The 139,841-nt window shown below is 54.0% G+C and overlaps 4 protein-coding genes and 1 long non-coding RNA gene across 7 annotated transcripts in view; 1 reads left to right on the top strand and 4 right to left on the bottom strand.

Moving 5' to 3' along the window:
- The window catches only part of PWWP2B (PWWP domain containing 2B), a 14,253-nt gene extending 10,838 nt beyond the window's left edge, over positions 1-3,415 (bottom strand). Inside the window, exon 1 of the mRNA XM_079311990.1 lies at positions 3,171-3,415. Coding sequence (XP_079168116.1) covers positions 3,171-3,337 — 167 coding nt within the window. The 5' untranslated portion in view covers positions 3,338-3,415. The remainder of the gene's footprint in view (positions 1-3,170) is intronic.
- Positions 3,416-29,577: 26,162 nt separating this feature from the next.
- STK32C (serine/threonine kinase 32C) lies at positions 29,578-81,890 on the top strand. Its single transcript, XM_079311948.1, has 12 exons — positions 29,578-29,785; positions 60,648-60,703; positions 73,990-74,141; positions 75,487-75,660; positions 76,379-76,416; positions 77,055-77,144; positions 77,701-77,804; positions 77,892-78,008; positions 78,839-78,964; positions 79,076-79,207; positions 80,741-80,808; positions 81,639-81,890. The coding sequence occupies exons 1-12, from the start codon at positions 29,701-29,703 to the stop codon at positions 81,754-81,756; spliced, it is 1,260 nt and encodes a 419-aa protein (XP_079168074.1). The 5' UTR covers positions 29,578-29,700; the 3' UTR covers positions 81,757-81,890.
- A 7,952-nt stretch (positions 81,891-89,842) lies between these two features.
- DPYSL4 (dihydropyrimidinase like 4) lies at positions 89,843-104,503 on the bottom strand (the record flags this gene model as incomplete). Of its 2 annotated transcripts, none has more annotated exons than XM_079312702.1 (14): positions 89,843-89,960; positions 91,304-91,475; positions 92,731-92,910; positions 93,613-93,783; positions 95,184-95,325; positions 95,458-95,614; positions 96,516-96,636; positions 97,295-97,363; positions 98,636-98,716; positions 98,799-98,860; positions 100,701-100,865; positions 101,801-102,003; positions 102,237-102,325; positions 104,216-104,503. In XM_079312702.1, the coding sequence occupies 14 exons, from the start codon at positions 104,501-104,503 to the stop codon at positions 89,869-89,871; spliced, it is 1,992 nt and encodes a 663-aa protein (XP_079168828.1). In that variant the 3' UTR covers positions 89,843-89,868. The 2 variants fall into 2 exon arrangements, with proteins under 2 accessions (XP_079168828.1, XP_079168829.1); XM_079312703.1 differs by lacking the exon at positions 104,216-104,503 and adding an exon at positions 103,786-103,981.
- Positions 104,504-104,955: 452 nt separating this feature from the next.
- Positions 104,956-106,092, bottom strand: LOC306804841. The gene is made up of 2 exons (XR_013775014.1): positions 106,019-106,092; positions 104,956-105,615 (listed from the first exon to the last, which is right to left on the bottom strand). It is a non-coding gene; the product is annotated as an uncharacterized lncRNA (long non-coding RNA).
- A 7,034-nt stretch (positions 106,093-113,126) lies between these two features.
- On the bottom strand, positions 113,127-138,509 carry JAKMIP3 (Janus kinase and microtubule interacting protein 3). 2 transcript variants are annotated; one of them, XM_079311947.1, is made up of 22 exons: positions 138,335-138,509; positions 136,758-137,255; positions 134,310-134,525; positions 132,682-132,801; positions 131,895-132,041; positions 131,413-131,544; positions 130,916-130,951; positions 129,600-129,659; positions 128,560-128,688; positions 126,266-126,394; positions 123,364-123,447; positions 122,677-122,739; positions 122,444-122,542; positions 120,780-120,878; positions 120,647-120,700; positions 119,240-119,305; positions 118,127-118,195; positions 117,979-118,056; positions 116,389-116,592; positions 115,376-115,441; positions 114,645-114,717; positions 113,127-113,188 (listed from the first exon to the last, which is right to left on the bottom strand). In XM_079311947.1, the coding sequence occupies exons 1-21, from the start codon at positions 138,464-138,466 to the stop codon at positions 114,667-114,669; spliced, it is 2,532 nt and encodes an 843-aa protein (XP_079168073.1). In that variant the 5' UTR covers positions 138,467-138,509; the 3' UTR covers positions 113,127-113,188; positions 114,645-114,666. The 2 variants fall into 2 exon arrangements, 1 of the variants encoding a protein (XP_079168073.1); XR_013775013.1 differs by lacking the exons at positions 113,127-113,188; positions 114,645-114,717 and having other exon boundaries at positions 116,389-116,513; positions 120,641-120,700.
- Positions 138,510-139,841: the final 1,332 nt, after the last annotated feature.

The following is a 139,841-nucleotide window of genomic DNA, read 5'->3' as shown; positions in this document are numbered from 1 at the left end:
TGGCCCTGTTCAGGCCACTGATCCCCTAGAGCAGCATGGAGCTCCCACTGCAGGGTGCAGCACCAAAGGCTCACTCACAGCATGTCTGTGCCTGCAGCATTAACATCCTGCACAATGCAGCCCACTGGGCTGGACACGGCCTCTGTGCCACTGCCCTGTCCCTGGGCCAGGCCCCAGCTCAGCAGGCTGCTGGAAGGATGGGGACAAACTGGGACAGGACAAGGAGTGATGGCCTCCCACTGCCAGAGGCAGGGCTGGATGGGATTTGGGCAGGAATTGGTCCCTGGCAGGGTGGCACAGGGTGCCCAGAGCAGCTGTGGCTGCCCCTGGACCCCTGGCAGTGCCCAGGCCAGGCTGGACAGGGCTGGAGCACTGGGACAGTGGGAGGTGTCCCTGCCATGGCAGGGGTGGAAACAGGATGAGCTTTAAGGTCCCTTGCAATCCAAGCCATTGTGGGATTCTGTGATTAAAGCAGCAGGAAATACTGCTGATGGGATTTCACCCTGCCTGTAATCCCCCTTTCTGGGGCAGCTGCAGCCAGCTGGACTTGGCTGCCTCAATCCAGTCTCTGCTCAATACAGGAGATGCCACCTTCCTTTATTTATACCTCTGAATAACTAAACCCCAGCTTTTAAAGTAAGTTCCACTGCAGCAATACTACGAAATCTTGTTGCCATAAACACTGTAACTGCATTTAAATCTCTAGTTGAGCATGTACACTACAGAGCTCACTTTGAGCAGAGCCAATTTATTGGCAGCAAGGAAGTGCCAGTCACTGGGCAGGCCCTGGTGCTGCTGCATCATCCAGGCTGGGGCAGGAAGGGACATGTACAGGAGGGACATGAGCCCTTTTCTCTGCAAATCATTCCCCAGGGACTGGAAGGTCAGGCATGACTGTTCCCACCATCCCCCATTCCTAAAGGCCCAGGGGACACGCAGGGGACACGCAGGGGACACGCAGGGGACAGGCAGCCCTGCTGCCCACAGCTGAGCCCCTGCAAACCCAGCAGGCAGCTCGGGGTTCAAACCTGCACATGCCTTTGTGACAAAACACCAGAGGCACCCAGCAGGGACCTGGAGGGACAGGGGAGCAGAATTTCCTCCTGCTCAGCTCCCCACAGCACTCACTGCAGCTTAGAAGTGATCATGGCATTACAGAGTGACTGTGCTGGAAGGATCCTTGCAAATCATCCAGTTCCAATCTCCTGCCCTGGGCTGGGATGTCATTCCTCAGACAAGCTGCTCCAAGGCCTGTGCAAGCTGACCTTGCACAGTTTCAGGAATAGGGCAGCCACAATTAAAACAGATTCATGTACCGATGCTGAAATAACTTTAAACCACAAAAGCAAGCTGAAGAAGCACCAGACAGGCCCTCCTTCTCTTTTGGGGTAATCTCCTCTTTCTGTGCAGGTAAAACTACCTGCTCTGGTGGCTCCTGTCCCCTCTCAGTGCCCCCTGGGTGCCCCCTGCACAGGGGCGAGCTGGTGACACAGCTCCATCAGCCAGGAGGAGGAACAGCTCTGCCATGTATCCATTTCAGGCACTCCAAGTGGATAAATTCCTGCTGCCTTCGGGACACATCCTGACCTTCACCTTCCAGCCACTGCCAGGCTGACTGCTGTGTTCTGCTGTAGGATGAGCAAGATCTCTCTTCCCCTGCACAGCCCAGATGGGATGACTGCAGTGCCTCACACAGAGTGCCCTCCTGAGAGCCATGAGCAGAGGCTGTGGCTGTCACTGTGTGCTGCCCCCCACAGCCCCCTGCCCCACCATGGGCAGCACAGGGCAGGATGTGGCATCAGGGGATGGGCACAGAACCAGCACGGAGCCTGGGGACAGCCCCAGTGCTGGGGACAGCCACTGCCCTCCCACCCACACAGACCAGGGTCACCACCAGCCTGCAGAGCCTAGAGCCTGGCAAAAACACCCCTCTGCTTCTTGGGCCCACCAGGGGCAGAGGGAGGGAGAAAAAGAAGGGAGAAAGGTTAGGGAATTAAAAGAACAGGTAAAAGAAGTTTCACTGCAGAGGAAGTCTGTGAAATGTGAGACGGCAGAAAGAGCTGGTTAGGGGGCTGGAGGGACACCAGCTGCTGGGGCTGCAGCAGCCTCCAGGGTGGGTCTGTGGGCTCTGCGCAGCGTCAGGAGCCCCAGTGCTTTGGAAAATCTGGCTCCAGTTCTCTGGGACAGCAATGCCAAACTAAATAAAGGACAAACGTGAAGCTCAGCAGTCCTGCTCTGCACATCCTGCAGGATGGGTCAGAGAGGTGAGGCTGCTGTGCTGCCACCAGCACCGACCTGTCCCTGAGCCAGCACAGAGCAGCGAGCCTGGGCAGAGACACATCCCAGCCCTGCACAGAGCAGAGAGCCTGGGCAGAGACAGAGCCCAGCCCTGCACAGAGCAGAGAGCCTGGGCAGAGACAGAGCCCAGCCCTGCACAGAGCAGAGAGCCTGGGCAGAGACAGAGCCTGAGCCTGGGCAGAGACACGGCCCAGCCCTGCACAGAGCAGAGAGCCTGGGCAGAGACACGGCCTGAGCCTGGGCAGAGACACGGCCCAGCCCTGCACAGAGCAGAGAGCCTGGGCAGAGACAGAGCCTGAGCCTGGGCAGAGACACGGCCCAGCCCTGCACAGAGCAGAGAGCCTGGGCAGAGACAGAGCCTGAGCCTGGGCAGAGACACGGCCCAGCCCTGCACAGAGCAGAGAGCCTGGGCAGAGACAGAGCCTGAGCCTGGGCAGAGACACGGCCCAGCCCTGCACAGAGCAGAGAGCCTGGGCAGAGACACGGCCTGAGCCTGGGCAGAGACACGGCCCAGCCCTGCACAGAGCAGAGAGCCTGGGCAGAGACACGGCCTGAGCCTGGGCAGAGACACGGCCCAGCCCTGCACAGAGCAGAGAGCCTGGGCAGAGACAGAGCCCGAGCCTGGGCAGAGACACGGCCCGAGCCTGCTCACAGGGACTCGGCCCGGCCCCGCACGGCCCCAGCGCTGCCCGCTGTTCCCGCTGTTGCCGCAGCCGGCCGTGTGACACGAGGCGGCTCCCGCAGAGCCGCAGCCTGCCCGGGATGCGGAGCCGGGCCCGGGACCGGCCCCGCTCCGGCCCCGCCGCGTGTCCCTCGGTCAGCGAAGGGCGCGGGGCCCCGCCGGCCCGGCCCCGCTCCCACCCCGGCCGCACCTCTTGGAGCAGTCCAGCAGCACGCCGGTGAAGCGCCGCTCCCCGCAGCTCAGCGTCACCACCAGCGTGTCGTTCACCATCTGCTCCACCAGCACCGGCACCCACGCGCCCACCCGCGGCGGCGGCGCCTCGGCCGCGTCCCCCGGCCCGTCCCCGGCCTGGGCCATGCTGCCGGCGCTGCCCGCCGGCGGGGCCGCTGCGCCGGGCCGCGCTCTGACCTCACGGAGCGCCGCCGCCCTGACGTCACGGGCCCGCCCCGCCGCCGGGCGTGACGTCACAGCCCCGCCCCGCCGCCGGGCACGTGCGTGGACGGGGCGGGGCGGAACGGGGCGGGGCCGGCACCTTGCGCCACCTGGCGGCCGAACAGCGCTCCGGCACCGCGGGGCGGGGCGGGGCAGGGGCGGGGCGGGGGCGGGGCTGGGGCGGGGCCAGCGGCTCCAGCTGTTTCCTGCTGTTCCTGCTGTTTCCTGCTGTTCCAGCTGTTCCTGCTGTTCCAGCTGTTTCCTGCTGTTCCGGCTGTTTCCAGCTGTTCCTGCTGTTCCAGCTGTTCCTGCTGTTTCCAGCTGTTTCCTGCTGTTCCGGCTGTTTCCAGCTGTTTCCTGCTGTTCCAGCTGTTTCCTGCTGTTCCAGCTGTTCCTGCTGTTTCCTGCTGTTCCAGCTGTTCCTGCTGTTTCCAGCTGTTTCCTGCTGTTCCAGCTGTTCCTGCTGTTTCCCGCTGTTCCTGCTGTTTCCAGCTGTTTCCTGCTGTTCCTGCTGTTCCTGCTGTTCCAGCTGTTCCTGCTGTTTCCTGCTGTTCCAGCTGTTCCTGCTGTTTCCAGCTGTTTCCTGCTGTTCCGGCTGTTTCCAGCTGTTTCCTGCTGTTCCAGCTGTTCCTGCTGTTCTGGCTGTTCCAGCTATTCCTGCTGTTCCTGCTGTTCCAGCTGTTCCTGCTGTTCTGGCTGTTCCAGCTATTCCTGCTGTTCCTGCTGTTCCTGCTGTTTCCAGCTGTTTCCTGCTGTTCCTGCTGTTTCCAGCTGTTTCCTGCTGTTCCTGCTGTTTCCTGCTGTTCCTGCTGTTTCCAGCTGTTTCCAGCTGTTTCCTGCTGTTTCCTGCTGTTCCGGCTATTCCTGCTGTTTCCTGCTGTTCCTGCTGTTCCTGCTGTTTCCAGCTGTTTCCTGCTGTTCCTGCTGTTCCTGCTGTTTCCAGCTGTTCCCGCTGTTCCAGCTGCTCCAGGGCTCTGCCCCTCCATGGACACAGGTTCTTTCTCACCTGGGGCTGGAGCTTGCTGTGGGTTGTTGCTGCCATTGCTGCCTGGCCTGTCTCTGCCCCTGCTGTGCCAGCCCTGGGGATTGGTGTGGATTGATGGATCCCCCTCAGCCTTCCCTTCCCAGCCCCACACCTCTGCTCATCTCAGAGATCTCCATCCCAAAATGGGCTCAGGGGCCTCTGCTGGACCCTCTCCAGCAGCTCCTGGGCTTTCTGCTCCTCAGGAGCCCAGAGCTGGGCACGGCACTCTGGATGTGCCTCGCTGGGTTGAATAGAAGGGGCAGGGGGGCTCTCTGGCCTGCTGGCTATGCCCTTCCCCATGCAAATGCTGATCCAAATGCATCCCAATGCAAATATTTACAAATAACGTTTATTTTTACCAATGCTTTCTGGGAAGAGCTTGGTGGTTTCCCCAGTTGCTGACAGACTGACCCAATGGGATCAATACAGTCTCTGCTGGGACTGAAGCTGAATTCTCATGTGCTCAAAGGGCTGAGACCCAACTGTGTCAAGCAGAAACTTGCCAGAAAGGCTAATAAACGATTACTCCCATGAGCAGCTCTGTGCTTCCTTGTTTCTGTTAATCCAAACAGCAAAACAAAAAAAAAATATCTCAACTTAGTTGGTGTTTGGTGTCATTTTTATGGAACTCTGTTGGTGTTCCAACTGCCGTGTCAAGAGGGGTCCCAGAGCCAAAGCCCCCGGGCTGCCTTGGAAATCCAGAGTATTTCTGGATATGAGAGTAGGACACAGGCACAGAGGGAAGTTCAGATGTCCCCAAGGACAGAGAAACCAGAACTTATCTTGAGAAGGAAAAGGATATTTTGAAGCATCCTGCAAATGCTGGTGATGGTGTTCAGGAGGTTCAGCTGGTTCCCTGCAGCATTCCCTGTCATGAACTCCCTAAATCCAGTGACTCTGGCAGCACCTGGGGCAGCTGGGCCATGGAATATACAGAATAAATCATGCCCTGCCTCCACTATGGGCACAGGGAACCACACCTTACACACAGTCCCAGGAGGCACTTCCAGAGCAAATCAAACTGGGTTTGATGGGATGTCCCTTTTCATTTCCCCCCTCCTGCTTCCATCATTCCCATGTGCTGTTTGACATGCTGCTCTGCTTTATTTTCTCTGAGGCATCTAAGTGAATATGGTAAAATCAGTATTTCAGTTGCTTTGCTTGATACACTAATTTTGGGTGAAATCAGACCTGTATGGCCACAGCTGTGGGGTCTGCACCACCTCTCATTATGAGCTAGTTTAATGTTGTGTATTTTCCCTTAAAGCTGATGAAAATTGCATTGAAAGTGCATTTACAGGCACTGGGTCAGTAACCAGACCCTGAGATGATCAGCTGGGACACACCTGTACAGTCAGAGACAGCCCCAAATACGAATACACTGATTTTAGAAGTGCAGAATGGAGCAAAGCAGCGCATCTTGTCACCCAGCAGGACATCCCCAGCCCTCCCCAGGTCACAGCAGGGCAGGTGCCGTGTCCTGCCAGCCCCCGGGGCCCCTGCCAGATGTTGTGACCTCTGGCTGTGGCCCGGGAGGACAGCCAGCTATTCCTGGAGGCAGCAGAGCAGGCACAGCCCCACCTCCTCCCTCCTGACACTCTGCTGCTCTCTGCGCTCTGCTGCCCGCCCAGGCCCTCCCCTCTGCACTTTCCAAACTCAGCAACACACAAAAAATGGCCTTTGTTCTGCCCGGTTGGATGCCTTTAAATATTTTGTGAAGCAAATGATTTCCTAGACAAACCATCTCAGCCGTGCTTCAGGTTAATAAATGCCCAGGTTTTTCACCGAGAGAAATTCCCGTGGTGGGTTGGAATTGCCTAATGGGCAGTTCATTCCTGGCTGTGCCCACTCCCCTCTGAGCTGCCTGCAGGAGCTCTGCCGGGCCGGTTCCAGCTGCAGTGCCCGTGCTGCTGCACACCCAGAGCAGAGCAGGAGCAGACCATCCCCCGAGCTCTGCCCTGCACTGCCCCCGAGGGGGCGGGCACAGGGGGCTGACAGCCCCTGCTACAGCTGGGAGAGCCCAGGTGTGCGGGCACCACGGGCACGCACCTGTCCTGCTTTGGGCACTCACCTGTCCTGCTTTGGGCACGCACCTGTCCTGCTTTGGGCACGCACCTGTCCTGCCTCGGGCACTCACCTGTCCTGCTTTGGGCACTCACCTGTCCTGCTTTGGGCACGCACCTGTCCTGCCTAGAGCACGCACCTGTCCTGATTTGGGCACTCACCTGTCCTGCCTAGTGCACTCACCTGTCCTGCTTTGGGCACTCACCTGTCCTGCTTTGGGCACGCACCTGTCCTGCCTAGAGCACTCACCTGTCCTGCCTTGGGCACTCACCTGTCCTGCCTCGGGCACTCACCTGTCCTGCCTAGAGCACTCACCTGTCCCGCCTTGGGCACTCACCTGTCCTGCCTCGGGCACTCACCTGTCCCGCCTTGGGCACTCACCTGTCCTGCTTTGGGCACGCACCTGTCCTGCCTAGAGCACTCACCTGTCCTGCCTTGGGCACTCACCTGTCCTGCTTTGGGCACTCACCTGTCCTGCCTCGGGCACTCACCTGTCCCGCCTTGGGCACTCACCTGTCCTGCCTCGGGCACTCACCTGTCCTGCCTAGAGCACTCACCTGTCCTGCTTTGGGCGCTTACCTGTCCTGCCTCGGGCACTCACCTGTCCCGCCTTGGGATCTCACCTGTCCTGCGTAGAGCACTCACCTGTCCCGCCTTGGGATCTCACCTGTCCTGCCTAGAGCACTCACCTGTCCTGCTTTGGGCACTCACCTGTCCTGCCTTGGGCACTCACCTGTCCTGCCTAGAGCACTCACCTGTCCTGCCTTGGGCACTCACCTGTCCTGCCTCGGGCACTCACCTGTCCTGCCTAGAGCACTCACCTGTCCCGCCTTGGGCACTCACCTGTCCTGCCTCGGGCACTCACCTGTCCCGCCTTGGGCACTCACCTGTCCTGCCTCGGGCACTCACCTGTCCCGCCTTGGGATCTCACCTGTCCTGCCTAGAGCACTCACCTGTCCTGCCTAGAGCACTCACCTGTCCTGCCTTGGGCGCTCACAGCTGCTCAGAAGCACCATTCTAAACACAAGACAAGCCCATCCTTTTCTGAAATTTGTACTAAGTTGTACTAAGAGCAGCTGCCCTGGTTTTTCCCCTCATTCCAACAAGTATTTGAACCCTTTGGGGATAAAAAAGGAATATTCTCTGTCATGCCTGGGGAATATGAAAACTGCTTCGGACAAAGAAATGCACTTAGCATAAGAACAAAAATGAAGCACAAAGTAAAAGAATTTGTTGCAAAGTTCTCATTAATGTCATTGGCAGGCATTAAAGGACCCTAACCCAGGAGGGCAGGGAGCTGGGGTGCCTGGGCCAGCAGTGCCCCCAGTGCCCCCAGTGCTCCCAGTGCCCCCAGTGCTCCCAGTGCCCCCAGTGCCCCCAGAGCCCCCAGTGCCCCAGTGCCCCCAGTGCCCCCAGTGCCCCCAGTGCCCCCAGTGTCCCCAGAGCCCCCAGTGCCCCCAGTGCTCCCAGTGCCCCCAGTGCCCCCAGTGCCCCAGTGCCCCCAGTGCCCCCAGTGCCCCAAGAGCTCCCAGTGCCCCCAGTGCCTCCAGTGCCCCCAGTGCTCCCAGTGAGGGAGGCTGGCTGTGCTTCAAAGGAACGCCAGAGGACAGCATTGCCTTGTGCTGCTCCAGCAGCGTGCCGGGAGCTTTGGGATCACAGGAAAAGGTTCCTCCATCAGCCCAGCCCTGCTGGGAGCTTTGGGATCACAGGAAAAGGTTCCATCAGCCCAGCCCAGGCAAGGTGCTCACAGGAAGGAGTGACCCAATGGAACAGGATCAAGCAGCAGCACGACCATGCAGAGACAAAACTTTTCAAAGTGAAAGTACAGAACAGGATTCACAAGATGCAGAATTACAGGCATTGCTCAATCCCCCCAAATGTTAATGAATGCTGTGGGGGGAAAAAACCCCATTGCTACCATGGAAATTATTGACCAACAAAATAAACTTCAGAACATCTCCAGTGGGTTTATTCTCTCCTTCACACAACCTGTATTCCCTGTTTCAGAAAGGATTCAGCAGTACATTCTCTCCATTAGGGTTTGTGCTATATGCATGTTGAAAAATGTGACACATAAAGCATTTATTAAGTGCTCACTATGCCAATGTAAAGGAACATAACATCTTGTCTTGTGTTTATATACAGCAATTTATCATATTGCATATACTAGAAATGGAAAAAATTAGTTACCTGAAGGATTTTACAGTCCACCATTATTCAGCAACATAAAAATTCTGTTGGTTTGCAGTAGAAAGAAAATGGATATTCAGGGGCACAATTACCAAAATAGGAATACAAAAAATACCAATTGAGAAAATAAAAGACTGACAGTGCTTTGAACTCGGGACAAAAAATATTTTCAATAACAGAAAATAGGAAAGTTGGTCTGTGTTCTATACACTCATGTCAGAATGTCATTCATACATCAAATACAGATTTGATAGTGATGCACATTAAACTGTTTTTACATTTTTCAGTAGAAAAGTGGAGTTTTGCAGTACTTGCATGGTCCTTGCCACACACCACAGAGGCTTGGTCACCTGCACAGGGGAGCTCCTTGCTGCTCTTCCCTGTTCCAGTAAGATCCTGGGCTGCACCTACACACTTGTTAGCAAGAAATTCTTCTTTTACATGTTTTATTGTTTCCCCTTTCAGCTCCTAAGCACTTGGCCTGCCCCCTTCCTCAGGCCTGCACTGCAGCCCCTCTCTGGAGCTGACAGGCCACTCGAGGTCAGCTCCCAACAGGAGCATTTGTGTGATGGGAGGGAGATTGCTGCAGGGCTGTTACCTGGGCTTTCAGCAGAACACTGTGAGAGTAGGGTCAGTCAGAGCCCGTGGAAATGGGTTATTGGGCTATTTGCCTTTAATGCATATTTTATTCTCAAGGATTTTTCACAAAGCAGTCTGTGTTCTGGAAGAAATCAGGAAACTCTTGATGCACATGAGCACAGCAGTGGCTTCCTTCTGATGGATAATTAAAGGATCTCAGCATTAATGGGTTCACATAGTTAATGGATCTCATCATTTGGCAAACCCTTCACCTGGATTTTATCCATCCCACCATGGAGAAGCTAATCCAGTTTACAATCACTTTTGTTAAGTGCTCAGCATTTCTGACTCATGCCAAGAGTGAGAGCCCCTGTCCTCAACAGCCTGCAGAAGTTCTCAGGATGTGTCCAAGCCCTGCTGGGGGTCCCTGCTGGCCCTGGCCATGGACAGGAGCCCACACTGCTGCCTGAGCCTGTGCCCTGCCAGGGTCACCAACCCTGCAAAGCCCAGCACTGCCCCAGCAAGGCTGAAATGTGTCAAATCCATTAGAAACAGCAGGGAATTCTGAAACAGAGCAGAGCATGCCAGCAGAAAATCCCAGCTCTGTGCTGGGATCTCTCCTTTGAAGAAAAAATAGAGTGAAAGCCAAAAGTGACATAAAGAATGTGCATATAAGGACTGAGTTAGAGCCATATATAACCCCAACTTCTCTCACTGCATTCTCCTGCAGCATTTGTAGGCTGCCAGTGCTGGCTGGGGTATAAATAAATATTACATGAGCTGTGTATGACTGAGATGAAGACAGAGCTCTCCACATGATGAATAGGAGTTAAAAATATGTTCCATGTATCAGAGGAAGCCAAAAGGCAAAGCAAACAGCTACAATAATCATTAACATACTACGAGGGCCCAGATGCAACCTGAGTCAAAACAACAGAGATCTTCTAACATAACCAATTTAAATTTCAAGGCCAGATTCAATGGGGCTGGGAGCAGCCTGGGCTGCTGGAAGGTGTCCTTGCCCATGGCTTTAGGTCCCTTCCAACCCATCCCTCCTGTCATCATGTGATTCTAAATATGTGACATAATGCCATGTAATGATGACAACCAAGAAATGAAAACTTTTGCACAGCCTGCATTTCATCCCAGCTGGCATCTCAGGTTAAACAAACTTTGCATTATCTCAAATTACACCTTTGCAGGCACAGAACTGAACTCATTCACTGATCTTTCATATTTACCTGCTGCTGATTAATGTGAAGGTACATTTACACTGTGCTCCAAAGCCTGACATACTCACTGGGAACTGTGTAAGGGATTCTTGGGTTGTGTGTGGCTGTGCATTATTCCCTGCAGGCTGTGCATTATTCCCTGCAGGCTGTACATTATTCCCTGCACTCTGTATTTATCTGTGCATTATTCCTGCACTCTGTGTTTATCTGTGCATTATTCCCTGCAGGCTGTGCATTATTCCCTGCACTCTGTGTTTATCTGTGCATTATTCCCTGCACTCTGTGTGTGGCTGTGCATTATTCCCTGCAGGCTGTGCATTATTCCCTGCAGGTTGTACATTATTCCCTGCACTCTGTGTTTATCTGTGCATTATTCCCTGCAGGTTGTACATTATTCCCTGCACTCTGTATTTATCTGTGCATTATTCCCTGCACTCTGTGCATTATTCCCTGCACTCTGTATTTATCTGTGCATTATTCCCTGCACTCTGTGCATTATTCCTGCACTCTGTGTTTATCTGTGCATTATTCCCTGCAGGCTGTGCATTATTCCCTGCACTCTGTGTTTATCTGTGCATTATTTCCTGCACTCTGTGCATTATTCCCTGCACTCTGTGTTTATCTGTGCATTATTCCCTGCACTCTGTGCATTATTCCCTCCACTCTGTGTTTATCTGTGCATTATTCCCTGCACTCTGTGCATTATTCCCTGCACTCTGTATTTATCTGTGCATTATTCCCTGCACTCTGTGCATTATTCCTGCACTCTGTGTTTATCTGTGCATTATTCCCTGCAGGCTGTGCATTATTCCCTGCACTCTGTGTTTATCTGTGCATTATTCCCTGCACTCTGTGTGGGGCTGCTGCTCCCACCCAGCACACACAGATGGGCCACGTGGGAGGAGCAGAAACTCTCCTGTTACAGAAGGTTCCCAAACCTCATGTCCATGCCCACAGATTCTAAATATTAAGCCCATGGGAATATTTTTCTTTAGATACTTTGAGCTGCCACAGAACTAACTTACAGCACTGCCCTGGACCATCATTTATCATTGGTTTGTCATTCCAACCTATTTGAGTTAAACTGAACAGAACACAGCTCCAGGTCCTTGTGCAGACAAAAATCAGAAACAACACTTGATTTGCTGTTTTGAAGAACAGTAATCAAATCTTGAAAACTTTCAAGATTGTGTCTCACTGAAGGGGAGTAAAACCCAAAATCATGGCTAGAGTGATTCAGGTATGTTGGGAAATAGATCTCAGAAGTTTGGAGGTCTAGCTCTATCATTAATACTAGATCTAAAATCGTGCTAGTACTGGACTTCTAAAACCACAAAATGTCTTTAGAAGCACAAAAGTATGCTTTTGGAGGCCTATTTAATTCATCACTGGTCTTCTTCCTGGAAAACCCTGTAAAGGTTTCCAGGTGAGGGATTCACATTGATCCACACCAATTTACCCTGACTTACATTGATTGAACCTGATTTACACTGATTCACACTGATTTACACTGATTCACCCTGATTTACATTGATTTACCCTGATTCACCCTGATTTACATTGATCTACCCTGATCAATGATTTACAGTGATTTACCCTTACACTGATTCACACTGACTTACACTGATTTACATTCATTTACTCTGATTTACCCTGATTCACACTGATTCTCACTGATTTACTCTGATTTACATTGATTTACCCTGATTCACACTGATTTACCCTGATTCACACTGATTCTCACTGATTTACTCTGATTTACCCTGATTCACACTCATTCACTCTGATTTACTCTGATTTACATTGATTTACCCTGATTCACACTCATTCACTCTGATTTACACTGATTTACATTGATTTACATTGATTTATATTGACTTACACTGATTTACCCTGATTTACCCTGATTCACACTGATTTACCCTGATTTACCCTGATTCACACTGATTCACTCTGATTTACCCTGATTCACACTGATTCTCACTGATTTACTCTGATTTACTCTGATTTACATTGATTTACCCTGATTCACACTCATTCACTCTGATTTACCCTGATTCACACTCATTCACTCTGATTTACTCTGATTTACATTGATTTACCCTGATTCACACTCATTCACTCTGATTTACTCTGATTTACATTGATTTACCCTGATTCACACTCATTCACTCTGATTTACATTGATTTACCCTGATTCACACTCATTCACTCTGATTTAAACCAGCCAGGCCAGGAGGGCACACAGATGGTACCTTGGTCTGGAGCTCTGCTTGTGACCCTGATAATTTCTAATGTTAAGTCAGCAGTTTTTACACACTGTGCACGCTAAAATAAATGTTCACTAGCACAGAAAAAACAATCCAAACATTCAGCGTGGGGAAGGCAGGCAAAATGTGTCTCCTTAGAAAAATGCACTGCTTGCTGTCAGGTCATGCTAAAATGTGGCAAGATTTGAAGGTAAATAGTGCTAATTAAGCAACACCACTGCTTAATTAGAAAAAAACAAGGATTAAAAGCAAGGTCTTAAAACACAAGGACATTCTGGGAATGCATGTGGTTGCTTTAATGACACACACATGGAACTGAGATTTATTTAAAAAGAGTCATCTGTACATCAGCATTTTGACTTAGTTTCCAGTCTCACGGTGTTTTGAGCTGATACTTTTGTATTTTAATATTTCACCACATGGTTTAGCACTTCAAACACTTCAAGAAGCTAAACTTCAAGTAGCTTATTTATGCCCCCAGTTTACAGCATTTCCTTGAATGGTATCACATTTTAACACTGCTAATTCCACTCTGATACTAATGGTGCCCTCAGTAATTAGCCCTCATTACAGGAAAGCTTAAGTATGAGGAGAGGCATTCTGTGGGAATATGCCCAGTATTTCTATTATTAATGGCTTCTGGAATCCATCAGACCTTAAATAATGCATCTCTCTGCTGACAACTTCTTAATTCTACCTCCTAATGTAAATTTATAACTGCAATACTGGGGGGAAAAAAAGAGGAAGTGTGAGAACAGACAAACACAATTTGCTGTAAGAACAGGAGCTCAAACACCTCATGTAAACACAGACAACAGTCAGGCTTCTGCTGTGTGGATGAACAACACCGAGCAGCTTCTAAAAATTACTTGTGGGGTATTTACAGTGCACTAAATTGTTTTTTAAAGTAGGTCTGAGCATCAGTTGTGATGATTCTGAACAGAAATGTGATGATTATTTCCCTTGACACACGAGCACACGGAAGGCATTTCCTCCATATGGATCAGCCAGCAGTGCATTTCCATTTTCCCAGAGCCTTCTGCTAATTCACTGGCCTCTTTTGTTCCCTAATTCCCTAATTCCCTGTATCCCTGTAGGCTGTCAGCTCTGCACAGCCCCTCTCTGTCCTGGCCCAGGTGTGCCATGCAAACAGGATTTCCATCCAGCAGAGCAGCTGGAACCTCCCCTGCTGCTTCCCCAGGCACGTTCTGTGGGCTGAGTGCTCTGCCCCTGCACAAGCAGCCCCCTCGCCTCCCTCGGGGGGCTCACAGCTGGCACTGACCACTCTGAGGAGCAGTTCCTCCTCCCTACTCATCCCCTGGCTGCACAGCTGGGTGACACTCCTCTGGGGAGGACACGAGGACATTGTCCCTTGGCCACACTTCCCACTGAAGGCACCAAATACTCCCCCCAGAGCAGCTCTCCGTTCCCACAACGCCCCAAGGAAGGATTTTGGTCCTTTGTAGGAGCCCTCAAGTGAAATGCCAGGGCACAGGGCTCAGGCTGAAGGCTCTGTGCAGGGAAGGTGCCCGTGGGGCAGGTCAGGGAGCAAAGCCCAGCTCAGGCTCATGTGGGGCAGATCAGGAGCAAAGCCCAGCTCAGGTTCATGTGGGGCAGGTCAGGGAGCAAAGCCCAGCTCAGATTCATGTGGGACAGGTCAGGAGCAAAGCCCAGCCCAGGTTCATGTGGGGCAGGTCAGGAGCAAAGCCCAGCTCAGGTTCATGTGGGGCAGGTCAGGAGCAAAGCCCAGCTCAGGTTCATGTGGGGCAGGTCAGGGAGCAAAGCCCAGCCCAGGTTCATGTGGGGCAGGTCAGGGAGCAAAGCCCAGCTCAGGTTCATGTGGGGCAGGTCAGGGAGCAAAGCCCAGCTCAGGCTCATGTGGGGCAGGTCAGGACCAAAGCCCAGCCCAGGTTCATGTGGGGCAGGTCAGGGAGCAAAGCCCAGCCCAGGTTCATGTGGGGCAGGTCAGGAGCAAAGCCCAGCTCAGGTTCATGTGGGGCAGGTCAGAACCCAAGCCCAGCTCGTGGTCCAGCCCAGCTGCAGGGACCTCGAGGGTCCCAGTGCTGGGAGAGGGGTGGGTGCTCAGGGGCCAGAGCAGCTGAGCCAGAGCCAGGGCTGGGATTTGCTGGGATTTGCTGGGATTTGCTGGGATTGCTGGTTGTGATTCCAGTGATAATTCCCAGTATTACACAGGCAGACACTGTGTTCTACCTTAAATTACTCAGCTGGCCGAGTCTAGTGATGCTCAGCTAGCCCAGAACAGACTGTCATGCTTGTAGTGGCTGCCTGCATGCTTTGCTTCTTTTTCCTTTTTCTGGCCTTGTATTCTCCTGTTGCTTAATACCTTCACAAATTTTCATGTTTTTTTGTTTTTTAAATCTGGTTCTTACAATTTTTGACTGTTTCTCTACACAGATTGTTTGCCCTATTCAAGCTTAGTCAGACAGAATGAACTTTGTCAGCTAACCCAGTGCTACCACCCACTCATAAATGAATGGAATCTTCTGAGAAATAATTTTTATTCGTATGAAAGAAAATGAACTGAAGCTTTAAACTGAAGTTTTCAGGTTTTTTTTTTTTTCTTTCTAGTTCATGGTGACTTTCTGCTGTTGAAATCCTTGGGTCTCTATTTGCCTCTCAGCCCCAGCATCACCCAGGGCCATGCTTGCCCAAGGGAACCACGAGCAGCCACAGTCCCCTGAGCAGAGTATGAGCAGCCCAGGTGGAGGGAGGGTGGCAGGAGGGTGGCAGTCACCTGTCAGGTCCTTTCACTGCCTGCTGAGATGGAACACACTGCCAAAGATGCACAACCCATTTCAGAAATCTGCTTTCTGCTGATTATTTGTACACATTTATAAATTATGTTTCATGGCAGTAAAGCAAAAGAAGCAATTTTTCCTTTCTAAATGGATCTTGCAGAATTCAATAATACTTTCCATTATTTTTTGATTCAAAAAAGTGCAACAGCTGAAATCTGGTAAATCTTTAAGAAAATAAATGTACCAAGGCTCTAAGAGAAAGGTAATACCATATTTTGTCCTGACATTTATCTTGGATGTGCATATGGTTTATAAAGATGTATTTTGGAAGTGCAGCACCAACAGCCCCACAGACAATCTCTATCAGGGTATATTTTTCACATTGGAGTCACTGTAAATCTCCATTCCCAGCTTAACTGCACAGCCCAACCTGCCTCACCTTTGACAGGCTGGCTGCTTAAAATTCTGCCTGTGTCTGTCTGCCTCCCTCATTCCAGTATGAAATAATGTATTTGCCCTTTGTGAATGTTTCTCTAAAACCTCACTTGCAGAAATGACAAATACATTGCTCATGGCACAGCTCTTTGGTTCTAAATTACCAGTAATTAAAGCTGAAAGGAATGTTACAAAACAAATCTCGCAGTGTGATTAGCAGCTCCATTTGACAGCACTTCCCTGGAAATGTCAACTCCTGCAATATTGACAAGGTGCACTTGGAAAGGAAAAACAGAACCCAGCAGCAGAGAGCTGCAGGCCAGGAGCAGCAGAGGGAGGCCCTGGGGCTCTGGGAGGGTGAGGGGGTTTCCCCAAGCACTGACACGGGGACAACAGCTGGATCAGCCTGGGATAACAGCTGGATCCTCCTGGGATAACAGCTGGATCCTCCTGGGATAACAGCTGGATCAACCTGGGATAACAGCTGGATCAAACGGGGATAACAGCTGGATCCTCCTGGGATAACAGCTGGATCCTCTTGGGACAACAGCTGGATCAACCTGGGATAACAGCTGGATCAACCTGGGACAACAGCTGGATCCTCCTGGGATAACAGCTGGATCCACCTGGGATAACAGCTGGATCAACCTGGGATAACAGCTGGATCCTCCTGGGATAACAGCTGGATCAACCTGGAACAACAGCTGGATCCTCCTGGGATAACAGCCTGGTCTGGGCACTGCCAGGGATCCAGGGGCAGCCACAGCACATCTGGGAATTCCATCCCAGCCCTGCCCACCCTCACTGGGAATTATTCCTTCCTAATACCCAATTTTAACTCTCTCTTTCCGTTTGAAGCCATTCCCTCTTATCCTTTTCTGCAAAAAGTCCAGGAGTTCTGAGGAGAGGCCAGGAAACAGGGATTACCTGTGGCCAAGAAAAACCACAAAGGAAGAATTTACCTACAAAGTAAAAATCCAGCCCAGAAGTGCCAGATGTGTAATGATGGTACAGGGTAACTAACACAAGTGGATAAAATTGAAAATAGGTGTTCAGTGCACAGATTAAATAGGTGTAATTGCTGCTGGATTTGTGAATGCAGATTCCTGCAGAGCCCCAGCAGGGCCACAGCAGCAAACAGCCCGAGCCAGCCCATCCTCTGCCCTGCAGCACTCACTGGGACAGCAGTGCTGGGCCTTGGGCTTAGCAAACTGAGTCTGCTCCCCATCCAAATGTTTGCTAAGCAAGATACAATCACCAGAACACCTTTTCATAGTGCCATGAGTCACAAATTAGAAAATTACCTCAAATGATCATAAATTGCAAACGCAGAAATGGAAGAGTTGGTTATTAACAAGCAGAAATGGCTTTGGAAATGCACCTTGTAAAGGACTACTTGGGAGTACAATTAGATTTAAAATGGTTGATTACTAAGAATCTGAATCTATTTTTAAACAGAAATGATCAAAATGAGTCACAGATGACTTCACTACTGGAAAAATGCAATCTCTCTTGATCTTGCTGAAAGCACTGGGGTTTGAGCTGTGATGTGAACGCAGGGGGAGTGCCCAGAGCAGCAGCTGCACACCTGGGGGGCACAGTGGCACTGCACCTGTCAGCATCCCTTCCAAATTCACCTCAGCTCAAACCACAGTCCCTCCTGGGAAGCTTCACTCCAGACTTGCTCCCAACCCCTCACAGCCCTAAGGAGCTTCTGGCTAGAACAGCCACACAACTGCCCAGTGCCTGGGCTTCCCTGGAGGGCTGCAGAGCTGGGGGCTGTTCTGCCCCCTGCCAGGGTGGGATGGGCTCCTGTGCCCCCCTGGCAGGGTGGGATGGGCTCCTGTGCCCCTCTGCCAGGGTGGGATCAGCCCCTCTCCCCTTCTGGCAGGGTGGGATCAGCTCCTCTGCCCCCTGCCAGGGTAGGATGGGCTCCTGTGCCCCCCTGGCAGGGTGGGATCAGCTCCTGTGCCACTCTGCCCCTCTACCAGGGTGGGATCAGCCCCTCTCCCCTCTGGCAGGGTGGGATCAGCCCCTCTCCCCTCTGGCAGGGCTGTGCCAGCCCAGCTCGCTGCCTGCAGTGCCCCAGCCATCTGTCACTGCCCTGCTGCTGCCCAAAATGCTGCCAGGGCTCCTGCAGTGCCCCTGCCCTTTGCTGTGCTGGGCAGAGCCTGGGCCCTGCAGGAGCCCTGGCAGCCCCTCTAGAGCTGCCACCCCCAGGGCCAGCAGCAAGGGGGAAATGCACACATGGCAGGAAAGCCCTCAGCTCAAACAGCCTGGGAGCCCTGCAATGATCACAGGAGGGCAGGGAAGAAATGCAGAGCCAGGATCTGGCCAGAAAAGAGCCAAAAAAAGTCTTTGACACCTTCAAGCCAGAAGGGAGCACTCACCAAGCTCTGTGGGAGCTCGTTTGTAGGATTCCTTCCCAAAACCAGAAAGAGCAGCAACTGTAAAAGGGAAGTTCACTGAATTAAACAAGAATATTTGTCCTTATTTTGTATTGCCTTGTTTCCTTCATCAAGAAAAGGAGCAAGGAAAGGCACACAAGACAAATGCAGATTTCTCCATCACTAACATCAGTGCTGGAAAACAACACCCCAGAGCTTTCCAGCATGGCAATCTCGACTTTGCATTTATGCCCGTTCATTGCAAACTGCTCCAATATTTAGCATTTGATCTTTGCAAATCCTGCTTATCACTTCAAAGTCTGGTACTGACTTTATAAACACATCATTTGTTGTTGTTTACAGTTTTGCTGAGCTTTAGCTCTTTGGGCTGCTGAGTGCCTTCCTCCAGCTAAATCTGAGCTAAAGCTGCTCAGCCATTTTTGATAATAAGATTAGAAAGAAATATGCCCTGTTTTCATTTAATTTCATCAACTTCCTGTTTTGAAAAACTCTGGCGCTCCTGTTCTGGGAAGCAGCTTTGCACAGGGCACAAAAGACACGCATGGCACACAGGAGATAATGGTTTGTGATCTCTCTGAAAAGCTGCCAGCAGTCAGTCAGACCCTGAGCCTGAGGGAAATGCTCAGCTGGGCTGGAAGGTGCTCAGGGTGCGAGTGCTGGTGCCCAGGACTTCACCCAGCCCAGAGCAGGGACAATCCATCCTGCCTGGTCCTGGTCTCTGCTGCTCCCAGCACAGCCTTTGGGCAGCTCCTGTCTCCAGCAGCTCAGCCCCGTGCAGCTCGCAGACAAAGGGCTGCTCTGATTTCCCTGCACTGAAACTGTTTACTGTTCAAACTAACAAAACAAACGCTGAGGAAGCTCGCTGGCTTCAGTCATAATATTTCATTACCTCTAGGAAGGAGAAACAAACATTTTGGCAGCTGTTCAACACCACATTAACATTTGTGGCAATATTTTAAGACGTTTCAATTCAATCGGAGCCTGAAAGCACTGCGTGCATTCACATTTTGAAGTGGGGAATTCAATGGCTTTTAGGGCAGAAAAAGGAGGGAAGGGATACCCACAGAATTTCCAAACAGCTTAGAATACAGCCTGTGGCCCAACATGCAATAAGGACAAAAGGCAATTAAGGAATATTCAGGGGTGTTTCAGTGGGCACTGCCTGAAGCTGAGCTGCTGAAGTCAAAGTACAACACCTGAAGGGACTGAGAGCTGACATTAGATTTGAGACAAACATACAACTTAAAAACCACACAAAATACCTTCAGTCCTGTCCAGTTTAAAAATTGGACATAAGAGCTGCATTTCCAAACTTGATATTTTGCAGCTCCTTTTGGAGCCATAACCTTTGTTTGCTGCATTCCTCTAATCATGATGTTTAGACACATGAATCATGAACAAGAGATCTTAAAATACTTGTAAGCACCTTGTTCCAGTCAGGAGAGAGAATCATGGAAGGGTTTGGGTTGAAGGGACCCCAAATCCACCCCAGTGCCCCCCAGCATGGCAGGGACACCTCCCACTGTCCAGCCCTAGTGTCCATCCTGGCCTGGGCACTGCAGGGATCCAGGGGCAGCCACAGCAAATCTGGGAATTCCATCCCAGCCCTGCCCACCCTGCCAGCCAATAATGCCTATGAAGAATTTCCCCAGAGGCATCATCTTTTTTTTTTTTTTCCCTTTACTTTGGTTAATGCTTTAGCATCTGCTGACCAAGGGCTGCCTCCTTTCCTCCTCACCACTCTCACAGAAATGTTTATTTCAGTACCACTACTGCCAACAAGCTGCTCTGGGCTGCTCTTTTCTTTCCTTCCAGGAAAAAAAGAATTCCTTTGTTCCAGTTAATTACCACAATTATATTGTCCCCAATAGTGGGAGTTCTTGTCTTGCACTTCTGGAGTGAGAAGGAGCTGCCCAAGGACACCAACAGCCCTGGTCAGAGTCAGTTTTGGTGGCCATGGCAGGGTGAGAGCAGTGTCACCTCTCAGTGACACCATTTGGTGTCCCCTCCTCCTGGCACACTTGATAGGGACAGACAACCCATCCTCCCAGGGTGATGAACACCTGCCAGACAGGTACAGCAGCACACTGATGGTGACAGTGACAGAGCTGTCCCTCACTGCCAGACAGGTACAGCAGCACACTGATGGTGACAGGGGCAGGGCTGTCCCTCACTGTCCCCAGCACAGCAGCACATTGATGGTGACAGTGGCAGGGCTGTCCCTCAGTGCCACCCAGCACAGCAGCACATTGATGGTGACAGTGGCAGGGCTGTCCCTCACTGCCAGACAGGTACAGCAGCACATTGATGGTGACAGTGGCAGGGCTGTCCCTCACTGTCACCCAGGACAGCAGCACATTGATGGTGACAGTGGCAGAGCTGTCCCTCACTGTCCCCAGCACAGCAGCACATTGATGGTGACAGTGGTAGGGCTGTCCCTCAGTGTACAGCAGCACATTGATGGTGACAGTGGCAGGGCTGTCCCTCAGTGCCACCCAGCACAGCCAGGGTGTGACCCTGGGGCTGCATTTCCACCCCCCTACCACACACCAGAGCAGCCACCAAACGAGAATGGCACCACTCTCACATGGAAAAGCAGCAGCTCTGACATGTCTGGGGTTAAAAGGGTTTGGAGACATCAGGCTTACCCAGCATTGCCCTGCACCAGGGGAAACATCTCAGAGTCTGACAGTGAAATCACAGCCAGGCAGGGGCAGATAACCACAGTTGTCATTGGATTGCCTGCATGGCCAGGGGTCTTTGCTGTGCTACCCCCTGCACGGGGCAGTTCAATCCTTTCAGACTGCAGCATCAGCCAAGCAGATCTGGCAGCTTCCAGCACAAACTGCCAGGAATTGTTGATGGCACATGTTCTTCCAGATGCCAGCTCTGGGAGAGAAAAACACAAACGTTTTAATTAAACCCAGGAAGAGGGGCTGCATTCCTTGCTATGTCAGATGTCACAGGTGAACTAAGGGACCCTGTGTTTCTGTTTCTGAACACCTAAAGGGCACTAAGGAGTGCACAGCTACCTCAACTGCACATGGAAGGGATTTATCCAATGACTTTCTTCTAGAAAAAAAAAAAAAAAAATATCCAGGAATTAAATGCCATAGCTAAGAATCTGTAGGTTGCCCAAGAGGTTGTGGCTGCCCAAGGATGTATTTGTTTACCTGAAACAAAAAATATTGGAGGGTAATTTATTTAAGGTTGCATAAGAAAATACATTAGGATTGAAAGCAATGAGATCATTCCATTAATTAAAGCAGGAATTATTTCAGCAGCTTGATCTCAGCATCGTGTCTAAAATTTTATAGCACAAAAGTAACAGAGAAAAAAGCTCACTGACATTTCAGGGAGAGAAAGTGGATTGGGAAAGATCCATATTTTAGGTAAACCATCTTAAAGCAGGACTTTCAGTGCTCCTTTTTCAGATCTGGCTGTCCAGTCCAAGCTCCTCGCTGGAGCCTGAGTTCTCTGCAGCACCAGTAACACAGCACCATTCCTGCAACATGGCACTCAGAAAGTTGTATCTTAATGAGGCAGAAAGAAATAGCAGAGCAGAAGTCAATAAACACATCTCTCCATGGCTTCACTGGGCTGTCAGCAAACCAGAGTCACGAGCTCAGTCCCAAAGCTGCAGCCAGAAGGAAATGCCTGAATTCTCAGAATGCATCTTATTAAACTGCAGCAGCATATGTCCTTCATTTCTTAGTGAAACACTTGCTTAATCAAAATAAATGAATGACACAAGGAGAAAAGCAAACAAACACGGGAATGAAAAGAAAAACAACTTAAAGGAGGCAGAAGTCACCAAAAAATTAACAGGCTGAATTGCTCAAACAGTGCCAGAAATAAAATCACTCTTTCACACGATTAGGCAAGAGAAAGCAGCACAGCACAGAGAAAATTAATCAGGGTACACATTTGATACTGCAAAAGGCAAAACCAAAACAAGCAACTGCACAGCTGCATTTCCCCCAGCACGAGGGAGCAGCTGCTTGGCAGAGGCAGCAGCACCTGTGTCCCACTGGCCTTGGGCACCTGCCCGAGGGGATCCCTCCTGCCCTGGCTGCTCCCAGGTGCCAGCCTGCCCTGCCAGCCTGCTCTGCTGAGCCCTGCCTGCTCTGCTGTGCCTGCTGTGCCCTGCCTGCCCAGCCTGCCCTGCTGTGCCCTGCCAGCCTGCCCTGCTCTGCTGTGCCCTGCTGTGCCTGCTATGCCCTGCCTGCTGTGCCTGCTGTGCCTGCTGTGCCCTGCTGTGCCCTGCTGTGCCCTGCTGTGCCTGCTGTGCCCTGCTGTGCCTGCTGTGCCTGCTGTGCCCTGCTGTGCCTGCTGTGCCCTGCCTGCTGTGCCTGCTGTGCCCTGCTGTGCCCTGCTGTGCCCTGCCTGCTGTGCCCTGCTGTGCCCTGCTGTGCCTGCTGTGCCTGCTGTGCCCTGCTGTGCCTGCTGTGCCTGCTGTGCCCTGCCTGCCCTGCTGTGCCCTGCTGTGCCCTGCTGTGCCTGCTGTGCCCTGCCTGCCCTGCTGTGCCCTGCTGTGCCTGCTGTGCCTGCTGTGCCCTGCCTGCCCTGCTGTGCCTGCTGTGCCTGCTGTGCCTGCTGTGCCTGCTGTGCCCTGCTGTGCCCTGCTGTGCCCTGCCTGCTGTGCCCTGCTGTGCCCCTGCTGTGCCCTGCTGTGCCTGCTGTGCCAGCCTGCCCTGCTGTGCCTGCTGTGCCCTGCTGTGCCCTGCCTGCTGTGCCCTGCTGTGCCTGCTGTGCCCTGCCTGCTGTGCCCTGCTGTGCCCTGCTGTGCCCTGCCTGCTGTGCCCTGCTGTGCCCTGCTGTGCCTGCTGTGCCCTGCTGTGCCCTGCTGTGCCTGCTGTGCCTGCTGTGCCAGCCTGCCCTGCTGTGCCTGCTGTGCCCTGCTGTGCCCTGCCTGCTGTGCCCTGCTGTGCCTGCTGTGCCCTGCCTGCCCTGCCTGCTGTGCCTGCTGTGCCCTGCTGTGCCCTGCCTGCTGTGCCTGCTGTGCTCTGCTGTGCCTGCTGTGCCCTGCTGTGCCTGCTGTGCCCTGCTCTGCCTGCTCTGCCTGCTGTGCCTGCTGTGCCTGCTGTGCCCTGCTGTGCCTGCTGTGCCTGCTGTACCCTGCTGTGCCTGCTGTGCCCTGCTGTGCCTGCTGTGCCCTGCTGTGCCTGCTGTGCCTGCTGTGCCTGCTGTGCCCTGCTGTGCCTGCTGTGCTCTGCTGTGCCCTGCTGTGCTCTGCTGTGCCAGCCTGCCCTGCTGTGCCTGCTGTGCCCTGCTGTGCTCTGCTGTGCCAGCCTGCCCTGCTGTGCTCTGCTGTGCCTGCTGTGCCCTGCTGTGCCCTGGGGCAGCTCAGAGCCACGGGCTGCTCTACCACCCCAAACCCCCCCAGTGCCCCCCTGCCATGGTAGGGACACCTTCACTGTCCCAATGTCCAGCCTGGCCCTGGGCACTGCCAGGGATCCAGGGGCAGCCACAGCAAATCTGGGAATTCCATCCCAGCTCCCAGGGAACAATTTCTGCCCCAATCCCACCCAGACCCACCCACTGTCAGCTTAAAGCCTCTCCCTGTGTCCTGTCCCTCCATCCCTGTCCCCAGTCCCTCTCCAGCTCTCCTGGAGCCCCTTTAGACTCTGAGCTACCCCTGGATCCCTCTCCTGTCCATCCCCCAGCTCTCCCAGCCTGGCTCCAGCCCTGCAGCAGCTCTGGGTCCCTCAGCCCCAGGGCTGGGGCAGCTCTGCAGGTGAGGTCTCACCTGACACAGAGGGGCAGGATGCCCCATCCCTGCTGGGCCAGCCCAGCTCAGGGTGGAGCTCTGTGCTGCCAGGATCTGCCAGGACCTGCCAGGACCTGTGTCTGGGTCCTGTCCAGCACCTCGAGCTCTTGTCCTGGAGCAGGAGCAGGGATTTGGGCTTGGCCCTGCTGAGCTGCGTGAGGGGCACAGCTCTGCAGGGTGCCCGTGTCCCTCTGGGTGCCCAGAGTGCCACCCCACACCCAGCTCAGTGTCACTGTCACTCCCCTGTCCCTGTCCCCAAGGGTGCCCCACCTTCCCTCCAGTGGGACCCCACCCACCCATCACAGCCCTGCCTTCCAACACTTCTTGCTCCTCAGCTGTGGAGTGTTCAAGACTTTGAACAGCTGGCTCAGAGTCATTACTATTAGCATCTTTAAAAATAGAGCTGGCAGTATTTACAGAGACACTAATGATAGGAAAATATGTGAAATTTCCCTCTTATGTAATGTTTATTGAAAGAATTCTGTGTTCTCTTAGAGGGACTTTCAAAAATAAACATGGGCTTTTCTCTGTGGGCTTTCTTCTCGATGAAGAAGGCATGTGAATTTTGGGAACCACAGTAATATTCCTTTCATCATCTCAAACATGCTGCAATTACTGGCATTATGTTCTGGATAGGGCTTTTTAAGGAATTTAATATCATGGTGTCTTGCCCCCCTTGTTTCTATGCCCAAATTTGGAGTTTCTCACAATATTTGCCTCCCTTGCAGTTTTGTGATAATTGGTATTTTTGTTTAGAAACCGCTTCATCAGCTCCCTGAGACCAGATAACCATGAAGAACATGATGCTGCTCCAGGCACTTCTGTTTCTATTGGCACTGGTTTTCTCCAGGATAACTCCACTGGTGCCAGTGATATCCTGATTTACAGCAGTGAAAGAGCAAACTGGAATCTTCTGTCCACCAGAAACACGAGAGGATGGGAGCTGAACCAGCTCCCAGGAGGGCACAGCACAGTGAGGCAAACCCCAGGGTCTGGGCTGCTCAACTGAAGGGGAAATGAACAGAAGAAGGTGAAATATTCTCCTCAGTCTCCCTGGTGCTAATTTGGACACGATATCAAATCCTCAGCTGATGATGCTTGGGAATGGAAGGATCAGTCACTGCTCAAGGAAGACTCATTCACCTGCAGAACTGAGGCACTGGAGAAAAGTGGGATGAGATGACAGCTGAGACAAATGCTTAGATTAAAATAAAATTCCAGGAATTGATAAGGAATTTGTTTGGCTTTATGGTGCCTCCCAGTTGAAGGATTGCCCTGGAGTGTCAGTGGGTTTGGGGATGGCTCTGAGGGGCAGAGGGAGCTTGGCTGGGCACACACAGTCCTGGGAGGCTGGAGACGGTGTCAGTGCTGCAGTCAGGGGAAACTGGGGCAAAAGAGACAATTGCACCTGCTGGGAAAACCCAAACTGCCCCAGAGCCTGGTGCAGGCTGTGCCCTGGCCAGGCTCAGCCCTGCGGGGCAGCCCGGGCTCAGCAGGGCTGCAGGTGGGCCAGGGGACACACTCTGCTGGCCAGGGGACACACTCTGCTGGCCAGGGGACACCTCCAGTGGCCACTCTGCTGGCCAGGGGTCACACTCTGCTGGCCAGGGGACACCTTCAGTGGCCACTCTGCTGGCCAGGGGTCACACTGCTGGCCAGGGGACACCTTCAGTGGCCACTCTGCTGGCCAGGGGTCACACTGCTGGCCAGGGGACACACACCTTCAGTGGCCACTCTGCTGGCCAGGGGTCACACTCTGCTGGCCAGGGGACACACACCTTCAGTGGCCACTCTGCTGGCCAGGGGTCACACTCTGCTGGCCAGGGGACACCTTCAGTGGCCACTCTGCTGGCCAGGGGCCACACTCTGCCCATTGCCCAATGCACATTGCCCACTGCCCCCTGCCCATTGCCCAGTGCCCCCCCCACAATTTTGATTTCCCTACACTTTTCTCCTGCTTTCCCTGTGGTTTTCTCCTCCTCTCCCCACGTTTCTCTCCTGCTTTCCCAGGAGGAGCAGAACCTTCTCGCAGCCTCTGTGTCTCTGTGATCCAAGCAAACCATGCAACGTGCTGCATGCCAGGACAGACAGACACTCAGAGCATCCCCAGGACTTCCACTGGTAAAATGCCTCATTGTGCCTTCAGAACAGAGAAACCACAAAACAGGACTGGAAAACAAAGAGGAAAATCTGGAAAGAAGGAGCAATGGACTCGCAGTGCTTCCAAGGACAGCCTGTTCCCTGTGACCCCTTTGGCCACCCAAACTGCACATTTGCCCCTCAGAGGTGCAGTCAGAGCTACGGCCAAGGATGTTTGAGGAATAAATTACTGTGAAAGTCAGCTTTTATTTCAACTCCCTCATTTCAAACACAAAGTGGTTCTCTGTTTCCCTGGAGACAGGGATATGGAAGAAGGCAGAATTTTCTCTCCATTTCCCTTTCCTACCCTGGACCACTGTGGAGCAGGGTTTGGATTTTCCTTTTTCCCTGCTGCAGGACTGGCATTAATGATGACTGCAGCTGTCACTGGGGTGGGTGCCCTGTGCTGGGACTCTGACATGCAGCTGCTGCTGGGGGATCAACACCTTTCACTGCACATTCCTCACTGGGTTTAAAATTGGTGCCAGACACGAGTGCCCAATGAACAGAAAAGGAGCCACTTTCCAAGTTCTTGAAGTAGAAAATAAATACAATTAAAATGAATATAATTCTGCTACAATAATGGAGCACTAAAAAAGCCCACAAACAAACAAAAAAACAAACAAAAAATTTACAATACCTTTTATTTGTCTTCTATTCAACTCCTGTTTAGGAAGGTAAAAGCATTTACTACCTGCTCAATGAAGAACAGATTGGACAAACCCTGTGTTGCACTGTCTGTCTCTGCACAAGGAAAGGAATTAGGAGATGGGGTGGAATGAAAACCCTCTCTGGCATGAGGACAAAACCATCTTTATGTCCCAGTCCTTTTCCTATACTACATCTTGAAAATTTATTGGGAAAAGACTCTGACTCTGTGCTCTGGATTTCATTATCCAAATATTAATGGAGAATGAGAAAGAAATGACAACTGACTGAAGCTGTTTGATGGCATCTTTCATCCCTTTCCTACAGAATGTAAAGGCAGGACAAAGGAAGGAGGGAAGCTGATAGCACAAAGATTCACAGAGTATTTAAACACAAACCTATACCTAAACAAAGCTAAAATTACTGTCTCGTATAAAAGTGTTCTTTTCATTTGAGAGCAAATTCTTCCTGACTTTTCAAATAAACATCCTTTGAGAACTATTCTTTGCCTTTGGAAAACTGTTCTTGAATGACACCCTTCCATTGTAATCCTTTTACAACTTCAGGCTCTTTGAAATAATGAGTGCCTCCTCTCAGAGCTGTGTGAGGAGCACAGTGACTGACGGATCCATTGCACACCACGGGAGAGAGCACAGCCTCAATTTCGAGTGCAAACCTGGCCAACAGCCTCTCAGGAACCGTGCAGGTGCTGCTGCTGGCACAGCTGTGGTCTGCCGGCTCCAGGGCTGTCCCTGCCATGGCATTTCTGATGTGCTTCTGCTGAGTTGTTCCTGAGAGAGGTTTTCATCGGCCACAAGACATTCCAGTTCAGCAAGCCACGAACACCCAAGTCACGAGCCTGTTCCAGCTCAACATTCTCACGAGTTCAGCAAGGCCGTGTGCTGGTGCTGTGCCCAGACTGGGGCCACTGCTGGTACCAGTGTGGGCTGGGGATGAGCAGCCCCGGGAGAAGGAGCTGAGTGCTGGGGGTGAGAGCAGCCCCGGGAGAAGGAGCTGAGTGCTGGGGGATGAGCAGCCCCGGGAGAAGGAGCTGGGTGCTGGGGGATGAGCAGCCCCGAGAGGAGCTGGGTGCTGGGGGTGAGAGCAGCCCGGAGAAGGAGCTGAGTGCTGGGGGATGAGCAGCCCCGGGAGAAGGAGCTGGGTGCTGGGGGATGAGCAGCCCCGAGAGGAGCTGGGTGCTGGGGGTGAGAGCAGCCCGGAGAAGGAGCTGAGTGCTGGGGGATGAGCAGCCCCGGGAGAAGGAGCTGGGTGCTGGGTGAGAGCAGCCCCGGGAGAAGGAGCTGGGTGCTGGGTGAGAGCAGCCCCGAGAGGAGCTGGGTGCTGGGGGTGAGAGCTGGCCATGCCCAGGACCTGCCCTAATTCATCAGGGGACGGGGGATCCCGCCCCGCTCAGGTGAGACCCCACCTGCAGAGCTGCCCCAGCCCTGGGGCGCGGCACACCGGCCTGTCAGAGCAAACCCAGAGGAGGCTTGGGGATGGTTTGAGGGATGGGTTTTGAGCCTGTCCTATGAGGAAAGGCTGAGAGAGCTGGGATTGGCCCGCATGGAAACTAAAACCTTGTGGGACCTTATCGCGGCGCTCCGGAGGCTTGGAGGGGCCTGCAAGAGGGATGGAGAGGGATGTTTACAAGAGCCTGGAGTGACAGGACAAGGGGCAGCGGCTCTGGTGGCCTCGGACACGGGCAGTGAGCCCCAGGGAGCGAGGCGAGCTGAGCGGTGTGCCTGGCACGGGCACCGCCGGGAGCCGGGACAGGCTGCGGGCAGCGCAAACAGAGCTGCTGATGTCGGGTGTGTGCGGGCAGGGGGACAGCGCCGGGCCGGGGACGGGGCCAGGGGGATAGGGGGACAGGGGGATAGCGGGGACAACAGGGACAGGGGGATAGGAGGAGAGCGGGCAGGGGGACAGGGCGGGACAGGGGTGAGTGCGGGGCCGGCACCGCGCCCACGGCCCCGCCCGGAGCGCCGCCCTCGGCCCGGCCCCGGCCCCGCGCCCGGCGATGCGGGCGGAGCCGGGAGGTGAATCCCGGCCCTCCCGGGCCCGCCCCGGCTCCCGGCCCCGCTCCGCTCCACCCCACCGCCGCATCCCCCCGCCCGCATCCCACCGCCCGCATCCCACCGTCCGCATCCCACCGTCCGCATCCTCCGCCCCACCTCCGCTCCCCGGTCCCGCTCAGCTCACCCCGCCCGTATCCCCCGGGCCAGCCCCACCTCCCGGCCCCGCTCCGCTCCACCCCAGTGCCCGCATCCTCCGCCCCCGGCCCCGCTCCACCCCACTGCCCACATCCCACCGGCCCAACCCCTCCTCCCGATCCCGCTCCGCCCCGCTGCCCGCATCCCGCATCCCGGCCCCGCTCTCCCTCTGTGCCCGCGCTGTGCCCGCGGGCAGCGGGCGGAGGCGGCCGTTCGGTACCGGCGGGGCCGTTCGGTACCGGCTGTGCGGTACCGGCTGTGCTGTGCGGTACCGGCGGGGCGGTGCGGTACCGGCGGGGCGGTGCGGTACCGGCTGTGCTGTGCGGTACCGGCGGTGCTGTGCGGTACCGGCGGGGCGGTGCGGTACCGGCTGTGCTGTGCGGTACCGGCCGGGCGGTGCGGTACCGGCGGGGCGGTGCGGTACCGGCGGGGCGGTGCGGTACCGGCGCTGCCATGCGGGCGGGCGGGGCCGGGGCCGGGCCCGGTGCCGGGGCGCGGGGCGGCTGAGGGCGGCGGCGGGGCCGGGCAGAGGCCGCAGGGCATGCCAGCCGCCTGCCCCGATGTTTCACTGGAGCAAGTGGAAGAAGAGGATGGGAGCGAGCGCCTCCTCCTCCAAGAGACCCGTGTTCGACGAGCGGGAGGACGGTGAGTGCGCGCCGGGATGCTCCGGGGTGCGCGCCCTGCCCTGCCCGGGATGCCCTGCCCTGCCCAGCCCTGCCCGGGATGCCCTGCCCAGCCCGGGGTGTCCAGCTCGGGGCACTTTGCCCTGCCCTGCCCTGCCTTGCCCTGCCCTGCCTTGCCCTGCCCTGCCCAGCCCGGGGTGTCCAGCTCGGGGCACTTTGCCCTGCCCTGCCCTGCCCTGCCCAGCCCGGGGTGTCCAGCTTGGGGCACTCTGCCCTGTTCGGCATGCCCTGCCCTGCCCAGCCCGGGGTGTCCAGCTCGGGGCACTTTGCCCTGCCCTGCCCTGCCCTGCCCTGCCCTGCCCTGCCCAGCCCGGGGTGTCCAGCCCCGCAGTGCCTGTCCCCGGTGCCGAGCTGTCCCTGCCCGGCGCTGAGCTGTCCCCGCAGGACGCAGGGACTCTGACCCCGGCCAGCCCCGGTTGGGACAAGGCGGCCTGGGAAGGGGCGGCGAGGGGACATTCCAGCAGCAAAGTTTCGGTCTGTGCTCGGACAGCGCCGCTGGTACCCAGGAAGGGCCGAGTGCGCCCGAGCGCTGCTGGCCGTGCAGAACGCTGCTTTGGGGCTTTCCCCAAAATACTAGTTGGAGTTTGTTTTATTTATTTTTTTTTTTATTCAGAAGTACACAGTGAAATAACCAGCTCTGCATTAGGAATCTCGGGTGCAGGGTGAGATTTCCGAGGAGCGAAGGAAGGAAACTTTGCCTGCGGGTGGGGAAGAGTCGGGGGAGCCGCCGGGCACGGGCAGCCCCGAGCGCTGCTGTGCTGGCCCTGTGGCACCAGCCCAGCACACACACAGCAAATCCCAGCGTGAGGGGCTGGAATCGTGCGCTGGGCAAAGCTGGGGTCCGATGTGCCAGCTGGGGTCCGAGTGCAGCGTGTGCAGTCAGGGTCTGCTGCAGCTCCCCGGGGGAGGGGACCACCCTGGCTGTGCTGCTCTGGGGTTAAACCAGGCAAACTTTCCCTGGCACAAGAGCTGATTGATTTCTCCAACACGTTTTTATCAGCAATTCACGCTGAGCAAGCCGAGTGAAGGCACTTAAATCGGAGGCTTTGCTGCAATTTCGTTCTGAAAGCAAAATTTCCTTCTGAGAGGCTTTTAATTGTGCCCTGAGCCTGTGTGCAGCCAGGCAGGGCGAGTGATCTCTGCAGCTGAGTGGCTGCTGACCCCAGCCTGGGACCCCTCTGCAGCTACTCTCCAGCAGTGCTTTCACTGTGTCCCAGTTATTGGCACGCTGCTTCCTTGATATCTCCTGCTTTTCCATAATTCCTTGTTAGAGAGTGCTCAGAGCAATTACAGTGTTGTTCCAGTGAACTCATATTTACTGTCATGGCACGGTTGCTATGGTGATCTCTTCAGACATCCCAATAACTTCCTTAGATAAAGGAGCCAGTTGGTACTTGGGTTTGTGTGTGACATAATGTGGAAGAGTGACTAGTGACAACAATTTAATGAGAAATTGATTAAAAATAAAACGGGAAAAGACAGTTTGGTACGTGAAATTTTGCCTTGTGATGGGTGTCTGTGCAAGGATGAGGCTGATGCTGAAATCCAGCAGATAACCCCTGTTCATTTTGTCAGGGTGCATGTAAATAGAAGGGTGATGTTTATTGTAGTCAGTAGTAACACAGCTGTATTTTTCCCTCACATAAATCTGACTCCAAGTCATTGCAGACCTTACAGACTTCATCCCTGATTCCTGGGGACTGGTGTGGGGTCTCACTGAGCCCCTGGTTCCTGTCCCAGGGCTGTGGCTGAGCAGCACGTGGAGATGTCCTGGGGGTGGGCAGTGATTGTTTGCTCTCCCTTGGTGTCAGACTGGCTGCAGAGGGTTACCCAGTGCTCACCCCTCTGAAGAAATGCCTCAGCCTGCAGCTGCCCAGCCCCAGCTGCCCAGGACCTGCCCTGGTAGTGCAGGAGCTGGTGGTCACAGCCCTCCTCTGGCTGCTGCCCTTGCTGGTTGAGCTCTCTGGGTCTGTGACTCCAGAGCGTGTCCTAAGGGCCTCCTCTCAACCCTCCCCACTTTTCCAGCATTTCAGAATTGGAAATATCAAATAAATAAATGATAATAATAGTAGTAATAGTGATAGGCAAGCTGAGTGTGAAAGGACAGTGCCTGTGAGTTCGTGTGTGCTTCCAGGGAGCCCTGGTGTGGGGAGATGGGTTTGTCTGGAGCTGCTGCTGCAGCTGGTTCCAGTCCCACAGAAAACCTGGCAAGCTGCACATCCATCAGCTGGGAGGGAGCTCCAGCCTGTCCAGCTGGAGGTGCTGCCCAGAGATGCCTTTTAGAGTTTTGGTGAGGTGCATTGTACCCTGTGCATGAGCAGAGAAAGTTAATGCATGGAGGGGAAGGAGGAAAAAAAGTGAGAGGGAAAGTATAGGAAAAAGAAAACAGGGCAAAAGAGCAGAAGGGCTGCAGGGTGGGGCACTCAGAGTTGTGGGGGCTCAGGGAGCTGCCGTGGATTGTCCTGGGCTCTGCATTGCCACCAGGGGCTGTTTTCCACCAGGAAAAACACACCTTGTCTGCAGGGGCTTCTCAGGGTTTGCTATTTCCCCCTGCAAGGAGCTTTTAAAAACTCCTCACTCCAGGAGTGGATTTGCTCTCCACCCCCACGGGGGTGGTCACTGCCTGTCTGCTGGTGGGACACATCTCTGTGCAAGGCTCTGGGGTCCCACAGAATCGTTTGGGGTGGAAAAACCCTCCAAGATCATCGAGGTCACCCTGTGCTCCATCCCCACCCTGTCCAGAGCACCCTGTGCCACCTCCAGGAATTCCTGGGACACTCCAGGGATGGGGATCCAACCCTGCCTGGGCAGCCCCAACCCCTGAGCTCCCTTTCCATGGGGAAATGATTCCCAAAATCCACCCTGACCTGCCCTGCCCAGCCTGAGCTGTTCCCTCTGCTCCTGTCCCTGTTCCCAGATCCCAAATCCCCCCAGTGTCCCCTCCTGGCAGGGAGCTGGAGAGTGAGAGGAGGCACAGAAATCGTGAGGCTTGTTTGTCACTTGGGCAGGAACGATGCTGTCATTCTGGGAAACAGCCAAGCAAGTTTTATTGACATCTCTCTCCTTTTTTTTAATAGAATTTTTTAAATTTATTTTTTATCCCAAGTGAGGAAAAGCTGTCACTGTGGAGCCAATGGGAATGTTTCAAGGCAGATATCTGTCAGAGGCTTTGCAGAGTTGTTGGGTTTGGGCACTGGGGCTGAGCAGGAGGAAATCCAGGGCACACTTAGTGCCATTAGCACTGCCCACAGCTGTGGGACAGGAGAGAGGGGAAACCACAGCATGATTTATCCCTCTGTGCAATTATGGCTGAAGGGGAATTTCAAGAGTGCATTTTGGATGCGGTTTCTCCTGAATCAAAGTGGTTTTACTAAAAATCCTGTGTGTAAATACACACGAGAATCTGTGAAGCCATCTGCTGCCTTTTGCTGTGCTGAGCCCGACACGAGGGGAGTGGTCCAGGGGTCCTGGCCCTGTCCTGATGCTGAATTAGTGTTTCTGCTGATGCACAAGGTTTTGGTGGTGCAGCCCAGTGACTTCCATCACGGTTAGTATTTGGTCTCAGTCCCTTTTCCCCCATCCCTTGTGTGACTCTGCCAGAATGCAGCTGGTGTTTTGTGAGGGGGTCGGGTGCAGGTGCCTGTGTTTATCCTACTTGTATCAAAATCAAGTTTAAACAGGAGTTTCCAGCTCTACAGCTGTCCCAGTGAAGCAGCCTGGCTGTGAGAAAGGTGTGCTTGGGTTAGTCCAGGCCAGGTGAGTGTCTGTGGGTGTCTGTTCCCCGTGGGGAGCAAGCTCAGGTAACCCTGGGCAGAATTGTGTCCCTTTTATTGGGAATCTGTGCTCCAGTGCCCAGTAAGGCAGCTGTAAAATCCCAAATAGCACTCTTGTGATATCACATCAGATACAGATGTGTTCCCTGTCAGGCTGCAGGGGGGACTTTTCCCACAGCCTGACTGCCATGGCTGTGGGTTGGGAGCACAGATGCCTTCCCTGGTATTTAAACACAGGGGAGAAAAGCCTCTCTGTGCTATCAGTGGTAGCTAAGTAAGCAGGCAGGGGGAGGAGGGAGTGGAACTGCAGGAGGTGTCAGCAAAGCTGTGCTCAGCTTTGTCAGAGGGGCTTTGCTCCAGCTGCCCCAGCTCTGGGGGGCTCTGCCTGAGCTTTGCCCAGGGATCCACTCCCTGCAGGGGCTCTGCATCCCCAGCTCCCAGCACAGCCCCTGCCCCTCACCCCCACCAGGACACAGCCCTGGCTGGGAACCTTTGCAGAGTGTGGTGTGATGCTAAAATTCAGCACTCCAGGGGATGGAGGAGGGTGGTCCCAGTGCAGCACTGGGGTTCTGAGCTGGTGAGGGCTGTGCTGCCCCTCTGCCCCTGCCCTGCCCCTCTGCACCTGCCCTGTCCCCCTGCCCCTCTGCACCTGCCCTGTCCCTCTGTCCCTCTGCCCCCCTGCACCCTGCCCTGTCCCTCTGCCCCTCTGCCTTTCTGTCCCTCTGTCCCTCTGTCCCTCTGTCCCTCTGCCCCCCTGCACCCTGCTCTGTCCCTTCCCAGCAGTGCTGGCTCCAGTCTAAGAGAAGCCTCTCATTCTGCAGGGGCTCGTGTGTCTGTGGGAGATCTGAGCAGAGGAGATGGGGGTGAAATGAGTCCTCAGGGCAGTAACAAAACACAAACAAACACAACAGCAGCTTGAGGGACGTGTGACAGATAGGGGGGGACAAGGGCAATCAAGGAAAAGTCACTGCAAGTGACTTTCACCATTGAAGTGAAATATTAAATCAGATTAATACTTGGTGCATTCTGTGAGCCACAGTCCTCATGACTGACTTGGAATGGCTTCCTGTGATTTGGGGAGGACATGCAGGGGCACAGGGCTGGGGTGTGTCCCCTCCCTGGCTGTGTCCCCAGGGCTGGCACAGTGACCCAGGGCTGGCTGGGCTGGCACTGCTGTGCTGGGACCAGCACAAGGAGCTGGTGTCACCTGGACAGAGCTGAGCTGGCCATGCTGGGACCAGCACAAGGAGCTGGTGTCACCTGGACAGAGCTGAGCTGGCTGGGCTGGGACCAGCACAAGGAGCTGGAGCCCTGGACAGAGCTGAGCTGGCTGGGCTGGGACCAGCACAAGGAGCTGGAGCCCTGGACAGAGCTGAGCTGGCCATGCTGGGACCAGCACAAGGAGCTGGAGCCCTGGACAGAGCTGAGCTGGCTGTGCTGGGACCAGCACAAGGAGCTGGTGTCACCTGGACAGAGCTGAGCTGGCTGTGCTGGGACCAGCACAAGGAGCTGGTGTCACCTGGACTGAGCTGAGCTGGCCATGCTGGGACCAGCACAAGGAGCTGGTGTCACCTGGACAGAGCTGAGCTGGCCATGCTGGGACCAGCACAAGGAGCTGGAGCCCTGGACAGAGCTGAGCTGGCCATGCTGGGACCAGCACAAGGAGCTGGAGCCCTGGACAGAGCTGAGCTGGCTGTGCTGGGACCAGCACAAGGAGCTGGTGTCACCTGGACAGAGCTGAGCTGGCTGTGCTGCTCCTCCTGAGTGCTGCTGGAATATCAGCCAGCAGCACCTGACAGGGAAAACCTGCCCAGAAATGGAAAGTGCTGCTGTGTTTGCAGCCTGGTGCCCCCACCATGTCAAACTGGGGTGCTGAGGTGGGAAACAGCTGCTGGGGCTCTGGGGGTGCTGAGGCTGGAGCTGGTGTGTGCCCAGGGCTCTCCAGGGCTGGGAGAGCCTGTGTTTGCTGGGAAATATTCTTTATTTGCTGTGGGAATGCCCTGCCCAGCACAGCAGTGCTGAGCCCTGGTCAGGGCTTGGCTTCCCACGCTCTGTGGGCACCAGGGTGTGATGGATCACAGGCTGGCATTTTTGAGTGGGAACTGCAAAACTGTTGATCACAAAACAGAAATCAGCATTCCCTTTTTTTTAATTACACGAGAGGGTTTAAGAGGTGTGAGACAAACACAGGTCCTTTGAGGAACAACCTCCCTCACTCTGTTTGATATCACATATTCTATCAATGATTTTGTCTGCTGATCATCATTGCTTTTCCCAAATCAATCCAGGAGGGATCATGGTGGCACAAAAGGCCATCATACGAGTATTTCAGATATCCAGGGTGGGGGAAAAGCAAAGGAACAGGGAAACTTGGCAAAATGGGGAAGAAGCTGAGGTGGAGAATAAGGTGTTGGGGTGTTTGGGGTGCAGGAGCAGGGCCCTGGCAGCAGCAGGGTGAGCAGGGGCAGCAGGAGCACACGCTGCCCCTAAAAAGGGCTGTGCTCACTTCTGGTGCCTGCAGTGCCAGGGAGCCGGGCTGGGGCTGGCTCAGGGACCCCTCTGGGGTCTCTGTGAGGCTGGGCAGGTTTTGGGGTCAGGCTGGGGGATGTTTTGGGGTCAGGGTGGGCAGGTTTTGGGGTCAGGGTGGGCAGGTTTTGGGGTGAGGCTGGGCAGGTTTTGGGGTGAGGCTGGGCAGGTTTTGGGGTCAGGCTGTCCCCTGGGGCTGCTGTGCACACTCAGGGCAGTGTCCCTGCAGCAGGACTGGGCACAGCCTGTGGCACGGGTGGCACTGCCCGCTGGCACAGATGGACACACAGCTGCCTGCAGCACTGCCCTCTGTGCCTGCCTCCCACCCCAGGACAGCTGCAGGGAACAGAAAATGATCACAATGATCCCACCGTGTTTGCACTGCTGCAAAAGCTGCTTTGTGCTGCACACACAACAGGCCCAGGGCTCGCTCCCAGATAATTTGCACTCGAAAGGCTCAGTGCCTTTAGAGCATGGCAAGCACATGAATAATTCATGCAAACAGCCCCAGGATTGCACATTCCAGCCTGGTGCTAGATTGGCTCTGAGCTGTGAGCTGGGTGAGGGGCTATTCCAGCACAGAGGGGCCTGGCAGGGGCTGCAGCACAGGGGGAACATCCCCACTCCTGACAGAGCTGTGGGGGCTTGAGGGCTGGGAGCCTGTTCAGGTGGGCTGGGCAGTGCCCAGGGCTGGGCTGGGCTGGCCAGTGGCCCTGGCAGTGCCCAGGGCTTGGTGCTCAGTGCCTGCTGAGCCTGACCTGGCACCTGTGTGTCCTTCCACACCCTGTGTCCCCTGTGTCCCCTGTGTCCCCAGCAGCAAGGATTTGGCAGAGCTGCTGTGGGTTCTGTTGCTGTGAGCCCAGCACAGGGCTCTGAGCCCCAAGGTGCAGGCAGGAGCTGCTCAGGGAGCTGCTCAGGGAGCAGCTGCTGCAGTGGGAGGTGTGGGCAGGAATGGGGGGCTGGCGGTGGGCAGTGGCTTGGGGGTGCCCAGTGTGGGCAGTGCCCTGAGTCTGGGTCACTCAGGGGTGCCCAGTGTGGGCAGTGTCCTGAGTCTGGGTCACTCAGGGGTGCCCAGTGTGGGCAGTGCCCAGTGTGGACAGTGCCCTGAGTCTGGGTCACTCAGGGGTGCCCAGTGTGGGCAGTGCCCAGTGTGGACAGTGCCCTGAGTCTGGGTCACTCAGGGGTGCCCAGTGTGGGCAGTGCCCAGTGTGGGCAGTGCCCTGAGCCTGGGTCACTCAGGGTGCCCAGTGTGGGCAGTGCCCAGTGTGGACAGTGCCCTGAGCCTAGGTCACTCAGGGTGCCCAGTGTGGGCAGTGCCCAGTGTGGGCAGTGTCCTGAGTCTGGGTCACTCAGGGTGCCCAGTGTGGGCAGTGCCCAGTGTGGACAGTGCCCTGAGCCTAGGTCACTCAGGGTGCCCAGTGTGGGCAGTGCCCAGTGTGGGCAGTGCCCTGAGCCTGGGTCACTCAGGGGTGCCCAGTGTGGGCAGTGCCCCGAGCCTGGGTCACTCAGGGTGCCAGTGGTGGGCACAGGCAGCCCCGCAGCAGCTCTGGGGGCACTGGGGGCACAGGGGCTGAGCTCAGGGTGCTGTTGGTGGCACTGTGCTGTGCCTGCCTGGCCCTGCTCTCCATCAGCTGCTCAGCCCCAGAGCCACGGGCCGTGTGCTGCTGCTGCAGCTGAGCACCAGTGCCAGGCTGCCCTGGCAGTGCCCCCAGAGCAGGGCCAGCCCAGGGGCTCTGTGCCCACTCTGGGGCCGTGTGGGGCCAGGCCAGGGCAGGGCTGTGGCAGTGGCTGCTGCTCTGCTCCCCCGGGCTCCGTTCCACAGCAATGCCACAGCAGGAGCATCACAAGCAGGTGTCAAAACAAGCACAGCTGCAGCGAGGCAAACTTAGGGACTGATTAATGAACAGTTTCAGCCTGTTGTGTGTTTCTCTACATGGCTTTCTGATGTAAAGATCAATCTGTGAATTTATTAAAAAAATAGCAGGTTTCTTTTAACTAGAGCAAATTGCTTCTGTTTATCAAAAGGCTGAGTAACATCAACAAACAGTTCAGTCTCTGTTGCCCCTCAGCACTGCTTGGGAAATCATCTCAGTTGGTTCTTCTGGCTTTGGGTTGGGTTTTCCCTGCTCTTAGCTTGGCATCCCCAAAGCACCCCTGCCTCTCCTGCTGCTCTCTGTGCTCACTGGGGCTTTTCCCTTGAGCTTGCTGAGCTGCACGGGGGTTATTCCCTGGGGCTGCTCTGGGGGGTGCCCAGGGGGTGGTCCTGGTGCCCAGGGTCAGTGTTGGTGCCCAGGGGTCAGTGCTGGTGCCCAGGGGTCAGTGTTGGTGCCCAGGGGTCAGTGCTGGTGCCCAGGGGTCAGTGTTGGTGCCCAGGGTCAGTGCTGGTGCCCAGGGGTCAGTGCTGGTGCTGGGGGTACCCAGGGGTCAGTGCTGGTGCCCAGGGGTCAGTGTTGGTTCCCAGGGGTCAGTGTTGGTGCCCAGGGGTCAGTGCTGGTGCCCAGGGTCAGTGTTGGTCCCCAGGGGTCAGTGCTGATGCCCAGGGGTCAGTGTTGGTGCCCAGGGGTCAGTGTTGGTCCCCAGGGGTCAGTGTTGGTGCCCAGGGTCAGTGTTGGTGCTGGGGGTGCCCAAGGGTCAGTGTTGGTCCCCAGGGGTCAGTGTTGGTGCCCAGGGTCAGTGCTGGTGCTGGGGGTACCCAGGGGTCAGTGCTGGTGCCCAGGGGTCAGTGTTGGTCCCCAGGGGTCAGTGCTTATGCCCAGGGGTCAGTGTTGGTCCTCAGGGTCAGTGCTGGTGCTGAGGGTGCTCAGCTGGCACACCCCAGGACGTGCTGGGCAGCAGTGCCCCAGGTGCTGGGCAGGGTGAGCAGGGGGTCCCCAAGGGCCAGCTCTGCCCCTGCACCCACAGTGCCCAGCACAGCTGCAGGGAGGGCAGTGCTCTGCTCCAGGCTCCCCTCTCTGGGGCTGATCCTGTCAGGAGATGTGCTTCCCTTCCAGAGAGAGCTGCACACTGCTGTGCTCCAGAGAATTCCTTATCACAGATGTGGGATGTCTGCTTTCCCCAGAGAATCTGAGTGTGGTGAATAATTCTGTTTGACATCTGCTGTGAATTTGGGTTGCTCCCTTGCTGTGGGGTTGGGGTGAACCCTGAGTGGTCATGGGCACCTGTCCTGCAGGTGCAGCTGGCTCAGCCAGTCCTGCCACGCTCAGGTGCATCCCTGGGGTCTGACCATGGAGTGCATCTCTCCTGACACCTCCAAAAGAGAGAACAGGCTTGGTGATGGCTCCAGGAGCACCAAAGGGGGTCACTGCTCCTGCCTGGGGTCAAGCAAAATATCTTCAGGTATTCACCACTCCCTTGTGGTTAATTTTCCCTTCCCAGATTTACTGTCACTGCCAGCACGTGTCAGTGATGCCCTCTCATTCACTGTCTCGCTCCTCGTTTTTCCTTCTTGGCCAAAAAGAGCCTTTTCCATTGCCAGAACTGTGGGAATGCCTGCCCAGCTCAGTGTGTGGCAGGACCAGACCTGCATGTGGGGACAGAGATGGTCCCAGAGCCCCCAGAGCCCCTCTGTGCTGGGGCTGGGCTGTGCTCTGCCTCCTGGGGCAGGGGGCTCCCTCCTGAGCCCCTGTGCCCCCTCCCCAGCTGAGCCCCAGCCCTGGGCAGAGCAGGAGCAGCACATCCCTGCTCCCAGCCAGAGGTATTTTGGGAGCCTGTCTGCTGCTCACCAGCCTCTGGGACAAAGATAGGAGCGTGTGCCTGAAATAGCAGCCGGGAGCTGCACACCCCACCCGTGGCTGCTCCCGAGAGGGAAATCCAGAGTTTGTTTTCGGCTCGTCAGGGCTGTGTTGACAGGGCTGTCGTGGGGAAACTGGGAATGTCTGAATGAACTCCAAGTGCAGGGCACACACAGACAGTGCACCGTGCTCAGCGCCCAGTGTGGGCACAGGAAGGACTCCTGCCTTTTGGAACAGCAATCTCACACAACCACAGAACCCCTGAGGCTGGACAAGCCCTGCAGGATCACTGAGTCCACCCTGTACCCCATCCCCACCCTGTGCCCAGCCCAGAGCACCCAGTGCCACCTCCAGGAACTGCTGGGACGCGCCAGGGATGGGATCCAGCCCTCCCTGGGCAGCTCCAAGCCATGGGGGGGTTGTGATGGGGAGTGTGCATTCACCAGCGTGCACAAGTTAAAAACCACAGCCCCAGAGTGCCCACGTGTGAGCCAGGTAGCAGCTCCATTCCCCGGGGCTGTTTTTAAGCTCTCAGTGACGCCCCACTCGCTGTTTGCAGGTCCTTTGTGTCTCGGCAGGATGCAAATGCAGCAAAGTAGGGCTGTACCCAGCGCTTGGGTGCTGGCTCAGTGGAGCTGATGGCAGCGATGCCCTACATGCCTGAATCCCTTCTGCAGGTGCTTCCAGGGTCCATCAGGATGGGGGCACCTCTGAATTGCTGGGCTGGCTCTGAGCACACCGAGTTTGCTCCCAGCACAGCCCAGCAGTGATGCTCTTGCTCGGGCCATGTTGGCTTGTCCTTGTTCTGAGTGTCCCCTTGGGTCACAGAGTCCTCTCTGTGGCAGTGTCGAGGTGTCACAGGTGGTGAGGTGCAGGTGACCCCTGTGTGTGTGCAGGGACCCCCAGCTGCTGTGGGAGCTCTGGGCTCTGCTGTGCCCCCACGCTGGACCTGTGCTCCCCACATCTGGGGTGTCCTGGTGGCACCCCTGCAGCCTCAGGTGTGCTGGGACCTGAATGGGGGAGAGACAGGGGCAACAGCAAAGTGGTACCTGCTCCTTCTGTGGGGGAGCCTGGTTCTCTCTTGGAGCTTCTGATCCCTTAATGTTTGAAGCTTGTCCCTGTCTGCTGCTCCCTCTGGCACTGAGGCTCTCCCAGGGCAGTGCCTGGCTGCCCCTGCCCCTCACCCCTGTGTGTGCCCACCTGGCTGCCCCTCACCCCTCTGTGTGTGCCCACCTGGCTGCCCCTGCCCCTCACCCCTGTGTGTGCCCACCTGGCTGCCCCTCACCCCTCTGTGTGTGCCCACCTGGCTGCCCCTCACCCCTCTGTGTGTCCTGGGTGCTCAGAGCTGCCCTGGCCCAGTGTGACCTTGGGCTTGGTGCCACCCGAGCCAGCAGCCTGGCTGGGCTCCCCCAAATTAAAGCTGGGTGAGACCATTGAGAGCACTCTGCTGAGGCTGGGTGATGTTAATTACTGGTGGCTAATTGAAAAGCAGCTGAGAGGAGAGCTCTTAGAGGGACACTGGAGGGGGACAGGGTGTTTGCTGGGTTGGTGTCACTCCCATTTCTGTGGCACCCCTGCCGTGCCCAGGGCTGGGCCGTGCCATGGACTCGGGATGTGCCAGCCCTGGCCCCTGTCCCTGCTCAGCCACCCTGTCCCTGCTCAGCCACCCTGTCCCTGCATTTCTGCACTCCACTGCAGAGCTGTGCCAGCACAGGAGCACAGTGACCCTTGCTTGTTTGCTGTGGCAGTTCCAGCTGAGGTTAATTCATCCTCCAGGTGTAAACAAAGGTGTTCTCTGCCAGGACTGTGGGTTCTGAAGGGAGGCTGGCTCTGAGCTGGGGTCAGCTCCTGCTCCCTGTGAGTGGGAGGGAAGGGCAGAGGCTGAGCAGGGGCTGAGTGAGCAGGAAACAGAAATGTGAGAAAAGAGAGAAACCACCTCTGTGTCTTCAATGATCCTGAGGCAGCACCTTCAGGTATTGCAGCAGGAATACAATCTTTCAGTCTCTGAGTAAGTTCTCTGTTCAAAACAGTGGGGATCCTCAATTGCCACCACAAAAAGGGCCCCATTTTCCTCTCATCACTTATTGCCTTTGAAGAATCTCTTAGAGCCTGAGCCTATTGTGTGGTGTGAAAGCAGCTGCAGCATTGTCTGGCAATGGGAAATTGGCAATGACTTTGCATTTCATAATTAGTTAACAAGGAATCATTTACCATGTGCACGTCTCTCAAACCCCATTGAAATGTGCAGCACATGTTTGATGTCATTAATTAAAAATAGGAGCTTCAAACTCTCTCTGGCAGCAGCTCCTTCCTATTCCCCTCACTCCATGGGGCCATGGCAGGGACCAGGCTGGATAAAGGCAAGGTTTGAAATTCCTTCTGAAAAAAATGCTTTGGGGCTCCAGGGTTATTCAGGAGGACACTGCCTGTTTCAGATCCCTCCAGCCCTTTCCCTGAGCAGGGCTCTGTGAGCTCCCCCACCCCAGTGAAGGTCAGTCTCTCAATTACATCTCATCAGAAAACCTCTCAAAGAGGGAGAAATTATTTCTAGAGATCCTTGTCAAATTACAGAGAGCCTTTAATTAAATGAGTGTGCATTACTTAATGGCAATTCTGGAGAGAAAACCCTTACTTCTGAGAGTGGTGAAGCTCTGCTTTCCCAAGGAAAATTCACTTTTAAAAATAGTAAGATAAAGATGTCTTGTTCTGCTCCAGAAGGGAGGCCTGAAAGAAACGAATGTGCCTGCTGGGAGGGGTTTGATTGGGAAGGGAGGAGCCCTGGCACAGGTGTTTGTATTTCTGTGTGCTGTGGGGGCAGCCCTGCTGCAGTGCCAGCCCTGCCTGAGCTTTAGGGGTGCCAGCCCCCACTGCTCTGGGCTCACAGCTCTCCCCAGCCATCCAGAGCACCCCAGCAGTTTCCAGCAGCCCTGGGGCAGCTGTGCCACAGGGGTGTCACTGTGGGGGCTGCAGAGCCCTGCTGGGGGGGCTCTGGGGTCTGATCCCAGCTGGGGAGGCTCTGGGGGGGGCTCTGGGGGGGCTCTGGGGGGGCTCTGGGGTCTGATCCCAGCTGGGAGGGCTCTGGGGGGGGGGCTCTGGGGGGGCTCTGGGGAGGCTCTGGGGTCTGAGCCCTGCTGGGGGGGCTCTGGGGAGGCTCTGGGGGGGCTCTGGGGGGGCTCTGGGGTCTGATCCCAGCTGGGGGGGCTCTAGGGTCTGAGCCCTGCTGGGGAGGCTATGGGGGGGCTTTGGGGAGGCTCTGGGGTCGGATCCCAGCTGGGGGGGCTCCTGGGGGGGGCTCTGGGGTCTGATCCCAGCTGGGGGGGCTCTAGGGTCTGAGCCCTGCTGGGGAGGCTATGGGGGGGCTTTGGGGAGGCTCTGGGGTCTGATCCCAGCTGGGGGGGGCTCTGGGGGGGCTCTGGGGTCTGATCCCAGCTGGGGGGGCTCTGGGGGGGGCTCTGGGGTCTGATCCCAGCTGGGGGGACTCTGGGGAGGCTCTGGGGGGGCTCTGGAGAGGCTCTGGGGTCTGATCCCAGCTGGGGAGGCTCTGGGGGGGCTCTGTGGGGGCTCTGGGGTCTGATCCCTGCTGGGGGAGCTCTGGGGTCTGAGCCCTGCTGGGGGGGCTCTGGGGGGGCTCTGGGGTCTGAGCCCTGCTGGGGGGGCTCTGGGGGGGCTCTGGGGAGGCTCTGGGGAGGCTCTGGGGTCTGATCCCAGCTGGGGGGGGCTCTGGGGAGGCTCTGGGGTCTGAGCCCTGCTGGGGGGGCTCTGGGGGGGCTCTGGGGGGGGCTCTGGGGTCTGAGCCCTGCTGCCCCATGCCCATCCCAGCCCTGTCTCTCTCTCAGGGCTGCCTTTGGCACTGAGCAGGGGAACACGGCCTGGCCCTGCTGCTTCACAGCCAGGGGAGTGTTTTTGAGCTCTGCCTTACGTCTTTTGGGTATTTTTATCTCCTGCCTCAGCTGAGTCATCTCGTCCCCAGTTTGGATTGCTGCTCCCTGCACAGGACCCAAGCCCTGCTGGCACAGCCTGAGCTGGCCTGGCTCGTTGGGGCAGCCTGGATCCAACCCTGTGCCACTGGGTCAGCCTGTCAGGGATGCTGACACACTTTGTTTAGCATCCTTCTGGGCTTAATGAGCGTCCATAACACAGCAATTCATAATTTATCATAAATAAAGACAATGGATTAGGCTGCAGTTTAATTATTGCTTGTTTTTGTAGCTGTTGTGGGGTTTGTGTAGCAAAATACAGACAGGAGCAGCAGCCTTCCCTGAATTCCAGCCCTGCTTTGTGCAGGATTGGGGAATAGCTGCACCCTTCCAGTGGCACTGCTTGTGGGGTGACATGACAGGACTGAGCAGGATCCTTGTTGGGTTTTGAAACTCCAGTAATCATTATTCCAATGCACAGAGGATCAGGGGTTCACTGACTCATTTTTTGTGCTTGCATTGACTGGCAGCCTGTGACAGGAGCAGAGGGAACAGCTCAGGCTGGGCAGGCAGGTCAGGGTGGATTTTGGGAATAATTTCCCCATGGAAAGGGAGCTCAGGGGTTGGAGCTGCCCGGGCAGGGCTGGATCCCCATCCCTGGAGTGTCCCAGGAACTCCTGGAGCTGGCACTGGGTGCTCTGGACAGGGTGGGGATGGGACAGTCACAGGATGGGCTCCATGGGCTGGGGGGGCTTTCCCACCCCAGTGGCTCTGGGGTTCTGTGGTTTTCCTTCCACAGACACCTGAGTTCTGGGTATTGAATGAGCAAACCCCCTCCAAGTGGGACAATGGGCAGCTGCTCCTCGTTTAGCTCCAAATGGTGAATCCTGTGTTTGTGAGAGGGATCCAAATATGGCCCATCTGGTACAAGCTCCTCAGCTGTTCACTTCACAGAGAAGGGAACGTTTCCCTTCCCCCCATGATGCTCACATGAGGAGCTGAGTCCCTTAAAGCTGTTCAATGCTTTTCTGTGTGAGGGGTTGTGCACGTGAGAAATTCCCATAAATCCTGCACTTTGTGTCCCCAAAACAGCAGGGCTGTGCAGGTGTGTCTGGTTCTGGAGTGCAGCCCAGGCTGCCACAGGTGTGTGTGTGTGTGCTGTTGTGGCTCAGGTGAGCTCTGTCCCAGCTCCCATGGCTCAGGTGAGCTCTGTTCCACCTGTCCATGGCTCAGGTGAGCTGTGTCCCACCTGTCCATGGCTCAGGTGAGTTCTGTCCCACCTGTCCATGGCTCAGGTGAGCTCTGTCCCAGTTCCCATGGCTCAGGTGAGCTCTGTCCCACCTGCCCATGGCTCAGTGAGCTCTGTCCCAGCTCCCATGGCTCAGGTGAGCTCTGTCCCACCTGCCCATGGCTCAGGTGAGCTCTGTCCCACCTGCCCTGGTGGCAGCACTGCTTCCACGCCTCTTTCTGGAGGCCATGGGTACAGATGGATGGCACAAAGAGCTTTGGGAAGTGCAGGAGGAGTTTTTTTTCCAGAGATTTTAATTTTGCATTGAGCGTGAGGGGAGCGGAAGGAGTCAGACACCATCAGGAGAGGGCAGGGAACTGCCCAGAAATAATGTTCTGTCTGTGCCTCTGAAAGCTCTGAGAGCTGCTGATTGATTCCAGGGGAAGCAGCACCGGGGGCTGAAGTGAAGGGAAGTTCAGAAGATGAGGCAGGTCAGAGCTGATGGTTCCAAGGACTGGTGATCTGAGACCTGCTAAGAATAGAGCAGGGCAGAGACAGCAGTGCCAGGCAGGCTGAGGGAGGGAACGGCTGCGCTGCACAGCAGGGACAGGGACCGGGGCAAAGTGCGGGGAGCAGCTCTGCAGGGGCAGGACTGAGCCCGCGGCCGGGCTGTGCGACCCCTGACGGGGGCAGCAGCCCGGGGGCGGCTCTGAAACCAGCCTGGGGTGGCTCTGAAACCAGCCTGGGGCGGCTCTGATCCCACCCTGGGGCGGCTCTGATCCCAGCCTGGGGGCGGCTCTGATCCCACCCTGGGGGCGGCTCTGATCCCACCCTGGGGGCGGCTCTGATCCCAGCCTGGGGGTGGCTCTGTCCCCAGCCTGGGGTGGCTCTGATCCCACCCTGGGGTGGCTCTGAAACCAGCCTGGGGCGGCTCTGATCCCACCCTGGGGTGGCTCTGAAACCAGCCTGGGGTGGCTCTGAAACCAGCCCGGGGGCGGCTCTGATCCCAGCCCGGGGTGGCTCTGATCCCATCCTGGGGTGGCTCTGTCCCCATCCTGGGGTGGCTCTGTCCCCATCCTGGGGTGGCTCTGTCCCCAGCCCGGGGGTGGCTCTGTCCCTACCCTGGGGTGGCTCTGTCCCCAGCAGCTCAGAGTGCCAGGGCAGGGCACCTTTGGCTCCCTCTCCACCCAGGCAAGCCAAGTGTTTCACTTGGAGGGAGCAGTGCTGCAGGTGCTGGAGGTTTCCTGGTGCCAAGGGCAGCTCCATGAGCAGCTCCAGGGCAGCCACACCTGGGCTGTGGCACCTCAGGGCTCCTCATGGGGCACATCCCTGCTAGGCAAACAAAACCCTCTGCAGGTCTATCTGCAACTTAATGCTTTTCCATCAAATATTCATTTCTCCGTTTTGGAAACGGATTTTTGCTGAAAATTCTTTCTTAAGAATTCTTGATCGCCTCAATTAGGAAGAAGAACAATTCCAACAGGCTCAGAAATGCACTGGCACAAATGGGAATAAAAGCCTTTGGTTTCCTGTGCTGCCATTGCCATTTCCAGAACACACACACGCACACACATTAAATTTTGATTCACATCTCTGACATCCAGAAAATTGCTCCTTAACAAAAGGAACATTACAGGCATGCTGCAAAATACAGGCTTGGTCTGGCCACATTTTGGATAACTCTACCCTATTCTTTAGAAAATTGGTTTTATTGCTGATAATTGGGCTAAAAGGAAGACTATTTAATCCTGGCCAACCCAACTTTCTGGGACATTAAGTTCTAATAGGCAGATATAAACTGGTCTTAATAGATGAATCTGACATCATCTGGCTGCTTATTAACTATTAAACCTTGTTTCAGTAATTCTCTTGGCAGCTCTGTGTGTGTTGCCATAGTTTCTTTGTTAACAGAGCAAGACATTAATGCATTTGGAGTACTTATTGCCCAAAAGACATGAAAAAACACCTTATGTTTAAAGAGGCAAGCTGGCACCTGCTCTGTGTGGTGGCTCTGCAGCTGCTGGCACTTGGCATGTGCCTGTGCCCATGGAACAGCACCAGGAGTCCCTGGTGTCACCTGGGCTTTGTCACCGCTCAGAAATGCAGGGTGCAGTGCTGGGCCACCAGAGTGGAGACCCAGAGCTCTGAGCTGTGTCTGGGGACACCTGGGGACACCGGGGACACCTGGGGACACCTGGGACACAGGAGGGGCTCAGGTTCCTGGCTCAGGGGTCATTCCCCAGCTCTCCTGGGGGATGAGCTGTGTCCCCTCCTCCCCTGTCCCTGCTGGCAGTGCCCCCCTCGTGACTGCCACCCCCAGAGGGGACGTGGGCAGTGTCCCCTCCACGGCCACCCAGCCTGGAGCTCTTGGAGAACTCGCAATAACCATTTATACCATCATTTACAGCAATTGCTGTCCTCTCATCTGTGGGACAGATCAAACTGGAGGATAAATAGGCTGAAATCAACTCCTGTCCTTCAGCTGACAGTCATCAGCTTCAGCCTGAGCTTACCGAGGGAAAATCTGTGGGAGATCTGTGCAGTAGTGAAAGGCTTTTCTAAGTAATTACAGGCTTAAGGGGAGTTGTAGCACTGGATAGTGACAAGTGGTGTTTATTCCATATTTTGTTCAATATTGTAAATTACATATTTATTTAAAAAATAACAGGCATCAGCTGGACCAGCATGTCCTCCTGCAGCGGGGATGCAGCAGCAGCTGCCCCTGGACTCCCCAGCCCCGGCAGGGCAGGAGGCAGCAATGAGCAGGGCAGTTCTAAAGGGAAAACCAACGCCTGGGGCTGTGCACAGGCAGCCTGGGCTTGCCAGAGCCGCTGGGAGGGCTGGGGAGAGGCTCCTGTCGGGGATGGTTCAGTGCCAGCCCCGGGAGATGCTCCGGAGCAGTTCCCGCAGGGGGCTGAGCTGCTCCCAGAGCAGGGCTGCAGCTGGCGCTGCTGGATGGCTTCGGGTGTCTGGCGTGGAGGGACAGGCTCTGCTGGCAGGGCTGGGACACATCCCAGCACGGGGACACCTCTGGGACAGGGAGCCTGCTGCCCCTGCTGGGGACAGGGCTGTGACCCAGCTGTGCTGTCACTGCTGTCCCTGTGGGGATCCTGCTCCTGTGGGATCCTTGTGGGATACAGCTCTGTCCTGTGCCCTGTCCCTATGGGATCCTGTTTCTGTGGGGATCCTGTCCCTGTGGAGATCCTGTCCCTGTGGGGATCCTGTCCCTGTGGGATCCTGTCCCTGTGGGGATCCTGTCCCTGTGAGATCCTTGTGGAATACAGCTCTGTCCTATGCCCTGTCCCTGTGGGGATCCTGTTCCTGTGGGATCCTGTTCCTGTGGGATCCTGTCCCTATGGGGATCCTGTCCCTGTTGGGATCCTGTTCCTGTTGGGATCCTGTCCCTGTGGAGATCCTGTCCCTGTGGGGATCCTGTCCCTGTGGGATCCTTGTGGGATACAGCTCTGTCCTGTGCCCTGTCCCTATGGGATCCTGTCCCTGTGGGGATCCTGTTCCTGTGGGGATCCTGTCCCTGTGGGATCCTTGTGGGATACAGCTCTGTCCTGTGCCCTGTCCCTATGGGATCCTGTTCCTGTGGGATCCTGTCCCTGTTGGGATCCTGTCCCTGTGGGGATCCTGTTCCTGTTGGGATGGAAAACTGCCACAAAGAGGAGGGAAAAGTGAGAAAAAGAGGAATTTTTGGAAGTGCATAACTTTTTTCCCCTATGGTCCCCGTGGGTATCATCTGTGCTGGGGTGAGGCTGGGGTGGGAGCTGGTTTTCCAGCTGGGAGGGCCAGAGCAGGCTGTGCTCTCCCAGCTCACCCAGAGGGGTGGATCTGATCCCCATCCTCACCCTGAGCTCAGCACTGGGCCCCTCCTCTGGCAGCAAATGCACATATTCCCCATCCTCTGAAGATACGTTTATATCTACAATATAACAGCTTTTTGATATTTCTGGATACTAGTGGGCTAATTTAAGAAGCATTTAGTCTTTTTCTTTCTGTTTCTTGATCAAATGGAAGCAGATTTTCAACAATTTTTTTCCCTAGGAGGTAGAAAAGTAGTATTTGCCTTTAGGGAATAAAAAAGAGAACACTTTCTGTTCATTAAATCTAACTGGAAAGTGCTCAAGATGTCAAGTGTGGAAACAGAGGCTGAGAGAAGGGAAAGGTTTTGATTTCATTCAATTGATTCTGTGGTTTATCAGGAATTTGTTGAATTTGATATTTCTTGCTGCTGTTCACAGTGAGCTGCACAACAGAAGATATGACCCAGCTGAAAAAGCAGAGTATGAGGAGGTGGGGCAGGGATTTGGGGCAGGGTCACAGGCAGGTGAGAGGGTGGGACAGCCCCCAGTGTTGTTGGGATTGTCTCCTCCCCTGCTTTTTTTCTTGGAGGGAATTGCACTGGTTTGAGCAAAGGCAGAGCTCCACTGGCTTCATTCTGGGTATTTCAGTTTTATTTATGGTGTTTCATAGGAGTTTATTCCTTTGTCCTTTCCCTTGGGTGCTTCTGGCAGCAGCTGGATGCTGGGTTGGAGGTTTTTCCTAGTTTGGGGGTGAGTCATGGTGTGGCTTCCCTGTGCACTCTCCTGGCAGGCAGACAGGGTTCCTGTGCCTGTGAGCAGCCTGGAGGAGCTGCTGGGGGATAGCCAGAGCCTGTGGCTGCCAGTGGAGCTGTTTAACTGCTCTGGTTTGCTGATGGAGGATGGGACAGTGTGACCCAGGAGAGGGGCACAGCCCTGGCACTGCCCTGAGCAGGGCCCAGCTCTGGGGGCTGCCCTGGTTCTGTGAAAATCCCTCAATTCTGGTGTGCAGGGCTGCACAGGGACAGGAGCTGCTGTAAATCCAGCACATCAGCAGCCACATAATCTGGAGGATAAATCACAGTGACACATAGCCAGGAGCCATCAGCTCCAGATGACACCAGCTGCTCTGTGATGTCACTGTCACTGATCCTGGGCTTTTCCTAATGCTGCTGCCCTCCCACAGCCATGGTCCAGCATGGCACAGTGATCCTGGGCATCTCCTGCTCCCACAACCATGCTGGGCATGGCACAGTGATCCTGGGCATCTCCTGCTCCCACAGCCATGGTCCAGCATGGCACAGTGATCCATGGGCTGGCTGAGGAGCAGCACAGGAGCCTGCTGCTGCTGCTGCTGCTGCTGCTGCTGCTTCTCAGCCCTTGCACAGGAGCTGGGGCTGTGGCTGGGATCCAGATGTGTGCACATCTGCTGGGGTGGTCCCCTGAGTTTGGAGTCACCCTTTAATCAGAAGTATCTTGATACCAGTGCAGTGGTTGGAAGGATTTCTTTCTGCAGACTGGGAAGGCAGCTCAGCAGTTTCTCAGAGCACTTTCCCTGGCTGTTCCATACAGGCCTGTTGGTGCTGGAATCACAGAGCCCAGGGTTTGACAGAGCTCCTGCAGCTCTTGGGCACACACAGCTTCTGTGACTGCACTGTGCATCTGTCTCTGCACTCCTGCATCAACTGCCAGGGCAGAAAGGTCACACGAGGTCTGGGAGTGCCCACAGAAATACTGCATGGGGTGTCAGCATCATTGGGGAGACTTTAGAGTGGGTATCAGGGAAAATCCCTCCATGGGAAGGGATGTCCAGCCCTGCCACAGGCTGCTCAGGGCAGTGCTGGAGTCCCCATCCCTGGAGGGATTTAAAAAGCACATGGATGTGGCACTTGGGGACGTGGGCTACTGTGGCCTTGGCAGTGTGGAGGTGTGATTGGACTCGATGGTCTCAGGGGGTTTTCCAGCCTAAACAGTTCTGGGGTTCTGTGGGCAGCTCTCCTCTGAGTTTTCCCCCTTTCTCCCAGCAAACCCAGGCAGGTTCTGCAGCCTCACAGGAGCGAGCCTGGGCACGCAGTGTGGCTTCTGGAACATTGTGTTTTCAGTTTAGACAACACTGGAAAAGTTGCACTTGGCCCCCCAGGAGTCCTAATTTGCTCCATCAGTGAATGCAGACAGGAATCATTAAATGTGTGTGGTTGGGTTTAGCTAAGGAGGAAGGAACACCAAGAGCCACCTGGCTGCACGTAATTAAGTTTAAAGCACGAAGAGTTAATCCTGCTGTGAATTAGAATTTGTGCCATTTGAGTGTGAACTTCTCAATACAAGGCTGTTAAAAGTTGGTGGGAATTAGTGTAAGCTGCTATTGAGCCCAACAATTGGAACAAGCTGAATGCTGGAATACGATTGGGAGCAATACTATTATTAGCACTGGTGTTCCTGAGTTGGTAATGATCTCTTCGACCTGCCATGGGAACAAATGATACAGTAATTAATGCTCTGCATATGGCAGGGCAGCTGTGTTCTGTGAGCTGCACCCCTCTCTCTAGGCTGAATCACAAACAAACAGCTTCCCTGAGCACAGCCAGGGACTGGGCTTTGCTGGGCTGGGCTTTGCAGGGACTGGACTGGGCAGGGACTGGGCTTTGCATGGACTGGGCTTTACTGGGACTGGGCTTTGCTGGGCTGGGCTTTGCAGGGACTGGGCTTTGCAGGGACTGGGCTTTACTGGGACTGGGCTTTGCTGGGCTGGGCTTTGCTGGGCTGGGCTTTGCAGGGACTAGACTTTACTGGGACTGGGCTTTGCAGGGACTGGGCTTTACTGGGACTGGGCTTTGCTGGGCTGGGCTTTGCAGAGCACAGGGCTGGTGGCTGCAGTGTCCTTGGTGACACTCTCAGGGTGCCATGGTCCCTTCCATCCTCCCTTCCTCCTGCCACACTCACTTTCCTTCCCTTCCCTGCCTCCAAATGGGCTCAGTCTGGATTTTCCTCTGTCATCACTTCTAGTGAGGGCATTGAACATTCCCAGCCCTGGAAATGGCCAAGGCTGGCTTGGATGGGCTTGGAGCAACCTCTGCTAGTGGAAGGGGATTGGAACTGGATGAGCTTTAAGGTCCCTTCCCCGAGAAACCAGCCTGTGATTCTTTGATTCCCTTAAAGAACTCTTGCTCTGTGCTTGTGGTTCATGTGCCACTTGTTCCCCTGGGCTGAATCCTGAATCCCTTCCCAGAGGCTGCAGTGGGGCCTCCCAAAATCCAGGCTGGCACTGCCTGGGCAAAGCACAACAGGAGCACAAATCCTGAACAGGGTCCTTGTTCTGGGGTTCCCAGGGAGGAGAAATCCCTGTGGAGGCAGCAGCAGCCTGGGCACCTCCTGGCTCGCAGCTGGGACAGCCCTCAGCCAATTGGGTTTTGTTTGGCCATGTGTAAAACCAGAGAATTAAATGCACCAGCTAGAAGTTCTTTTTTAAAAAATTCTTTTGAATGGCACATTAAAATCTTTGTTTTGGAGATATTGAGGTAGAGAAAATGAAAAGAAGGGTGCAAACCCCACTTGGCCAAGGGCAGGGCTGGCTGGGCTCCAGGCAGGATGGATTTTCCCAAGCCAGAGTATTGGAAAACTGTGGTTGTTTCCTTTGCAGTTATCATGGGAGCTTTGCTTGGGTCTGCAGGAACAGCAGACAGAATTTGGTCTGTTAATGTTTTCACTGGGTGCAGTTTATTAAAAATGGAAAGTCAGGGCACATGGTGGAGACTGTGGGAGCAGCATAAAAAATGCAGACAGTTTAAATTTGGCCCATCCTCACGTGGAGCAGAGCTTAAAAATGGAAACTGGGGAGGGGAGCACATGAAGTGTATGGTAATTCTTCTATGGGATGAGCATGACCTATTTCTGTAAGTCATTCTTGGCTGCCAGCTCTAAGAAATGAAAATGTATTTTCTGAGCAGTGAATAATTTAGCAACTTTGAAGTGATTAACATAGAGGAGAGGCTGGAGCATGGCAGGTGGGGTGAGACACGCTCCTGGGCAGGATGGCAGCACAAACCCTCTGCACCCTTTCACTCCTGAGAATTCTCTCCAAGAACGCTCCTGCTGAGACAGGCCAAGGTTTAGGCTTGTCTCATCCTCAGGCACAGGTGGCTGCAGACCTGAGGGTGGGGAGCAGTCTGTGTGTCAGACCCTCAGAGGGAGCTTGGACACAGAACAACTTTTCTTTAAATTGTGGATTGAAACGACTTAAAATTTGACTCCTTGTTTAAAGGTTTCCCTTGTACAGTCAGGACCACAGGGTGAGCCAAGCTCATGGAAATAAGATTAATTTCTGATATAAACCCTGTATTTATTACACTGCAACTTGGGGACGCTCAGTGGAACTATTGCTGTGCCATAAATGTGAAAAAAATCTGTCCCAGTTGTGTCAGACAGAACTGAACTGTGGTAAAAATTTAAAATGGTGCCAGAACAGCACAGCTCAATCTGCCCCTGACCCAGGCAGTGTGTGATTCATTGGCAGCAAAGAATGAAACCTCAGAGAAAACACTGAGGATGGAGGGATGGATGATGGATGATGGATGGATGGATGGAGGGATGGATGATGGATGGATGATGGATGGATGGATGGATGGATGGATGGATGGATGGATGATGGATGGATGGATGGATGGATGGATGGATGGATGGATGATGGATGATGGATGGATGGATGATGGATGATGGATGGAGGGATGGATGGATGATGGATGGATGGATGGATTATGGATGGATGGATGATGGAGGGATGGATGGAGGGATGGATGGATGGATGGATGGATGGATGGATGGATGATGGATGATGGATGGATGGATGATGGATGGATGGAAAGAGGGATGGATGGATGGATGGATGGATGGATGGATGGATGGATGGATGGATGGATGGATGGATGGATGGATTATGGATGGATGGATGGATGATGGATGGATGGATGGATGGATGGATGATGGATGGATGGATGGATGGATGGATGGATGGATGGATGATGGATGGATGGATGGCGGCAGGATGGATGGATGAAGGATGGATGATGGATGGATGGATGGATGATGGATGATGGATTGTGATGGATGGATGAGGGATGGAATGGATGGATGGATGGATGGAGGGATGGATGGATTGGATGATGGATGGATGGAATTGGATGGATGGGGGATGGATGGATGGATGAGGGATGATGGATGGATATGGATGGATGGATGGATGATGGATGGATGATGATGATGATGGATGGATGGATGATGGATGGATGGATGGATGGATGGATGGATGGATGGGATGGATGATGGAGGATGATGATTGGATGATGGATGGATGGATGGATGATGATGGATGGATGGATGATGGGATGGATGGATGATGGATGGATAGGATGATGGATGATGGATGGGATGAATGGATTGGATGGATGGATGAATGGATGATGGATGAGGATGATGGATGAATGGATGATGGATGGATATGGATGGATGGAGTGTGTGATGGATGATGGATGGCTGGATGATGGATGGATGGAGGTGATGGATGGATGATGGATGGATGATGCTGGATGATGGATGGATTGGATGATGGATGGATGGATGGATGGAGGGATTGATGATGGATGGATGGATGATGATGGATGGATGATGATGATGATGGATGATGGATGGATGGATGGATGATGGATGGATGGATTGATGGATTCTTCCTTCTCAAGCTTCTGCTTCACCACAAGGGTTCCCTGTGCTCTTCTGCTCCTTTCTGCTCCATCGTGTGGAACTGGGAGGGCTGGAGCTGGCTTAGAGTAACAATGATGAGTTTCTTCCTTCAAACAGTGTGTGTCTGCTGGCTGGATTGTATTTCTGATTACTGAAGGTTTCCACACGCCTATGAGAGTTCCTCAGTTGTATTTAAGCTGGGCTTACTCAGCAAACCTCGACACTGAAGGGCCAGAACCTGCAGAGCATGCACAAAACCAGGGATGTTTTCCCAGGGATGTTTTCCCAGGGGTGGGGGTGAACCCAGGCTGACAAACTCCAAAATTTGTGAGCAAACTGGTGGAAATGGAAATGGCAAAGACACCCCAAACTTTGTTCTCAGCCTTACTTTTGGCACTGATGGACTGGAGTGTGTGCAGAGAGGGGAACGGAGCTGGGAAGGGGCTGGAGAATCCCTGAGGAGCTGGGAAGGGAATGGAGAATCCCTGAGGGGCTGGGAAGGGAATGGAGAATCCCTGAGGGGCTGGGAAGGGAATGGAGAATCCCTGAGGGGCTGGGAAGGGAATGGAGAATCCCTGAGGGAAATGGGAAGGGGCTCAGGAGAAAAGGAGAATCAGGGGGAAATTCTGGCTCTGCACAACTCCCTGCCAGGAGGAGATTTGGGATCTGGGAACAGGAACAGGGACAGGAGCAGAGGGAACGGGCTCAGGTTGGGCAGGGGAGGCTCAGGGTGGATTTTGGGAATAATTTTTCATTTAAAGATTTTTCAGAGGAGAAATGAAAACTTCATTTGAGATCAATCATTTAATTTTGTGTAACTCTTTATTCTTTTTATATCTTTTAAAATAAAGCTGCAGAAGAGTCTTTGTTGTGCTAGGAATGCTGGCATGGCCAGTACTGAAAACACTCCAGAAGAGACAATTTTACACCTTGTAAACAAACGAATGGAGGTAATTAATTCAGGGTCCTGGTCCAGCCAGCTTTACAATACTTGTTGGAATTAATTTGCCTAAAATTACATGGCTCTACAAAGGTGCTTCTCTCACTTTGGGGATTTTAGCAGTCCCAGCTGGTGCAGCCTCAGTCTTTCATGAGGCACTGAGACTCAACCATTTATCATTTCCAACATATGCTGCAGACACATGAAATAACATCCAGCAGCTGCTTATTGCTGACATTATGCTACTACAAACATGTGCTATCGAGGCTTTTTTTATTATTATTATTTTCCTGTAAATCAATTATAGTTCCTTGAAATGAAATATTCTTATTGGTAAAAGTGAGGAAAAAAACCAACAATCCAAAAAGGAAAGTTGTGGTGCTGTGAGGCAGAAGCTGAGGATGGTGCTGGGGACACCTGGGGACAGCCTGGGGACACTTCAGGACAGCCTGGGGACACTGGGGACAGCCTGGGGACAGCCTGGGGACACCTGGGGACAGCCTGGGGACACTTCGGGACAGCCTGGGGACTCTCCTTCCTGCCAGATGAAACTTGTGGCATTTTGTGGCAGCAAAGCTGTGGTTTCTGTGGCCACAGTTTAATGTTTCTGTATCAGTTACTGGGGTGCTCCTTCCCAGCTAGTGGGTAGAGAAATGCAATTAATTATGGGTAGAGAAATGCAATTAATTATGGGTAGAGAAATGCAATTAATTTTGGGTAGAGAAATGCTATTGTTTATGCCAGTGTGTTAGAAATACATTGATAGGAAGGGGATCATGTCATACTACCCTGACACATTTACTAATACACGATGGAAAAATATAATTCTTTAGGCCTTTGGTGTTGAAGAAAATAATTCTTGGAGTTAAATGTCCCTGTTGACATTAATGGAGCTGGAGAACATGCAGCTAAAGAGGGAAATATTAACTTGAACCTTAAAATGGGATTTATTTTGCTGGCTTCCCAGATTTGAGGGTGTTGTAGGCCAGGTTTACTAACTGCATCCTAACATTGTTCTCCTGCTGCTGGAGATTATTACCAGGTCCTGCTGTTGAGCACTCACTGGGAGCCCACTGTGCTTCTGAAGAGTTATTTTTAGGTATCTTGCAAATAAATGCAGAATAAACAGAAAAAAAAATGATGAGAACATTCATAATTTTAAAATAGTAAAGACAAAGCTCTAATATTTGTTTTTTTGCATCTCTCATCCCTGTGTGTAATGAATTGTTGCAGGGAAATGTGCTCCTGTACTCTTCATTGTCTCTGTTTCACTGGCTGTGTACCCAGCGTGCTTTAATCACATCTTGTGACTGCAATGAGCTCTTAATTACATTAATTACAATTAATGTCAGAGCAGCACCTGCACTCTGGGAGCAGGGGGCAGGGCTGGGCTGGGTGAGCTCTGGGGAGGTGCTGAGGGCACCTGGAGCCCTGCCATGCCTCAGTGCCACCCTCCCCTGCCACCCTGCCATCCCTGCCACCCTGCCATCCCTGTCACCCTGCCATCCCTGCCACCCTGCCATCCCTGCCACCCTGCTTGTCACGCATTCCTGGAGCTGGAGAACAAACCACAGCACAGGAGCAAAGCCAGGCTATGGTATTTATCCTTATCTGTGATTCATGCTTTGTCACTGGGTGCCAGGAAGCAACACATGGCAAGTGCCAGCACCTCCTGTCCCCTGGGCCCCTCCCCTGTGCAGGTGCCACGCTGGGGAGGAGCTGCTGGGGGAGTCAGGGAACAGCTGGTGTCCTGTTCTTGTGAGGGAACCCCTGTGGGGACATTGCAGCACAGGAGAGGGGGAAAACACCCCTGGGGACATTGCAGAACAGCAGAGGGGAAAAACACCTGTGGGGACATTGCAGAACAGCAGAGGGGAAAAACACCTGTGGGGACATTGCAGAACAGGAGAGGGGAAAACACCTGTGGGGACATTGCAGAACAGCAGAGGGGAAAAACACCTGTGGGGACATTGCAGAACAGGAGAGGGGAAAACACCTGTGGGGACATTGCAGCACAGGAGAGGGAAAAAACACCTGTGGGGACATTGCAGAACAGGAGAGGGGAAAAACAGCTGTGGGGACATTGCAGAACTGGAGAGGGAAAACACCTGTGGGGACATTGCAGAACAGGAGAGGGGAAAACACCCCTGGGGACATTGCAGCAGAGCAGAGGGCAAGGGCTGGGTGTGATGGGCAAGTCAGCTGCTCCTGTTTGCACATTGTACATGGATTTGGGGTGGGGTGGGGTGGGATGGAACAGAAGCACAGAACACTTTCAGCTGTAAGGCACCTACGAGTCCCACTCACCTGGGCTCGTGTAGTCTCAGTTTGGTGCTCAGGACTGGCCAGAGCCAAGCAGGCTGTGGAGGGCATTGTCCCAATGCCAAGCACTGCCAGGGTGAGGGTCAGCAGGGTGAGGGTCAGCAGGGTCAGCAGGGTGAGGGTCAGCAGGGTGAGGGTCAGCAGGCTGTGAGAGGCAGCAGCTGTCACCTGCTTGCTGTCACCAGATTCTCTGCTGGTGTCTGTGGCTCAGGCTGGAGCAGTCACCCCCAGATCAGCAGCTCTGTGCTGGGGTGAGTGACAGCTTTCCCCTGCCAGGCAGAGAGTGCAGCCTCTGGAGCATTCCCAACTGTTCCAGGCAGGTTCAGGGTTTCTATTTTAGGGAAATCACATATTCTGTAGTGATAAGTTAACATTCTTAGTAATCCAGTGTGCTGTGCACAAAAAGCAGCACACTGCTACTATGATTTTCTTCTTCAAGTGCTGAGACTGCTTTTGCTTTGTTGGGATCATGTACTCATAGAATCATTTACTTACATAGAATTATCAGACTGCCTGCTGAATCCTGCAGAAAATACTGGAACTGGGAAATCAGTGCATCATCTCAGCTTCCCATCAGCAGAACTCTGTATTAATTTATTAAGAGTGACATCTCTGCTGATAGGTTCAAGGGCCTGGTGAATATTCATCTCTAGGTTTGTTTCCTGCCTGCTGACTCGAGAAGCTTCCCAGATCAGTTGTAGTCATGGATACATGGAAATGACACTTTGGGGTTTGTTTTCTCAGTGGCAGTGCCTTTTTACACAATATTCCAAACACTATCACAAAGAGTTGTCAAGAGCTCTCCTCCTGGAGTGGTGGCAGATCAGGAACACTTCCCTGAGGTTAAATTGCCAAGAAAATGCTGCCCCTCCCAGGCTCACTGAGGCTGGGCATCCTCTTGGTGGTGGGAGGTCAGCCACTGGGTTTGATTGCTTGTGGAAAACATTGATCAGATGCTTTGGCATGTCAGACAGAGCATTTATGGAGCTGAAGCTGCAGCTTTGCATTGCTCCCTGGTAGGGGTGGTAGGGAAATCCTCAATAAAATCACTGCTTAAACAAGAGGCCAGGGAGAAGGGAGGGGATGGGGAGGTGACTCAGCATCCCTGGAGCTGAGCGCTGCCCTGGGAGGGTTTGGGGACACTGTGTCACTGTGGGCTGTCCTGGGCTCTCCTGGAGAAACCTCGGGCAGGTCAGAGTCATGGAGGCTGGAAAGAACCTGAGACCAACGGGGGCAGCCTCTGCTGGTCACCACACAGCCAGCTAAACCAGCTAAACCAGCTAAACCAGCTGAACCATGTCAGCCAGATAAACCAGCTAAACCATCTAAACCATGTCAGCCAGCTAAACCAGCTAAACCAGCTAAACCAACTGAACCATGTCAGCCAGATAAACTAACTAAACCAGCTAAATCAGCTAAATCATGTCAGCCAGCTAAACCATGTTAACCAGCTAAACGAACGAAACCAACTCAACCATGTAAACCAGTTACCCAGCTAAAGCAGCTAAAGGCAGAGCAGTGGTGGCACGGCTGGGGGAGGGCGCTGGGGCTGCAGGGACACAGAGTGAGAGCTGGCCCAGATTCTGTTTTCAGCTTCGTTTGGCAAAGTTTGCTGAGCTCCCTGCAGAAGCCGCCCCCCCAGAAGTGACAATAACAATATTTTGGATATAAGCCTAGCACAAAAGGGTAATAGGAACTCCATGGGCATGCGTGGGCTCTTGATTCATCCTCAGAGATGACAGATGTGCATTTATTTCTGATCTGGGAGTGGGACTCGTAATATTTATAGTGAATTCTTTGTTCCCACTCTTCCTGAGCGTGGCCAGTCAACAGGCTCAGTGCTCACTGCTGACCCCCTCCTGCTGCACCCCCAGCCCATGCCAAGCCTTTGCTGCAGACATCTGAAGGATGCTGAGGGTCCCCTGCACGGCCAGGGTCTGGTGGTGGAGCTGGCAAGGGCTGACAGCTGTGCCTGAGCAATGGGCTCAGTCCATCAGCAAGCTCCTCCCTGCCTTGTCTTTTTTATTTGAAACTGGTATTAAAATAAACCCCAGCAGTACTTTGGTATAAAAATAATTTTGTTTGCAGCAGCAGCTGATGGAGGCAGTGGCTGAGGTGTTCCAGCTGCACCATCACTCCTGCCATTGCTGTGGGTGGGTCTGCAGTGGAGGCAGTGAGTGTCCCTGTCCGCAGATGCTGGCCTTGGGCACAGAGGCAGCACACCAGAGCTGGCTGGGCAGGGGCAGGGGGGCTGAGGATGTGGGAGTGGGCAGGGGGGCTGGGGATGTGGGAGTGGGCAGTGGGCAGTGGGGCAGTGGTTTGGGGGCAGTGTTTGTGGGCCAGTGGTTTGGGGGCACTGTTTTTAGGGCAGTGGTTTTGGGGCGGTGGTTTTGGGGCACTGTTTTTAGGGCAGTGGTTTTGGGGCAGTGCTTGTGGGGCACTGTTTTTAGGGCAGTGGTTTTGGGGCAGTATTTGTGGGGCACTGTTTTTAGGGCAGTGGTTTTGGGGCACTGTTTTTAGGGCACTGTTTGTGGGGCACTGTTTGTGGGGCAGGGTGTCCCACACTCCCCATTTCCTCTGAGCTGCTCCCCTGGCTCCCCACAGGCTGAGCTGCATTTTAACCTGTGCTAAAGCAGATTCCATAACCTCATCCAACCCTCTGCCAGATCCCCCAAACACCTGAGAAGAGACTGGAAAGGGAAGCAGCTGCTGCCCTGCAGCTTCCCCAGAGGAAAACTTGCAATAAGAGCTTGGCCAATGCTCTCTAGTTGACTCCCTGTCTTCTTTTAAATGCAAGTTTGTTTCTAGTAAAGCATTTACAAATGGAAATTCTTTTTTCTTTACCTTGCAGTGAACTTTGACCACTTCCAGATTCTGCGGGCGATTGGGAAGGGCAGCTTTGGCAAGGTAGGCTGGAGCTCTCACCCTGCGTGGTTTATCTGCTCCCCTGAACCTGTGGTTTACTGAACAGTAACAAAGCAAAATTGCCTACTTTTGTATTTTCTGGAGCTCTCACCCTGCGTGGTTTATCTGCTCCCCTGAACCTGTGGTTTATTGGAACAGTAACAAAGCAAAATTGGCTACTTTTGTATTTTCTACCGTGGCTGCTCAGTGAACACGGAGAAAAATAGGAAAATACCTTGTTGCCATTTGGCATTGCTTTAATTCTTGGCATCTGGGTTCAACAGATGTGCTGTAAATTGCCAGCACAATTGTGGCCATTTCACAGCAAACATTCTTTATGTTTTCAGTTTCCTGTGGGGTGTCTGGGCTGTGGGGGCCAGTGAGGCAGGAAGGTGCTGGAAGTGGTCCTGGGTGATGGCCTGAGCTGCTCAGGAGGGTTCTGTGAAGCCCTGGGCTGGTTTCCCAATCAGAAATCAGTAAAGCTGAAGAGGTTTTGTTGTTTATTTTTAACTGGTTTTCCTTGCCAAGCTGGTGGGAGGATGTGGGAGGTGATGATCAGAAATCTGTGTATCCCTGGGATTGGCTCCTGGCTGGTTCCAGCACCAGCCCTTCTCCTGTCCCTCTGCTCCCCTCTGTCCCTGTGCAGTGACTCTGGGTGCTGACCTGGCCTTGGAAAGAGTGAAATGTGCAGTGACAAAGCTGGGGCAGGGCCCAGCCCAGCTCAGAGGGTGCCACCAGTGTCCCCACACATGCTGGGGACTCAGACAGGACACTTGAGGGGTTGGGATAAGCTGCACCTGCTACTGTTTCCCTCTGGCCATCTTGGCAGTTTCTCCCATTGTACTTTGATCAAAAGCTGGTCCAGGAGGGTGAGAAAATCCAGATGTGGCTCTGGAGCTGAGCCACACTGTCCTTTGCCTTCTCCCTGGTGAGGTCTTGTCCCACGGGGCACCTTGGGAGCATCCTGACCTGCTAGACTGGGGTGGCTGGAAGAGGGAAACTGCAAAACCAGGAATTTCCAGGAGATCTGAGACCTGGCTGGCCAGAAGAACCAAATTTTTTACCAATTACTGAAAATCCCTTTCTGAATACTTTCTGTGTATTAAGCAGTTTTGGTGGCAGCACAGAAGCAGCTGCACGGGCAGGCAGAGGGGACACTGCCAGCCCCAGGGCTGCCATCAGTGCTGCTTTCCAGACATGTTCCCTGCCAATCAGCAGGAGATGGATTGCCCTGCTCTGGCACAGCCACCCCTGAATTCCTGCCAGGCTGCCACAAAAATCTGCCTGGGGCTCCCAGGGCTGATGGAAACACTGCCAGCAAGTGCCTGTGCTGGTTTGAGGGGGTGGCTGGAACACTCAGCCCTCTCTGCAGCCACATCCCTTGGGCCAGGAGAGGCCAGAGGCTGCAGAGAGCTCTGTCAGGCTGCTGGGCTCCTGCTGCAGGGTGGTGACTGATTAAACACCAGCCCAGTCCCTGTGCTCTGGGGATAGGGCAAACAGCAGAGGAAAGTGTCCCCAGACACTCCTGGTGACAACAGGAGCACTCAGGCTCTTGTGTCTTCAGCTACAACCAAACACTCACTCAAAACCTTAGTGAAAAAAAAAAAAAACAGCTCACATTTTTGTTTGGAGCTGATGGGAGAAGATTCATACTTCAAATACAAACTCTCCAGAGAAGGAGGTTTTATTCCTTTAAGGAGCAGCACCTGGAAAATAAATTCTGCTCAGGACATGAAACAGAAAAAAGCAATTCCTGTGCCAGGGCAGGACTCTCCTGGCTCTGAAGGGAGCTGCTCCCTGTGCCTAGCTTTGCACAAAGGTTAAGTCTAGCACCTGGCAGTCTGTCAAACTGTGCAAACTTCCAGCAAAGTGCTGCAATGATTCATCTGTCATCTCTCTGGATTATTGTGTCAATATGCTGAGTTTCCTCTGACACTGAGAAAAGCTTTTTGTGTTTACCAAGTCATTTCCAACTCACATTGGATTAGGGGAAACATGAAACTACCCACCTGGCAAGTGTTATTAACAATTTAGGAGTGACTATAACAAATTAGGAGTGACTGCTGTGCTTGGTTTAACCTCTGTGCCCATGCTCAGGAGGATGTTGGGGAGCCAGTGGCAGTGGGTGACCTGTGACACTGTGACCTGTGACCCTGTGACACTGTGACCTGTGACCTGTGACACTGTGACCTGGTGGGGACAGACCTGCAGCAGTGCCTGGGGTGGCCTTGGCACTGCATTTCCTTCCAGGGTCACTCTGAGCACCTCTCAGGACAGACTGTGATGTTCTTGGTGTGGGAGCTGCAGGAAAGGAAGGGAAAGGAGCTCAGAAACCCTTTTTGAAGAGCCTGAGAGCCCCAGAGCTGTGGCTCTGGTGTATCTGCAATAAATGGCCAATTTCTGTTTTCTAGAGATGGGTTTAATCAGCTTTAGGGTATAATTAATAAAATTATGGTCAGGTTCAATTCCATGTTTACTCCAATTAGCAAGTGTGTAATATTTCCCACACAGAGTAGAGGTGATATTATTTGATTTTCAGTGATTTACTCTCAGCAGAATGTTCCTCTGGCAGCACAGGCTCCTTCCCAAGCAGCAGCAGCTGCTCAGGTTTTGCTGCTCTGGTTTTCTGAGCAGCAGCAGCAGCCAGGAGGGGGTTTCTGGAATGGGGTGCAGTTGTGGCCCTGTTTGAGTGGGAAACAGGCTCTGAGGTTCCTTTGCTTCAGGAGAGGCAGGGTGAGACCCAGAGGGCCCAAGGGCACTGGTGGCATCACAGGAGCAGGACTGAGCTGGTGGAAGTTGCTCCCTTGTGGCTCTGTGGGGCAGCTGGGGCTGTTTGAACCTGAGCCTCCCTCTTGGTCCTGCCTTTTCCAAGGAATGAGGAGCTGGATGGGGCTGTGGGGATTCATTACTTACTCTTCACTGCTGTGGAGAAATCAGAACAAACAGCACTGCCCAGAGCAGCACCAGGGTACGCCTGTAATGCTCTGGACAAACCCAGGCAGTATTTCCCTTCATAAAATCTATTTGCTGTATCATGCTGATGTATCCATAATTTCATAGGAAATGGGGACCCTGCTCCTCATCATTTATGGCATTAAGTGGTTGGTAATTGGGTTGTCCAGCCCTGAGCTCTGCTCCCAGGGATGCACGGGGGGGTTGTGGTGGTGCCTGGGCAGGGACAGGGGTTGGACTCCCTGTGCTATTTTCCAGCTCAGGATATTCCATGATTCTGTGATTCTGACTCCAGCATTGCTTCCAGCACAGGAGCAGCTGCAGGGCTGGGACAGTGACCAGGAGCAGGCACAGAGCACACACAGCTGCCTCTGATCCAGCTCCCAGCTTGTCCCAAGGGATTGTTCTCCTTGCCTGGGTGTTGGCAAGCTGAGCCAACACTGGTGAAAGCCCCAGGAGAGTGGCAGAGCATGGGGGGCAGTGGGATGGGGTCCAACCCCCTCAGTGCCTGATCTCAGGCTGGGGGGGCAGCAGCAGGAAAATCAGAGTGCCACTGGAGGGTCTGGAGGGACTGGGTGAGCCCTGAGCTCACTGGAAGGGGCTGGGATGATCCTGCACTTCCCACTGGGGACCTCTTTGGGCTTTCTGAAACAGCAGCCTTCAAAAGACCATGATTTACCAAACAAGCTGCCCACTTCTGTTATTATTATACAGCAGAGCCTTATTAACTCTGCACTAGAAGCTGCCTGGGGTTTATTTGAGCCCCCAACATTCCTGTGGGTGAGTCACACGGGTGTGGGATGGGAGCTGGGGTGGACCTGGACAGCAGAGAGGTGTAAGAGAGCAGGGGCACAATCCTTGTCCTCCACCCAAACTGCCCTGCTGGCCCTGGGCCACCCTGCAGGTCTGCACGGGCTGGCACTGCTGGCAGGGGCTCAGGGCAGCTGGGGGGAGGTGGCTGCTGTCCCCAGGGTGGCTGGTGTCCCCAGGTGTCTGGTGTCCCCATGTGGCTGCTGTCCCCAGGGTGGCTGGTGTCCCCTGAGTGTCTGGTGTCCCCAGGGTGGCTGGTGTCCCCAGGGTGGCTGGTGTCCCCAGGGTGGCTGGCCCATGTCACAGGTGTTCTGAGCCCCGTGGCGGCAGCAGCAGCAGCAGCAGCAGCAGCAGCAGCAGCAGCAGCAGCAGCAGCAGCACTCTGCTCAGCCTGGGGCACAGGGCAGCTGCTGGCCTGGCACAGGGAGAGCTGCCTGGGCAGTGCCAGCAGCAGTTTCCTCACCTGAATCCCTGGGTGTGCATCAAGCCTTGACTGCAGCTGGCTGCTCAGGCTCTTACATGAGAGTTTTTTCAGCATTAGATTCTGCAACAAAATCCACCCACAGCCTCCCCTCTCCCCCTCCCCTCCTGAGCCCTCATTCTGAGGTCCTTGATCAAGGGAACCCTTTCCTGGCTCATCATCTGCTGCCTGTTGAGTGGCTGATCCAGCCCTGGCCCTGGTCAGCAGGGTCAGGCACAGAGAGGGTCACAGGAGGAGGAGAGGGGAGGATGGAGCTGGCCAGGGTGGCTTTGGAGCACTGGAACAGGCTGCCAGGGGGCTGGGGCAGTGCCCATCCCTGCTGGTGCAGCCCAGGGAGGGGCAGCAGGTGCACCCAGCCCTGCTCTGGCAGGGTGTTTGGCAATCACTGCACCTCGACCTTGGAGCTCTTTCCCACCTGGAAGGAGTCTCTGGTTCTGTCGGACACGGTGTAAATGCATCACAGAACTCCACAAACACCCACCTGTGGGGGCAAAGGGCAGAATGTTTTGGCATTGATCAGATGAGTAACTGGAAGTGTGGTGGTTGTTCTGTCAGCAGTGCCCTGGAGAACCTCCTGTTCCACAGGCTCCTCCTGCCCCACACAGCCAACAGAAAAACTCTGACACTAAAACCCATCCTTTGTCACTAATGATAACCAGAACTGTCTCAAGGCTGAAATGTGGCCAGCATTTGGATCTTGTTTTTGTTCTGACAAGCCATCACAGCCCACACCCCCAGCAGCTCCTAAATGGAGCTGAGAGATGGAAGGTTCCAGCCTCAGATGCAGCTTTTGGCAGCAACAAAACTGAAGCTGGGCTGGACATCAGGGTCATCCACAGGTCCTGGGAGCTGCAGCCTGTGAGTTGGGGATGTTGTGTTCTTGCTCATGGCTGGACAATCCAATTACAAACCACTTAATGCCATCAGTGATAAGGAGCAGGGTCCTCAGCTCCTATGAAATTATGGATCCAGCAGTTTGACCCAGCAATTGGAGTTTGTGAAGGAAGTGCTGCCTGTGTTTTGCAGAGTGCTGCAGGTGTGCCCTGTGTGCCCTGGGCAGTGTGTCTGAGTGGGCACAGCTCCAGGGCAGGGCAGGAGCTGCCCACAAGCCACAGGAGCCCCCTGGGACCCCCTGTGCCTCTGCAGTGGGTGCAGGGGGAGCAGGAGGAGCAGGAGTGCTGCAGGTGGTGCCCAGCTGAGAAGGGAGGGGCTGTGAGCAGCCTTGGCCAGGGATGGGCACCCCAGGCTGAGCTGGGCTCTGGGGCAGCAGCAGTGCTCCTGCCAGGGACAGAGCCTGTGTGGGACAGGCTGCAGTGTGAGAGCAAAGCCACAAATGTTTCATAGTTCTGTGCAATTAAAATATCAGCAGTGAAATGTTGGCAAATTCTAAATTTAGTGCTTTCCATTTTCGTACCAACTGGCCATTTTGTTCTCTGAAATGAGACTGTAACTACAGGATCACTCTGACAATTGCAAATTGGCTTTTCTTATTTTTCCTCAATACCTTTTATTCTTACTGGCCCATCACATTTGGGATAGACTGTCTTTTACCTGTGTGACCAGGGGTTCTGCCTCCCTTCAGAAAACACTCTGGACTGTTAAGTCCATAAGATTTTTTAAAGAAAGAAGAGCATGGAAAGAAACCATGTTAATTGAACAGAAGCCTTTTGTGTCTCTGCTTTCCACCCTCACCTCCCTTTTGCTTGCTATTTATGTCCAAAATCCATCCAGATTCCTTCTGTTCCTGTCGTTCTCTCGAGGACTTGCAGTAAGACTGTTGTGCCATATTATTACTTTTGATCTAAAAATTGTTTTTAAAAGTAAGTGCTAAAAATTCCTCTCAAGAAAGGGCAATGCAGTATGGAGCACTTTTCTGTTCCTGCACAGCAAATGCAGGTGGAGCAAACCAGGTTGAGGGTCCCAGAGCAGCCTGCTCTCCCTGGCTGGGTGAGGATGGACACAGCTCCAGCCAGCCCTGCCCGTGGTGCCACTGTGTCCCTGTGTGGCATCATGTGTCCCTGTGTCCCCTGTGTGCCCCTGTGTGCCCCCCTGTGTCCCCTGTGTCCCCTGTGTCCCCTGTGTGCCCTGTGTCCCCTGTGTGCCCTGTGTCCCTGTGTCCCCCCCTGTGTCCCCTGTGTCCCCTATGTGCCCTGTGCCCTGTGTGCCCTGTGTCCCCTGTGTCCCCTGTGTGCTCCTGAGTGCCCCTGAGTGACCCTGGGTGCCCTGTGTCCCCTGTGTCCCCTGTGTCCCCTGTGTACCCTGCTGCATCCCCAGGGCTCAGCTCTCCCCTGCTCTGCTCTGCAAGTCGATTTTGTCCCCTGCTGGTGTCTTTGGGCTTGTCAGAGAGGTTGAGGTGCTTGCCCAGAGCAGCTGTGCTGGATCCCTGGCAGTGTCCTGGATCAGGCTGGACATTGGGGCTGGAGCACTGGGACAGGGGAAGGTGTCCCTGCCATGGCAGGGGGCACTTTAGGGTCCCTCCAACCCAAACATTCTGAGATTTTCAGGGTGTTCCTGGGCAGAGGAGTCCCATCCCTGGAAATACGGAGAAACAGAAAGCACATTTCTTTATCTTGGTAACCTGAGCTAATCAGGTGCTGTTTGGCAGAGATGTTAGAGGAGCTCTGAAGGGGAAGGCAGCCCTGGTGTGACAGGCAGTGACAGGGGCAGAGCAGCCAGGAGGAGCAGGGTTTGTGAGCCCAGCACCCCAGCCCTGTGCCCTCTCCTGTGCCCTCCCATGTCCCCAGCCCTGTCCCCAGCCCTGTCCCCAGCCCTGTCCCCAGCCCTGTGCCCTCCCCTGTGCCCAGGTCTGTGCCCAGCACCCCCAGCCCTGTGTCCTCTCCTCTGCCCTCCCCTGTGCCCAGCCCTGTCCCCAGCCCTGTGCCCTCCCCTGTCCCCAGCCCTGTCCCCAGCCCTGTCCCCAGCCCTGTGCCCTCCCCTCTGCCCTCTCCTGTGCCCTCCCCTGTCCCCAGCCCTGTCCCCAGCCCTGTCCCCAGCCCTGTGCCCTCCCCTCTGCCCTCTCCTGTGCCCTCCCCTGTCCCAGCCTCAGAGCTGCCCTGCCAGGGCTGATGCCCTGGTGCAAACCCAGCCAGGGGAGTGAGGCAAAGCCAAGGGGAGCCCACACTGGCACTGGTTCCTGCTGAGGGCTCAGCTCTGTGGAACATCAGCAGCCCCTCCTTTCTTGGCTGAGAAGGAGCTGTGGCAATTTCCTCCAGCACAGAGGGGAAGCTCTGCTGCCTGGGTGTGCTGTGGCCCCAGCACAAAGGGGACACTGGGGCCACCTGGGTCACAGTGAGTGATGGGGCTTTCCAGAATAGCACAGCGAGTGTTCTTGCCTTGGGGTCAGGGAACTTCAACATCAATTTGTGTGCAGAGATTAAATAAGGCCCTCCAATCTTCATTGGAAGTAATTAGATTTCTTTCTGTTCCCAATATCTGTCAAATACATAGCTAAAAAAAATAATTTTGCCTCTTTAAGCAGCCAGTAGTCATGGCCATAAGGAGAGAGAGCTCCACATATCAGACATAGCTCAAAATGCTGTCACCCACAGGGAGACATTGCACAATGTATTCAGGCAGTCCCTGGTGGCTGTGCCTGTGCACAGGGGCAGCTCCTCATGTGAGTCTGAGCTGGAGGGATGGGGAGGCAGCTCTGGGCCCACCAAAGCAGGAAGGTGGCTCACAGAGTCCTCAGGGATCTCTGCAGGTTGGTCTCACTCTCCATCATTCTGCTTTAATTATTGAACAGAGGAGCAGAGCTCTCTGAGCATGGGATCCCTGCAGATGCTGCAGCCTCTGTGGCAGCCCCAGAGCATCTCCTGGGCTCTCTGCCCTGTGCTCAGGGCTCCCAGGGCAGCAATCCCACCCCATTCCCACAGGAGATGTGCTCAGGGCTGGGGCCAAAGGAGCTCCAGATGCTCCAGATGTTTGTGTTGACCTGGGTGAGACACCAGCTCTGGTGCTTGGCTGGTGTGCAGGGGAGAGGTGGAGAACCAGGACAAGCAAAAGCAAAGGAAAACACTCCTCTTTGCCTTTTGTTCTTTAGTGCTCTCTGCTGTCACTTCCTCAGTTTCTCCTTGTTTATTTGGATTAGTGTCTCTCCTGAGGACAAGAAATCTACACGTGTTGTGGAGCTCCAAGCCAAATAATCCCCCATATCCAAACTCAATTACAGAAACATCTGCTTAATGTCTGATGGGACCTTGTTTTCTCAGTGTGACACTAAAGGGAAATGCTGACTCTGAACCACCTTAAATGCATTAAATCAAGGATCCAGACCCTGCAGATTTCATTCTGCAGCCCCTTCCACAATTAGGAAATGTTCCCTGACAGCAGCTGGAATGCCCCAGCCCGTTTGCAGGGTACCAAGGAGGAGAGATTTTCCTGACACAGTTTCAGTGCTGCTTGTCCCATTTGTGTGAGCAAGACAGAATAAGGCTGATTGTGGAAAATAAAAACAACCAAACCCATGGACAAGCTCAGCTCTGCTGTGCTTTGAGCCACTGCAGCTGCTCCTGCCCAGTGGGTTCACTGGTGCAGGGGGCTGCCCTGGGGGGCTGCACACTGCTGGGAGTGCAGAATGGGGCTGTGGGGATTGCCAGAGCAGCTGTGGCTGATCCCTGCAGTGCCCAGGGCCAGGCTGGACACTGGGACACTGGGAGGTGTCCCCATGGCAGGGGGGCACTGGGGGGATTTGGGGTCCCTCCAGCCCAGCCCAGTCTGGGGTTCTGTGTCCTCTGATCCGCAGCACACTGAAGTGATGTTGGAACAGCAGGTGTTATTTTGGGTCAGAAGGCTTTTTTGGCTCAGCATAAGCAACTGAGAAAGACATTTTTCATGGAAGTGTTGACACGACCTGGAAACACCAACAGGCTTGCTGTGAATAAAAGTTTCATCAGCTGCTGTTACAACTTGGCTGCAGCAAACAGCAGTGCTGCATAAAAGAGATTTTAATGATTTATGGTGTTCTGACAAACGAGTCCACCAATCTTATGGAAAAGCACAGCTCCTCAGCAGGGAAAAACTGAACTTGTAAAGCTCCATGAAAAATAACTTAAGGAGTGAAATGTGGCAAGGTCTCTGGGAACAGAAACAAAATCAGCACTTAAGGATGTGAAGGCAGATTTGTTGAGCTGATAACTCATGCTCAGAGCGTGGCTCCTGGGGGTCACACTGCAGTTCTAGAGGGTTGGATGGGATTTGGGGCAGGAATTGTTCCCTGGGAGCTGGGATGGAATTCCCAGATGTGCTGGCACTGAACTGGGGCACTGCAGCTACACCTGAGCTTTCAGCTCTGCTCTCTTGGCTCTGCCTGGAAAACAATTTGATTAGCTGATTTTATCCTTGATATTTGTGAGGATTGTAGAACAAATTGTTATGGACTTTTTGATTACCAGTATTACACAGATGCTAATTGCCAGGGAAGGGCTGTTTTTAATTGCCAACAGCACCATCACAATACAGGATGGACACAAAATGCATTTGAAAGCCAAGGGAAGTTGTTCTGTGTCCTGCAGCTGTGGCCATGTCCAGAACAGAGTGATCCCTGTTTGCAGCTTTCCTGACAGCAGCTGGGAGTTTAAATGATTTGATTTTTATAATGGATAATTGGTGAGGTTCTGCCTGCAGTTCTTGGCACAAGAGCAAAGCAGAGGGTCCCGGGGATGTGCTGGGGACAGGGATTTCCCTCCAGACACTTTCTGAAGGATGAAACCCCTGGGAAAATTGAATGATGTCTTGGTGTAAGAGCTGAGAAGAGAACTTGGCTAAAGGAGATGAGATTGTTGGAAGTCAATATTGAGGTTATCCTTTCAGTAGTGCACAGCTGCAGCAAAGCCCTGCTCACCTGCTTTACTCCTTGCTCAACCAGCTCAGGATACCAGTGAACACAACTGTCCAGCCTGTCCTTGCCCTTGCAGTCTGGCTCCAAAGTAAAATCCAGTGCTCAAAAATGAAATCAGCTATCAAAAAAAGCTTGAGCTGTTTCTACATCATGGTAAATGCCTTCTCACTGCTTCAGGTCCTTCAGAATGAAAGGCTTAGTTCTCCCTCAGAGCTGTTTCCCCACCCCTGAGGCTGCTGCTCTGCTTCCCCCACAGCAGAGATTTCTTTCCCCACGCAGTCCCCAAGCCTGCTGATGCTTCTGGAGCCATGGGCAATTTGATGTTAATGCTCTGCATTTCAAATTTCAACCTTTCTGGTAAATGGCAGTTCTATAGATACTGGGGGAAACAGGGAGGGATAAATACCCAGCAGAAGCTGGAGGAGAAATCAGTGCATGTGGGCAAGGTGCAAGCACTGCAAATCAGCATTTTTATAAAGCAGAGCAGGGTCTGGCCACGGCCCAGAGCTGGGTGGGATGAAGGTGTTTGGAGTGGGTGTGTGGTGTTGGCTGACTGAGCCTTGACTCTGCTCTGAGTGAAATCCAGGCTGGCACAGTGCCACGTCCCCGTGGCCCTGAGGCTGTCGGGACGAGTGCAGGGCATGGGTCTCGTCTTACACAGCAGGAGCCAAGGAGGGAAATTCAAGAAGGAAAGGCTCTGCTGCCCAGGGAGTGTGCAGAGCTGTGACAGTGACACCCCCTGGTCACCAGCACCTTCCTGGGGTCACCTCTGCACATGGAGGGGAGCCAGTGACAGTGCAGCTGGAGCCATCCCCAGCTGCAGCTGCTGCAGAGCCATCCCCACCGGCACCACTGCTCAGGGATGGGATGTGAGCAGTGCTGGGATGTCACCAGTGCTGTGATGTGAGCAGTTCCAGGGAGCACCACACTGTACCAGAGCATTCCCCAGAGCAGTGTGATGTCAGCAGGGATGGGATGTGATGTGAGCAGTGGTGGATTGTCACCAGTGATGGGATGTGAGCAGGGATATGATGTGAGCAGGGATGTGATGTCACCAGTGGTGTGATGTCACCAGGGATGTGATGTCACCAGGGATGTGATGCCAGCAGGGATGGGACAGCAGCTGGTCCCACCTGCTGTGGCTGTGTGCAGACCCAGGGCCCTGCCCCTGCTGTCACTGTGGCCTCAGGCAGCCCTGCTCAGCTGCAGGACACCCACATTCCCCCAGAAATCACAGAACAAACAATTCCAGGGTGCCCAGAGCTGCTGCTGCTGTGTGTGGAGGTGATGCTGTTCCATTGCAGAAAACTGTTTATCACAAGTACAGAGTACATGAAGTTTTTACTATGCTGGGCTCTCATTTTCACTGTAGAGAAACAAGAGACAAATGACCTCAGAACAGCATGCAATGCTGATTAAGGTACAGCAAGTCACAACCTAAAAAATTAATCACCTAGAAATTAATGAGCTTCCAGCAATAATGTGGAATAAACTGACATCAGGGGAGAATGTTGCTCAGTACCTTGACGGCTGTTACCTAGAGGATTGTTTTCAGAGCAGTTCTACAGCAACGACCATGCTTTAAAGAAATAAATTTAGGGCTTTGCTGCTCAAAGAATTTATAAAATATAAAATTATTTTTGTTTATTGAACATAGAACCAATTCAGCCGGCTCTAGGCAGGGGCTGGATCCTGCTGGGGGTGTGCATGGTGGTAGGTGGTTTATTATTATTATTAAGTGTGCAGGAAGAAGGTTTTGCCTTGTTTTGTACCCTGAACGGTGCCTGGCAGCTGAGCTGGGCTCTGCTCGCCCCTGGGCACCGGGGGCTCCGGGAAGGGGGGAAGAGCTCAGGTCACTCTGCCCATGGAGAATTCCAGCACAGGCGGATTCCCCGCTCCCACCGAAAAACGGCGGCGGGAAATAACCCCGGTAATTCCCGCGCGTACTAATTGGGGTTTATCAGCCAACGATAACCACCCATTATTCTGTCACCTGCTGGCGGCAGCGTGTCCCTGGTGGTATCACACCGAGCACCATTAGCGCTTGTAAATGCTGATTAATGGCAGCGTTCGGGGCGCGGAGCTCCCACCTGCCTGCGCTCCCGCAGAAATTCCCTTTTCCCTGCGCTCGGGGCAAGCGGGACCCGCTCCGCCTGCCCGGGAACCTGCCCAGCTCATCCTCATTACCCGCTGTGATTAAAAGAGGGCAGATCTCATTACAGCAGAAGCAGACACGCCGTTAGTTCATTTGAAAATAGCTCCCGCGGTGGCTAATGAGCTTTGGAGCAGCCGCTGGGTGATGAAGGTGCCATCGGCGGAGCCGTGCCCTGGGCACAGCGGGGATCCGGGCCCCTTGTAATAAATTTGCATTTTAGCCGCTTTCTGCCCCCCCAAGGGATCGTTCTCCCCCTCCAGAGCACAGCGATGTGCCGGGCAGGTCAGACCCGCCCTGCAGGGAAGGAACTCTGTGGTTTGCACCCAGAGACAGCGAGCCCAAAGGTGTCCACACTGCTCCCAGAACAATTGTTGGAGAAGATCTGCCTTGGGAAAGCTCTCCGGAGCTGGCACCGTGCCCTGGCTGGAGCAAAGGGCGTGCACTCGCCAGCCGGGCATGGGAGCAGGGATGGGCTGGGAGCAGGGACGGGCTGGGAGCAGGGACGGGCTGGGATCACGAATCAGGGATCGGGGATGAGAGATCAGGAACAAGGAATCAGGAATCAGGGATGGGGGATCAAGGTTCAGGAATAGGGGAACAGGAATCAGGGATCAGGGATGAAGGATGAGGGATCAGGATGAGGGATTGTGGGTCAGGGATCAGGTATCTGGGATGAGGGATCAGGAATCAGGGATGAAGGATCAGGAATGAAGGATAAGGGATCAGGGACCAGTGACCATGAATCAGGGATGAAGGATCATAAATCAGGGATGAAGGATGAGGGATCAGCAATCAGTGATCAGGGATCAGTGACCATGAATCAGGGATGCAGGATGAGGAATCAGGGATGAAGGATGAGGAATCAGGGATGTCGGATCAGGGATGAGGGGTCAGGAATCAGGGATCAGTGACCATGAATCAGGGATCAGTGATCAGGGATCAGTGACCATGAATCAGGGATCAGAGGTGTCTGAGGCACCGAGCCCAGCGGGTCTCAGCTCCCCAGGGGCAGAGCAGGCTGTGCAGCTGCTCCAGTCTCTGCCCCTGGCCAGGTGTGCATTGTGCAGAAGAGGGACACGGAGAAGATGTACGCCATGAAGTACATGAACAAGCAGCAGTGCATCGAGAGGGACGAGGTGCGCAACGTCTTCCGCGAGCTGGAGATCCTGCAGGAGATCGAGCACGTCTTCCTGGTGAACCTCTGGTGAGCAGCAGGGCCACACACCTGCAGTGCCAGGCCCTCAGAGCCCCCTGCTCATCCCTGCAGCAGCAGCCTTTCAAACTGCTCCGTAGGGACTCCACTGCCTGCACCAGCAGAAAGATCCTCATTGCTGAGCAACCTTCTAGGGAATGGTTTAAAAACCACTCTTAAAATCAGGCTGAAATCTGACAAGTAGCTTGAGTCAGCAGTGCCTGAGTATCCTGTCCAGGCAGTGCCAGAAGCAAAGGCTGCAGTCTGTCCCCTGCCCACACCCCCATGGACCCCTGAGCCCTCCAGCATCCCTCCCTGTGCCCTGCACTGCTCTCACTGGCCAGACAAAACGCATCCTTTGGAGCTCACACACATCGTTACCAAATCTTGCAGGAAAAGCTGATTTACAGTTTTGGACAGTAGTGCATTTATCCTAGCTCTGTTGGTCAGTGCTGCAGGTGATCTGTCCTTTCTTGGCCTCCCTGCCCTGGGAGGGGTCTCCTCCCACTCCAGCAGTGCTGATGTGTGCCAGGCTGGAGGGGAGGGGGACACATCTAAAGGCTGAGGAAGTTTTATACCCAAAGCGATGGAAATGGGCGATGTGTCACATTTGGTTTGTTGATTCATTGCTCCAGAATAGCCAATTGAGTTAATATTGATATTTTTCAGCTTCTTAGCAGTTGCAAATATTTTTCCCAACAAGCAATGAAATTCTGGAGAGAAGTTGCTCTCATAGCAAACCCCTTCGACTCATAGTTTTGGAATAAACCTACATTTAAGATGGGAGCAGAAGTGAGTGATTCATAAGTATTATACAATCCCACATACTCTTTCCTTGGGCTGCAGTCACCAAATATAACAATGAGCCTTGTTTTGGTGTATCCCCACTGCTGTCAGTCTCCCGTGGGACCCACGGCACATTTAGAGAGGCGGTTTACTCCACAGTAAATATAAACCTCTTCTTCTGGTTTATCTGGCTAAATCAGCAGTTGTGGTTTCCAATTCATCTTCAGGATAGGCTAGGATATTTTAAGTAGGTTTTATGAGATTTTTTGCAGTTGAAAATGTGAAGTTTCTGTGCAGTGTGTGGCTCTGTGCTGGTGGGCTGACATGGCCCAGCAGCTCAGGGACAGTGAGGGGTGAGCAGGGGACATTACCTGGATACTCATCTCTTCCAGGGAAGCACTGCTTAGTGTAGCAATTGACTGAAAAACAAGCGAGCATCTTGAGCTGGGCACATCTTCAGTTTGGGCACATCACTGCAAGGAGCTGGAGGGGCTGGAGTGGGTTTGTGAGGGAGCAGAGCTGGGGAAGGGTCTGTGAGCCCCCTGGGGCTCAGCCACTCCCTGTCCTGCAGGTATTCCTTCCAGGATGAGGAGGACATGTTCATGGTGGTGGACCTGCTCCTGGGGGGGGACCTGCGCTACCACCTGCAGCAGAACGTGCAGTTCACTGAGGAAACAGTGAAACTGTACATCTGTGAGATGGCCCTGGCCCTGGACTACCTGCAGAGCCAGCACATCATCCACAGGTACCAGGCAGCTGCCAGGGCCCTGCCCTGCTGGGACCTGCCCTGCTGGGACCTGCTCTGCTGACCCTGCCCTGCTGACCCCTGCTCTGCTGACCCTGCTCTGCTGACCCTGCCCTGCTGACCCTGCCCTGCTGACCCCTGCTCTGCTGACCCTGCTCTGCTGACCCTGCCCTGCTGACCCTGCCCTGCTGACCCTGCCCTGCTGGGACCTGCTCTGCTGACCCTGCTCTGCTGACCCTGCCCTGCTGACCCCTGCCCTGCTGACCCCTGCCCTGCTGACCCTGCCCTGCTGACCCTGCCCTGCTGGGCCCTGCCCTGCTGACCCTGCCCTGCTGACCCTGCCCTGCTGACCCTGCCCTGCTGTCCTTGGGGTGGCTCGTGCTGCCCGTGCTGCCCCCACCTCTTCTGATGCTTCACTGGGGGGCTGAACATTTCAGGGCAGGTGTTAAACCCATCCAGGGCTTCACACAAATATCCCCAGTCTTGTTATTCCTTTTCCTTGGGAATGAGGCCTGAGCAAGTCTAATGCTTCCAGTTTTTCACCAAGTTGCTCAGGAAAAGTTTATTTCTAGTCCATCATAAGGGGGCTTGCCTCACATAAGAATATGTTTATTTGTTCCTAAATTTGATAGATAAATGATTGCAGGATTTTTGTCATTGAGTCTCATCCCTGATCTGGCTGAGATTCCATCTGCTGTAATCTTCCTTCTTTCCCCAGAGATGTAAAACCAGACAACATCCTCCTTGATGAGCAAGGTAGGATCACTCTGCTCCTCTTGGTTTGCCCCCTCATTCATTGCAGGGACAGATTCTTCACACTCCTGGGTGCTGGGCATCTTTCCACCTGGGGGGAGTGTGGGATGAGCTGCTCTGCCTTTACTGGCTCACATTTGCTGACCATGCCTGTGCTGTTTGCCTGGGGAGGGTCCCCCAGCTGTGACCCCTGTGCTGTGCTCAGCCCCACGTCAGCCCTGGAGTCGCTGCAGCTCAGCCTTCCAGGGCTTGGGACACCTGAGTCTAGTGAAAGCTCCACGATGATCCCTAAGATGATCCCAAGTCCCTTCCAACCCAAACATTCTGTGCTTCTAGGACAGTGTTTCCCTGGTGTCTTTTTCACTCCTCCAGAGCAGTTTGGCCAGTGCTGGAGGGTCACTGGCTAGCTCCACGTGGAATTTAAAATCAACACCCAAAGCTCCCAGCTTTATTCACCTGGCCAGCCCAAATCCTGGGAAACCTTTGGGATCTCTTATGGCCATTCCATGGGATCTGACCCTGCCCTGCCTGTGTCTGTGCTACCCTGTCTGAGGGCAGAAGCTGATGAAACAAATGTGTTCTGACTCTGCATTGCCACTGCACTGCCATTAATTCCTTCTTAAAATGTGTCTTTATTTAAGGTCATGCCCATTTAACAGATTTTAATATTGCAACAATCATTAGGGACGGTGAAAGAGCGACAGCATTGGCTGGGACCAAGCCATACATGGGTAAGAAACAACAACTGCTTGTGCCTGGGTCACATTTTGGGAGCTCAGCCCACGCTGGGCCAGGGGCATCCAGTTCATCCAGGAATTGGTGCTTGTGGCCAATTCGTTCATCAGCCTGATGGTTTGAGAAGGGGAAATCCCAGTGTGAAGGCATCGTGGTTGGCATGTCACCCCATCCCCTCCTGTCCTGTCACCCCATCCCCTCCTGTCCTGTCCTGCCCTCTGCATTATATCCTGTACAGTCCCCTCCATCCTGCCCTCTCCATCCCCATCCCCTCCCCTGTCCTGTCCTGCCCTCTGCATTATATCCTGTACAGTCCCCTCCATCCTGCCCTCCCCATCCCCTCCTGCCCTCCCTGTCCTGCCCTCTGCATTATATCCTGTACAGTCCCCTCCATCCTGCCCTCTCCATCCCCATCCCCTCCTGCCCTCCCCTGCCTCACTCAGCCTCCCCTGGGGCAGAGAATTCACTGTGAGTGCTGTGCTCTGACTGATGTGGGATATGGAACAGAGAAGCACAAATAACCTGCTGCTGCTCGTTTCCCTCTCTGCTCAGCCCCAGAGATCTTCCACTCCTTCCTGAGCGGCGGCACGGGCTACTCCTTCGAGGTGGACTGGTGGTCCCTGGGCATCATGGCCTACGAGCTGCTGCGGGGCTGGGTAGGGCTGGCCTGTCCCTGCCCTTGACCCCTGAGCCAGGCTGAGCCAGGGGACAGGCCAGCCCTCACCCCGTGCTCTTGTCCCCAGAGGCCCTATGACATCCACTCCAACAACCCCGTGGAGTCCCTGGTGCAGCTCTTCAGCACTGTCAGTGTCCAGTACTCCTCAGCCTGGTCCAGGGACATGGTCGGGCTGCTGAGGAAGGTGAGGGGCCCTCGGGCTGGGAGTGGGTGAATTGCTGGGTGAATTGTCCTTCTGGGCTGGAAATGGGTGAATTGTTGGGTGGATTCTCCTTCAGGATGGAGCTGGGTGAATTGCTGTGTGAATTGTCTTTCTGGGGAGGGATGGTGGCTACTGCACAGGCAGGACTAGCTGGAAAATTACCAGCATATTAATAAACAATGAATAGTAAGAGTAATGATAATAATAATATACACAAAGCATGCTGGGACAGTCAGGGATGTTAAGCCTTGATAAGAAAAAGTTCCAGGGAGACCTTAAAGCCCCTTCCAGTACCTGAAGGGGCTCCAGGAGAAGCTGGAAAGGGCTTGGACAGGAGGTGGAGGGACAGGGGACAGGGAATGGCTCTATGGAGTGCTCTGCTGCTTTCCTCATGCTGCTGCTGGAGAAGGCTGGGATGGGTTGGGACACCTGGTGCAGCTCTGGCTCGCTTGGGAACTCTGGAAAGGAGCTGAGGAGTTTGCTGTAGGAAAGATACAGCCGGTGCTGGCAGCCAATAAGTGCCTGCGGTATGAGTTAATGCTGGAGGGGTAATTTGCATAATTAGATTCGGTTTAACGAGCAGCAGCGCTGCGGGCAGAGGCGCATTCCCAGGTTTGCATTGCCATCTGCTGGGCAGCCGGGCTTGCAGGAGCCAGCCTCTCACAGGGATGTGCCAGCAGCTGGGAGGGGATCCCCCCGTGTCCCCCAGAGCGTTTCCTCAGCTGCTTGTCCTGCAGTGCCACCCCTTTCCCACAGCCTTCTCTGGCAGGAGGGCTCCTGTCCCACCCCTGATCACCTCCATCCCTCCCCAGCTGCTGACAGTGAACCCTGAGCATCGTTTCTCGTGCCTGGAGCACATGCAGGGCTCAGCTCACCTGGCAGGTGTGGCGTGGGGCGACGTGGGCGAGAAGCGCGTGGAGCCAGGCTTCGTCCCCAACGTGAGTGACCCCCTGTGCCCTGCTGCTGCTCAGGGGCACCCTGTCACAGCAGGGCCCCTGGGTGCTGGCTGGCCCTGGGCTGTGCCTGAGCCCTGCTGTGTGTCCTGGCAGAAGGGCCGCCTGCACTGCGACCCCACCTTCGAGCTGGAGGAGATGATCCTGGAGTCCAGGCCCCTGCACAAGAAGAAGAAGAGGCTGGCCAAGAACAAGTCGAGGGATAACAGCAAGGACAGCTCCCAGTCTGTATGTGCTGCCTGGGTGACACCAGCTGGGAAAAGGCTCTTTGGGCGGGCACTGCAGCTCTTACTGGTTTATTTGCATGGAAACCCATCATTTCAATAGCCAGGTGTTCCTCTGGTGGAAGTTTGGCCAGACTTTCACAGCACTGAAATGAGCAGCAGGGGTCTGGGCTGCCCAGTGTGCTCAGCCTGTGTCCCTGCTGTCCTGGTTTGAAGTTCAGGTGTCTGCCAATAAAGGCAGGAGCTTCTCTTTGAAATGGAGAATGTAAACCCCCTCCCTCCAAATTATTATAATTTTGAAATTAAGGGCGCTCAGGCAAAGATATGGGAATAGGAATAACAGTTCTTTCCTAGGACAACTAAAATAGCAATGCAGTATTACACAGAACAATCCCAACCCTGCCAGAGTCAGAATCCAAGCTGGCACAGTCAGTCAGTCAGGGTGGTGGCACAGTCCCATTCCATGGTGCTGCATCCTCCTGCAGGGGCAGATGTGGCTCAGCTGGAGCAGTGCTCCTGGAGAAGGGGCAGTTTCCTCTGAAGCTCCAGGGATGATGTGGAAGGGTCTGGTTTTCCTCTGGAATCCAGTGGAAAGAAGGTCCCTTGGTGTCCAAATCTCAGTTTTTCTCTGGGTAGGAAAGGCTTGGCTCCTGCCCTGGCTAGAGCATCTCCCAGTGGGATGATGGAATTTTATCAGCCATGCCCTGGGACTCAGTGGCCATGAACAGGAGATATCTCCTGGAGGAAGGATGGGCTGTGGAAAGATAAAGATGATTGCCCAGCTGGTTTAAAGATGGCCCATTAGCAGATAATGTGTGCCAGGAGATCAGGGGCACTGCCCCACCCAGTTTTAAACAATGGCCCATTAACAGGAGATATCTCCCACAGGGATCAGGGTCACTGCCACACCCAGTTTTTAACAATGGCCCATTAACAGGTGATACCTCCTGGATGAAGGGTGGGTCATGGGAAACGTAAAGATGACTGCCCCACCTGGTTTTTAACACCTGAGCCATGAACAGGAGATATCTCCTGGAGGGAGGATGGGCTGTGGGAAGATAAAGATGATTGCCCAGCTGGTTTAAAGATGGCCCATGAGCAGATAATGTGTGCCAGGAGATCAGGGGCACTGCCCCACCTTCAGCAGATGGGACAGAACACACATTGCTGGGCACATCCTGCATTGCTCCCCAAGACACCTGCCCAGCCCCAGCTGAGCACAGGGCAGCACTCCCTGTGTGCCCGTGCAGGGATCCACACTGGGCTGTGCTGGGCTCTCCCCACGCTGCCCGTGCTCCCCTCGGGCTGACAGCACGTGCAGTGCTCATGGATCAATGTTCATGTCAGGCACAGGGATCTGTGCTTTGGGGAAAGCACTGGCCCTGCTGGAAGCCATTGGCAGCCAGCCCTGCTGCCTCCAGATGTGGGACTGAGGCTCAGGGGCTGGGGGCTCCTGCACAGCTGGACTGCTGGGGGCTGCAGGCAGCCAGGAGATGCAAATGGGGCTGCTTGTGCATGTTTTGTTCTCCTTCAACAGGAAAATGACTATCTCCAGGAATGCCTTGAAGCTATCCAGCAGGACTTTGTCATCTTCAACAGAGAGAAGTGAGTGTGTGGGGTGTTTCTTTTAGGGAAAAATGCTGCTTTTTCTGCCTTCCCTTAGGAGCCAGTGCAGTGCCTCACAGCCAGGAGCACCTTGCTGCTGGCTTAGCCCCAGGTGAATGGTGTCAGCAGAGGAGCTCAGGTGCTGCCTGTCTATGAAAAATGTTCCTGGCCACAAAGGGAGGCAAGATCAGGGATTATTAACTGCCATTAAATAAAATTCGCTGTAGTGGGACTTCTGGGGTTTAATGTGTGTGTGTGACTCTGCCTCCATTCCCCTGTGGCACCTCCTCAACCCATCCTGCTTTTAGCAGATGATGTTTTGGGAAATGAAGGTGAGGAAGGTTGGACTCAATGGCTGGGGAGGCCTTTAACACACAGATTAGGTTCATAGGATGATTAAGGTCCCTTGTGAGAATAAGCAGGCAGTGAAAGTGCTGGCAGGAGTCTGGCTATGCTGGGGGCACTCAGGGTTGGGGTTTGGGGGTGCAGGAGCCTGGCTGTGCTGGGGGCACTCCTGGCTGGGGTTTGGGGGGGCAGTGCTGGGGGCATTCAGGTTGGGGTTTGGGGCTGGCAGGGCTGTGCTGGGGGCACTCAGGGCCAGGTTCTGGGTGGGCTGAAGCCCTCAGGCTGTTTTGGGGCATTCCAGAGCAGGTCAGTGTCCTTTGCTGATGCTTTGCTGGGCTCTGACCTGACCCCTCTCTGAGCTCTGGGGGGACTCCTCGTGCTCTGTGGGCACCTCTGGAGCAGTGAGGGGGCACCTGGGCTCCCTGCCCACTCCTGGGGGTTTGTTTGGGCACAGCTGTGTGACTCCTGCTTCCTCCTCTGCCCAGGCTGAAGAGGAGCCAGGAGCAGCCCAGCGAGTCCGTGACCACCTCCGAGACCCCCGACGAGGCTGAGGCTGAGCCCCTGCACATGTGCAGCTCTGTGTGCTCCTCGGGCAGCAGCTAGGCCAGGCCAGCCCCCTCACCTGCCTCAGGTGTGCTGAGCACCGAGCCTGCTCTGGACAGCACTGGCAGCTCCCCTGAGAGCTGGAACCAGCCAGAGCTCCCCAGGACTGTCACTGAGAGCTGGAACCAGCCAGAGCTCCCCAGGACTGTCACTGAGAGCTGGAACAACCCAGAGCTCACCAGGACTGTCACTGAGAGCTGGAACAACCCAGAGCTCCCCAGGACTGTCACTGAGAGCTGGAGCCAGCCAGAGCTCCCCAGGACTGTCCCTTAGAGCTGGAACCAGTCAGAGCTCCCCAGGACTGTCACTGAGAGCTGGAGCCAGCCAGAGCTCCCCAGGACTGTCCCTTAGAGCTGGAAGAAGCCAGAGCTCCCCAGGACTGCTCTCCAGCCATGGATCTCCAGCCCAGCACCGTGGCTGCTTGCTGGGGGAAGGCAGGACCTATGCAATTTGTCAGGGGAGGAGATCAACTGATTTAATCTTTCTGTTTTCATGTCAGATTGCTGATCTACACGTTTTTAATGCAGTGAGAGGACAGGGAGAGAAGCCACGTCCTTGGGAGGAGGAGGGGCGGGGAGGAAGGCCAGGGAGGGGGTATGAGCTTGGCTTTGGCACTCCCTGTTCAGATGCTGCCCTGGCCGTGGGCAGTGGGCAGAGCAGCCCTGGCACAGCCCCTGTGCAGAGCAGAGCAGCCCCAGGTTCAGCCCCTGCAGCACAAGGACATCCCAGGCACCTCCTGTCCCTGTGTCACCTGTCAGGTCCTTTCCCCATTCAAGGCAAATGTTCTTTGTGCACTCCATGGATTCTTCAGGGGCTGGGTAATGTTCAATGTGTGTTTGAGCTGCAGGATGCATTTCAATATTCTCCTGCTGGATGTGGCTGCTGCAGGCAGTGAGGAGCTGTGGGATGGTTGGGGGCTGGCTCCATGTCCCAGCTTTGGAGGACACAGTTTGTCAGAGGCTGAGGATTTGTGAGTGACTTGGGTGTGAAAGACAGGAACATTGTATTTCACCCTTTGATCTCCTTTATTTTCAGTGTAAAGTACAAGTACTGTATATAATTTGCCAATACCTGTCTTAATAGGACAGGACCTGTCCCCTTGCTCCTGCTGTGGGTGTGATTTCCTGCTGCAGGGCCCTTCACTGCAGGAGCTGCTGAAGCTGCTGCAGTGGGTTTTGGTCACTGTGGCTGAGCCCAAGCAGTGCCACAGGACTGCTCTGGGTGTGGTGGCACCACAGTCACCAGCAGGGTTTGCCTCCTTCCTGGGCATTCCTGATGCAGAACTGGCTGGGAGATGTTTTGAGCAGATCAGGCTCTGTCAGGAGCAGTTTTGTTGTGGTTCTTGTTTCCAGGAATGAACCAGGAAGGCAGAGGAGTATGAAATGATCTCACACAGCCAGGGCACAGCTGTGTCTCCCCCAGTTTTATGTGGGGACAGTGTGAGGCTGAAGCTGTGCAGGGATGTTTGATGGAAGGCTGAGCAGGGGGCAGCCAGAGCTGCTCCAGTTCTGTGTCTGTTCTCAGGGCAGGGCCAGGAGATGCTGTCAGCCCCTGGTCCTGCTGTCACCCATGGTCCTGCACCCTGTGCTCGTTAGCAGCTGCCTTAATGACAGCTCAGGGGCTGTGGCCATCAGTCAGGGCTCAAATCAGTGTGTCCTCCTGCTCCTTGTCCCACCCTGGCTCTGACCAGGCTGTGCTGGGGGAACCTGCCCTCTCTGCCCAGTAACTTCCAGTCTCTCACTGGGTAGCAGGGAGCCCAGTTGCCTTCTGTCACCTGCCAGAGCTCACCTGTGTGTGCAGGTGTGCCCCTGCTCTCCAGGGCAGCCTGCTCCTGTCCCCAGGGCTCTGTGCTCCCCTCGTGCCTCCATCCCACAGCTCTCAGCTCTGTCCTGGCACAGCAGGTGAGCCTGTATTTATTCAGGAGTTATCACTACAGGTGATTTACTCCACTGTGGGTGGGCTTTTACAGTGAATTCCATTGCACTATTTAGCAACTTCCTGTAAATAATGGCAACATTTTGGGCTGCTGGAATGACAGAGTGTCACTGATTTTTTGACCAAACTACTGGATGAGTGATGAAGATACATCAGCTCTCAGGCCAGGAGAGGTGTTGGCAGTCCCAGGATGTGTGTAATTGATGTTTCCATTGCTTTCCCTAGGACAGGAGGCAGGTGTGCCCTGAGGTGGAGGTTGCTGTGTGTGCCAGGAGCTGGCTTGTTTCTGAAATGGGGGTTTCTCAGCCCAAACCCCCTCTGTGTCAGTCACCTGCACCCCTCTTCTCCAGGGCAGAACAGCTCAGCAGCCCCTGGCAGGGCCAGGGGAGCTCCTGGGGGATGCCAGGGAATGGCTCCTTCCCAGGGTAACGCTCTGGGCAGGTCCTGGCTGCCTGGGCAGCACCCCTGGAACCCAGCAGGGCATCCCAGGGCTGTGCTGGGTCACTGCTGAAGCTGAACCCTGGGAGCAGCAGCAGGACACGGAGCTGGGGGGGCTCTGCTGGGTGGGAGAGGCACCATGGGCATCACTGCAGTGTTTGGTTTGGTCTGAAATGGCATTTGGGCACCACCTTAGCAGAGCCAGGGTGACAGGGTTCCATTGACACTCTGTCCCTGGAGAGGGAGTGGCATGGACAGAGCAGCTGGAAAAGGGACAAGTGATGGGAAACAGCTCATTGTCAGAACCCCTGTGGAGGTTCCAGGGCTCTGGGCCCCCTGCCCCACTCTGGGCCCCTCTTGTGTCCCCATTGCTGTGTCCCTGTCCCTGCCAGGGCCAGCTGAGCCCAGCTCGCTCCTCTTGCCCTCCCCATCTTTGTGGCTCCTGCCAGGTGTCCATGCCCAGCTCCCCCACCCACAGAGGAGCCCTGGGCTCCGATCCTCCCTCCTCCCTGTGCCACCCCTGGCTGCTCCTGTCCCTGGCTGCTGGCCCAGGCTGGGGACAAAGCTCAGGGGCTGTGGAGCCCTGGTGTGCCCTGGCTGCTGCTGCTGGGCAAACCTGACAGTGCCAGAGCCCAGGGCCACACCCAGCTGGGAGGTGGCACTGACAGCTACAGCCAGAACAGGAATTTTCTGTACATAAATATTTAAATACCTGTATTTTTTTGTATGATGGATTTATACAGTGTGTGCCATTATCTGCTGTGAAAAGTCTACAGCACCTATAAATTATTCTCCTTTAATCACTTGCCATGAGATTGTTTTTCTTATCTCTGTTGTGTTACAAAGTTTTGCAAAGTTGCATATTTTTAAGTGTTGGCTTTGAATTCCACAGCCTTCACTGGAATTTTGTGCAGAAGACAAATGCCAGGTCAGGTCCTGATGTTTCTTCTGTTGCCAATTCTCTATTACTCCAGAGCTTGCCAAAAAGAGTCTAAGAGTAATAAAATACTAGCAGAAATACCAGTAATGTGGACTTGACCCTGGACAGTGCTGAAATCCTGCTGCCTTGGGAGGGTATTTTTACAATTATTTCAGTGCAGATCTATGTAAATATATCTTTGTATTTTATGTCAATACATCCCTGTAATTTTCTTGCATGACAATTTTATCACACCACAGAATATTTAAGTTATGACAAGGTTGTGTTTTTGCAGATACTGTGGGAAGGCATTGCACATGTGGAGTAATAAATGTGTATTTTTAACATTGCCAAGGATTTGGTGTCATTTCCAGGGGATTGAGCTATCAATGCATGAAAACACAGAAACAGCCACATGCTGGAATCCTGGAACCCAGCTGGAATCTGGGCTGGTGGGACACTGCCAGCCACCACAGGGTGGGACAGGAGCTGTGGGACACTGCCAGGAAATGCCTCAGGAGCAGCCCTGGAAGGGAACAGCTGGATCCAGAGGTTTGCATGGCCCCCTGTGCCTGCTGGGGGTGGTGGTGCCATGGGGTGTGGGTTATGGGATTCCATAGGGAATGGGTTATGGGATTCTATAGGTTTGTGATTCCCTGGGGTGTGGGTTATGGGATTCCATGGGCTGTGGGTTTTGTGATTCCATAGGAAATGTGTTATGGGATTCCATAGGGTGTGCGTTATGGGATTCCATAGGTTTGTGATTCCCTGGGGTATGGGTTGTGGAATTCCATGGGCTGTGGGTTTTGTGATTCCATAGGGAATGGGTTATGGGATTCTATAGGTTTGTGATTCAATAGGAAATGGGTTATGTGCTTCCATGGGGTATGGGTAATGGGATTCCATAGAGAATGGGTTATGGGATTCCATGGGGTGTGGGTTACATGATTCCATAGGGAATAGGTTATGGCATTCTATAGGTTTGTGATTCCATAGAGAATGGGTTATGGGATTCCATAGGGTGTGGGTTACATGATTCCATAGGGAATAGGTTATGGGATTCCATAGGTTTTGTGATTCCATAGGTCCATCCCTAAGGAGCGCTGCTGTGGTGCAGGGAATTGAGGGGTGCATCCCTGAGGATCATTCCTGTCCTACAGGGAAGTGAGGGGTCCATCACCCACAGGAGTGGGGTCCTGGGGCCCCTCCATCCCAGCTCTGGTGCTGCAGAGCCAGGGCTGTGGCTCAGCCAAGGGCACAGAGCGTGTCCCTGCTGTCCCTGACCCAGAGCCTGCAGGAAAGCTGTCCAAAGGAATTAGGGCCATGACCGTGTGGGGCCGTGGGGGAGGTGTTTCCTGCAGGCTCTGGCTCCATCAGCAGGCAGCTGCTCAGCCTCTCCTGCACTGGGGGAGCTGCAGGATGCTGCTGGCTCTGCTCCTGCACTGGCAGAGCTGCAGGATGCTGCTGGCTCTGCTCCTGCACTGGAGGAGCTGCAGGATGCTGCTGGCTCTGCTCCTGCACTGGAGGAGCTGCAGGATGCTGCTGACTCTGATCCTGCACTGGGGAGCTGCAGGATGCTGCTGGCTCTGCTCCTGCACTGGAGGAGCTGCAGGATGCTGCTGGCTCTGCTCCTGCACTGGGGCAGCTGCAGGATGCTGCTGGCTCTGCTCCTGCACTGGGGCAGCTGCAGGATGCTGCTGGTTCTGCTCCTGCACTGGAGGAGCTGCAGGATGCTGCTGGTTCTGCTCCTGCACTGGGGCAGCTGCAGGATGCTGCTGGCTCTGCTCCTGCACTGGGGAGCTGCAGGATGCTGCTGGCTCTGATCCTGCACTGGGGAGCTGCAGGATGCTGCTGGCTCTGATCCTGCACTGGGGAGCTGCAGGATGCTGCTGGCTCTGATCCTGCACTGGGGCAGCTGCAGGATGCTGCTGGCTCTGATTCTGCACTGGGAGGAGGCTGGGTAGCTCCCTGACATGGGGAACTAATAAATAAATGCAAACCCTCCCTCTGTGAGGGAAGGGCTGGCAGGGTTGGAGCCTTGGTACCTGAACTGGGTGTTGTGGGATGGAACTGGGCCTGCTGGGTCCCCACTGGCACCACCCAGGCCAGCTGTGAGAAAAGGGACATTTACAGAACCTCCTTTGCTAAGTGTTTACAGCTGGGGCTGTGGGATGTCCCTGTCCCCCCATGGACATTGGGGTGAGGGGGAGGTCACTGCCTTCAAACTGTGCCTTCCATCCTTCCCATTGCTCATGGATTTCCCACTGCTCTGTTCAGGAAGAAAAGAGGTCATGGAATCGTAAATAGTTTGGGTTGGAAGGGACCTTAAAACTCATCTCATTCCACCCCCTGCCACGGCAGGGACACCTTCCACTAGATGTTAATTGCCTTAGTGCAATTTCAGGAAAAAACAGAAAACCAGCAAACGAAATTATGTTAAAATTAAATACGAAACATCCAAACAAATACATTCCCATATGCTTAATGCAGAAATTACTGCAGCATTAAGCTGTGAAATGTAGGTCAAAACAACAACAAAAGAATTAAATCCTTCCCTGGTTTATATTGGTGGGCTCACTCCTAATTCATGGATTTGTGTATCTGGAGCTGCCATATGTGTGGTTCCAGCTCCCACTCACAAACCAGATCCTGGCTGTGCCACCCCAAGCCTGCTCCCCTCCTTGAGCCTGGCTCAGGCAGAGCTGCAGAGCTGGCAGTGCCCAAGGGAAATCAGCATCTCATGGACATGGTGACATCTCACAGTCATGGTGACATCTCACACACGTGGTGACATCTCACAGACACGAGCAGGGTGGGCTCTGCCCACGCCAACCTGCAGGGCAGGGTGGGAAGGCACAAACTTCACCCAAACACTCAAAGGAACAAAACACCCAGATGGACTCGGGTGGATCAACCACTTCCACCATTTCCTGGCTTCCAACTGAGTTTATTCCAAACAAGGAGCAGGCAGGAATGGAAAGCTGTTCCTGGAGGTACATGCACAGCTCACTCTAAGCACACCTTTAAATACAACACCTGGGCTAGAATCATCTTTGTAAAAAGTGTGTTGCATGCACCTGGCCCCCAAACCAGCCCTGCTCCTGGGTACTGGGCTCAGGCTCAGCTCTTGAAAAGCAGTATAAATAATCCTTAAAAAACAAGGCTGACAGAAGGACACTGGCCCACGGGCTGCCCAGGACACAGGGCTGCAGCTGCCCTGAGCTGTGAGCTTGAGGGACAGACGGTGTGGGGAGGGCAGGAGCAGGGCAGGGAGCTGTGGAGTGCTGAGCACTGGGATCCTGTGGTGTGAGCAGCAGTGGGAGCTGCTGGGGAAGAGCTGGATCCAGCCTGGACGTGCCTTCATCTGCGCCCCAGCCCAGCAGAGTGCATGCACAGGGAAGGGCCCTGCTAGTGAAGGAACAGTGGAGAACCTGTGGGGACACTGCCTCAGCATCACTGACACCCCAGCATCACTGACACCCCAGCATCACTGACACCCCAGCATCACTGACACCCCATCATCAGTGACACCCCATCATCAGTGACACCCCAGCATCACTGACACCCCATCATCAGTGACACCCCATCATCAGTGACACCCCATCATCAGTGACACCCCAGCATCAGTGACACCCCAGAATCACTGACACCCCAGCATCAGTGACACCCCAGTATCAGTGACACCCCAGCATCAGTGACACCCCAGCATCAGTGACACCCCAGCATCACTGACACCCCAGCATCAGTGACACCCCAGCATCACTGACACCCCAGTATCAGTGACACCCCAGCATCACTGACACCCCAGCATCACTGACACCCCATCATCACTGACACCCCAGCATCACTGACGCCCCAGCATCAGTGACACCCCAGCATCACTGACACCCCAGCATCAGTGACACCCCAGCATCAGTGACACCCCAGTATCAGTGACACCCCAGCATCACTGACACCCCAGCATCACTGACACCCCAGTATCAGTGACACCCCAGTATCAGTGACACCCCAGCATCACTGACACCCCAGTATCAGTGACACCCCAGTATCAGTGACACCCCATCATCAGTGACACCCCAGCATCACTGACACCCCAGCATCAGTGACACCCCAGCATCAGTGACACCCCAGCATCACTGACACCCCAAGCATCACTGACACCCCAGCATCACTGACACCCCAGCATCAGTGACACCCCAGCATCAGTGACACCCCAGCATCACTGACACCCCAGCATCACTGACACCCCATCATCAGTGACACCCCAGTATCAGTGACACCCCAGCATCACTAACACCCCAGCATCACTGACACCCCATCATCACTGACACCCCATCATCAGTGACACCCCAGCATCAGTGACACCCCAGCATCAGTGACACCCCAGCATCACTGACACCCCAGCATCACTGACACCCCAGCATCACTGACACCCCAGCATCCCTCTACTCTCTACCTGTGAGGGAAGGGCGCTCACTCCCTGCTCCTGCTGTGGGGAGGGCAGCACAAGGGACCCTTCCCAGCAGGGACAGTGCAGGAACAGCACCAGGAGAGCACCAGGACAGTGCCAGGAGAGTGCCAGGAGAGTGCCAGGAGAGTGTCAGGATGGTGTCAGGACAGTGCCAGGACAGTGCCAGGACAGTGCCAGGGCAGTGCCAGGACAGTGCCAGGAGAGTGTCAGGATGGTGCCAGGACAGTGCCAGGACAGTGCCAGGGCAGCACCAGGACAGTGCCAGGGCAGTGTTAGCACAGCACCAGGACGGTGTCAGGATGGTGTCAGGACGGTGCCAGGACAGTGCCAGGGCAGTGCCAGGACGGTGTCAGGACAGTGAGGTGATGTTGGACCTCCCTCCTGGTGGGGCCATGATCTTCTGCGCCGTGCGCCGGGCGATGTGGTCATCAGCCTGAGACCCTGGGGAGAGCAGAGAGAGGGACATTCCTGCTGTTTACATGCCACAACCATAAAACAGCTCCTCAGGAAACACTGGTAATTTCATTATATGTCATTTCAGACACTCTACGAGCATTGCACTGTTTGGAATGGCTGTGTTTGCCTGAACTTCTGCATTTTTCACTATTTCTTTCTGGGAGATTTATAAATGGCTTTCCTATAAATAAATTTTGCATATAATTAAATGTGGGGACTGGTAACACTTATCAAACAATATGGGACCCATCTGATCCAACCAGCTAAAAAGTATGATGGAAATAATTTTACAGCACAGCTTTGCCCTAAATTGGAATTTGCTTTCCAAGCTCCTGACAGCTGCTGGGCAGGTTCCTGCAGAAGGAATGATGCTGAATCCCTGCTCCTGGAAACAGAGCCCCTGCCAGGCTTTGCGCATTGACATAAATACTACAGAACATTCTAGAGCTTTTTGTGCTGCACTTGTTCCCCTGGCCCCTGCCATGGAATGTGGACACTGCTGAAGGCCTAGACAGATTTTTGCCAGGCCTTTTCTAAGGTTCTGAGGTCATTTTCTCAGGGTGGGAGGTTTTTCCCAGGCTGAGACAGTTTCTCAGCTCTGGCCTGAGCCTTTCCCAGGGTGACAGCTTTCTGGTAAACAGAAAGGAATTAATAAACAGAGTCAACCTGGTGTTGACTGAGAGTCAGTTTTGTGATGTACATGACAGGAGATGCTTTCTCCTGTTGTCTAATTACCTACTGTCTTGTTTAAACTTGCAAACCACTCTATAAATATATTCAGTTTCTCAATAAAATGCTTCTTTTGCTTCTCTTGCTTAAGAAGTCATTTGTCATTATACGCACTCTCTGCGTAGAGCGACATTGGCACAAACTGCTGTACCAGTGAGCAGAGCTGAGGATCCTGCAGCCCTGCCCAGCCCTGCCCAGCCCAGCTCAGCCCAGCTCAGCTCAGCCCAGCTCAGCCCAGCCCAGCCCAGCCCAGCTCAGCCCAGCTCAGCCCAGCCCAGCTCAGCCCAGCTCAGCCCAGCCCAGCTCAGCTCAGCCCAGCCCAGCCCAGCTCAGCCCAGCCCAGCCCAGCCCAACCCAGGGTCACCAGCAGCCCCAGCCCAGCCCAGCCCAGCTCAGCCCAGCTCAGCTCAGCCCAGCTCAGCTCAGCCCAGCTCAGCCCAGCCCAGCTCAGCTCAGCTCAGCCCAGCCCAGCTCAGCTCAGCTCAGCCCAGCTCAGCTCAGCCCAGCCCAGCTCAGCCCAGCTCAGCTCAGCCCAGCCCAGCTCAGCCCAGCCCAGCCCAGCCCAGCCCAGGGTCCCCAGCAGCCCCAGCCCCACGTACCGGACAGGCTGAAGCCGGACTGGTGCAGGTTGCGCACGGGCGGCGCCGCGGCTTTGCCGGCGCAGGGCGCGGGGCGCGGGGCCACGCCGGGAGCCACGGCCTTGACACTCGCCGGCACCTCGTGAACTGGACCGTCGTACATGCCCCGGGGCACGCCCAGCACCTCGGCCAGCTGCAGGGGAAAGAGGGTCAGACAGACAGACACACGGACAGACACACTGTACATGCCCCGGGGCACGCCCAGCTGCAGGGGAGACAGGGTCAAACAGACATGGACAGACACACAGACAGGCCTGTCATACATCTCAGCCAGCTGCACAGGGAATACAGGGTCAGAGACATGGACAGACAGACAGACAGACACATGGGCACACCCATCGTACATCCTGCGGGACACACCGAGCAGCTTGGCCAGCTGCATGGAGAGAACAGGGTCAGAGACATGGACAGACATATGGACAGAGCCAGGGACAGAGCCATGGACACACCCATGGACACGCCCATGGGCAGACCTATGGACACACCCACGGACAGACCCATGGACACACCCACGGGCAGACCCATGGACACACCCATGGACACACCCATGGACACCCATGGACACACCCATGGACACACCCATGGACACACCCACGGACACACCCATGGACTCACCCACGGACTCACCCACAGACACACCCATGGACTCACCCACAGACACACCCACGGACCCACCCACGGACACACCCATGGACACACCCACGGACACACCCACGGACACACCCACGGACACACCCATGGACACACCCATGGACACGCCCATGGACACACCCACGGACACGCCCATGGACACACCCACGGACACGCCCATGGACTCACCCATGGACTCACCCACAGACACACCCATGGACTCACCCACGGACACACCCATGGACACACCCACGGACACACCCATGGACACACCCATGGACACACACAGGGACAAAGGAAGGAGGACAGAGCTGTTAAGAAGCTCTTTAGGTATTTGCATGTGATTGTGTCTCTTTAACAGGCACACAGAGGATTTATCTTACGTATTTCCAGTACCTAGAGGATGCACATCCCTGAGCCTCCAATGTCTGCAGAGCAGACAGTGGGAATACACAACAGGAACTGCTGTAGCAGAGGTAGGAGAGGAATTCCTCTCTCCACCTCAATACAAACAAAAACCCTCTTGGTAGAAGTCATATTTTTGCTTTGTAACATTTTAATAGGCTAACAAAACTGTCATTCGTAGCTCTAATACTAAGAACTCTTGACTGAAGTGCCAGGCAGTTCCACGAGAGCACAGAAAGAAACAGCATTACCAATATTCCTGCTGCAGGTTTGCCACCACAGCAGCCCAAATCCACTACAGCAGAGAGATTGTGATCAAACCATGGGATTATGGCAAATAAAACTCTCCTTACCCTGTTTCTTGCCTTTATCCTTTTATAAACAAAGTCAGGGAATGTCTTCCTCGGGATGAAGCGGCCGGAGCCCGGGGTGACATTCAGATTTCCATCTTCAAGGACAACTCTTCCCTGGCTTATGACCACGGCTGGGACCCCGTGGCACTCGGTGCCTTCAAATATGTTGTACTCCACGTTCTGGAAAAAGCAAATCCTGATATTCAGGCCAACAATGCCCCCTGTTTTTGTACACTCCTTGTGCACCATCAGCCAGAGCTAACCCTCGTATTTCAAATAACAAGAATCCAAAGGGAGCAAACTGGAAAGGAGAAAACAAACCTTGAAACCAATTATATTAAACTACAGCAATAGTTTAATATTTATATTATATTATATTATATTATATTATATTATATTATATTATATTATATTATATTATATTATATTATATTATATTATATTATATTATATTATATTATATTCTTTATATCTTCTTTATGGAATATTTAAATGATTTCTTATATCAAGATTAATACCATTCATATTAAATGATAGCAATGATTTAATAGATTTTAACTATAACATACACATTACAGTTTAGCAAGAGTTCAGTACTTCAGCACTTGCTTTTTTCTACACAGTAAATACAGTGACATTAAGATTTCTGTATCAGATGCTGACTGTCTTGGAGTGGTTACCCAGTACCAATCCCACCCTCCACAGCAATAAAAGGATATTTTCCCAGTATTTTTAAAAGGAAATGCAAGGTCCTTCATCAGTGTCCCCATGTAGACAACTCCTCCCCTGCTGAATGATCTGATCTAGATAAGAACACGCACTGCTTTCAGATCTCTTCTGCCTCTAAAACCAGCCCCAGAAACGAGCTAAAATGCATTTTACCGAATTGTGGGTTTTAGCTGAGATGATTTTCGTAGCCTTGGGGTTCCAGAGCACCAGGTCTGCGTCAGAGCCCACGGCCACGCGCCCCTTCCTGGGGTAGCAGTTGAAGATCTTGGCAGCGTTGGTGCTGGTCACTGCCACGAAATCGTTCTCATCCATCTTCCCAGGGACCTGGGGAGGGGAAACATCCCAGCTGGACACAGCCCCGAGCCTGTCCCTGTCCCTGTCCCTGTCCCTGTCCCTGTCCCTGTCCCCTGGGCTGCTGCACCCACCCAAGGGGGTGAGCTCTGCCCTGGCACAGGGAAGGGGATGTGAGCATGAGCCTGGTCCCTGCAGGATAAAGACACCAGAGACAGGATTTATTTCCCTTGGACTCCTGAGGCTAAAATCTCTGTAAAACAAGATCCTCACTGATTGGCTCCAACTCCTGCACAGGCATCTCAGGATCACTGAAGAGGGCTAAGGACAGCCTGGGAAGAAAGGCTGGGAGTGAACCTAACCAGTGCTATTTGTCATCTTCAGAAAAGTTTTATTTCTCTTTGAACAAAGCCCACCTAAGAGAGGGTCCAAGGTGGCCTGGCTCCCAAGCTCCTGCAGTCTGCACAGGGACATCTGCTCTGGGGGTGCAGGACAGAGCCCCCAGGGATGCTGCTGGCAGGGAAGGTGCAGGGACACAGACTGATCCCACCCTTGGATCACAGCCCTGCTGCCAGCAGACCCTGAGGTGACACTGAGACCTGTCCCCACTGCTGGGGCTGGGGTGACCAGGCAGCTGGAAGCATGGCCATGTCCCATGGGGGGGACACCCTCACCCCGTGCACCTCCCCAGGCCTCTGGTGAGCACCAGGGCACAGGAACACTCATCACCCTTGGGAGAAACTGCTGGAGACACTCCTGTGACTGAGAGAGCAGAGGGTGGCTCCTACACAGCAGCCTTTGAAGACTCTGTGCAGACATTTGTGTGTCTCAGTCTCTCTCAGCAGCTCTCTGAAGCTGCAGCAGTGTCTAGACAGTGTCAGCCCTCTGGCTGGTGTGAATTAACGAGGCAGTGACAGCCCAGCACAGGCACAGCTGCCATGTGCTCCCACAGCTCGGTGATCCCACAACTCAGTGACCCCACAGCTCAGTGACCCCACAGCTCAGTGATCCCATATCTCAATGTGATCCCAGAGCTCAGTGTGATCCCACAGCTCAGTGATCCCACAGCTCAGTGTGATCCTATATCTCACTGTGATCCCACAGCTCAGTGTGATCCTATATCTCACTGTGCTCCCACAGCTCAGTGTGCTCCCACAGCTCACTGTGATCCCACAGCTCACTGTGATCCCACAGCTGTGTGACCCCATATCTCAATGTGCTCCCACATCTCCCAGTGCTCCCCCAGCTCCCAGTGCTCCCACAGCTCAGTGTGACCCCATATCTCACTGTGATCCCACAGCTCAGTGTGATCCCACAGCTCAGTGTGATCCCATATCTCAGTATGACCCCATATCTCAATGTGCTCCCACGTCTCCCAGTGCTCCCCCAGCTCCCAGTGCTCCCCCGGCTCCCAGCCCAGTGCTCAGACGTACCACGCACTTCTCCCAGACGATGGCCATCCTCTCCTCGATGCCGATGGTGCCCTCGGGGATGAGGGTGAAGTTGTCCTTGCCCACGGCTTTCTGCGCGGTGCTGAAGGCGCAGTGGGCGCTGCCCGTGACCTGCAGGTCCCCGCTGGGGAAGGCACAGGGCGGGCTCGGGGAGGGGCACGGGTGGCCCCCAGCCCCTGCCGGGCAGCCCGCGGGGGCTGCGGGCTCGGCTGTGGATGGTGCGGGCGGGGGGCGCGCCCAGGTGCGCCTCACCCACCTGGCCAGCAGAGTGCTGAGGTGATGGGGCGTGCCGGGGTCGGGGCTGACGGGCGGGGACGTGACCAGGGCGGCGGCTCTGGCCCAGTTCTTGCTCCAGTACTGGGAGCCGTCGGTGCCCAGGCTGGCGGTGATGGGCTCCCCGAACACCACGGTGCCTGCAGGGCAGGGGGCAGGGGGCACAGGGCAGGGGGCACAGGGGCAGGGGGGCACAGGGCAGGGGGCACAGGGCAGGGGGCACAGGGGCAGGGGGCACAGGGCAGGGGGGCACAGGGGCAGGGGGCACAGGGCAGGGGGGCACAGGGGCAGGGGGCACAGGGGCAGGGGGCACAGGGCAGAGGGCACAGGGGCAGGGGCACAGGGCAGAGGGCACAGGGGCAGGGGGCACAGGGCAGGGGGCACAGGGGCAGGGGGCACAGGGGCAGGGGGGCACAGGGGCAGGGGGGCACAGGGGCAGGGGGGCACAGGGCAGGGGGCACAGGGGCAGGGGGGCACAGGGCAGGGGGGCACAGGGCAGGGGGCACGGAGAGCACTAATGTAAGCACAGCACAGCTCCACCTCCTGCACTTGGGTCTCGCTCATCCTTAGCTTGTCTCAGATGGCTGGGACACACTGTCACAGACTGTGCTCTCCTGACGGCAGGCACACATTCCTGCAGCTGCCATGCCTTCCTCTAAACCCAGCCTGTGTCTGTCTGGCAGCCACCAGGCGGGGGAAGCCTGACCCAGCTCCCCCTTCCACAGGACTGATCCCACCCCTTCCCTCTCCATCCCCAGCCAGAATCTGCAGCTTGCTCCACATCTGTTTTTCATTCACTTCACACCAAATGATCACAAGTGGATTATTCCCCGTTTCTCAGCTGTGTCTGCCACGATGGAAGTGTCACAGTTTCCAACACATCCCTTCCAACCTTCCCAGCTCTGAGCAATTATCTCCTGCACGGGAGCAGGAGCCCCAGCGCCGGGGGAGCTCAGGGATGAGGAGTTCCCAGAGCTCCCAGCCAGGATGAGATTCCTGGCTGCATCCAGAGCTCAGGGATGCCCGTGCAGCCCAGGTTACCTTTCCTCTTCGCCTGAGCCAGCACATCTGCAGCACCCTTGCTCATCACCTTGGTGACATAGAGGGGACAGTTGGCCTGCCTGGCGATGGTGATGGCGCGGAACACAGCCTCTGCCTCCACCTGTGGGCACAAGAACACGGCACAGGTGTGCCAGGACACAGGTGTGCTAGGACACAGGTAACCCATGATACAGGTGTGCCAGGATACAGGTAACCCATGACACAGGTGTGCCAGGATACAGGTAACCCATGATACAGGTAACCCATGATACAGGTGTGACAGGACACAGGTATCCCAGCACACAGGTGACCCCACACACAGGTACCCCAGCACACAGGTATCCCAGCTCACAGGTATCCCAGCTCACAGGTGACCCCACACACAGGTGTCCCAGCTCACAGGTATCCCAGCTCACAGGTGACCCCACACACAGGTATCCCAGCTCACAGGTATCCCAGCTCACAGGTGACCCCACACACAGGTATCCCAGCTCACAGGTGTCCCAGCTCACAGGTGACCCCACACAGGTATCCCAGCTCACAGGTATCTCAGCTCACAGGTGACCCCACACACAGGTATCCCAGCACACAGGTATCCCAGCTCACAGGTATCCCAGCTCACAGGTGACCCCACACACAGGTATCCCAGCTCACAGGTATCCCAGCTCACAGGTGACCCCACACACAGGTATCCCAGCTCACAGGTGACCCCACACACAGGTGTCCCAGCCCCTCTGCACAGCAGGCCCAGAGCTCAGCTCCAGGGCTGGCTTTGTTACCTCCTCAGGGCGGCTCAGCACGTGCCCCTCTGGCCCTGTAATGCCCAGCTCCAGCAGCCTCTTCTGCTCCTGGGAGGAAGGAGAGAGCAGTCAGGGACGGGCACAGCCCACCTGAGGCACCATGGACACAGCACAGCTTGTCCAGAGCCACCTGAGGGCAGGTGCAGGTGATGAACCCCCTGAGCAGGTGGCACATGGGGCACTGCACTGGGGCACCCCACTCTCCACGGGGCCACTTCCAGAGACCTGTCCTTGCTGCTGGAGCTGCCCAGGGGCCCCTGCAGGAGGCAGGGCTGGCACAGGGGTGTGGGAATGCCACAGGGGGCAGCCAGTGCCACCTCTCCTGAGCACTCCTGTGCCTTTGCACTGCACCATGTGGCACGGAGGGGAGGGAACCCGGGGTGGCAGATGCTGAGCTGAGCTCTGGGATGTCCCAGGTCACTAGTGTGATATCTGAACACAGATGTCCAGCACACAGCTGCCCTGTCCCCTCTGCACTGCTCTGTATCGTGTATCCCCAGTCAGCTGGCACTAATGCAAGGGCTGTTATCCAACACCACAGGGCAAATCCCACAGGATCCTTTCAAGGACCCTGCTCTTACAGGGTGCTGATTTGTCTGGACTTTTTCCACAGATCTGCTCCAAGTTTGTCCCCAGGGCTCAGGTGTCTGGCAGCTTACAGAGCCACTGCTGCAGCTCTGAGCCTGGGGTCACTTCAAGCTGCACAGCCAGCTGAGGAGCAGCCTTCCACATCAGTCCCAGGAGGGGGGAATTAGCCTTTCCCCTGTTTGTTCAAATAAACCCATTTGAAGGATTGGATCTGGCTTTCAGTCCAGCCCTCCTCCCACACCAGACTGAATGGCCACAAGCTAAAGGAACTGCCAGTCTGGCTGAGGCTGGAGCCAAGACTGTCTTTTCTACAAGTAAAAAGGGAAAATGAGGCCCACGAGCAGAGGCAGTGACACCTAGAACTCCCCAGTGCTGGTGGTGGAGTTAATACTACCAGTGTCATGGACATTACTGTAAAAGCCTCAAACCCCCCAATTTTTCAAGTAACCCAAACTCCTAAACACAACAGATAATGAGAAAAAGTATCATTTAAGGCAGTCAGTCACCCTTAGGAACCCCCAAAGTGCTTTTTGAGAACCAAAGCACATGTGAAGATCCATGGGGACACTGATGAGTCTCCAGGACACCCTGGTCACCCTGTACATTCCTCTGCCTGTACACACTGCTGCACAGGGTCCTGTTCCCTGCAAGGCTGGGACAGGGACTGGGGCAGGCACAGGGGTCTCCTCCCCCCTCCCTGCCACCCCCAGCCCCGGCACACAGCCCCAGCACCTCCTGGATGATGTCCCCGTTCTCGGCGTGCACTTGGGCGATGGCCCCCAGGTCCCGCACGGTGCAGAAGATCTCGTACATCTGCAGGAACAGCCACTGCCAGCTCAGCCTGGCACCCCACGGCGCAGGTGAGCTGTGGCTGCCCCTGCACTCCCTGTCCCACCTGGCCATCCGTGCACTGCAGCTTGTCCTTGTAGGCCATGAACACCAGGAAGGAGTTCACACCTGGGAAAAGGAAACAGCACCTGTGGATCTGTCCCTCGGAGAGCTCCCTGCCCTGCTTGGGCTGGGCAGGGGGCTGAGCCAGGGGGCTCTGCTGGTGAGGGCTACACTGGAAACAAAGCAAAGCCCAGGGCTGATGTGGGAAATGTCCCCACAAGCACTGACCCCTAAGCTTGGGAAAGACAATAAAGCCCTCCTTTATGGTGCACCTGAACTAAAAATGAAACCCCTGTGGTCAATGTTTGGGGTTAGGTGCCCTCTGTGACTGCTCCAAATGCACACTCAGCTGCCTCACTCCCAGGCTGGGTTTCCTCCAGTGCTGGCTTCACACTGGCTTATCCTCAAATCTGGGACAGGGATGGAGTAACAGGACACAGGGAATGGCTTTAAGCTGACAATGGGTAGATTTAGATGGGATTTTGGGCAGGAGTTGTTCCCTGGCAGGGTGGGCAGGGCTGGCACAGGGTGCCCAGATTTGCTGTGGCTGCCCCTGGATCCCTGGCAGTGCCCAAGGCCAGGCTGGACACTGGGGCTGGAACATTGGGACAGGGGGAGGACGTGGCAGGGAATGGGATCAGGTCCTTTCCAAGCCAAACCATTCCATGATTCTATGAATTGCTGTTGTATTTTGTATGGATAGAGGCAATAAGCAATACCAAACCATGATCAAATTACAGCTGTATTTCATATTCCAAGGAACAGCTCCATTACTGCAGCCACTCTGCATTTTAATAGGAAATTCACTGGGAATTTCTATGGTAATTGACCAATTAAACCCTTGCTTGCAAGACTACAAATTACACTGAAGACATTGAGCTCTGCATTAGCATATCTGAAGGAAAATGCAGTTCCAAACATAGCAATAGGTATTAATGAATGCCTGAATCCCTGCTGCTTGCTCTACTTTCCTGCTTTCCAGGCAGCCACGTCCCACAGACACCTCGGGGTGCACAGGAGCTACAGGCACAACAGAACCACTATGGAACACTGAGTTTCCTTTTCCAAGCCCTGTCTGGAGGTTTTTATTTAAATGTTTTCTCTGTACATCACGAGTTTCCTTTTCCAAGCTCTGTTTGGAGGTTTTTATTTAAGTGTTTTCTCTGTACATCCCGTCAGGGTGGCCAACACCACTCCTTTAGTTTCCAAACCCCCTTTCCATGAGCAGGCTGCCAGCTGCCCAAAGGTGAGGGCACAGCCCCAGGTGCTATGGCAGGAACTGGGTGCCAGTGTCCCCCAGGTGTGGGCAGGTCCCAGTGCAGGGGAGGATGTGGCTGCCTGTGCATCCCTGGGGTGGGAGTCTGCTGGGACGGTGGTCAGGACAATCTCAGGTGCTCTCTGTGTTCTGGTCTTGAGTTTGCAGTTTATTGTGAAGGGTGTGGGTACAAAGGGCCCTGCTGGGGGGTTGTGGGAGTTGTAAGAGATAAGACAGAGAGGCGAAGAATGAAGTAAGGGAGTGAAGTAAGAGAGGTAAGAGAGCGATTTTCCTGTTTACAACACAATAAATCTTCTATGATGAATATTCTAATTTCCACTAACCAATCTAATAAAGATACAAATTCTCTAACATTTACATACAAACGATAGGAATCAATACTGCTTTCTTATCTCTAAACCTTATCTGGGACCCTTCCTGTCATCCCTGGAGAGGGTCTCAGCTGCTCTTTGGCATTGTGTTAACAAAGGGAGAAGATCCTCAAGCATCCACATCGCTGCTCTCCAGCCGCTCAGGTGAAAACTGCATTAATCTCAGTCTCACTTATGGTTTCCAGAGTCTCAAAATCTTTCACTAAGCACTGACATTTCTAAGGGGGGACGGCAGCGCCCTGCAGTGCCCCGTCCTTACCCTTGTCCTTGGCCAGCGCCTCCATCTCCTCGCGGAGACTCTCCTGCCAGCGGGGGATGTCCAGGCTCAGCCCGTAGTCGCAGCAGCTCTGGCTGTCGGCGCGGCCGCGCCACTGCTCGTAGGCGGCCAGCAGGCTGGTCCCCGGCTCGGGACACACGTGCTCGACTGCGGGGACACGGCGGGAGGATGGGGACACCGTGCGAGGGACGGGGACACGGCGGGAGGGACACGGCGGGAGGGATGGGGACACCGTGCGAGGGACGGGGACACGGCGGGAGGGACGGGAGGGACACGGCGAGAGGGACAGGGACACCATTTGAGGGACAGGACACGGGCAGCTGGCCTGGCAGAGCTGCTGCTGGGGCGCGGGCACTGCAGGGCAGCTCTGCTCCCGACAGCGAGAGCGGGTCTCCCAGACACTGACAGCAACCAGCAGAGCTGAGACCCCAAACCACGGCTTTGCCATCTTTGTGTCAGCCAGCACAGCTCTGTGAGTGCCTGGGGCTGATCCTGCTCTGGGCAGGACCCAGAACCCAGAATGCAGAACCCAGAACCCAGAATTGAGAACCCAGAACCCAGAATCCAGAACCCAGAATCCAGAACCCAGAATCGAGAACCCAGAACCCAGAATCGAGAACCCAGAACCCAGAATCCCAGCTCCCCTGGGCACCACCCCCTGCTCGTCACCTCCCTCAGCTCTGGGATGGGAATAACCCACAGGTCTGGGACAGGAACAAAACAGAGAGCAAAATTATTTCTCATTAACAAAACATGAAGCCTGTGCTTAAAGCTGAGAAACTCAAAAAACCTCCACAATTGCAAAGTTGTTAAAAACACATTAAAAGGTGTTTAAAGTGTTGTTGTGTTTTGCTCTCTGATGAGGAGAGGCAGGAGCAGACACACATATTTAATACAGGTGTGTGTTTTCAACACCCATGTGCAGCAAGGGCTCTGCACAGTTCACACCACCTTCCATCAGCTCTGAGATGTTTTGTTCTGCCCAGACTGCAGCAAGGGACACTTCTGTTGCACGAAGGCAAAGAAGCAGCCCCGCAGCGGCTGCAGGGCTGCAGGGAGTGCTGCTGGCTGGGCCCCCTTACCGATCATGGTGGTGCCTCCTGCCAGCGCGGCGCGGGTGCCCTGGCAGACGCCCCCGGCCGGGCTCAGCCCCAGCCCCAGCCCCAGCCCCAGGGCGGGCGCCTGCAGCCGCGTGTGCGCGTCGATGCCGCCCGGCATCACCAGCAGCCCCTGGGCATCGATGGTCCTGGCGCCCCCCGCCACCGGCAGCTTCTCTCCGATCTGCCTGCAAAGGGAACGGCACCCCCTGAAGCGGCTGCGCCTCTGCACGCAGGGCGCCCAACCTGCTCTGCTGACAGGGCTTCTCACGTTTTCCAGCTCTAGCTCTTTCCTGACATCGCTCTAAAATGCTGCCTTTATTATTCTAAAAGATTTTCAAGAAAAAAACTATGGGAAGCAACCTTGTTCAAATACCACTTTCTAAGAAATTACATTAGCAAATATAAATTTTTAACTTACTTTATTAAGCCGTCCTCCACATAGACGTCTGCATAAAAAGACTGATCATCGTTGACAATTTTTCCTCCTTTGATTAGAATCTGGTCACTCTAATAGGGGAAAAAAACCACAGTTTTTTAAAGACTCCTTGGTTTGGATTTCACTTTACTCATTCCAATCTTTAAGTAAATCTAGGTTTATTGTTTTCCCTCCAATCACTCAAGTTCAGTGACTATCCAGACTATTCTACAACTGCATTTGCAAGGGGAACCCTATGAAATTGTGCCCTGAGCATGGCAGCCCTGGGCACCCCCAGCTCCGAGGGCTGAGCCGTGTTCCTCCTCCCTCAGCTGCAGCTGAGCCTTCTCAGTGCATCTCATTAACCTGGTAATTTATTGCCGTTCATCCCTTCTCACAGTCAGAGGCAGATAAAGCCTCGAGCACTCGCCTCACTTCAAAGCCAGACAGTGGCACAGTTTTCAGATTTGCAGAATCTTCACCCAGAATCTTTAACTAGAAAATTTAGGAAGCAGCAGCACTGATGTCTATGTGGAGCTGCAGCCTAATTTCAGAGGATTCCTTTCCTGCTCTCTGCTGTTGCTTGAAAAATTATTCCCAGTGCTGAAACGGGCAACACAAAGAGCACGGGCTGGGCACAAAACCAGCCGAGGGACGCCCGAGCACGTGGAGATGCTGCTCCACAAAGAGCCGGCTCCTGAGGCAAAACTGCCCGAAACATTTTGGGGCTTGTTTAGAAGAGCATCGCTGGTATATGAAACTAAACTAAAGAATTGCATTCTCTTTCTTTGAACTGTCAGGGATTTATTGTCCCTATTGTTTCCTCTTATCCCATAACATCAATCAAAAGAAGCCTCGGTGCTGGTGCCCCATGGGAGAGCCTGACGCCCCTCCCCTTGTGGGGCCCGGCTTCACCCCGTCCCCATCCTTACTCCATCCTTACTCCATCCCCACAGCCGGACCCGCTCCCGCATCCCCGTAACGCGGCTGTTCCCCCTCTCCCGCACCCACCGCGCTTTTCCCAAGGGAGTTCTGGCGCGAGCCAGCGAAAGGAGAAAAAACAAAACACGAGGCATCGCAACCGAGCGATTTGTCCCGACTCCTGCAGGGAGAAGGGAATCCCCTCCCACGCAGCGCGGCGGGGGAACCGCGGGGGGACCGGGCTGGGGGGAGCAGGAACACGGGAGCGCAGAGATGCGCCCACACCGCAAACCCATCCCTCGGTGACAGCGATCCCGGAGCGCATCTCCCGCCCCGGGGGCACCGGGGGCACGGCGGGGCAGCCCCCCAGCCTTTGTCCCGCCGGGGCAAACCCGGGACAAAGCACCGGGACAAAGCCCCGGCACCGCCGAGCTCCGGCCGGGCCCCGCAACAAAGGAGCGGAGCGGGGCGGCTGCACGGGGCAGCTCCGGCACCGGTACCGGCACCCCGGGCTGTGCGAGACCGCCCGCCTCGCTCCATCTCCGGAGCGACCCCGGCCCGCAGCCCCGCAGCCCCACAGCCCCGCAGCCCCCGGTCCCGCTGCCCCCGGTCCCGCTGCCGGACCCCTCACCGCGGTGCGGGTCCCGCTCTTCCTGCCCGGCTGCGACATCGCCGCCGCCTCCGCCGCCGGTGTGCGGGGCTGCCGCGCGTGCCCGCCGCGCGCCCCCGCCTGCGTGCGCGCCCCCGCCCGCCCGGCCGCGCACACGGACGGGGCGGGGGGAGCCGAGACCCCCGAGAGAACAGCGGGCCAGGGGCCGTGCCCTGCTCAGAGCCGGAGATGGGATGGAATACAGGGATACAGGGATACAGGGATGGGATGGACGGGAAGGGATAGGACAGACGGGACGGGATGGACGGCACAGGATGGGACAGACGGGATAGGACGGGACAGGACGTCAGCAGGACAGACAGACAGGTCCCCGCTCGCCCTCCCGGCGCGGTGCTGGCCAGGCCGGCTGCCAGCGGCGCCCCCAGCCCCTGTCCCGCCGCGCTCCCGTTACCTGCCGGCAGCCGTCGGGCGGCGCAGCCGGAGCCGCTCTCGGGGGCAGCGCGGCCGCCCCGGGCTCGGGCTCGGGCTCGGGGCTCGGTCCCGGCTGGGGGTCGCGGCGGTGCCCCCCGACGGGTGTAGCTGTTCCGGAGGCAGCGAGCGAGGCGAAGTTCAGCGTCTTGTTGTCGAAGGCATCCTCCACGCTGCAGAACATCCCGCCGCGCTTCTGCCGCGGCCGCGGGCTGCCCGCACCCAGCCCCGCAAAGCAGGCGGGCAGAGCCTCCTCCTGCCGCCCCGACATGGGCCCGGCCCCCCTGCGCTCCCCTTGCGCTCCCTGCGCTCCCTGTGCTCCCCTTGCGCTTTCTTTGCACCCTCTGCGCTCCCTGTGCTCTCCCCCTGCGCTCTCCCTGTTCTCCCCTTGCACTCTCTGCGCTCCCCCTGCGCTTCCCCTGTTCTCCCTACGCTCCCCTTTGCTCTCCCCGTTCTCCCCCTGCTCTCCCGCAGCCGCTCGTCCTGCGAGCAGAGCCCAGCGCCGCGTTAAGAGCCGCCCAAGGACCCCCCGCCCCCGTCGTGCCCATCCAGCCGTGCCCGTCCCCACGCGAGGTGACATCTCGCAGCGCAGTGAGGGCAGGGACAGGCGGGGCTGCTGTCCGGGGATGGGCTGAACGCCCCCCGAGCCCCCCTGGGCATCTCACAGTCCCCAGGGCCACAGCCCAGCTCCCCCTCCCCTCAACCCCAAACCAGCTCATCTAATTTGAAGGTTTAAAACAGATCTTTTTAATTAAAAGTTGACAATAATTTATGTATTTTACAAAGGAATAGAAAGTCTCTCGATATATATCATAGGAATCACAATACAAAAATATCTGTAAAATTCTCTAGCCGATCTCTCCAGCCCGTTTTTGGGCTGTCACTCACTGAACCCAACACTCTGTATTTGGATATGATTCTGGAATAGGGTTAGAGGACACAGGTCACGGCACCACAGCCAGCAGACCAAAAACCTCCATTTTCTCTGCTTTACATTTTGCATAAGTTTACAATAGTCCCTTTTAATAAACTGTACAGCAGATGATACAGGGTTTAATACACATATTCACAGGCGAGTTCCTGAGTCGAAGCTAAATCTCTTCTGTGCACACCCTCCCTGCCAGAGGAGGGCACAGGGAGCCGGCGTGGGTCCAGGGGCCTTTCCTCCTCCTGGTCAGGAATTCTGTCACGAGCCATGTAAGGCACTCAAGGAATCACTGAAGGCTACAGATATTAATTACAGAGCAGAATACTGGAAATAACAGCCACATCCTCCAGCACTGGAACAAGGATCCCTGCCTGATGCACACACAGCAGTGGGTTTGGGGTGAGGGGTGGCCCAAAACCTGACCCTAACCCAGAACTGCTCACACAGAGCCCAGCCTGGCCCTGGGCCACCAAAACTCATCACACAGAGCCCAGTCCTGCTGCAGGGCCACCAAATCTCCTCACACAGAGCCCAGACTGGCCCTGGGCCACCAAAACTCATCACATAGAGCCCAACCTGGCCCTGGGCCACCAAAACTCATCACACAGAGCCCAGTCCTGCTGCAGGGCCACCAAAACTCATCACACAGAGCCCAACCTGGCCCTGGGCCACCAAAACTCATCACACAGAGCCCAGTCCTGCTGCAGGGCCACCAAAACTCATCACACAGAGCCCAACCTGGCCCTGGGCTACCAAAACTCATCACACAGAGCCCAGCCTGGCCCTGGGCTACCAAAACTCATCACACAGAGCCCAACCTGGCCCTGGGCTACCAAAACTCCTCACATAGAGCCCAACCTGGCCCTGGGCCACCAAATCTCCTCACACAGAGCCCAGAGGGATGCAGGCAGTGAGCAGAACCAGCAGGATCAAGTGAGGGAGCTCCTGCCTGTGCATTTGAACAGCTCTGGAAACATTCTTTGAGCCTCTGTTTCTTTCCTATGTACAAAACTTCACACATATTTATAGTGACACAGAGGGAAGTACAAGCCCTTATTTACACACAGACCTGTCCTGTACAATTGGCTTTGTACTTAAAACCCCCAGGATTAAGGAAGTTAATTTAAAACAGAACCGATATTTGAGACACATGAACACACCTGGCAGCAACACATCCTCAATGAAGAGCCATGAGATGGACTCAAGTCACCTCCTAAAATGTTCTTTGTCACCTCATCCACCACCTGCAGGGCTTCCAGTGATGCAGTATTTTAAGACATGAAGTCTTTCAGTGGAACTCAAAATGGACCCGTCTTAAGAGTGAAATGCAGAAGCAAAATTGCAGCTCATCCCAGAATGCAGCACTGGCATTGGTGTCTGGTAGAACTGGAGCTTGTTAAATCAATTCCATGATGGAATCATGTGCTGATATCAAAATCCACAGCCTTGGCCTTAAAGCAGTTCATCCCTTCAGTTCAAATCTCACACTTCTCTGGCCAACACGATTCCTGTTTCTGCACCGAGCTCCCTGTGCTGGGTTAAAGCACAGTCTGTGCAGGAAGAGGCTGAAGAATTTCAGTATCAGAGGTTTTCTTCATAGCTTTATAAACTCCAGCAGCACAGGGACCTACAGAATAAAATAAACACAAGGTTTAACCACAGTGGTGGTCTTCTCCTCTATATGGGATTTTAAATCCCAAAATCTACAACTTTTCCATCCCACAGGTTGTTCTGGGAAGTGTTAAGCAGCTCTCAGTTTAGTCTAATTTGGAGTAGGCTTAGCCAGTTACTGTGGTGGCCCTAAAAAAAAAAAAAAAAAAAAAAAAGAGATCATTCATTAGATGTTAAACATATTGTTTTCTCTGGGCTGTGCCATACATCATTCATTTTCTTTAAGCAATACTCCCCTAACAGCTGTGGGTAACACTCAGAACATGGTGATGATAGTGATGAATGATGAATTTCAGCCTGCCCCCTCTGAGAGGATGAGTTGATAACCACGGAGCCAAATTCCACCCGCTCAGGGGAGGGAGAGGTGCCCGTGGGTGGAGGGGCTGCTGCAGCTGCCCTGACCCTTCCCCGTGTCCCTGCTCCCAGCCAGCCCAGCAGCGGTGCCAGCGGGATGGGGAACCCCCGGCAGCGCCCCCGGGCAGCAGGACAGCCCAGCCCCGCGGGAAGGAGCGAGTCCCCCATTCCCTGTCCCTTTTCCATGCCCTGCCCCACGTCCCTTCTGCCCCAGAGCTGCGAATGTCCCTCCCTGGCGCAGCCCCTGCACTGTCCGGGGAAAGGATTAACCCTTCCCAGCCCACCCCGCTGCCAGGGCAGACAATCCTGGACTGCCTCGGGCTGGGAGGGACCTTAAACCTCATCTCATCCCAACCCTGCCGCGGGCAGGGACAGCGACCACCCGAGCAGCTCCTGCAGGTCCTTTGTCCCCCCGAGGCAGGGGACGCTCCCAGGTGCACAACAAGGATTTCAGAACAATTCCTGTCAAGAGGCTGAGGAGGGCTGCCCGAAGAGGAGCCGAGGGAGGCTCACCCGGCGTTTCCCACCCCGGCTCTGCTCCCCCCGCTCCTGTCACGGCGCGTTTGGCACCGAGCGGTGGCAGCGGGGCTGCCCGCGGCCGCTCGCCTCGCAAAAGGCACAATTCCCTCTCCCTCACCCCGCTGCCTCCCGCCAGCCACAGACAACCGCTCCAGAAAGCTGCAAAAATGGGACAAAAGCACTGAAAAATGATAATGGATGGAGCGCTCACGTTTGTGCTTCTGAGCACTCGTGGCTTGTGGAAAACAGCAGCTTTGTTGGAAAGAACTATGCAGGAGTGCAATTCCTCAAAGATTATGGATCAGATTTCACGTGAGAGAGGAAGCACAAAGCACCAGAATGGTTTGGGTGAGAAGCTTTGAGCCCAAATCCCCCCCAGTGCCCCCCTGCCATGGGGACATCTCTCACTGTCCCAGTGCTCCTGCCCCAGTGTCCATCCTGGCCTTGGGCACTGCCAGGGATCCAATTCCCAGGATTCCAGGGACTGCCCACCCTCACTGGGAAGAGTTTATTCCATGTATCTGAGCTAAATTTCCACTGTTTCAGTTTGAACCCATCACTGCTTGTGCTGCCATGACAGCTCCTGATGAATGATGACCTTCATCAGCACAGCCTCTTTCCAAGGCTGCAATGGAAGGAAATAGATATTTACACATTCATCTTTATCTAGATATACATATATACATATTTACATGCTTATTTATATATATATATCTATGTTTATTTATATATATATTACAAGGGACCATTTGTGAGCAGGATGAGGGGGTGAACACACTCAGGAAATTTGCTATGGAGCCTGCAAAAATTCAGATTCTTGACTGCATTTCAGGCCACAGTCCCATGGTTTTTGTGGCTGCAGGATGAGCTGCTAGCCTGAGAATGTCAGCAATCAGCAGCCCCTCACTGTCCACTTAATTCGTTATGCAATTCCTCATTTTCAAGGTAATAATGAAGAGCACTGTTTCACAGGATATCCCAGTGAACCTGTCCATGGTGTATTTTATTCCTGTCTATTCTGACATGGGCAGTTCCGGGGTTTTCCTGTGTTAAACCAGCCCAATTTACCAATGGAAGGAGCGCTCCCCATGCGTGCTGTGAGCATAGCTGAGCTGGGAACTACCCACGGGCATGAAAGCATTTCACCTCATTACCATCCATAGGCTGAAATGAAAATGCTGCTCCCAGACCCCTGAAGCTTTCCAGCAGCTCCAGGAGCCCAGGGGGAGGCTGGAGCTGGGCTGGGGATGCTGGGCATCACATCCCTGGCATTGTCAGTCAGAGACAGGTCAGGGATAGGTCAGGGACAGTTCAGGATCAGTTCAATAGGGACAGTTCAGCAGGGACAGGTCAGGGACAGTTCAGGAGGATGGTGCCCAGTCAGGCTGAACAACCAGAGCTGAGGCAGGAAATTCAGGAAACTCAAGAAATGCAGGAAATGCAGGCTGACACCTCAGCCTCCCCTTCACCTGCTCCCAGGAAAAGCACTGGGTGACATCGGGGGGACACCAGCCCTGGTGCCACCCCCCAGGAGCACGGGGTGACAGCACAGCTCCATCCTGCAGGAACACCCTGCAGGAACACCCTGCTCCTGCACCACCTCACTGCAGCTGTTGGGAAAGAGCCACAGAGAGCCCTGTCAGGACCTGGCATTTGTGGATTCACAGCTTTGGTTTGGGGTGATTATTTGCCAGTGCCCTTCCAGGACCATCTCAGCACTGCCAGCTGCCTGTCCTGACCCTGCACTCACCATTTGCTGGGTCCCGGGGCTGTTTACAGCATCTCGTTTGTAACAAGGAGCAAAGTGTCCCCCGGGGCACTGTTTCCAGAAAAAGCCATTGACAGAACAGCATTTTCTCGTCTGCCTCTCCAGGTCTGCACGAAGCCAGTACAGCCTTAGTGACTTGGACACGTTCTCCTTTCCTGGGGAGGTTTCTCTGGGATTTCTGCTGACCTGGAAATGCAGACATATCACTGAGCACCCCAACCCTGTCCACGGCAGGGGCCGTTTACACGTTAATTTACACACAGAATGCACTCTTTTAAAAAAGCTAACTTAAAGATAGATTTTCCAGCTGAATAACTCTTCAGGCCAAGACTGTGTTTGGTAAACCACAGAAATACACGTTCTTATTATTTGCAAGAGCTCAGCATGACCCGAATTAAGGGGGAGAACCCTTCAGCTGTGGTGAGAATGAAGCTGCTCTGCCCAGGAGTGCTCTGGGGAATGACAGGGGAACTGAAGGGGTATTTTCACAGCCAGCTTGGTGGAGCAGGCTTTTACCCTGCCACTCCCAGTGCTGCACAGAGCCAGGTGGAGTTTTCCTCCGAGAGCAAGCTGAGGATGGAAGGTGCTGAGGGGGAGGCACAGGACACCAAACTGCTGCTGCTGCCCAAATCCACGCTCCAAAAAAGCTCTTCTGTACTTCCCACAGAAAGAGGAACACCCATACAATGATTCAAGGGAAGGGTGGATGGGTTTGGAGCCACCTGGACAGCGGGAGGTGACCCTGCCCATGGCAGGGGCAGTGAGGTGACCTTGGGAGTCCCTCCCAGCCCAAACCACTCTGGGATTCTGTGCCGTGTGTGGTGTCCCTGCAGCAGCTCAGGACTGGGAGGCTTTTAGCTGCAGAGAGGACAAATCAAAGGCTGGTCCACATCCTGCCCAGGAAGCAGAACCACGAGTTCCTGCTGTAATAAACCAGATGTTCTGCTTAGAAGGAAGATCCCAGCTGGTCTGTGTCAAGTGTTTTCCTGTGGGATTTGGCAAAACCACCAAGGAAGGAGCAGTCTGTGCACAGGCAGAGGGGTTTGGGATGAGCGAGCTCTCAGCCCTGGCTGGATCCTCCTTTAGCAGCAGCCACCACTCCAGCCCCAGGGCTTTGATCTCCTCATCTCCTCTGCCTCATCCCCAAATCCACACTGACGTTGTCAGCTCGGTGCATTTCAGGCTGCAGCAGCCGCAGCCAGCGGAGCAGAAGCGCCGTGCGAGGAGACACGGAGCCTTTGATACAACCCGACAATTATCAACCCGACAATTATCAACCCGACAGTGACCAACCCGATAGTGACCAACCCGACAGTGACCAACCCGACAGTGACCAACCCGACAATTATTAACCCGACAGTGACCAACCCGACAGTGATCAACCCGGCAGTGATCAACCCGGCAGTGACCAACCCGACAATGACCAACCCGACAGTGACCAACCCGACAATGACCAACCCGACAGTGACCAACCCCCCGGAATCTCCGCCAGCGCCACCCCCAGCCTGCCCCGCACCTGGAGAGGATCCGCGGCATTTCCAGCACAGAGGGAGGGAAAGCCCCAGCCCAGCCCTTTGCTCAGGGATGCTTTGCCCTCCTCGAGGGAGGATGGTTGGGGGCACCCTGCAGAGCAGGTTCCCGGCCAGCATCGTGTGCTGGAGCTCACGGAGCGCAGGGACTCGTTCTAGAGCACACGGGCAGGGCGCAGCTCCCCTCCCTGTGCATCCTCTGCAGGAAGGAGAAACCCCCAGGAGCCACCACCCCACCTGGGCACTGCCCACTGCCCACAGGACACCTCACAAATTACAATCTGATGCCTAATTAATACATTTGGCATGTAAATAAACCTTCTATAACTGCAGCTTTCTCTGCTGCTCTCCCCATCACGTTTAACTGCCAATAACTTATTATCAGCACAAATTTGAAAAAAAAGTGGGTGAAATTGTGAATTTAAATACTTTTCTGATTACTATTTGTCTTTCTATGCAAAATGAAAACTATTTTTATCTCCTGCATGAAAAACATTCATTTTTAAAAGCAGCATGATTGTTTGCTGTACACACAAATCTGACAGTGCATTTAATTACCTCCCAATAACTGTGTTGAGTGACCACTGATCTAAAACAAAGCCAGCGTTTGTTATTATATCACTCTGAAATTCAACACCTAAATTACTGCAGAAACATAGCAATGATTAAATAATGCTTACATCAGCTAATTTCAATACCAAATTCAGTATTTCCTCTGTTATCACCTGAGGTACTTTAACCCAAGTGAGAAGCAGCAGCAGGGGAGGGATTCCAGAGGACACAGAGTGCCAGGGTGAAGGAGTTTCCAGCTGATCAGCCCATCTTACCTGGCCAGAGCTCTGATCCCCTCCTGCCCCGTGCTCCTGGGGCATGGGCACCTTGGGACCTGGCTGCAGCAGGGCTGGGCTGTCCTGGTCCTGGTCCTCATTCCTGGTCTGATCCTGGTCCTGTTCCTCATTCCTGGTCTGATCCTGGTCCTGGTCCTGTTTCTGGTCCTGTTCCTCATTCCTGGTCTGATCCTGGTCCTGTTCCTCATTCCTGGTCTGATCCTGGTCCTGGTCCTGTTTCTGGTCCTGTTCCTCATTCCTGGTCTGATCCTGGTCCTGTTCCTCATTCCTGGTCCTGTTCCTGGCTTTGTCCCTCATTCCTGGTCTTATTCCTGGCTTTGTCCCTTGTTCCTGGCTTTGTCCCTTGTTCCTGGCTTTGTCCCTCAGCCCCACATTTTCGTGCTCAGCTGTGGATCCCACGTGGTCGATCACACTCTGGAATTTCTTCTGGATTTTCCCCTCCTCACCTTCACTTTTTCTAGAGGATTCTTTTCCATTCCCAGTTCCTGTTCCAGCCTCCTGGGCTCGGGCTCTGTGGAACTTGTGCTTCCTTTCCCCAGGTGAGGACATTTTCCAGGTGAGGACATCCTCTGTTCCCTCTTGCTGCCTGTCCCAGCCCAGTGCAGGTGGATTAGGGATAATCTGGTTGAGTTCACTCTTTTCCAGGTTGAACTTTTTGCTGGGACAGTGTTAAGCCATTTTTGTCTTTGTTCAGGGACAGCCAATTATAAATTATTGCCTATTTTTCCTCATCGTGGTTTACTGACAACTCAAAAAAAAAAAAAATTAAAAAATTACAGCTTGATTTCCTGAATGTAGCTTTACATTTTTTACTAAAACTCATGGGATGTTCAACAAAGCATGGGACATACCCAATGAAGAAATGCCTTGATACAAACCACTCCATTTTCATTCATATTCATAATTTTCATTCACATTCATCCTTCCACGAGCTTCTCCTCTGCAACACTTCCTGAAACCTTCTCCCAAGACAGATTTTTGTGGGTAACAAACACATACAAACAGGACACGGGCACTTCTACACAGAAGCAATTTGCCACCTGCTTGGCAGGGAAGCAGAAGGAATCCAGAGGATCTGAATCAGTGATGGTGCTGCTGGCAGAGCCTGGGCTGCAGCACAGCCAGGAGCAGTTGGGGATTTTTTGGGCTCAGTTCAGTCCCCTCCCAACGCTCCCAATGCTCCTCAGGGTCTCAGGGGTGCAGGGACCCCCCATGGGCTGCACCTCCCAAATCCAGCAGCAGAGGAGGGCACAGGGAGGAAGGGCAGAGTCTGGTGAGGGATCCAGGCAGGGCTGTCCCCTGGGGACAACAGCAGGAGCAGCTGGAGTGGCCTCAGGGGCTGGAAAAGAGAAAAACAGGAATCAGAGGAGAGCCCAGCGGGGCAAAAATAGCATTGATGAAACTGCTGTGAGCTCCTGTTCATAACTGCTGAATTGTACAAGTGGTGAGAGGGGTTGTGATATTCCATTTGTGGTGTATTTGTGATATTCCATTTGTGGTGTATTTGTGATATTCCATTTGTGGTGTATTTGTGATATTCCATTTGTGATATTCCATTTGTGATAGATATATTTGTGATATTCCATTTGTGGTGTATTTGTGATATTCCATTTGTGGTATTCCATTTGTGATGTATATATTTGTGATTGATAGATATATTTGTGATAGATATATTTGTGATAGATATATTTGTGATAGATATATTTGTGATATATTAGTGATATATTCCATTCGTGGTATATTTGTGATATTCCATTCGTGGTATATTTGTGAGAGATATATTTGTGAGAGATATATTTGTGGGAGATATATTTGTGGGAGATATATTTCTGCCATATTCCTTCCATATTCCATTTGTGTTGTGTTGCCCGTGCCACCCAGGCTGTGCTCATTTCCCCCAGAAATGGGGCACTTACCCCTGCTCAGTGGGAAAGGGGGTTCAGGGGGTCCCTGGCTCTGTGCCTGGAGGAACAGACCCTCAAACTGCCCCCAGACCCAGCTGGCTGCAGGGACAGGCCCTGGCAGGGCAGGGTCAGCCAGAGGAACCAGCCCTCCCTGGGCTTGTCCTGATTCAGCTTTCCTGCTTCAAACCTGCCCCATTCCCCTCAGCCTGCCCTCTAAAAATGGAAATTCTCTTTTTTGCCTGCTGCTGTCCAGGTTTCTTGGTTTTTTTTAAATGGGTGTAGGAATACTGAACAAGTCCAGGCCATGCTCTGTGTTGTGTGCACCAGCCAAACCATGTTTAGCTGTTTTTCTCCATATTTTACTATCTAATTGTTTCTCTGCATATTTTACTATTTCTTCACACACTTTGCTGTTTTTCTGTATATTTCTTAGTTTAAACCAATATTTATAGCAAGAGCACAAAATAAGCCATTTGTAATTGTTTTTCTACAACTTGCTAAAACCCTTCAAAGCCACTAAAACATAAATTGTACTAAATTAAAAAAAGCTAAAAAACAAAAGACCAAAATTAAAAAAAAAAAAAATTCTAAACAACCACTAATCATCACACCTGAACAGCTTGTGCAAAGCAAGTAAACAGCATAAAAACACCAATCAAAAAAAATTAATTGCATAAACAGTAGTGTTAAAATGTATAATTAAAATGAAAAAATAAACAATAAATCAGCTTCTACATAATCATAGTTTGCTGTCCAAAGGTCCCGTTTTTCCCACACTGGAGATTTCCATTTTTGGGTTCTCTGGGATGCCCAAGAGACCCTTCAGTCCTGCAGATAGAGCAAAAGGAAAGTTGTGATGGAGAAAGGAGCAGAGCAGAGCCAAGGGCTTACCTTGTGCACGTGGCCTGAAGGACTATGACCAAAGAATGAAAGCTAAAGAGAAAAATAAAAACAAAAATAAAAACTAAAAAGGGGAGAGAAGAGAGGGAAAAATGGAAGAGAAGAAAGAGATTAAGAGTTTACAGTGTGTTTAACTGAGAAATAAGCTGTGGTTACAGACAGAGGGCAAAAAAACTCTCAGGTGAGAAGAAATATGGAGTGTGAAGGGAAATCTGAGTGCTTGGGGTCAGCTGGGCTCAGGAGAGCTGCTGGGGACAGGGAGCTCTGGGCTCTGTGTCCCTTCCCTGGGGGCTCTGCCCCATTCCCCTGGGGGTCTCTGTCCCATCCTGGGCTCTGTGTCCCTTCCCTGGGGGCTCTGCCCCATTCCCCTGGGGGTCTCTGTCCCATCCCAGGGCTCTGCCCCATCCTGGGCTCTATGTCCCTTCTCCTGGGTGTCTCTGTCCCATCCTGGGGCTGTGTCCCATCCCCTGGGGCTCTGTGTCCCATCCTGGCCCCTGTCCCATCCCATCCCTGCCCAGTCCAGGCTGCACCCAGGGCTATCAGGAAGGAATAACAGGGATAACCCAGTTTAACCAGTTCTCTCCCTGCTCACAGGCACTGGTGCAAGCACAAGCTGCTTTCCTGGAGCTGTTTCTCTTTCTCACTGCTCTACACACACGAGCTCTGGTGAAATGGAGAATGGTCATGTGCACACACAGCAGCAGTTCATCTGCATCACTTACCTTTTCCTCTAACTCTTTTATTTGTCTTTTTTGGCCTTCAATTCTTTCTTCTAGCTCTTTAATTCTCTGTCAGATGTCAAATAAAATAAAACACTTATTAATCAACCAAATACAGATGTACCCAGCAGGTGCATTACCCCGGGGGATATCAACTGCATGTGCTGTGTTTCCAATGAAGATAAATTGGGTAATAATCGATAATCCAGCTGCAGGTGAGTGCTCAGGGGGGTCACTGGCAAGGAAAGAAAGCACCCTGCCCTGTGTGCAGGGTCAGCAGGGACTGTGTTGGGGCAGCTCTAGGTGAGGGGGGGCTGCTGCTGCCAGGTGAGGGGGGTATGGTGCTGCCAGGTGAGGGGGGGCTGATCCTGCCAGGTGAGGGGGGCTGATCCTGCCAGGTGAGGGGGGCTGGGGGTGGTGCTGCCAGGTGTGGGGGGGCTGCTGCTGCCAGGTGAGGGGGGCTGGCCCTGCCAGGTGTGGCTGGCCAGTCCTGCCAGGTGTGGAGGGCTGGCCCTGCCAGGTGTGGCTGGCCAGTCCTGCCAGGTGTGGGGGGCTGGCCCTGTCAGGTGTGGCTGGCCAGTCCTGCCAGGTGTGGGGGGCTGGCCCTGTCAGGTGTGGCTGGCCAGTCCTGCCAGGTGTGGGGGGCTGGCCCTGCCAGGTGTGGGGGGGCTGGCCCTGCCAGGTGTGGGGGGCTGGCCCTGCCAGGTGTGGGGGGCTGGCCCTGCCAGGTGTGGCTGGCCAGTCCTGCCAGGTGTGGGGGGCTGGCCCTGCCAGGTGTGGCTGGCCAGTCCTGCCAGGTGTGGCTGGCCAGTCCTGCCAGGTGTGGCTGGCCAGTCCTGCCAGGTGTGGCTGGCCCTGCCAGGTGTGGAGGGCTGGCCCTGCCAGGTGTGGCTGGCCAGTCCTGCCAGGTGTGGCTGGCCAGTCCTGCCAGGTGTGGAGGGCTGGCCCTGCCAGGTGTGGCTGGCCGGTGCCGCCAGGTGTGTCCTCGCCCCAGCGCGGCCGCGGGCCACACCCACCTGCTGGGCGTGCTGGATGAGCTCCATCCTCTCCCGCAGGATCTGCGCGTCCCGCTCCCGCAGCTCGCTCATCACCTGCCGCTTCCACTGCTCCACCGCGCTCTTCAGCTTCTCCTTCTCCTCTTCTGAAAGAAGTTCGGAAATTTTGGCTCCAGCTTCTTGCTGCAGGGCATCATAGAGCATGGCTTCTAATTCCAGAATTTGCTAATCAAAAACAATATAAAGCTGTCAGCTCGACCTTGTGCCTGGTGGGGTGAGGAGTTTGTGAGGAGCTGAGCGTCCCTGGAAGGCAATGGGAGAGGGGAGTGCTGAGCCCCCCACACAGCCAGAGGGAAAACACTCCAGACTGGGATGGGACTGGCCCAGTCCACCCCACAAACATCTGGAGTCAGCTTCTCCTTCCTGGGGATGGGAGGTGGCAGGAGAAAAGCAAAAAAAAGAAAGGAAGGGGGAAAGGGAGAAGGGAGAGGGAAAAGGGACAAGGGAAAATATAAATAGGTAAAGGGAAAAAGAAAAGAGGTTCATAACAAACTCATTTTGTGAGTTACAGATATTTGTACATGTGTTTTTCAGTCCCTTTCCCAGCTCCTGCTCTCCAGCAGGGGACACAGCAGCACCAGTCCATGCTCCTGCTCCTGCCAGGGGAAAGTGCCCCGTGGGGACATTCCCAGCACCTCCTCAGCTCCAGGAGGGTTTGTGCCCAAGGAAAGGAGCCTGCCCTGCAGCTGGGCCCTGCTCCTGCCCCTCTCAGACAGACAGACCCCTCTGGGGTCCCTGGGATGGAAAGTGTGGAAAGGGAAATGGACTGGCAGGTTTCCCTGGGGCCACTGAGCCTGGCACCCTCCTGGGGCAGGGAAATCCCTCTAAAGCTCTTACAGGGCTTGTGTGCTTTCCACTGTGTGCTGGGTCCACACACAGCTCAGAATGTGGCTAAATCAGCCCTAAAATGGACAGAAAATGTATGGAGCACAAGCTCCCCCAAATGGTTCAAGACACAAGTAGGCAATGGGATGCAGAAACAGAGGAATAAATACTCATTGCTCCTCTGAAAGTCTAACTGTGCTCTAGGTTTACATGGAGCTGGAAAATGAGATAAACTGAGAGGAAACTTTATGCCTTTTGTGGATATTTATAACTTTCCTCTCTTTGGTGGAAACAAGACAGTGCTGACAGAAAAGATGGGTGAACCTGACTTAATAGCAGTTCCATTTCAAATTTACACATCCCAGGTTACCTCCAGCTGCCCTGGTTACACAGGGTGTAATCCAAAATCCAAGGAAATGTCTAGGCTAAAATATCTTTTTTTAAAATGTAAGATAATTTCTTTATCAGTCCTTTACTGAAACCCTGACTGAATTAGAACTTGGGTTAATTCTCAGGTCCCAACCCTGCAAGGGCCACTCACACCCAGGAGCTGTGCTCAGCAGGGAGCTGTGGTTGGCTCAGGGTGCAGAGGAGCTGCTGAACTCTCACCCCCTGAGCCCTGGGGCACTCCACGAGCAGCACTGCCCAGGGCAGGGCAGGGCTGGCACAGGGGCAGAGCTCAGGGAGCTCCTCCAGGTCCCACCCAGCCCCACTGACAGCCCTCACCTTGTGAGCCTGGTCCAGGGACTGCTTCCTGAAGTCCAGCTCGTCATCCAGGTATCCCTTCTGCTTGCTGAACAGCTCCTGGGGACCAAGGAGGGGCTGTCAGTGCCCACCAGGGCCCCAGGGCAGCTCCCCCCTGCCCTCCAGGTACCTTCTCGTTCTCCAGGTCCAGCATCTTCTGCTGCAGAGCTGACTCGGTCACCTCGATCTGCTGGAGCCACTGGGGAGAGAGCAGAGCCTGAGCAGAGCTGAGCAGAGCCTAAACACAGCCTGAGCACAGCCTGAGCACAGCCTGAGCACAGCTGAGCACAGCCTAAACACAGCTAAACACAGCCTAAACACAGCCTAAACACAGCCTAAACACAGCCTAAACACAGCCTGAGCACAGCCTAAACAAAGCCTGAGCACAGCCTGAGCACAGCCTGAGCACAGCCTGAGCACAGCCTGAGCACAGCCTAAACACAGCCTAAACACAGCCTGAGCACAGCCTGAGCACAGCCTAAAGACAGGCTGAGCACAGCTAAACACAGCCTAAACACAGCCTGAGCACAGCTAAACACAGACTAAACACAGCCTGAGCACAGCCTAAACACAGGCTGAGCACAGCTAAACACAGCTAAACACAGCCTAAACACAGCCTAAGCACAGCCCAGAGCTCATCCCAGGGTGAGCACAGCCTGAACACAAACCCAGGGCAATCCCACACAGAGCTCCATGGTTTTTGGGGTGCCCCAGCCCCACACAGAGCTCCATGGTTTTTGGGGTGCTCCAGCCCCACACAGAGCTCATGGTTTTTGGGGTGCCCCAGCCCCACACAGAGCTCCATGGTTTTTGGGGTGCCCCAGCCCCACACAGAGCTCCATGGTTTTTGGGGTGCTCCAGCCCCACACAGAGCTCATGGTTTTTGGGGAGCTCCAGCCCCACACAGAGCTCCATGGTTTTTGGGGTGCCCCAGCCCCACACAGAGCTCCATGGTTTTTGGGGTGCCCCAGCCCCACACAGAGCTCCATGGTTTTTGGGGTGCCCCAGCCCCACACAGAGCTCCATGGTTTTTGGGGTGCTCCAGCCCCACACAGAGCTCATGGTTTTTGGGGTGCCCCAGCCCCACACAGAGCTCCATGGTTTTTGGGGTGCCCTAGCCCCACAGAGAGCTCCATGGTTTTTGGGGTGGAGCTGACCCTCCCCCAGCAATAGAGCCATGGAATTCTGCTCAGAGGGGTGGGATCTCTCCAGCCCAGTCCAGGTGTGCTGCTGGGGTTGTTACCTTTTCAGCCAGCGTGAGGACAGTCCTGGCCTGGATGATGACCACCTGCTCTTCGTTGGTCAGATTCTGCACAAAAGCAGAGCACAATTACAACAAAGCCCAGTGTTGTTCTTAACCCCCTGCTGTTTCAAATACAGCTGACATTAAATAAGTCTGAGGAACAACAAACTGAGGCAGAGAAAATTAGTACTGTAACACAAAATCATTGTAAAAGACATTGTCACTATTCATTACCAATCCTTATCATACATAATTTCTCCAAAACTCTCATTTACTAAAAAGAAAATGGACACTGGATCTGTTTGTACCCAACAGGGAATAAACACACATTTACACAGGACAAGATCAAGCTGAGCACAAAGAGCCAAGGGGAGAAGAGATGCAGTGCTCATCCCATGCCCCATCCTCACTCTGTGCACCAGGTGATGGCTGTGGGAAGCATTTATTGAGATGTTGGCTAGTCCATCCATCTTTTGTTGCTCTCTCAAAAGAAATCCAAGTTCTGGAAGTGGGCTTTGCATTTCACCCTGAGCTTCAGTGTGGCACAGGCACAGCAGGGGAAGGGGCCAGGGGCTGGGTCAGAGGCAGAGCTGGGGCAGCCCCTGGTACCCAAATTGTCCAGGGGGAGAGTTGGGGCAGCCCCTGGTACCCAAATTGTCCAGGGCAGAGCTGGGGCAGCCCCTGGTACCCAAATTGTCCAGGGGGAGAGCTGGGGCAGTCCCTGGTACCCAAATTGTCCAGGGCAGAGCTGGGGCAGTCCCTGGTCCCCAAATTGTCCAGGGGGAGAGTTGGGGCAGCCCCTGGTACCCAAATTGTCCAGGGGCAGAGCTGGGGCAGACCAGGTGAAGAGCTGTGAGAACAGTGGGGACCGTCCTGCAGCCCCAGTGTGGGGTGGGGGCTCCCAGGAGGATTCTGGAGTGGCTGAGGGCTCTGGGAGACCCCCCTGGATGCAGTTACTCTCTGCCACCTGCTGAAGGAGAAGCACTTGCAGGTTTCTTATTATTCCCTTCTCCTTCCTGCGCTGCAGCTTTGACTTCTTGTGCAATAGCCCAGTTACTCTCAAGGGTTAATGGGCTATTGGACAACCTCAAAGCACACAGCTGCTGAAATGCAAAAGCAAAGCAAATGCAGAGCAGGCAAAGGAAGAAGTGAGTGAGCAGTGGGCAGGAAGCAGCAAACACCACACTCCTCTCCAGGGAGCAGGAGTGTCAGGGGCAGCACGGTGACACCGAGCCCGTTTCACTCTTCAGGGAGTACAAAACCTTGAAATGCAGGAAATGCTTTGCTGGTAGCCCAAAGCAGAGGCAGGACAGGCTGTGCAGCAGCAGAGCAGGCAGCTGTGCTCACTCCACACGAGGACACCTATTCCAAAAGCATGCACAATTTATTAAAGGAACATACACTTACGGCGTTATCCCCTAAAATGTCCAACTTTTTCATCAGCTCTGCCACCACAATGTCCTGAGGAGAGAGAGGGAGAAGCAGATCGGCACAGAGCCCTGGCTGTGCCTGGGGGGGACGGGGAAGGAGCATCCCTTACCGTGACTCCTTCGGCCTCGCAGTACACCTGCAGCGGGCTCCTGCCCTCGGCGAAGGGGCCGTGCAGGAAGGCGATGCCGGGGGAGCGCCTCTCCCTCTCCTGCAAGGACAAGGGGGACAGGCAGTGCCAGTGCCCCCCACCTGCCCCACGAGCCCCTCAGAGCCTGGGACCCGGGCACACTGCTGCTCTGGCCTCAGCTCTGCCTGCCCAGGGCTGTGCCTGTGCCTGGTGCTTGCCCAGGGCTGTGCCTGTGCCTGGTGCTGCCCAGGGCTGTTTGTGCCTGTGCCTGGTGCTGCCCAGGGCTGTTTGTGGCTGTACCTGGTGCTTGCCCAGGGCTGTGCCTGTGCCTGGTGCTTGCCCAGGGCTGTGGCTGTGCCTGGTGCTGCCCAGGGCTGTTTGTGGCTGTACCTGGTGCTTGCCCAGGGCTGTTTGTGCCTGTGCCTGGTGCTGCCCAGGGCTGTTTGTGGCTGTGCCTGGTGCTGCCCAGGGCTGTTTGTGCCTGTGCCTGGTGCTGCCCAGGGCTGTTTGTGCCTGTACCTGGTGCTTGCCCAGGGCTGTTTGTGCCTGTGCCTGGTGCTGCCCAGGGCTGTTTGTGGCTGTGCCTGGTGCTGCCCAGGGCTGTTTGTGGCTGTGCCCGGTGTTTGCCCAGGGCTGTTTGTGGCTGTACCTGGTGTTTGCCCAGGGCTGTTTGTGGCTGTGCCTGGTGCTGCCCAGGGCTGTGCCTGTGCCTGGTGCTTGCCCAGGGCTGTTTGTGGCTGTGCCTGGTGTTTGCCCAGGGCTGTTTGTGGCTGTGCCTGGTGCTGCCCAGGGCTGTTTGTGCCTGTGCCTGGTGCTGCCCAGGGCTGTTTGTGCCTGTGCCTGGTGTTTGCCCAGGGCTGTTTGTGGCTGTGCCTGGTGCTGCCCAGGGCTGTGCCTGTGCCTGGTGCTTGCCCAGGGCTGTTTGTGGCTGTTTCTGGTGTTTGCCCAGGGCTGTTTGTGCCTGTACCTGGTGTTTGCCCAGGGCTGTGCCTGTACCTGGTGCTTGCCCAGGGCTGTTTGTGGCTGTGCCTGGTGTTTGCCCAGGGCTGTTTGTGGCTGTGCCTGGTGCTGCCCAGGGCTGTGCCTGTACCTGGTGCTTGCCCAGGGCTGTTTGTGGCTGTGCCTGGTGTTTGCCCAGGGCTGTTTGTGGCTGTGCCTGGTGCTGCCCAGGGCTGTTTGTGCCTGTACCTGGTGCTGCCCAGGGCTGTGGCTGTACCTGGTGCTGCCCAGGGCTGTTTGTGGCTGTTTCTGGTGCTTGCCCAGTGCTGTGTCCAATAGAATAGAATAGGGACAGGAGGGAAGGGTTAAAGTACTTTTGATACTTTTGGTATTGGATTACAACACCCTCCACCATGTGAAATCACACACTTCTATTTAACTACATCCCCATGGTTTTAACTGCATCACTCAGATTTGGAAGGTTCTCCAGGGCTCAAGTCAAAGCAGAGTTCTGCAGGGGTCAGTGGCAGGAGGCACAGAAAGCTGAACCCCCAGGTTTGTGGGGTCCAGCACTGACATGCTGGGGGTTGGAGGGGCCCCTAGAGCTCATCCCTCTTGCCACAACCACCTACCAAAATCACTGTTTTGTGGTGTTGCTGTGTCAGGGCTCTGCAGGGACCCCAAACCCGCAGTGGTGGGGTGCTCACCTCCAGCTCCAGGATCCTGAACTCCAGCAGCTCGTTCTGGTCCTTGGCATCCTGCACGTCGTGTTTCAGCCGAGCCTCCTCAGCCTCCATCTGCCTGATCTGCCAGGGCACACACAGTCACCATCCACCCCAGCCCTCAGCTAGATTACAGTACTGGAATGGGAACATTGCACCCTCTCCCTCCCTCAACACACAAAGATTATGGGAATAATGCAAATAGAAAAGCTGAATACCTTTTCTACCAGCTCCTGGTTTCTCCTGTACAGTGCCTGCTTCTCCTCAATCCACTTCATGTCCTGGGAAGGAAATGAACACACTGGAGGTGAAACTGCAGCATTTAACAACAGCACAGCAGCAAGAACTGCACTGAGTCTCACATACAGAGGGACACAATGATAGCTGTGAAACTGTAAATCCATTGCTTCCTAAAATAAATTCCTAAACTAAACTTGCCCATATAATTTTAACAGCTCTGTAATACACAAATGGAATAAAAACATCCCAGTGATTGATTAAAAAACTCTCTCAGGTAAAATCTGGTTTGCATTAAAGGAATATTTCCAACTATGTGTTTACCATCAAATTTCTGTTTTGCTAAATACAAATGACATATTTCTGCAGACCAGGCAAACTAAACTTATTCACAAGGTAATCTCTTAGACTGAGGAATACATAAACCCACAATTCCCAGAACATGGTTTGTGAGCAAGAACAACAATATTACTTTTTTGTTGTTGCCTTTTTGTGTTTGGGTGGGGGATTTTTTGTGTTTCTGTTTGTTGTTTTTGTTTGTTTTGTTCTTGTTTTTTCCCTTTGTTTGTTTGTTGTTTTTTTATCTGCAGAAGTGATCCAGGAACCAGCCCAGGAACCTTTCTGGTCCCCCAGCAGAGAGGTGGGGAAGGGGCTGGAGTCAGCATTACCTGTCCCTGCTCAGCCAGAGCCTTCTCCAGGTCTTCTATCTGAGCCTGGGACCGGTGGATTTCTGCTTGGAGCTGCTCACGGGTCTGTGGGATACGAGAGAGAAATGAAAAAACCAAAAACAAACAAAAAACCCCCAAAACAAATCAATAAAGAATAATTAAAAAAAAAATCAAACTTTCTCCAAAAGACCAAACTTAATGCAGTTACAGAAAATATTTAAAACACCAAATGCTTTTAACAAATTATTTTGAAAGTTCTTTGGCAGAAGAAATTTGCAGCTGAGCAGAGAGTATCAAATAATCAGATGTAATCAAATCGAGTCTGGGAGAAGGGATTAATGATTTTGAGATTTAACTCAAGATTAACACAATGGCAAAGCAGAGGGGGCTCCTCACAGCTGGTCATGGCAGGCTGAGCCAGAACCCCCCTTCCTCTTTGAGATGAAAATTATTATGGCACAATTCTGGGCACTTAAATTTGGAGCACATTCAGCACTCAGAACAGAGAAACTGGCAAATGTCCCTGACCTTTGTGCCTTATCTGAGACTTAGAACCTCTTCCATGATTTAGTGCCACATCTTTCATACCCATGTCTCATTTTTCAATATATTTGTAGCTTCCTGCTTATTTAAATAGACACCACATTCCTACACATTTCCTGGAGAACAGATGTAATTATTGTCAGTTATTTTATTTGTTACATACTTCCACAGAACATTTTCTTTCCTTGAACCATTTCTGTGCTATTTATCCTGTTATACACAGTGAAAGTGATCTTGTTTGTGTGACCTGCACTGGTGCCACCTTTGGCTTGCTGTGAAAAAACCAAAATCCAGTCACTTTCCCAGCTGGGCAGCCTTGGCTCACTGGGGGTTTCTTTCCAGGTGCAGTCCCTGATGTTTCAGAGGAGTTGTTCATTCTGGGAATGTCAATTTTTGTGCATTACACACTGACGCCCTGTAAGTGTTCCTGGATAACAGGTGTAGGAACAAGGTAAGGCTCTGCAGGCACATTTCTCCTGTTAAACAGCAGATCTGTGCCTTTCCTGAGTGCCACCCCCTCAGGCTGGGCATGAGCCTGCCAGCCCTCCATAGAACCATGGATGGGTTTGGGTTGGAGGGACCCCAAATCCCCCCAGTGCCCCCCCAATGGCAGGGACACCTCCCATTGTCCCAGTGTCCAGCCTGGCCTTGGCACTGCCAGGGATCCAGGGGCAGCCACAGCAAATCTGGGAATTCCATCCCAGCTCCCAGGGAACAATCCCTCTGCAACCCCTTGGAACACACAACCAGCAGCACTTGAGTTCCAGAGCCACAGGAATTTTGAGGCAGACAGGCAGAATAGCACAGGGCACCTTGCAATTCAATTAACAGAAAAATCTCAGCTATAAGCCTCCTAAACATTTTATGAGGAATCATGTAATCTCTCAGAGCCCAGAAGGAATTAAAGACCACGCATTACACTTTTAAGGCTATCTGTCCTAGTTCTTCATAGAAAAAGAGCTTATTTCAAGGATTTCCCATATAAAATTGTGCCTGGGTTTCCCTCGGGCTGCTCAGAGCTGCAGCAGGGCTGGGTTCTCAGCAGGACTCAGTGCCTGGGGCAGCCAGGTGAGCTGGGGATTTGCTGTATGGGATTAGGGAGTCAACACAGCAACACGACCCCTCTTGCATGCAGCAAGAAAGAGCAATTTATGGAAGAAAACTATCGCTTTAAATAAGAGACTTTGTGCAAAACAAAATACAGAAGATTCGTTGGTTAAAGAAGGAAACACCTCTTGTCCCAGGCTTTGTCACAGGTGTTTATCTTTTGTTATAATGATTTGTCTTATGTTTACATTAGAGAAATGTCTCTAGCTTGGAAAAACCCTAGCTGAGCCTGAGAAAGCCAGACTGGAAAAATCCTTTATGATTTTCCCTGGGCCTGTAATGGCCTGTGTTGGGTTGATGTGTCCAGCATTGTGTGTTCTGTCCCATCTGCTGAAGGTGGGGCAGTGCCCCTGATCTCCTGGCACACATTCTCTGCTAATGGGCCATCTTTAAACCAGCTGGGCAATCATCTTTACCTTTCCCATGACCCACCCAGGAGGTATCACCTGTTAATGGGCCATTGTTAAAAACTGGGTGTGGCAGCGATTCTTATCCCTGTGGGAGATATCTCCTGCTAATGGGCCATTGTTTAAAACTGGGTGGGGCAGTGCCCCTGATCTCCTGGAACACATTATCTGCTAATGGACCATCTTTAAACCAGCTGGGCAATCATCTTTATCTTCCCACAGCCCATCCTCCCACCAGGAGATATCTCCTGTTCATGGCCACTGAGTCCCAGTGCATGGCTGATAAAATTCCATCATCCCACTGGGAGATGCTCCAGCCAGGGCAGGAGCCAAGCCTTTCCTACCCAGAGAAAAACTGAGATTTGGGACACCAAGGCACCTTCTTTCCACTGGATTCCAGAGGAAAACCAGACCCTTCCACATCATCCCTGGAGCTTCAGAGGAAACTGCACCTTCTCCAGGAGCACTGCTCCAGCTGAGCCACATCTGCCCCTGCAGGAGGATGCAGCACCATGGAATGGGACTGTGCCACCACCCTGACTGACTGACTGTGCCAGCTTGGATTCTGACTCTGGCAGGGCTGGGATTGTTCTGTGTAATACTGCATTGCTATTTTAATTGTGCTAGTAAAGAACTGTTATTCCTAATTCCCCTATCTTTGCCTGAGAGCCCCTTAATTTCAAAACTATAATAATTTGGAGGAGGGGGTTTACACTCTCCATTTCAAGAGAATCTCCTGCCTTTATTGGCAGACACCTGTCCTTAAACCAGGACCCAGGGAACAGCCCAAGCAGGGCCCCCACACCACCCTGGCAGCCCCAGGGCACCCCAGGAGCCGTGCACACCTTGACCTCCCGTTCTGCATCCAGGGTGCCCCCGACCTGCTCCTGCAGCAGGGCGTAGGCTCTCTGCAGAGCCTGGTACTCCATGGTCAGCTGCCGGAACCGCAGCTCCGTCTCCTCCTTGGCCATGCCCTGCCAAAAACAGGAGAGAGGGTTGGTTTGTCCTTACAGGTGCCAAAAACATCACTTCTGAAATGCAGTTTGGGACCAGGTCTGTCGGGAAGGGTAAGGGTTTGACAGAAAGGTCTCACAGATTTGTAACAGAAATATCTTGGAATGTAGAGTCTGAAGAAGGAATAGAACTGACAGCAAGTTTTGATATAAGAAAAGAATTGCTGAGCCAGTCTTACTGGATAACTAGAAAGCAAAGGGTAAAATGAGTTGGAAGGGGTTTTTATAACTCAGAGCAAAGGATAAATCCACCTCAAATAAAAGATGTTTTTAGCACGCAAAAAGATTTTCACAGGCAAACAAAAAATGCCATGTTGCAAGTAGAAAAAAAAAAAATCTCAGAATTTTCCACTGAAATACAACTTCTAGCTTAAACAGTAACTAACTTTTAGTGATTGGAAAATAATAACATGAATATGGCAATGCTAGTGGGTATAACAGGTAATAGTAAAGGTATTGGTTGGTTGTCATGTTTTAGGATGCTCTGCAATGAAAAGTGTTTAATGCATTGTAACCAGAACTGGAGCAGCTTCAGACAAACTCACAGCTGAGGCTGACAGCTGTGGGCTGGGCTCTGTCACCCGTGAATTGCTGCATCCCCTAGATACAATAAACAGCATTTAAAATACTAAATAAATGGTTGCATTGTTTGGATACAATAAACAGCATTAAAAAGCCTCCTGGAGCCCCACATCCCTCTTTTGGCTCTTACACAGGCACTAAAAATCTTGGTGAAGTGCCCTCAGGCTGCTTCTCCTCTGTCCCCTACACATCTCTTGCACGCTCTTACCTCCAGGAAATGCAATACAGAAATAAAAAAAGATAATCCCTGCCTTGGAAAGATAAAAGCTTCCCTTCCATACAGCACACTAATGGCTGCACCACCCTTTCTTATTGGAACAGGGAAAATCATCATGGTAAAGGTGAAAATGCAGCTTTCTTTAACAACAAAAGGTTTTCAATTTGGAAAGGAAACCAAGCCTGACAGCCTCACTCAATTATTAAAACAGGATTCCAGAGTAATCATTGTAGAACTGGTGACAGCAACATGAAAGGAGCCCTTCATCTTCTTCACCCTCCTCACAATATCCAGCACTGAATGCTTTCATGTCAGCCTGACCAGATTATTTCACTCAACATGAAATGGAATTTCATTGCTGGGTGCATGCATCAACTTCCCACTGAACAGGGGGAGAATGTCAATATGGAATGAAAAATAAACAGCTCATACATGAATGCATTCCCCTTTCCTGCAGCACAGCACAGGCCTGGAAAGCAGCCACGATGGAGTGAGGGATTCTGCAGGTTCCCTTCAGATCCAATTGCACACCTGCAGCCAGTGCACCATGAAACCTGCACATCACCAGGGCAATTTTGGTTATTACGAGACTCTTGTGAAGCCCAGAGTGTGTGATGGTCCAGTGACCTGACACACATCAGGGAGTGCATTTGTGGGGAAGCCCTGGCAGCACAAGGAATAATCCCTTTAATTTGTGCTGCATTTGTGTGCTCTGCTCTCAGAGCCCTGGAGCCCAGCCAGGAGCCAGCCTTTCCCTGGAGCTTCAGGGAGGGATTGCTCCCTTCTCCTTCCACAGACACAGACCCACTGCTCTGTGCTGAGCTCAGCTGGCCCAGGCTGCACAAAACCTGCAGCCAGGCTCAGAGCGAACACACCTCCCCAGGGCTGCCCAATTCCTCAGGTTTTACACCTTCAGATCTGCCATAAATTCAATATTCCAACAACATGACATTTGCAGCTTGGCTGGAGGTTGTGAAATTACTGAAGACCTGAGACTGAGACACTGACCAACATGCACAGCACCAAATTCACCAGAAATGTTTCATATTGTGGCCTGGGGTGACAGAGTGACAGAAAGGATGTGAGAGAACAGAAATGATAGAGAGAAAGGTGGGGCAGAGCAAGAATTCCATTAAACAGCAGTGTCGAGGTTGGGACCAAGGGTCAGGATCAGGGGTCAGGTTTAGGGTCAGGATCAGGGGTTAGGTTTAGGGTAAGGGGGTCAGGGGTTAGGTTTAGGGTCAGGGGTCAGGATCAGGGGTCAGGATCAGGGGTCAGGGGTCAGGTTTAGGGTTAGAGGTCAGGGGTCAGGTTTAGGGTCAGGTACCTCCTCCAGGTCGTCCTCGGGCGTGCAGGGGGTCTGGTCAGTGCGGTCAGTTTGGTAGGAGATGGAGGAACCATCAGACTCCAGGGAAGCCTCCTCATCATAGCCATAGAATGTCTCCACCACGGGCTTCTGACAGAGAGCAGGGTCAGGGAGCACAGGGACAGACTGCCCTGGGGACAGACAGACTGCCCTGGGAGGGACAGACAGGAGAATCACAGAATCCCAGAACGTGGCAGGGACCCCTCCCCCTGTCCCAGTGTCCAGCCCCAGTGTCCAGCCTGGCCTGGGCACTGCAGGGTTCCAGGGGCAGCCACAGCACATCTGGAATTCCATCCCAGCTCCCAGGGAACAATTCCTGCCCCAATCCCATCCAGCCCTGGCAGTGGGAGCCATTCCCTGTGTCCTGTCCCTCCATCCCCTGCCCAAAGCTCACCCAGTTCCAGAGACAGACCCTGACTCCCTGCAAGGGTGATGTGATTTTCAGGATGACAGGAGTTATCTCCCATTGACCTCAATTAGTTATTCACAGACTCATTAGCTCCAGCCTCACTCTAATTCTTCATCTGTGGATCACAGCACGCTGGCATTAGACCTTCCTGTGGCATTTTAGTGTTAATATTTACATTAACACCCTGCCAAGCCCTCATTAACCAACATTCCCTTTTCCCTGAGCTCTAACCATCGTTTCCCTCACCGGCAATTTTCACATGTTCCTAAACTCCACCATGAATTATTTACAGCAGACACGTGTTTTCAGGCAGCACCATTAGAAGATCATTTGGAGATGTGTTAATTCATAAAATTTGTCTCCTCTTAAGACAACCACATCCCTCCAGAGTCCCAGAGGGTAAATGCAGAGCATGAAAAGGCTCAGAATGCTCTAGGAATGCAAACAGGTCCCCTTGAATATCCCAGTGCAGTCTGTGAATGTCCTTGAGCTGCATCACCCAAATTTCAGTCCAGGACCCAGAGCAGAGCCCTGGGGTGCCCTAAGCACCCACTGTCCATCAGCATGGCACCACAGGAGGGTTGTTTTATACCTTAGGAATTCTTGTCATTTTCTTCCTTTGCTTCCTGAACCTTAGCAGCTTATCCCGTTCCTGCAAGAGTCAGAGATGTGTGCCAGTGTTTCCAGAGAGACATTATTTAAATTAACCATGTCAGCACAGGATCCATTGGGGAACAGGAACATCCCTGCAGCCACTGTCACCACTCCTGGGTTATTCACTCCAGCAGCTCTCAGGTTTGCCACAGACAACCAGAAACTGCTCTTTGTGTCCATGAAAACCAACCTGAAACAAAGCTGGTGATAAGCTGAGAGCTTGTGTGTCCCTGGAGCTGCTGCATGGTGACCATGGCACTGCAGCCCTTGCCCTGGAAGGTGCAAACACACACACACACCCCCAGGAGCCCCACTGCAAATGTTTCAGGGACTCTTTGAGCTCAGCACGTCCAGGCTCAGCTCCTTCTCTAAGGACCTGCAGGTTTCCTGTGCCTCTGGAGGAAGGACTGGGCATTTACTGCTGACAACAGTTTTTCCAGTCAGAGGAAATAATAGAATAATCAAATTCCAGGTTGGAATTTAATATCACCTTAAATATCAGCTCCTTTCACCCCTGCCATGGCAGGGACACCTCCCACTGTCCCAGTGCTCCAGCCCCAGTGTCCAGCCTGGCACTGCCAGGGGTCCAGGGGCAGCCACAGCAGCTCTGTGCACCCTGTATTCCCCACCCTCCCAGGGAACAATTCCTTCCTCTTTATGGAGTCAGGTGGATTTTTTACAGTACTCAGAGCAAAGTCTCTGTTCTGGGTTTGCAAAGCCCAGGGCTGCAGAGAGGGAAGCTCTGGAGGGGAAAGCCTCAGATATTTTGCTGGCTGTGGTGACCCTGGGGACACTGGTACTGCTGCTGCCTCAGCCTGGTGGCAGTGCCAAGGCCAGTGGGGCAATGGGAACAGCAATCCCATCCACAGTAAGGGGCTGTAACCCCAGAACAGCCCTGCCCTGCACAGCACAGGGAGGGGGCAAGGGCAGGCTGAGCACTCCCTGCTGTGGGTGACACAAGGAGGAGCAGCCAGAGTGAAAAATGCATTTGCAAGGTGACAGAGCTGCCCTGGAGATGGGGACACTTGTCCCTGGCCATCAGGCAGGTGGAGGGATGGAAGCTTCCCTCCTCTCTCCCACTGTGCTTTTCTCTGCTGAACAAGTGCTGAATAAAATCTGCTCTGAGGAAACCCCTGGGTCAGCTCACTGCTGAGCACAGCTGGAAGGGAGGATAAATATTGTCACACCCAGCCTGCTTTCCATGAACAGCAATTCAAAACATGCAGATGGGCAGGAAGTCAATGTCACTCTTACCATGACACTCTTCACATAGCCAGCAGTCTCCAGGGTCTAATGAAAAAGAGTGAAACAATGTCAGTAACTGCACAGACTTAAAAAGAAAGGGACAAAAGTTATTTTCTAGAGGAGTATCCTGATTTTGGTGTTTTCTGTTTCCCAGGACTGAGAACATGCTAAGAAGGAGCCAAGCCCCCAGCCCAGGACTGCAGAGCACCCCTGTACACAGGAACCTTCAGCCCTGGGGGTGTCTCCAGCTGAAGGGGCTTGGGCAGGTTCCCTCCCAGACCTGGCCACCAGCACAGGTAAGGATGTGTTTCTATCCTGCCAGGCCAATGCAGATTGGGGCACCCCCAAACACCCTTAAAATAAAATTAAAGGTAATTGATATTCCTACTGAGCACAGGGATGCCTGCCAGCCTCCCCTGCCCACTGTGCCCATCAGCCCCCAGAGCCCCTTTAGCCCCTTCCTGGGGCTCCCTCTGCTCTGCCCTGGTCCCTCAGGTGCACCTCACCTTGGAGAGCTCATCAATGATGTTCTGCTGCTCAATCACTTGCAGCCTCAGGAAATCCACTTCCCTTTCTTCCTGGCTGTGGTCAAGGTCGTTTAAGGAGCTGGGTCTCCTTATTGCTCCAGTTCTTTGCCTCTAGAATCCAAGAACCACAGGGCAGAAGAGGAAATGATCAGGAGGCTTTGCCAGGGGGTTTGGCCCTTCCCTGTGCATCTCTCCAATGGCAGCTCCCCTTCTGCAGAGCCTCACATCTGGGCTCCACATGTGCCAGATGTTCCTGCTGCCCCAGCTGGACAAGGGGCAGAGCCACCAGTGAGGGTTTCCCAGGGATTGGGAGGAGATTCTGGCAGGGAGGTTGAAGGTGAACCATGGAATGCCAGATTAGTTTGGGATGGAAGAATGGAAGAGTTTCCCCTGGAAGCTGCAGGCCCATGCCTGCTCCCCCAGCCCCACATCCCACCCTCTCCCAGGAGACAGGCACTCACCATGGCGATATTTTCCTGTGTCACAAATTTCAATTTATTTTCCATTCGACGTAAGGCGTGTGACAGCTCCTCATTCTTCCTACTGAGGCGTTTGTTTTTGTCCAGGATGGGTTTGTACTGACTCTCTGCTTCTCTGAGACGCTTCAGCTGAAAGGTAAAGAGAAAAATAACACCTCTGGAGCTTTTTCATCAAATGCATTGACTACTTTCTGCAGCTATCACACTAGACCTGGTCAAAAATCCCTGGGATTTTCCATTGGGCAGAGAGAATTCTGCATGAGAATTCTATTCAATCTGTGCAGCAAACATTCAGTGTGAGAATGTACTTATTTTTTAAGAAGAAATAAATATAATTTGAGCCAATTCTGCCTTAAATGTTGTACAAACTGAGGGGAGGGATGCTGCAGAGCCCCAAACACCGAGCTGGGGAGGAGCAGCCCCTCAGCCCCTGCCACTTCTTACCTTCCTTTTGTCAGGGTGGGATTAAATGTGTGAGATGGTATTTCTTGTTGGGACCCAGATGTTCATCAGTTCTTATCTATATTACAGCCCCCCAAACCGTGAGTTCTACAGCACTTCAGGCTAACAAATGAAAAATGGAGCCCCATCTCTCTACAAGGCGTTTTAAGGATAAACTGTCCAGTTCAGAAATGACACCTAAATGATTTTTGCTTTTATCCCAATAACGACCACCCCTGGTTTGCAATGCAGGCTCTTCTGCCCAACAGCAAGCCCCTGGTGCTCTGGGGCAGGCAGCACATCCCCAGGGCCCTGTGCCCTCACTCACCAGCTCGTTCCTCTCCTCCGACAGCAGCGCGTTCCTGTCCTCCAGCTTGCGGATGATCCCGCTCAGCTCCGCGATTTTCAGCTGGAAGCGCCGGGCGTCCTTCTCATCCAACTGCTGTTCCTAAAACAAAGATCAACTGCAAATAACTGCTCCTAAGTGCACCAGCAAGAGCACCCTGGCAGAGCCCAGACCTTCTCCTGTCCCAAATCCAAGCATTTTGAGATGTTATGGAGCGTAACCCACGGGAAGCTGCAGGGCGAGACCAGTGGGAGGCCAGGAGTGGAAATGTAACAAAGAATGCAAATGCAGAGGTGTGTATGTGCATATGTACGTGCATATGCAAATACAGAGTCACAAACGTGACAGTACAAATGTGCAGATACAAAGCTTACAAATGGTAAACTTGGGAACAACAGCAAATATCAAAACTGGAGGCCGTGTTCCAATGATGCCACTGTTGAACTGAGAGCTTCAGACACAGCGCCCACTCTGGGGACTTGGCCAAAGAAACTGATATTCAAATTACTGAATGGGGGAAATCCATGCAATTGTGCATTCAATAAGCTCTTCTTCCAAAAAGTTGTGGCCCTTATGGGGTCCTAAAGGGTCACTAGTAAGGCCACTTTATCTGAGTGAAAATGCTTAATCAAATTAGAAATGAACAGAGATACAGGTAGGAGTGTTCTTGTTCAGAATCACAGAGGAGTCACAGCTCCTGACAAACGTGACAGACTTTCCCTCTTCTCTACCACCTATTCTGGTTTTTGGCAGAAGTAGAGTCCAACTAGAGAGGCAAATTAGTGCCCACAGTGCTGGTGGCACTTTTGGGAGGTCTAGGGTTCCTCATTCAACAGGTGCAGGAGAGGCTTGGGCCAAAGAATGAAACAGATTGGTTTGCTCAGGTAGAAGTTTTACACTTGTACCGAGCCAATCAAGGCTGTTGCAAAAGAAATCTTGATGAGGATCAGCAATGAGAACAACCTGCACACGTCAGAGGCACGAGGGCAGTTCCCCGAGGGCTGTTCTGGGCAAAGGGAGGTGCCAGAGTTACAGAGCTGGAGGGGTGACTCCAGCTGAGTGTTGTGGCTGGAGCAGAGAATAAACAGGACAGAACAGGTTGGGAGTCCTGGTTTGTGACCCGCTGATGGTGAGAGCTGGGCAGCCCCTGGGGGGCTGCAGGGGTCCCTGGGGGGCTGCAGGGGTCCCTCTGGAACTGGCCTCGTCCATCTGACCCCAGCCCCAGCGAGAGCTGGCACACACACAGCGCGTGGTGAGAAATGCATTTGCATCGTTTGTTGGCAGAGTCGTGTCCAACTGGCAAACTAAGGCGGGTGGCTGAGCATGGAACAGTGAGGAGGAGGAGAGAAAGAACAGAGGAATTTCACCCTGCTGACAAAATGAACCAAACCGAGCGGGGAACGGAACGACAGGAAGCAAAAGCTCTCCCATGGCGAGGTTTGATCGGAAATCACAAAGGTTTGGGCACCACAAAAACGAGAGCGGGGAGCTCTCTGTGCCCCAGCCCCTGCACAGCCATGGGACAGCTCCTGCCCCGGGTGCACTCATCAAGATTCTGTGGCTCGGTGCCCTTTGGTGCCCGTTCAGTGAAACCACGTGGAAGTGCTTACGGGGCTTCCCGAATGGTCTGAAGCGTCTCCTGCACCACTTGCATAAGGAAGTTCCCGCTTGGGGCTGCTCAGGTGCCGGTCAGACTCTTTGAGCTGGGACAGTTGTTCATCTAAAGCCTCCTTTTGGAGCTGCAGTCTCTGAGCATGCCCGGCTCGCACCCCTAACTCTCTCTCCAGCACGAAGACTGCTCTGTCCTTAAACTTAATCTCCTCCATCTACAAGGAGAACAGAACACAGTCACACCCCGAGCTCCCCGCGGTGGCACAGCCCTGCCCTGCCACCCAGCCAAGCACAGCCCTCCTCCAGCAGGCAGAGACGGTGGCACAGGGCCTGGCACCCTGCACCATCTCACAGCATCCTAAACACAACCAGAGCTGGACATTCCCACCGCGCTCTGATCGCTTCGCTCACACAGCTGGCGATTCCTTCTGCCCGATGCCACCGCTAAAAATTATTAATCCAGATCTTCCAAATAAAAATGCTGAAACCTCAGTATCCTTTAAATTTTCAAAATTCCTAAAAGAAATGTGTTTGGTTTTTTTTTTTTCCCCCAAAGTTCTTCCTTGTGAGCAATTCCCTTTCCAAAGGAGGTTTTACTTACATATAATAAACATGCAAAATCACAAAGTGCTTAAATGACAAATGCCCAGTGACCCCCAATGCTCTCCCTCCCTGTTTGCCTGTGCCAAGGGCCCGTGCACATTCTGCAGGAGCAGCCAGGATCAGAGCCCTGGGCTCTGCCCAGGGAGGGACACCACTGCCAGATGTGCCCAGATGTGCCAGCCAGGCACATCTGCACCAGGGCTGCAGAGCTGATCACACCTCGTGGGGCACAGACACGGATCCCAGAGAAAGGCAGGAGCCACTCCAGCCCCTCAGGGGTCTCTGAGCTGGTTTCAGCCTCCAGAAACACAAGATTTTTGCCATCAGTTGTTCAGAATTTAATTTCAATAGTCGCTTTTTAAGCCTGGCCTGCTTCAAATAAGAACATTCTGCCTTCTAAGAGCTGTGTTAATACTTTTATCTCTGCTTTGTCTGAAAACCTGTAAAAAATGACATTAGGAATCGACAGTCACTTCAAGGACTTATTTTGCAGTAAATGCCAACGTGACCTGTCCAGGGCAGGTGCTGGCAGGTCACAGAGGCAGCAGAAAGCAAAATGGAGCAAATGGAAGGGATTTTGGTGCAGCTGACTAAAGATCCTTTCAACAATGTCCATGGAGGCAGCGTCTGCTGGCTTTGAATGGAACAAAGACAAGGTGCTCACAAACACCTGAGGTCTTTCTGCCAAAAGCCTAATGAGGAGGAATCTAAATGGATGCACAGATGAAAAGATAACACATCTTTTAATCATCATAACAATGATTATCTGTTTAAAATAAGCAGAATATTGGGTAGTTGATTCTTATTTATATGGAAACAAAGACACATTACAACAAAGGCAACACATGAAATTGGGAGGGACAAAGAGATGAGAATAAACACAGAACATTTCCCAGCATTTCACTTATGGCTTGTTTTCAATAAAATAAAAATCCCTAAACATAGCCTGCATAAACCACAAGCAAACATCAGCACTGACATCTCCCTTCACCTGAATAAATTCCTGTACATGACACACAGACAGGTCTGGTGCCTGTGTGAGACAGAGACAGGGTGGGAGCAGCACAGATGGAAGGGAAGGGAATTCCCTGAGCCCAGGAATGAGAGGAAAGGCAGGGCCAGGGCCCCAGGACTCACTGGCAGTGGTGCAGGTCCATGGGCACTCAGCCCCTGGGCAGGGCCAGCCTGGCCTCATGCTCTGCTGCTGCTGGGCTCTGCTGGGCTCTACTGGTGCTGTACTGGGCTGTGCTGGGCTGCTCCTGGCTCCTCTCCCTGCTCCCACCCTGGCTCTGGGGCTGGGAAGGGGCGGCAGCACAGGAGCATCCAACCACCTGCCAGCCCCCCTGCCTCTGCAGGGCTGGGATGAATATTGATGAGTGTTTATTTATGTGTGCTCGTTCATAGGCAGCCCTGAGCTCGCTGGTGCCAATTGCAGAGCAGAGTCACCACGGTGGGTTTGGAGAGGAGCTGCCCCTGAACGCCCTGCTGTGTGCAGAAAGGAGCATTTGGGATCTGAGCCTCACTATGGGCTGTCCATGGGAACTGGCAAAGGGAAGGGAGGATCAGGGAGGAAAGCTTGGTGAGGAAATAGAGGCATAACCCAAGGAACAACTGCTGTAGCATTGTCCTGACCAGCCAGCAACCTGAGGGCCCCTCCTGAAACCTTTAATGTGAACAACATCAACAGCTCTGACACGGACAAAGAAGTTTCTTACAGAACATCCTAATACTTTCAGAAACCAGCTTGCCCTTCCTAGCAGTAGATGTGCAGCTAGCCCCAGAGTCCCAGAGGCAGCAGGGATGATTCCCCAGCAGGAGCAGCCCCCGAGCAGCCCCACACGTACCAGCCTGCGGATCTCCCTCTCGCACTCCCTCTTGATCCTGGTGATCTCCTCCTGGTGCAGGTGGTACACGTTCCTTATCTCTGCCGCTTTGATCTTGTCAGCCTGGATCACCATGGTCAGAGCCTCCTCCACCTGCTTCTTGGCCCCCTTCAGCTCGGAGATTTCCTGCTGCATTTTGATTTTCTCCACCTCGAAGCCCTTCTTGGCCTCCTCCTTGGCCTCGCTGAGCAGCACTGTCTTCACCTTGTCGGGGCCCCCGTCGCGCACGGCGTTCAGCAGGGTCTGCAGCCTCTGGATCTCGTTGTCTTTGATTTTGATCACCCTCAGCAGCTCGGCCTCGTGCTGCCTCAGGAGTGTCTCTCGAACAGCTTGGAGCTCTTTCATTTTGTCCTCGTGCAGTTTGACTTTGAGCTCTGTGACCACCACTGTGCTTTTGTGCTGTTCGTGCTCCTTGATCTGCTTCACCTCCTGGTTCTTCTCCCTCTCCAATTTGCTGACCTATGAGGAAAACCAAGAAAGTACAGCATTTTCAATCAGCCAGACAATGAATGCCTGCTGTGATATTATTGAAAAATGGCACAGATGACTTCAGAGTATTACACCTCAATGCTGGGATGTGTGTGTCCACAAACTGGAGGTAGCAGGGTCATGTTTAATACACATTTAGGAATCAGTCAGTACCCTCTGAGTAAGTCTGAGTCCTCATTTTATTCAGCAGGAGCTCTCACAGAACATTCCCCACAAAATAAGGGAAAAATGAGATTCAAGGCCATCACTGTGGCACGCTCAGGCACAAACCTGCATGTGCATAGGTAGGACACAAAAATCTCTGTGCAAGCTCCTGTGGAGCCCCAAACAGCTGCATTTTACCAGATGCTTTTAAAACAATGAATTATTCAGCAGAAATAACTGACTGTACCTGACCACACAAGGCTCAAGTGATGTTTCAATTTAAACCATGCCATGAACTCTAGAGAATCCATGGCCAGAAGAGGCTGTGAAGGACAGGGAGAAGGAAAACAAAGCCCTCAGCCTTAAATCTGCAAATGGTGCTTCACAGCAAAAGGATTAACAGATGCTCTGTTTATATGCCCATGTGTGTCAGATTCATGGTCTGAAATGCCTAATAATGATGCAAATTCATGGAAAAATGCAGACTATCATTTTGTCCCTGCACGGTAACACATTTCTATTCTGGAACAAAACCCCCCCAAAGTTTATCAGTGGAAACTGATTTGGGGAATTAGGGAGAAGCAAATGAATATTTCATGCTCTTGCTGAGAAGGGATCTGATGGCAAGAGCTGGAAACTCTTGGAGCTGAGGCTCCAGCCCCATCAGCTGAGCATCTCCCAAAGGTGAGGGAGGAGCTGGGTCTCCTTGGAATTTGGGCATTAGAGCAGCAGGCAGAGCTGAGGTTCAGCATCGTTCATGTGGGTAAGCAGCTGCTCTGGAGGAGTTTGAGCCCAAAACCCAAACAGAATCCGTGCAAGGGAGGAAGAGCAGGGGCAGCAGAGAGAACGTGGCACTGCCGCGCTCTCCAGACTCCGAGAGACCCCCAGGGAAGGGGGGCGCCCACCTTGCTCTTCTCCTGCTGCAGCTCGATCTGGATGTCGGTGAGCTTGGCCCGGAGCTCCTCGTTGGCAGCCTGCAGGGCAGCCAGGGCGTCGGGCTTGTCCCCCCTGGCACGGCTGGAGCTCCTCTTGGCCATGGTGAGGGACGCGCCCCGCCGGCTCGACCGCGCCGCGATCTACATCTTCCTGCAGGGACAGGAACGGGGACGGAATGGGGAACAGCCTGGGAACGGGGGAAACTGCCTGGGAATGGGGGAAACTGCCTGGGAATGGGGGAAACTGCCTGGGAACGGGCAGGGCTGGGACAGGAACGGGGACGGAATGGGGAACAGCCTGGGGATGGGGGAAACTGCCTGGGAATGGGGGAAACTGCCTGGGAACGGGCAGGGCTGGGGCAGGAACGGGGACGGAATGGGGAACAGCCTGGGAATGGGGGAAACTGCCTGGGAACGGGCAGGGCTGGGGCAGGAACGGGGACGGAATGGGGAACAGCCTGGGAATGGGGGAAACTGCCTGGGAACGGGCAGGGCTGGGACAGGAACGGGGACGGGCGACGGAATGGGGCCGGGAAACTGCCTGGGAATGGGGGAAACTGCCTGGGAATGGGGGAAACTGCCTGGGAATGGGGGAAACTGCCTGGGAACAGGGAACAGCTGGGAGCAGGAATGGGGACGGGGGACAGAATGGGGAACAGCCTGGGGACGGGGGAAACTGCCTGGGAATGGGGGAAACTGCCTGGGGACAGGCAGGGCTGGGACAGGAACGGGGACGGGCGACGGAATGGGGATGAGAAACTGTCTGGGAATAGGGGAAACTGCCTGGGAATGGGGGAAACTGCCTGGGAATGGGGGAAACTGCCTGGGGACAGGGAACAGCTGGGAGCAGGAATGGGGACGGGGGACAGAATGGGGAACAGCCTGGGGACTGGGGAAACTGCCTGGGAACGGGGAAAATTGCCTGGGGAACAGCCTGGGAATGGGGGAAACTGCCTGGGAATGGGAGAACAGCTGGGAGCAGGAATGGGAACGGGGAACAGAATGGGAACGGGGAATGGAATGGGGAACAGCCTGGGAATGGGAAACTGCCTGGGAACGGGGGAACGGAATGGGGGAAACAGCCTGGGGACCAGTCTGAGAATGGGAAACAGCTGGGAACCAGTCTGAGAACGGGGAACAGCCTGGGAATGGGGAATGGAATGAGGAACAGCCTGGGAATGGGGAATGGAATGAGGAACAGCCTGGGAATGGGGGACCCACAGGGATTCACCACACCCATGCACAGCATGTGGATGTTCAGGAGGGACATCCATGCTCCACCCCTGGCTCAGAGACAGCAGCCACTGGGAAGATTTTATTTCTATTCTATTTCATAGAAGCATGGAAGCACAGGATGGTCATAGCACAGAATTCCATTAAGAAGAGCTCAGATCTGGGAAAACATGTCGAACCTTTTGAAGAGCAGAGCTGTGTGGGGTGGCAGTGCTCCTGGCTGGTGACCCTCAGTGCCTGGCTC

This window comes from Erithacus rubecula (genome assembly GCF_903797595.1).
Source record: "Erithacus rubecula genome assembly, chromosome: 9".
In the NCBI taxonomy this organism is placed as follows: domain Eukaryota; kingdom Metazoa; phylum Chordata; class Aves; order Passeriformes; family Muscicapidae; genus Erithacus; species Erithacus rubecula.
Note: the sequence above shows the minus strand (reverse complement) of the source record. Positions and strands in the feature narration are given on the sequence as shown.

What these genes read in the sequence shown, in the direction of transcription:
- STK32C (XM_079311948.1), top strand. Translation starts at nt 29,701, where the DNA reads ATGTTTCACTGGAGCAAGTGGAAGAAGAGGATGGGAGCGAGCGCCTCC. An exon ending in AGCCAGCACATCATCCACAG is followed by an intron (nt 75,661 to 76,378) that starts GTACCAGGCAGC and finishes TTCTTTCCCCAG; the next exon opens with AGATGTAAAACCAGACAACA. An exon ending in GCAAGGACAGCTCCCAGTCT is followed by an intron (nt 79,208 to 80,740) that starts GTATGTGCTGCC and finishes CTCCTTCAACAG; the next exon opens with GAAAATGACTATCTCCAGGA.
- JAKMIP3 (XM_079311947.1), bottom strand. Translation starts at nt 138,466, where the DNA reads ATGGCCAAGAGGAGCTCCAGCCGTGCCAGGGGGGACAAGCCCGACGCC. An exon ending in TGCAGCAGGAGAAGAGCAAG is followed by an intron (nt 137,256 to 138,334) that starts GTGGGCGCCCCC and finishes TTTTCCTCATAG; the next exon opens with GTCAGCAAATTGGAGAGGGA. An exon ending in AGAGGGAGATCCGCAGGCTG is followed by an intron (nt 134,526 to 136,757) that starts GTACGTGTGGGG and finishes TTCTCCTTGTAG; the next exon opens with ATGGAGGAGATTAAGTTTAA.